Source organism: Rattus rattus, chromosome 9 (assembly GCF_011064425.1).
Source record: "Rattus rattus isolate New Zealand chromosome 9, Rrattus_CSIRO_v1, whole genome shotgun sequence".
NCBI lineage: Eukaryota > Metazoa > Chordata > Mammalia > Rodentia > Muridae > Rattus > Rattus rattus.
The window spans coordinates 35,001,869-35,146,047 of NC_046162.1; the positions used below are offsets into that span (position 1 = coordinate 35,001,869).

The 144,179-nt window shown below is 47.3% G+C and overlaps 1 long non-coding RNA gene across 1 annotated transcript; it reads left to right on the top strand.

Moving 5' to 3' along the window:
- Positions 1-10,359: 10,359 nt before the first annotated feature.
- LOC116909465 lies at positions 10,360-100,672 on the top strand. The gene is made up of 3 exons (XR_004389074.1): positions 10,360-10,411; positions 10,561-10,718; positions 100,610-100,672. It is a non-coding gene; the product is annotated as an uncharacterized LOC116909465 (long non-coding RNA).
- Positions 100,673-144,179: the final 43,507 nt, after the last annotated feature.

Below are 144,179 nucleotides of genomic sequence, written 5' to 3' on the forward strand. Positions count from 1 at the left end.
TGAGCAAAAATACTCCCTTCCTTTCTTGATTTGATTTAGTCAGATATGTTGTTACAGTCATGAGAACTACACTGCTCATCTGAATAATAGATGACCAGAGAGATTGAGCTAAGTAAGCCCAGCAAGAACTCTGCATCCGGCTCTGGGGGCTCAGGGCCCACATCACCCACCATTGTTCTGTATTGTTTGATGAAGTCTCTGTTCTACATTAGACACCCTCGAGCCTTACTTGGGTGCCTCCTAGATGCACCCATGGCACCTGTGCACCCCTTTTGCCTTGGCATGGACCACGTAGCCTCACTGTGCTTGGTTCAGTGTCCGTATCACTAAGCTGGCACGAGAGACAAGATAAACAGTGGGAGAAAGAAGGAATGATTGACGTGTTGCTGAAGAAAGAGAGAGCTGCCCAGGTGACACGGGGCCACAGGGTGTGGCGCTGTGGGATAGAGAGAACTGCGTGGACAGATGTCTGCTTCCTGAAGTTAGTTAACTGACTTCCCCAGGGCTGCAGAAACTCACCGGCTTGGCTGCTATCCTGACAACCCTTCATCTCCTGAATGGTCACATGCCCCAGTGTGCAAAAAAAAAAAAAAAAAAAAAAAAAAAAAAAAAAAAAAAAAAAAAGGAAAAAAAAAAAAGAAAAGAAAAAGTTTCAAGGTCCAAGGCACGATGTCCCTTGGATGTAAGTCAGGGAAACAGTGTCCACTATCTAGAGACCTCTTCCTGTGGGGGACAGATAGAGGGGTCTGTGGGTCGAGGTCTCCCCATAGTAGTGACATAAATGAGGTGCATCATACTAGTGTGCCTTGCTCATAAGCACCGTCAATTAGAAGCCACCAACAGTAGTGTTCAAAGGCTGGGCACCAGCCCCATTAACCCCATCTGGGTCTCCTTAAACTGACACATTCCCAGCCCCTGCCCTGACACTTACTGAACTGGAAACTCTAGTGTTGGCCCCCAAATCCCGTGTGTCCTCATATTCTCCAATGACTTTGGTTCAGACAGAACTTTTATAATTTTTGCTTTTCTTTTTCTTTAACCCCTAACAAGCCTCTGACATGTCTTAAAAATTACTTCCTCCCTAAGTTCGGTCCCCAGCTCCGAAAAAAAGAAAAAAGAAAAAAAAATTACTTCCTTATTACTGTGTATGGACTTAGGACTATCTAGAATGTTTGAGAAAATTGAGATTTTTGCTTTAATTATTGTTTTAGATTTTTTTTTTTGAGGTCTCTGAAGCTTAACATGGCTTGGAGCTCACTATGTAGCACAGGCTTGCCTCAAGCTCAAAGCAATCCTCGTGCTTCAGCCTTCCAAGTGCTGGAGTTCCGAGGTGAGCCATCACACCGGCTCTGTGTGGTGTTGGTTAAACACTGCTCTGGTCTTGCACATTGTGTGTCTGTGCCGTTTGCTCATGGCTGTGGGGCCATTGGATGCACTGTCGTCAGCCAGTCCTTGTGACTGATGGCTGCAGACCTCGGAGAGGGGATTGATCTTGAACTTGGTTCAGATGTGTTCACGGTGTGAACATATGGTGACCAGAGCTAATTAACCTCTTTCACCTGTTCTGGGATTGGAACTTAGACAAACAAAGAGCCTTGTGAGAGTCCAGGGATGGGTCTGGATGCTTCTGCAAGGTTAGGGGGAATAGCTCATGTAGGGACACTTGAAGGAGGCACTCCAAGTCCAGGGACACCCAGAAGTTGCTTTCAGTAGGGAGTCATGGGATCAAGTCTCCTTTAAGAAGAAAGGAGATGAAAGGTTCACATTCTGATCCCAGTTCTTTGTACAAGGAAGAGAAATCCATAAAAACAAAACTTTGTTTTTATATGCATAGAGCAATGTGTGGAGGGCTATAAACCAAGGTGCTAATATGATTTTTGGAACAGTGATGTTATGAGGTATTTTCATTTTCTTCTTATTGCTTATCTATATTTTTTTGAATTTTTCTATAATGAGCATCCATTACATTTATAATAATAATAAAAACACTGACGAGAAAACCAGAGAAATCAGGAGGAGCTGCTGTCTTGGGGTAGAAGATTCTAGAAGGGTGTATTTACTTGTGTTGAGCGATCAGGGAGTAAGGAGAGAATTTACAAACTTTATTCCTGAGGTCCTGGGCTAGGCTGAGGCTGGAGGGGTCATTAGGAACTGCATGTCAGTTGATGGAAGGATCCCTGAGGTCAGAGAGGGTACTGACAGGGAAAGGTGCCATAGTCTGGCCTCCCTAAGTCTTTAGGGTGTGTGTGTGTGTGTGTGTGTGTGTGTGTGTGTGTGTGTGTGTGTGTGTGTTTGGGTGTAGACCTGGGTGTGGGTGTGGTAGGCAGAAAAGCTCCTGATCCTGGCATCTTGTCCTGATAAGGAGTAGAGAGACTCAGAGCTATTAACCCCTCTGCTTCTCCTGGGCCTCCCAGACCTCACAATGCCCTATAGGAGCAAAACTTGAAAGACAGCGATCAAATGAGTTTCCATGACATCTGATCTCACACTGAAGGGGGTCTGCTGTTTTTCCCCCCATTTTTTATTAAAGTTCATTACTTCCAATTATAAAAGAGGGGGATTGGCAGATTTATCTCGTAAATCTAATTGAACCATTCCCCCCATGCTTCTCCCCAGTGTAAAACATTCTTGCCCTTTGGTGAAGAGAAAGAACAGAGAAAGACCTTTCTTAATTTGAAAAAACAAAAAAACATATTTACCCTCGAAAGCCATAGAGAATTGAAGGAAACTCATCCTTAGAAGGGAAGGGAAGGAAATGAGCTTGGCCTGCAAGGGATGGAGGAAGGTCTGTACCTACGGAGCTAGAGTGGCTCACCTAAAACCTCACCTGGTGGTGGGTGGTCGATAGATAGTGCAAGCACAGAAGACTTCTGGGAGGTGGGTGGGATCCAGCTATTAGTTTGTGTGTTGGGAGCCTGGATATGACTTTCCCATGGAAGTGTACAGTTCAATGGAAGGTTGACAGCGTGGAGCAACCATGGGTGAGGGCAAAGACTGGTAGCTCTTCCTCTTTTGTCATTCTTTCCACAAGACTCTTGGCCTGGAAAAAAGCATTTGTGGCAAGAAGTGCTTGAAAAACCCTGAGTTTTATAAAGAGCACAAGGTCGGGAGTCTGGGCATGTGGGGCAGATCATGAGTCTGTAAACCTGGGCTTGTACTCAGGGCTTACTGCTGTGCACTCTGACTACAACACTAGCTTTAGTCTTTGATCTCATTAACCCTTCCCTTCCCTCTTCCCCCCTCTCCAACCTTGTCTTTTTCTTTTTGATGGAATCTCATGCTTCCCAGGTTGGCTTTGAACTTCTGATTCTCCAGCCTCTACTTATTATAGGAGTATATTCTCATGCCTGGTTTATGTGGACCTGGGAATTGAAACCATGGCCTCTTGCCTGCTAGACAAATACTCTACTGAATGAACCATATCACCAACCCTTAGCTTGTTCTGTTCTGAGTATTCTAAGGCATGTCCATAGAAATCCAAGTTGAGAAGGGTGCGTCCCAGAGTGTGATGAGAGGTGGGCTTGGGGATTAGGCCCTAAGAATCTTAAAACTTGCTGTGTGACAGGTGAATTGGAAGGCTCTCCTGCACTCCATGAACAAGGACCCCACTTACCTTGTTCCTGGTCTAAGTGCAACTGTGCTCTCCTCTCCCCAGACAAGAGCGCCATGTCAGGATCAGGACAGATAAAGCTTGGAACAGTGAATCTTGCAAGGGCTTTGGATTCTTTTGTTCTGTGCCTTACATTTAGGTCTGAAGAGAGATGAGAACAGGGCCCGAGGAGAGGGGACTGCTTTGGAAAGCAGGGAAGGTAGACTGCTCTGGAGCTTGGTCTGCCATCTGCCCAGTCCTAGCAAGTGGCTCTCAGGTCCTTCTTCTAGAACCTGGCTCCCCACAAACTACCTATTTTGCCCTCCCTGTTAAAGGATACTGTTGCCTTGTATTGCGTGGCAGTGTGGGGCTGCTGGAGGATTACAAAATGATGGCTGTGCTGTTTCTAGTGGCTACAAGCTTGCTTATTAGCAGAGACAATGTTGCTTGACCAGGGCTGACTGTGCTTCTAGCAGGGAGTGATGAAGGTTGTGGAGAGGGACTTTCTGGAATATCCAGAGGGCTTTAGGGGTGAAGAAATTGTTCCTTGGGCCTCAGCAGGAATCACATGGGGACTATTGGGGATGAGGGCGTTTTAGTTGAGTCTGGCAGGGAGAAGGGAGGGAAGAACTAATAAGGAGCCTGGACCTGAGACAGGAAGAGGGGAATCTGGGGATGTTGCCAATTGAGAGTGGCTTGGTATCCTTGTTTTGTTTCTGTTGCTGTGATAAAATATCCTGACAAAGAAGCCAAGGGGGAAAAGGGTGTCCTTTGGATCATAATTCCAGATTATAATCAGTCATAGTGGGGAAATCAAGGCAGGAACTTCAAACTGCTAGTTACATCACATCCTCAGTCAGGAGCAGGGAGAAATGTGTATATAATCTCAGACTTGCTGCGCTCAGCTCCATTTTCCTACCTTTGTATGGTACAGGAACCCCGCCTAGGGAATGATGCTGCCCACAGTAGGCTGAGATCTTATCACATCAATAAATTTGATTAAGACACTCTTTCTTGGGCCACCTCTCTTGGTTCCTCTTCTTCTCCATCTTCCACTCAGGGCTCTGAGTGTCAGATGCCAACACCCCAAGAAAGCCTGGGAAACTGAAGGTTCTGCAAGCCCCAAAGCTTCTTGGGAAACTCAAACTGGAGGGGGTAGCAGGGATGGGGAGCCCAGGGCTTGCCATGTGTAATTGTTTTATTAAAGTTTAAAATTTAATAAAATGAGATCCACGAGGGGAGGTTCCAGCTCCGAGTACATTTTTCCGCTTCCTGCTGATGAAGCAAGGTATGTGCTCAGCCAAACTTCCCATCCTCTGGATGTCAAAAGTAGAAGGCTTGGTGGCAGTTGATGGCTTGTGGGCACATCACATGGCAGCTCCTGTAATGGGTACATCATGCCCTTTCCTCTCTCTTTCCCCCCATGTTCTCTGACTTGCACATTCTGTTCTGGTTGTGCAGGAAGTCCCTCCCCTTCCCCTACTTCAGGCCAGGGTATCAAAGACAGCCTGACTCCATGAAACATCTCCTTTCCTCTGTGAACCCTTAGAAGGGACCTTCCACTCTGCCTCATGGGTCTGAGCTCTCCCCAGCCTTGGTCATGCTGGCATCCGCCTGTCTGTCTGTGTCATTAATAACCGTGCTAGTAAATCTCTACCCAAAGGACAACTAGCCTCATTGTCCCCCTTGAACCTCAAGCCTGAACCTTCTATAACAGTAGTCTGCTCTAGAGTCTGTTACTCACCCTGCCCCGACCTTTCTGTCTTCATCACAATATTGTGTCCTTGAGCTAGTCCAGTGATGGGGAGGGGTAGACACTTAAATTCTTCCAGGGCAAAGGAAGGGACTGCAGAGTCTTCCCAGCCACTTTCTCACCTGTAGATGGTGGTCACAAGAGAGCTCGCTGCTTTTCCTGGGTTCTAGCCAGGTAGTGCCTGAGGCTCTCAGCATGGGCCAAGCGTTTAGTGAGCACAGGTAAGAAGTCACTTTATGTTATAGGTTAGATGCTGAGTGTGAAGTCCCTGCCACCAGGAAGCCTGCAAGGGGGAGATGAGGGAGTGTGGGCTCACGGCTATGTGACACACTTGGAGACATGCCCAGTGCTGAGAACCATGGGTAGCCGGGTGTCTTAGTCAGAGTTTCTATTCCTGCACAAACACCATGACCAACAAGCAAGTTGGGGAGGAAAGGGTTAATTCAGTTTACACTTCCACTTTGTTGTTCATCACTAAAGGAAGTCAGGACTGGAACTCAAGCAGGTCAGGAAGCAGGAGCTGATGCAGAGGCCATGGAGGAATGTTACTTACTGGCTTGCTTCCCCTGGCTTGCTCAGCTTGCTTTCTTATAGAACCCAAGACCATCAGCCCAGGGATGGCACCACCCACAATGGGCTGGGTCCTCCCCATTTGATCACTAGTTGAGAAAATGCCTTACAGCTGGGTCTCATGGAGGCATTTCCACAATGGAGGCTCCTTTCTCTGTGATAACTCCAGCCTGTGTCAAGTTGACACACAGAACCAGCCAGCACACCTGGGGAGGTTGCTAAAAGGAGCACACTTTATAAAAATTAGGTCTGTTGACATGGCTTAGGGGGTCAAAAGCACTTGCTGACAAGCCTGGCAGTAAGTTTGATCTCTGTGTCCACGTGATGGAAGGTGAATGATGAAGTAAAAAGGAGACAGTGATGTTCCCAGGGATGGACAGGAGAAGGTTTTCTGTAGACATGAGGGAGTGCAGAGGCTCTGGAAGGGTCCAGACTGAACATGTGAGGAAAAGAGGGAAGAAGCATAGGGGAGAGATGAGAGGGAAGAAGGGAGGAGGGGCGAGAAGGGCGAACCTGGAGCAGTGGCCAAGAGATCAAAAGGCAAAATAAGGTAAAAGGGCCAAGTAAGGAACCTGGCTGAGTTACATAGGATCAGAAAGGCTGGGGGAAGGAAAAGCTCAGCCCAGTCCCTGGCTGGAGGAGTTTAGAATAGGGAGGGAGTTGGGCATGCCAGCCAGAAGGATCCTATAACTGCTGGGGTCCAAGGGATTCTGGGAGACCTGGCAGCCGGCATCAGCTTTGATATGTTAATAAGCACCTTAGTTAGCTGTTCGTCCTGTATTTGAGACCTAACAAAGGAGGGAACAGATTTCTGCAGGTTGTCCTCTAGCTTCCTCCTACCCACCCCCTGAAGATAAATAGATGTATTTGAGAACAATTTACAGAAACTTGAAAAATACCGTGTCAGCCAGGTGACCGAGGGCAGCCTCAAGGATGCAGAGCCACGGGGCTGAGACATACTCTGAGGAAAACGACCTCGCTTCGACGGTTTATCTCCCCCAAGCCCACAAACATGATTCACTCATGAGAAAAACACCCAGCCACATCTCAAAAGACATTTTACACAATACCCCAGCTGTGCCTCTCCATACTGTCATGGTCATCACCACAGGAAAGGAGGAGAACTCTCACAGCTTAAAGGAGCCTGATATGGCAGCTGAGTGTCACTGGTGTTCTGGGTTGAGCCCTGGAACGGGAACACATAGGCAAAACCTAATAAAATCTGAATAAAGTGTGTGGATTTTAGGCTTACTCGTTCTTTCTGTCTGTCTGTGTGTCTGTCTTCTAAAGTGGTAAGTTCAGTTTCTCTGAAAAAGGACAGGTTGAAAAAATGTTAGTACGGGATAGTTACGGAGTTATTGTTACGTTGGTGATTAAAGGCTTAGAACAAAAGGCTGACTAATGCTCTAACCAGCCCTGAGTACAGTGATGTGATGAAGATGATGATGATGACGACGCCGATGTTAAAAAATGAGTCATAGGTTGCAGTAGACATAACCCAGGGGCAGCGTGCATGTCTCGTATATGCAAGGCTCCAGGTTCAATCTCCAGCACGCCAGTGGTAGGCTGGAATGAGAGCCGCTGAGCATGCGCACTGGCTTTCCCGGCGGGCTGGCTCGGGGAAGCCCCCTGGCATAAGTGCTGTGGACCTGTTCCGTTCATTGCACCTCATACCCCGATTTCATCTGAGACAGCCCGGCCTCTCCAAAGCAGCTGGATCTGAACATTTTTTAAAAATCAGAGAAATGATTACAGTTTGTCCCAGATTTCTGGAGCTGAGAGAGCAGCGAGACATTTGCATGAAGGCCTCGGAGGGTCTGGAGTTCTCGTCCGTCATTTATAGCTTTCTCTTTAATCGCTATTTATTTTTATATATCTATCTAATGTATAATACACACTGAGGCGTTGGAGGCCATCGCCTTCGTTTTTCAGCCGTGTACCTAAAATCCCATTTACAGAGGACAAATAGCTTTTGGGTAGAGAGTCTTCAAAGCAGCAGTTAGCGGCTCCGCTTTCTCCGATGGTGCCTATTTGGGGTTGGGGCACTGTGGTGAGATTATTTTAATACCATTAGAGCTCTCTGGGGGTTTGGGCTGTCTGTCAGGGAGGCAGCTGCTGTTTTTGCTGGCTTCTCTTCCTCTGAGAAGACTGTGTAAGTTTCTTGGGGTGTTTGGGGGAAGGGGAGGGGAAACATGGTACTTGTGTGGGTTTGTTTCCACCCCTGGTCCCCAATAAGGCTGGAGGGACCTGCCGGTCCTCTCTTTGAACTTCAAAGGCTCCATCAGCAGGTCTCTCCTGTTGTGACTCAGGAGGGTGTTGGCTGAGTTTGTGTCTGTGGGTATGAGTGCCCTGGGCCATGTGGATTTAAGAAGGCAGCTCGGAGATTCTATAAACCAGAACTTACAGACCCAAACTGTATCTGATTCACTGGCCGTACACAGATGCCAGGTCACTTCCCAGTATGGAGGAGTGGTCAATCCTGCCGAGGGGGAGGGGGAAGGTAAAGGGTGCTTTGGATGGAGCTGAGGGACACCCGCTTCAGTTAAGGGAGGGATCCCTACAGGAGGCAAGGCCTAGTTTGAGCCTGCAGGACAGATGGGGACCAGCTCCTGCATGGAGCACAGATCTGTCTCATGCAGGCTCGGCACTTTGAGAAGAAATGTGAGTGGGATGGGGACGTGGCCAGACCTGAGCATCTCAGAAGACTGGCAACCCGACAGTTGGCATGATGAGGTAGTTTGGGGTAGGAGCTGGAGACAGGGTGTTTCTTGTCCTTAGACACTTGGACCAGTTAGGGGACAACATAGAGTGGGGAAAATGGCTGTCATATCTATCTCCCAGAGAGGAGAGCTTGGCTGAGAAGTGCTGCTTGCTGGGAAGGAAAGCAATTATTTTACTCACTGTGACAGCCAAGAAATGTTAGCGAGTAACCCATATCAAGGGTGATATAGGGACAAGGCTCCCCAAGTGTCTTCTCCTGCTGAACCCTCCTCTCCCTCCGGGGTTATGGGGAGGTGGGCTTTGATATCAGGGTTTCTTCTTATGTGGTATACAAGGGCCCAGGGGTTCTTTTTCCTTTGTTGAACATGGATGTGGCTCTTTCTAGGACTTGAAGTCTATGTATTCCTGCTGTGGGTGTGGATGTGGATGGGGGTGGGGGCTGGGAGGTGCCAAGCGCCGGAGGCATCTTCTTCAGGAACATGGAGACAGACAGGGTCTGAAGAGACCGACTTGGACTCTGTGTTACCTTTGAAAGTGACAAAACTTCTTGGCCTTATGGCTGGAGGAGTCCAGGTCCTGGATAGGAAGTTTTCTATTCTCTCAGTGAGTTGTAGTCTGGGGCTAGAAAGGGGGCTCCCTGGAGGCTGGGCCAGCTTAGTGCCCGTTCAATGTTCCAAGGAGGAGCCAGGGATGGTAGAGGCTCACCGGGGACCTGGTGGGATGGTGACCTCCCAGGAGGAGCAGCTGTTAGAAAACTTGGGCCCTGGACAGCATTTCCCTAGGTCCTGCTGTCAGGCCACCTAGTCTGGTGTGAGCTGCACCCTTCCACACACACTCTTTCTCCTTCTCACCCTCGTTGCCATCCTCCTCTTCCTCTCCTTTTTGGTGCTCCGCTCTGACATCCGTAAAGTTGCTAAGATTAAATGTGCCATTCACACGATATGTGGTGAAAGATCTGTCCCCACCCGCTCATGTGATTCGATCTCGGTGTTCCTTCCCCCAGCTCCCTCCAGGGTCTCTGGGACCCAGCGAGCGAGCATCCAGAAGGGAACGCCCACCAGTACCCACCTTTCTAGTGACTCAGCTCTTGAATTTGTCACAGAAAAGTCAGAGCAAAAGATGTGAAGAGGAATGGAGTGGGGGCGGGGGAGCTCAGAATAGCTCCACTGACAGCTTGGGATGGGTGGGCAGCCCTAATTTTATCTGCTGCAGTTCCTCGAGTTACACCGACAGTGAAGTGCCCTTCCCAGATGGCTCGGGGTAGCTTTGGAGGGGGATCACGTCCCTCAGCAGGCTCTGCGAAGACCCTTCGGTGTGAGCCCTGTGGTGGGTATGCGCTCCCACCCCTGCAAGGCTTGGCATTACTGCTGGGGAGTCCATTTCTGTTTTGCTGAAGCCTGTTACTAAGCCCTACACTCCCACGCTAGTCTTCCTCAAATTCAGGATCTGGTGTTAAACAGTCATTGCTAACTCCATCGTGAAGGCAGAATGAGTGAGGGCCAGTGTTGACTAACTCCTTAGGGGGTGCCCTTGGGGAGATTGTGAGACCCTTACAAGGTGGAGCACGTGCACATGTATGCTTCTGACACCATGGTGATGTGTGCCACCATGCCTTGCCACCATTACGGACCGAATCCCTTCAAACACTGAGCTAACATGAACTTTTCCTTCAGGTGGTTCTTCTCAGGGATTTGGTGACAGCAATGAGAAAACTAATGAATGAAGTGTCTGGGCCAGGGCTCAGGGTAGAGCTTGGGCTCTTTCTTTATTGTCCAAAGGTGAGCTACCCTGAAACCTTTTTCTCTCCCCTCATCTTCTATCCCCTTCTTCCTATCCTCTATTCATTAGAAATGACTCACTGGCAAACTGTATTTGTTACACTCTCATTATTGTGACCAGAAACACGAAGGCTCATTTTGGGTTATAGTTTGCAGGTACAGTCCATCATGGCGGATGCAGGAGAATGAGGCAGAGGGTCGCATTGTATTCACCCTCAGGAAGCAGAAAGGTGAATGCTGGTGCTCAGCTCTGTTTCTCCTATTTGTTCAGTTCAAGACTCGAGTCCCCATGCTACCCTCCTTCGGGGTGGGTCTTCCCTCCTCAGTTAAACCTCTCTAGAATATCCTCACAGGCATTAGCCAGAGATGTGTCTCTGATGTGATTCTAAAGTCCAGTCAAGTTGACCAAGAAGATTAACCTGTTGCACCAACTCACATGGAAGCAGAGGTGGCTCTCAGCTCTGTGGTGGGTGGGTGTGGAGAATGGTAGACTTGTGAGCACAAACTCCATGACAGCAGACAAGCAGGAGAGAGTGCGACATGAAAGAGAGAAGGTGGGTGTGGCATTCTAGCTGAAGGGCTCTGGGAGACAAAGGCTGAGAAGTCAAGGGCTCTGGGTGACAGAGCCAGTGAGAGGTTTCCTGTACAGATCTGGGAATCAGTGGTAGGAGTATGGGTATTGGACTAGACACCATCTGGGTCTACATTTGAATTTTCATGGATTCATTTCTACACTGACTGGGTCCTTAAAACCTAGAGCCAAAGACTGGATCCTTAAAACCTAGAGCCAAAGACTGGGTCCTTAAAACCTAGAGCCAAAGACTGGGTCCTTAAAACCTAGAGCCAACTGGCTTCTGTTACTCCCTGGGGTTGCAGAGATAGAACCTCTCCCTCAAAGCCCTGGGGACACCCTTGCTGGGAGATTTACTAAGCTGGTCCAGGGATCTGAGGTGAAGCCTGGGAACTTGCATGTACCCACCTTTCCTCAGTGCCTGGGGACTATTCATCAAACCCTTGCAGACATCCTTATGAAGACCTGTCCAGGTAGTCTGGGACTAGGCAAGGACATGGACGGCCCTGTAGTTGGTGGGATTTGTGTCCTTTCTATCATTCTAGAAGGGTTTAGAAGGAGTGGGAGATCTTTTGAGCGGAAGCCGAGAGGTCTGAGAAAGTGCTTCTGGTTGATTGTGGATATGGTTGTCCCTCAGGGAAGAGGCTGCATGGGGAAATGTCCCAGCCATGCTGAGCCTCCTCAGTGAGGGACTGCCTCTGTGTATCTCATTAACTCTCTCACACATTCCGTGACTCCCATTAGCTGCTCTCTGATCTGCCTCTCCCCTGGGCCAGGTGTCGAAACCTGGTAATTTACTGGCAGATCCTCTGTGTTCCTTTCTGGTGTGGGAAGAGGGAACTGGAATTATATTTAAGGTCAGGTGCTGACAAGGAGCTGTGATAGGCAGCCATCCCTGGACATGAAGTACAAAGCTGGAGGGAGAGTCCTCTAGCGACTTTGAAGAGGTTAAGCTGCTATGATGATGGGGGTAGTCCTGGAGCTGAAAGTGAACCCCACTAACAGCAACCAGCAAGATGGGGCTCAGCAAACTGAATTTGTAAACAGCTAGAGTAAGTCTCTAGCTCAGAGACTCAAACCCAGAGAACACAGCCCAGGACTGCCTTAGTCTGCAGCCTTCAGTGTCTATACATCAATGTCTGTGACCTCCCGCGTCTATAGTCTCCAGTGTCTGTGGCCTCCAGTGTCTGTGGTCAACAGTGTCTGTGGTCTATAGTGTCCTGAAGCAGAGAATCCAGGGAGCTACAGAGCTGCGAGATAACTCACATGGATGACTTCAACTGCTGGGTTTGCAGTCAGCTTGTTACTTGCACCAGTCATTGACTACAGTGGGGGTCACAGCTATCAGGTTATACGATACTGGGTGTGTGGCAGTTGTGAACTGCAGGGGGCCTCGGCCAGGATGTGACTTGCCTTGTGGCTGTGGTGACTCAGTTCCCTGTGGTCTTGTGACACTCCTCCCATAGAGCCCCTGGGAGTCACATGACAGCTCACTTTTTTATGTCTAGCACAGCCACATTTTATTGTTGAATTAGCAGGAATAACAGCAGCATTTTAGTGGCTGATTGGGACCCGTATATTAGCAACTGTATTAATAAAGCTCATGGTGACAGGAGACCAGGAGAGTGAGAAAATGAGACACTGTATTTATCCCCAGTGCAAAATCCTTTTTATTATTAAAGACACTGTGTTAACTGAGGATAGATTTAAGGCCTGCTGGTAATTTTATTGAATAATCAGCAGCTCAGGGTCCCCACGGCAGCCTGAGCCTGAACCCCTCATCTGGGCTTCCTGAGAAAGCTGTAGAGCTGTAGCACTGGCTCCGAGCCCCTCCCACAAGCCACCCTCCCTGTTGGTGGGTCCTGGCCAGGAGTCAGGGTGAGTCCTTGTTCACCTTGAGCAGAGGGAGGTAAAAACCAGTGTGAGTCCTGGGGTGTCTGAAGACAGAACTTGTGGAGCCATTGTTAGAATAGTGGGGTGATGACTTGGGACCCTGTCACAGGTGCGTCTACCCCATAGCCTATGGGGTGCACGTGCCCAGGATGGCTGTGAACGCAGCCAACACAAAATCATTAACTTAGGGTGTGTGTGTGTGTGTGTGTGTGAGAGAGAGAGAGAGAGAGAGAGAGAGAGAGAGAGAGAGAGAGAGAGAGAGACCTCTGACATCGCTCTACCTTAATGTTTTGAGAGAGAATCTCTCTTCAAACCTGGCTAGGTTGGTCAGCTAATGAGCTCCAAAGCCCCTCTGGTCTCTGTGAGCTGGTGTTAAAGATTCATGCCACCATGCCTGGCGTTTTACATGAATTCTGGGATCCGAACTCGGGTTCTTATGCTTGTGTAGCAAGTGCTTTATCTTGGCCCCATTGTGAGACTTTCTTTGCTTTTTTTTGGTAACTTAACTGTGTGGTTCTCTAGTGTGAACTTTGTGGATGGCAACATGGTGTCACTGTGCCAGAAAACTGGACATGCCTACAGGTACTTTGTTTCTCTAAGGGGGCTACGTATGTAGAGGGTCCTTATACTCCAGCAGTAGCCAGCCTGGATACTTCATCTGTGCTTGGTCTTATCCAGGGCCTAGCTGACTCTGTAGCCAAGGTTCCCAGCTTTGGAGAGGGAGGGTGCACCAGGCATTGGCTGGATGAGCCTTGGAATGAAGGGTAGCTGGGTGGAAGGACCCCTGAGTGGAGGGGCCCTTGGATGATGAAGTTTTCATTGGTTTTCTCGAGTAAAGCATGTGGTCTGTCAAGGGGACACTACTTAAGATCCTAGCAAGCTGTTCATCCTCTGGACAATTTAGAAGCTAGATTATGGGTCAGGAGGGAGGGCTGAGTACATGTTTGTAGCTCAGAAGTAGAGTCCTTGCCTGCCATGCACAAGACCCAGGTTCGATCTCTTAGCACCACCATAACAAACAAAACAGGGAAAGAATCCAGGATGGCTGGCAGTCAATAGTGCAAGCAAGGCCTGCTTCTCCAGACCAGAGCAGATCACTTGAGCAACATGTATTCCACTCTAGTGCAGGTCCTTTCACTGTTTCTATGAGGGCCTATGCAACATCCTTCTTAGCCTGATCTCTCTCTGGTCTCTAGTCATGGACTCAGTCCATGGCCAGTCCATAAAACATTCTGGGTGGAGAGGAGCTCCTGGGGCACAGGTAAGGAAGAGAAAGAATGTGGGCTTTGGAATATGACTGGCCTACCCTGCAGCTTGTCACTGGGCTGGCCACATGATAGCCATCTTAGACATGTGATTGACATCTGTAAGCCCTACTGCCCTCAGCTGTTAGTGATGACTACCATGTCTAACTCCCACGGTAGTAAGGATTAAAAGAGAATGAATGAATATATGAATGAGTACACATAAAAGGTTTTCATCTCTGACACATAGAGGACACTAAGTATAGGGCATACTGTTAATTCTAGAAAGAATTAGCTGACTCTCATTGACGCTTCCCGGCAACAAGGAGGTCAGTTTTTGACCTGTTCTTTCTACAAGCATTTGGCGCTGTATGTTGGCCATATGATGTGTGTCAAATAGTAGGCGCTCAATAAATGCTCATTGAATGGACAGCCTAGGGATGTGCACTTATGGGTTGGGGGTCTGGTGGAGAGGGTTTCTGGTTTTCTTTACAACACTTAATTAATCTCATTCTGCTTCCTGCTGCCAAGCCTTAGAGATTGGGGTGTAGCAGGGAGATCTCAGGGGGAGATCCGTTTGTCATGGCAGGGAGTTAGTATCCAAGAACACAGTCTGCATTTCTTAGCTTCCTGTGGGCACTGGAAGCCCCTCTTGCCTCTCTCTCCTGTGCTCCTCCTTTCTCCAGTGTTGCGATTTGAATGAGAATGTCCCCCAGGCTCATGCTTTCGAACACTTGGTCCCTAGTTGGAAGGGCTGTTCCCAGAGTTTTAGGTTTGTAATCCCATGTAGGAAGAGTTGCAGTTGACATTTTTTGGAGTCCAGTTCCTTACCTCCACAAAGGGCTCTCCATTTCCAGGGTCTGTAGAACACTTGTGACTTGGCAGTCTGCTGGGGAGCCATCTTATGTCAATAAAATAAGAGTTGGCCCTTCTGCCTGCTGTCCTTGGTATTGAAGATACCAAGGTATGACTGCCTGGGCCTGGGAGTCCTTGGAGAGCATTTCGAGGCTCAGCAGTTGGCAGCCTTTGGGGGGGAAGCTAACACCATCATCTTCACAGATTAACTGATCAAAGGTTATCAAGGATCTGGAGCCCTGAGTAGCTCAGCCATTCTGGGGGTGAACGCTGGAAAATCTGGGTGATTCTTTATTGCCTCTATTTTTATTATCAGCAAAACTTTAATTACAGCTCTCAGTAAACCTACTACCTTCTGCCAGCATTTACAAGGCAATAAATTTCCCTTTCTCCCCTTTCACAGTCCGAGCCCACAATAGGGCAGTGGGTATGCATGGGAAGATATTGATTCCCCCAAAGAAATTATAACGGCATTTGTTCTCAAGTAAACACATGGAGAGGCTATTATAACACAGGGAAGAGTCGATTGTCTCTGCTTTATTAAACAACACAACGCTCAATGGGAAAGCCCATCTAAATTACCAAGAGATTGGTAGAACAGACAGGCAGCGAGGCCTACAGTGAGGCTTTGAGTGGGAGGTGAGAAGGGAGGCTTTGTCTCTCTCCCTGTTTCTCACTCCCTCTTCAAATCACCTGGCTCCTCCCATCGATCCCCCTGCACTCCTGTAACATCAGAGGGGCATTGATCCTGGCTTTCAGCAAGAGGGTGGGCAGCCCAGTGCAAGCTGGCAGACTCGAAGCACGTACGAGGCCTGCCAACTGGCTAATGGCCCCATGGGTATTGGCAGACAGTAAACAAAAAGCCTTTTAAAATACTTCCTGTTGTGTTACTGGCAGGTAGGGAAGGTTGATACATCCATCAGTCTAATTTGGAAAATGGAACGTGGCCCAGGGTTGCTTTGGAAGACTCAGGAATGCACCCTGCTCAGCATAGAGGGTGGTGGGCCGTGACCTAGCTCCCAGGAGGCAACTTCAAGCGGAACGTTTTATTGTGCACAACTCAGCCTGGAATCCCACAAGAGCTCTGTTGAGAGCAGAAGCCTGAGGATGCCTGTGCTGTGTTAGAGCGTTCTATATACATTTTCCACAGAACGGGAACTGGTATCCCGTTAAGAGAAAGATAACTTGCTGGGGTTACTCCCCATGATGTAGTACGTCCATAAAACATGGAGCAAAGCTAAATAAAGTTCTCTGTAGTAGAACTTTGAGGATCTTCATGATAATACGAAGCATGAATCTGGAAGAAGAGAAAATCCTATGCAAAATTTGAGCACCAGAAAAAAAAATGAAATCTGTTAAGTCTTACGTTTACGTAGTGAGAGCGTGGGTTGTAGAAGTCAGAGGACATCTTGCTGGAGTCGGTTCCCTCCTTCTGCTCGGTGGGTCCTGAGGGTCAAGCTCAGGTGGCAAGCACCCTCACCGGCTGAGCCATCCCACAGTAGAAATTCCTGTCTCGTTAGGATCAAGGAGTTAACAGTTCTACCCTGTGAACCGAACAGAGACGGACTGTAGTGAGACGTGGGTTTCTCTTGCTGGTGGCCTTCTAGAACCAGGCGCTGAGTGAGTCTGGGGAGAAGCGTAGTAGGTGCTTTTCAAAACAACTTAAGGAAGGAAGCATTTGCTTTGGGTCACTGCCAAGTGTGGTCTATCACACTGGGAAGTCGTGATGCCAGGAACCTGAGGCAGCTGGTGTCATGGCATCCACAGGCAAGGAAGCACAGGGAGCTGGACGCTAGTGCTCAGCTTAGAAATGCCAGTGAAAGAGAGGAACAGCAAGAGGTTGAAGGCAAGACAGAGGGCCAGTGGTAAGGACGTCATTTCATGATGCTAAGTGGGTCAAGGTCCCAGGATAACAAGTCCAAAGAGTAACACCTGGTGCGGAGAAGAATCGCGAGGGAGCTCCAGGGAGGAAACATGCCACTCAGGAAGTAGTTAAGGTCTACCCATTATACAGGTGGGTATGTGTCACGACTGGGATTCTTCCTATGTGCAAGGCCTAGCAACCTGAAGTCTGGAAACTTCCCTGGGAAAGTTAGAGTGGTATCTGTCACTCTCCTGGAACCCAGGCATCTAGAGAGCATGTTATAAGGTTGGAGACTCACAGATAGGATGTTGGAGTCAGGGGTGTGGTAGGGTAGGTGGGGTGTGGTGCAGTTGGGGTGGGGGTAGGTGTGTCCTGTCGTGGGGTGGGGGTGGGGTTGTGGTAAGGCAGCATTTGCCATTTCTCTTGAGCAGCTGTAAGGCACTACACAGCTGGGCTGAGGGGCAGTCAGACCTGCAGTCTAACGGTAAGTACTATACAGAACACCAAGCCTTCATTTCTGTGTCCTCAGGAGCCCCATTCTCCCTACTGTCTAATATTTATATCAGAGTCTGCACAACTGGGGCTCCCACACAGAGATGTGTGCTGAGGGATATGGACTGTGAAGTGCCCCCTGGCAGAGCATCAGGATCAGGACCCTTGCAAGAGTCAGTAGCAATAGTCCAAGGCATATCCTCAGTCTCTTGAAGGTCCTGGGCACCCAGTGTGCTTGTTTGCTTCCTCTAGGTGGCTTGTCTCCTGTGGTTTGAGTATGGCCGGTCTCTCCAAATTCACATGGAGGCCTAGCTCCTTGATATGGCTGTGTCAGGACGTGGATGTTTTGAGACAGTTAGGTCAGCGGTGCTACCTCATGAATGGGTTACTGCTAACTAATGGGAGTTCTAGCTGTCATGGTCACTCTTGAGCACAGGTGGTTTTAGCACCTGGGCTCCTTTGTCCCCTCTTTCTGAACATTATTCATTCTGCTCCCTGAGGGCCCAACGTGGATGTCATCTGAACCATTGTTATGCAGTCTCCGTGCGGATTAGATTTTCTATCCACCAGAATTGTGAGCAAACAGACTTCTTTTTCTCTGTGGATCCAGCCTTGGGCATTTTGTTATAGCAACATAAAATGAACCATGACACTATTTTTCCGGTCAGTGACGATGCAGATCAGGACCACTGAGGTCGCTGTTTTATGTGTTTATAGGGAACTGGTCTAGGTGGCTTATTTAGTTCTGGAGTTTTCACAATTCACTCTATTTTTTAAAAAAATTTCAAGAGTTATTTATATTTAGTGTAGAGAACTCAGAAGAAAGAGACCAGCAAGAATGAGTCATCCATGACCTTGACCCTGGGATAGCTATTACATTTCTTTTGGCCTTCTTAGTTTTTAAGACAGAATCTAAAATACATCTTACTTAATAGCTCTTTAGTTTTGCAACTAGAACGTTGAAAACGTTACACTCAAGGAAGGAAACATTTAGATAAGATCTACTCATTAAACAGGTGGGAAGTGTAACTAAACATTAAATATTTCAGTCGTATCAAGGGTATATTTTAAAACAAGCAAACACACATAAATTGTGGTGGTTTGAATATATTTGTCCCAGAGAGTGGCACTAATTGGTGGTGTGGCCTTGTCGAGTAGGTGTGGCCCTTTGGAGTAGATGTGTCACTGTGGGTGTTGGTTTTTAAGACCCTCCTCCTAGCTGCCTGGAAGACATCTTCTCCTGTTTGTCTTTGGAACAAGATGTAGAACTCTTAGCTCTCCTGCATCATTTCTGCCTGGCCGCTGCCATGCTCCTGCCTTGATGATGCTGGACTGAACCTCTGAACCTGTAAGCCAGCCCCAATTAAATATTGTCCTTATAAGAGTTGCCTTGGTCATGGTGTCTGTTCACAGCAGTAAAACCCTAACTAAAACAATACATTTATACTTGAAAATATTCTTGGTTTATTTTACACATATGGTTATTTTGCCTATATGTGTAGTGGTTCACCACATGTAAGCGGTGCCCGCGAAGGCCAGAAGAGGACATCTCCTGAACTTGGAGTTACAGATGGTTTGTGAAGAGGCCGTGTGGGGGCTGGGGATTAAATGTGGGTCTGTGGAAGAGTCCTGATGCTCTAAACCCTGAGCCATCTCTCCAGCCCCAAGTTATACTTTTTAAGATTTTAGTATTCTTTTCTGTTTTACTTTTTTTCTAAGTCTCTAACGGTGTGAAAAAATCTGAAAATTAAAAAACAAAACAAAACATAGAGTTCAGAAAATTAGCCTCTCTCAGAAGGGCACCTTCCATTTGTGGCAAACGTTTCCAGCTTCTTTGGTCCACAGAGACGATTCTCAGTTTTTGCCGGGCCACACCTACCCAGGGCAGCGCTCTGATGGCTGATGTGTGGAGCTAGCTGGGGCAAGCTGTCTTCTTTCCTTTACAGAGCTCCTCACTTTGGGTCATTTGCTGCTTGTCGTTTTCTTTTTTGTCTTTGGAAACAGTTTCACCCAACATTTGTGTCTCGACACGCTATGCCACAAAGGCAGACTTTCTTTTCTCTAGGAAAAAAAAATGTTGAGGCAGAACAGGTACCCAGCCAGACGGTATGATGTCAGTCTTGAGAGTCAACTTGATTGGCTTCAGGATCAGCGGGAGATGAGTACACCTACCTGTGCCTGCATCTGTGGTGGCATTTCCAGAAAGGACTTCTGAGGGAGCAGTGCAGAGCGGGAGTGTGGCACCTTCTCTTAGGCTAGGGGCCCGGATGCAATAAAGGGGGAACTAGAGAAAGTGAAGATACAGCATATTCTCTCTCTCTCTCTGCTTCTGGTCTGCAGTGAGCGGAGCAGCCTTTGCTCTAGGCTCCTGCAAGACGGATTCACCCTCTCCTGAATCCCCTTCCCTGCCTCCCACTCCCTCCACTCCCTTCCCCCACACCCTTCCCCTGCTCCCCTCCCTGCTCCTCTCCTCCCACCCCATTCCCTTCCCCCCTTCTCTTCCTGTTCTCTCCCACTCCCTCCCCCTGCCTTCCCCCCCTCAAGTGCCAGTGCCAGGAAAGGTGATATTGGAAGCCATGTAACTATTAAGCCTTTTTTCTTTCTTTTTTTTTTTTTTTTTTATTTTTTTTTTTTTTTTTTTTTTTTTTTTTTTTTTTTTTTTTTTTTTTTTTTTTTTTTTTTTTTTTTTTTTTTTTTTTTTTTTTTTTTTCTTTTTAATTTTATAAATTATTTTTTTTTCTGTTTTTTTTTTTTTTTATTTTTTTTTTATTAACTTGAGTATTTCTTATATACATTTCGAGTGTTATTCCCTTTCCCGGTTTCCGGCAAACATCCCCTTCCTCCCCCCTTCCTTATGGGTGTTCCTCCCCACCCTCCCAAGCCTTTTTTTTTCTTTAAGTGCCCTAGCTTCAGGTATTTTGTCACAGCAATGGAAAAAAAATGAACACAAGGATGAACCTGTGTTTACGGTTTTTCTTTTTTCTTTTTTTTTTTTTTTTTCTGGAGCTGAGGACTGAACCCAAGGCCTTGTGCTTGCTAGGCAAGTGCTCTACCACTGAGCTAAATCCCCAACCCTGTGTTTACGGTTTTCAGTTCATCTGATATACTATGTTTTAGAGAAGCCATGGTGACTCCCTTCGCATTTTAGCTCATGTTTCACCTGCCTGGGGTATGGTTCACTGTATAAGTTTTTGCAAAGCAGGCAGATGCAGAAGAACTTCAGGTTTTGATTCTTCACCTCCTGCTGTGTCCGCACAGTTTTTTCGTGTTCTCAGTATGTTCATTCATCTTTCTGCTTTCACTGGCTTCATGGTCTAGGTCAGTCCTGTGGGGTCAAGCGTTCCTGACATCTTCAGGCGAAGTTCTTAAACCAGAGGGAGTTGTGTGAAGACTTTTTCTGCTTTTTTTTTTTGATAGTCTAATCCAGGAGTGTTTATTTAAAATTGTCTTCTGGAAATTATAGCTGGATTCAGAATTGCTAAGTAAGAAAAGCTTATAGAGGCCATTCGTTCCACCTCCCAATTTGCCTGATGGGTAAACTGAGGCCCAGAGAGCTCCAAGTCAGAGGGTATGCTTTCCTGTTTCTGTCTGCCACTTCTTTCTCACTTTATCATTAAAGTGTAGTATTTAGGCTAGGGAGAAGGTTCAGTGGGTAATGCACGTGCTGTGCAAGTGTAGGGGCTGGAATTCTCCAGCACATAAGTAAAGGGATTCAAGAAGAGTGTGGCAGCTGCCAGTCACCCCAGCACTCAAGAAGTGGAGGCAAGAATCCCTGGAGCAAGCTGGCTAGACGAGCTGTGAGCCTGAGAGACCCTGCATCCACATACAAGGGAGAAAGTGATTGAGAAAGATACCCCATGCCAACCTCTGGGCTTCCACATGCACGTATGTGGGATTGTGCCTTCATACACACATGCACCTACAAACATGTGAACACACACATGGCACACACACACACACACACACACACACACACACACACACACACACACACACATATATATATATATATATATATATATATATATATATATATATATATATATCTCCAAAAGCAAATGAAGTGGTGGGACGATTCACTCTGTCCGGAAACATCTTGTTTCCCTACTCTTCCTGTGGGCTGCAGTTGGAAAGATCCGGTCTGAACCTGAATTTCCCAGGCTCCCACTCCCTGCTGGTCTAAAGGCCTTTGAGGCCTTTCTTTGCTAAAACAATGCAGAGTCACGACTGGAAACCAGCCCTTTGTGATGCTAAGTAGCCTTGAGAGATGTTGCCATGTTTTTGCATATTAATATTTGCTTTAATGAACTGACTAGAATCATTTATGCATAATTTATTGAAAATGGCACTGTAAAAGGTGTTTAAAATCATTTTCTTTCCTTAACACACCTTCAATATCGCTTTTTGGGTTTATTCCTCCAATATCCATAGGGAAACACTTCACTATTTTAGAAGCGAGGAGCTGTAGTTAATTACCCTCTGTGCTGGTTACTTCCTGTCAACTTGATACAAGCAAGAGTCATTTGGGAAGAGGGAACCTCAGTGGAGGAAGTGCCTCCATCAGACTGGCCGCCATCGGACTGGCCTCCATCGGACTGGCCTGTGGGTGTGTCTGTGGGGCATTTTCTTGATTAGTGATTCGTGTGGGCGGGCCCCGCCCACTGTGGGTGGTGCCACGCCTCAGCATGTGGTCATGAGTTGTCTAGGAAAGCGGGCTGAGCGAGCCAGGGTACGTTGTTCCTCCATGGGAAATTTAACGTGAGTTCTGGAGTGATGGAGCCGAGGCATTGAAGAAAACTTTTGTAAATAGTGATTGTTATCTGAGGTTTATGGAGCTGAAGGATTCACAGAGCCTTTGCTTAATATAGTCCAGAGACATATCTGGTAGTCCGGAAGTCTCCTATGCCTGGGAATTGCTCAGGAAATGGTTCCTTCAGACAAACTGCTAGATGAGATAAGAGGTTTTGGTATGTGGAAATTGACCCGCTAAAAGTCCCTTTAGTGGAACAATAAAGAGGCTTCTCCAAAGGGTTTGGAGTTCAGTCCATCAGCGAATGTTCCACCCTGCTGCTAGGAAGCCTTAACACAGTCTGAATCCCTCTTTCTTCCAGTGACCAGCATATCTTTGCTTCAGTTTCTACCTCCAGGTTCCTGCTTGAGTTTCTCCTTTAGATTCCCCAGGTGACCGATTGTGATCTGGAAGAGTTAGGATGAAATGAATCATTTCTTCCCCAAGTTGCTTCTGGTCAGTGTTTTATCACGGGATCAAAGATGCAGGCTGGGGCAGCCAAATGAAATTCTATTTCTCTGTGTGGCCAGCGGAGAGTGGTAGGGTCTTTTACAGTGTGGCTGTTAAATGTCCCCTGCAGGCTCACATGTTTGGATACTTGGTCCCCAGCTGGCGGGCGCTGTTTGATGAGGTGGTGGGACCTACCTGAAGAAGGTGTAGTTGTTGGTGGGGTGGGCCTTGAGGTTTATAGCCCAGCTTGGCTCCCATGCATGGAGATGAAGTAGCCTCCTGCCCTCACTGTCACAGCTTTAAGCCACTCATGCCATGCCTTTCTTGTAAACCTTGAACCGAAATAAACACTTCCACACATTTCTGTTTCTTCAGGTATTCTGCTACATCCATGAGAAAAGCAGCTAATGTGGGGAGTTTGTTGGAAAAATCCAGTGGTCTTCACAAGCACTTGGGGACCTGGGTTAATGGAGGTCATCATTTCCACAGAGGTATATGGTCAGCTGTGCAAAGGACAGGGGGCACACAGAAAAAATATCACCATATATATAATATCATATATATATGACATATATATTTTATATATACATAATATATATTAATATTATGATCTTTGGGCTAAATCTGACCTTCTACCTAGAAATGTAGCCTGCATTTGGAAATGGTTTAGAAAATAGAAAGGATAGTGTTTGGTAATGAAAGACCCCTCGGAGCAGGGAGACCCTCACTCAAGTCTTGGGATGATGCGACCCCCCAAGAACTCACGTGAGACTGTCCTTGCTGTAATAAACATGAGGTTTATTGATAGGAACCAGTGCACTGCGGTTGAGACTCATATCCCACGCAGGGGCAGTGGAGTTCGACCCTGAGAGGTTGGGAGAAAGGGTATTTAAAGGGAGAAACCACAACCCAAGGGGGCAGGGGTGGTGTCATTGGAAAACCATAAGAATATCAGTGAAAAATCACAAGGAAAAACTCCCTGTTTCTCAAGATTGTTCTCTAAGATTTTAATCTAACTTTATGGTCAGCTAGTACAGGTAGAGGGCAGAGTCTGGAATTTGAGGTATTTAGGGCTTTTTTAAACTTCTGACTTCTTAGCTGCATTTTTTATTCTTTCAGTAACACGTCAGAATAGAATGGAGTTCCAATTTCAGTATCCATAGGTGAGTTACATTGGAAGGTAGCCACGCTCACACAGTTCCGTAGTAGCTGAGGTGCTGCTGAGGTGCTCACAGTGGAAGAGTTGCGACTCTGATCATCTGGCCCATAAAGCCGGGCACCTGGCTTTTCCAAGGAACTTTGCTGATACCTTACTTTAAAGCAACTTCCTGGAAACTGTGTGTGTGTGTGTGTGTGTGTGTGTGTGTGTGTGTGTGTGTGTGTGTGTGTGTGTAGATATGTGCAAGGTGTCTATGGAGGCCAGAGAGCTCATTAGATTCCCCCCTCAGCTGGAGTTACTGGTGGTTGTAAGTCACCTGATGTGGGTGCTGGGAACTGAACCCAGGTCTTTGGAAGAACAGTGAGCGTTCATAATTTGGGAACCCTCTCTCCAGTTACCTCCTGTCCGTCTTTCTGATAGGGTCTCCTGACTGTGAACTTCTGAAGCTTGTGCTGCTATCGTCTGAGTGCTGAGATTAAAGCTGTACATCAAAATGCCTTCTTCATGAGGTGCTGGGGATGGAAGCAGGCCTTTATACTTGAGGCAAGTGCTCCATTACCCAGTTCTCTGGCATGTAATTCTTTACGTACATTTCAATTGCCACAAATCCTGTGGCCTTACTTGAGTTTAAAAGAGGCACAGAAGCAAACCAGGGATCAGGAGCTGTCTGGTGAGGAGCAGTAGTGGCGGACTGGTATCTTTTGCCTGGTCACGGAACACAGGGCCTCACGCACACTGGGCAGGGACTATACTTGAAAGCCCCCGTCTGAGGTCTTACACACTCATAATCGAATTGAAGTAATGATGATTTGCCATGAACGGTTGTCAAAAACTCAAATTACCCCTGTCCATGCTGGCCCAGCCCTTCCTCCGAATGATTTAATCGATCTGTAATTCTGCTCATAACTGCAATTTACAACTTGATAAGAACAGCTGGAGAAATTTATAAGCAACCCAATGAGCAGTTTAAGGGGGAAAAAAAAATCAATTCCAGTTTTCCAAATCGTAAGGGGACATTTAATACTGTAAATTGCCTGAGCTCAGCTAGGGAGGAAAAAAAAAGTAACAAAAATAAAAGCAAAGACAAAAGGCTATACTTACTCCCGTATTTACTTCTATTTACCTATTCATCCACAGACAGACACTTTTTTTATTTAATTAATTTTTATGCATGTGAATGCTTGCCTTATGTATATATGTGTGTAGTGTCTGAAGAAGCCAGAGAGTGTCAGATCTCCTGGACAGTTGTGAGTGAGCCTTTACATGGTCGTTGGATCCAAACCTGGGTCCTGAGTGCTGAACCCAGGACCTTTCCAAGAGCAGTCAAGTGTTCTTAACTGCTGAGTCAGCTTTCCAGCCCCACTGTAGGTGCTTTTGATCCTCAAATGAAAATTAAGTTTTGCAAACAGTGCAAAGGAAGAAGCGTGAGGCTTGCACAACTCTCTGGGACAGGGTAAGATGCCTCTCCACACTCTGCTGCTCCCCCAACGGTTGCAGACAAGCCCCTTGCTTCTTAAACCAGAGTCTCTAATCTAAGCAGTGTCCGGAGCCTCTCCCGAGATGAGACTCAAGCTTGGCTTTCTTCACTGGTGCTCCACGGCCCCTGGTACTTACTGCGTGTTTCCTTGACAAACAGTAGCAGCTCGTGTGTGCCCTACCCCTATCCTAAAGGCAGGCATGCAGACAGTGTAGAGACACATCCCTGGGCCTGTCAGACTGTTAAAACAAAGGTCTTCCAGAAACCAGAATTTCCCCCATGGTCTCATGCTGGGGGAAGGAAAAGGCTGAAACCAGGGGCCAGCTGAGGTGGACCATGTCTCTCAGAGAGACTTCATCCAGTTCTGACAACTCGTCTGCTCACGTTGGAGCAGAGACAGGAGCCCACATAGTGATGATGGTCGGGACCACACCTTGTGCACAACTGCTTAATTACATGTGTACCTCTTGCCTTCTGCTTGACTCTAATCATCAGGTGAGGATCCTGAAGACAGAGGCGGGGAGGGGAAGAGAGGGGTTCACCCAACCTTTCTGTTCCCCTTCCCAAAAGACTGCGTTAAATACGTCTCCTTTCTCTGCTCTTCGAGATTACTTGCCAGTGTCTTTGGCCTGTGGAGGACGGAGACTGAGCCTGGCCTCCTGTGACGGCTGCCACTTTCTGACACTGACACTGACACTTTCTGTCCCTTGGACACACAGACCCAAGAGGGTGAGCCCAGGCCTCATGCCCAGGGTTCTGCTGGGCCAGCCTACTTGGCTGGCACTCCCCGAGATCTGGTCAGTCTCTCCCTCACAAATTACAACTCCTCTCTTTCTAGGAATCTCCAGATAGCTCTTGTACTGTGGCAAACCACAATTATTCGTAATGAATCATCCCCAGAGGGCATGTCTGTACGACGTTTCTCCTCCTCCTCCTGGTTCTGGCAGCTGAGTAATCAGAGGATGTGAGAGCCCTTGTTGCTGCCATAAAGGAAAGTTTATAGAGATATAATTAGCAGCAGTATTATCTTCATTTGTACTTAGCCATGCTAAATGTCCTATAAGAGTTGTTTACGAGGCCATATGAATGGTTATGGTATTAATAACACGATTAGCCAGCAGTATCAATATTTCCCAACACTTATGCCTCCTAATGAGATTGTAGGTGAAATTCCGGGATAGGGATGAGCCAGTGGATTTGTTGAAAGTTGTAAGGAAGCACTCAGGAGTCGTTTCGCAATGCCAAGATTTAGGGCCCTTATCTGGGTATAGGTCCTAGTGGCCCAGGACCCACTGTGCTCTTGAGACTCCTACCTCACCTAGATACGCCTTTCTATAAAGCCCAGCTCTCTTGTGGATTCCTCCTGGAAAGCCTTGGTCCTCATGGTCAGAGGATTTCAGAGGTTCAATAGCCTTTATAGCCTGTGTAGAAATAGGTCCTTGTGCACTCTCTCTGAACCCCAACCCCTGTTCTGTGTTTCCTAGGCTGCTGACAGGTACAGAACACTTCCTGGAAGTCCTAAGAAGTGCGTGGTAGAGAGCTGGGGAGCTGTAAATACTGTCTGGGTTAGCCGGCCAGTTTTATATTAGAGAAAGCTGAGACTCTGGCAGGCGGTGTATTTCGCTAGAGTTGGTTTTGAATGAGGCAGGATCTCTCATTTGGCCTGAATCTCTACCAAGTAGAGTAGACCAGAAACTGGATATTAAACTTCCAAGGATCTTCTTGTCTCTGCTTCCCACTTACCTTCACTAAGATAGCAAGCACCTGCCATTACCTAACTCCTCCCCCTTCCCCCACCCCAGACCCCATCCCCTGGAATCTCAGATGTGTCTTCTGGTCATGAAAGTTCTTCTAGGTTCTGCAGTGCATTGTCGGCAAAGGACAGTGGAACTTACCTTGGAGCAGAAGGCAGGGCCAACCTCGGGTGCTGAACTTGTCCTTATGCTCTGCCTGAGCCTCAGTTTGCTCTTCTGTGAAGTGGGGATTCTGTCTGTCCTAATGATCTCCCTGCATACTTGTGGGAATCACATGGAGGTCTTGCTGAGAACGTGTGGGGAAGTGGGTTCCTTCTCTTTGTCTTGCTGGAGAAGCCTGGGAATGGAGGAAGAGCACGCATAGGGAGTGAGCTGTGCTCTCTCTGTGCTGTCTCCATTCTTGGCAATGGTGACCCTTGCTTCCTCACGTGTGGGTGGATGGTCCTTCCAGCCTGGGTTCCTAGCAGGGACTCTGGGAAGCTGGGCTCTAGGAAGCTGTTCCCAGCTAGCCAGGCTGGGAAGCTCCCATGTGGTTGGCTTGGTGGATTCTCATGCAGCCTCCTGACTTACAGCCAAGACGCTGCTTACCCCATAACCACCTCATCAGCATGCTGCTGCAGACCTCCCACCCCTCTGAGCCTCCTCTCAGAATTTAAGCTCAGCACAAAATAAAACCCACAGGTGTGGCATGGGGACTCTGCTGATCTCATTAAGCTCTCTGTTCACAGAGAGAGTCCCATACTTGTCAATCTGGTCCCTAGAGCTTACATGTCAGGGAGCCATACTCATAATATCTTCAAGGTGGAGCAGAGCAGACCATAGTCATCCCTCTGCTCCTCAGGGGAGCTAAGGGTCTGGTTCCAGACTCCCTGAGGGATTGCTAGACCCTGTCTTATCACACGGGTGATCTGTTCCCTAGGCAGACAGACATTGGCTGTGAGGACGAGGAAGGTTGGCCAGCTCCTGGAACAAGTTTGTCATGTTTTGTGAATGAAAACGAGAACCTGACCACTCCTGGGTATGGTTGAGGGGAAGGGTTTTTCGTAGATATGAGGGAGAGCATCTGGAAGAGTCCAGATGCATCTGGAAGAGTCTAGAGCAGGAGAGAAAATAGCGGGCTGAACAGGGCCCTGAGAGGAGGTAGAGGGAAGAGGGGAGAGGGGAGAGGGGAGAGGAGGAGAGGGGAGGGCGGAGGGGGAGAGGAGAGGGAGAGAGGAGAGAGAGGAGAGAGAGGAGAGGAGAAAGAGAGGAGAGAGAGAGGAGAGGAGAGAGAGAGTAGAGAGGAGAGAGAGAGAGAGAGAGAGAGAGAGAGGAGAGAGAGAGAGAGGAGAGAGAGAGAGGAGAGGGAGAGAGGGAGAGAGAGAGAGAGGGGAGAGAGAGAGAGAGAGAGAGAGAGAGAGAAGAGAAGAGAAGAGAAGAGAAGAGAAGAGAGAGAGGAGAAGAGAAGAGAAGAGAAGGGGAGAGGGGAGAGGGGAGAGGGGAGAGAGGAGAGAGGAGAGAGGAGAGAGAGAGAGAGAGAGAGAGAGAGAGAGAGAGAGAGAGAGAGAGAGAGAGAGGGGAGAGAGGAAAGAGAGGGGAGAGAGAGAGAGGAAAGAGAGAGAGGAGAGGGGGGGGGAGAGAGGAGAGGGGGAGGAGAGGGGAGAGGGGAGAGAGGAGAGGGAGAGAGGAGAGAGAGAGAGAGGAGAGGGGAGAGAGGAGAGAGGGGAGAGGGGAGTGGGGAGAGAGGGGAGAGAGGAGAGGAGAGGGGAGAGGGGAGAGGGGAGAGGGAGAAGAGGAGAAAGGAGAGGGAGGAGAGAGGGAGGAAGGGAGAGAGAGAAGAGAAGAGGAGAGGAGAGGAGAGAGGGGGAGAGGAGAGAGGGAGAGAGGGGAGAGGGGGAGAGGAGAGGGGAGAGGGGGAGGAGAGGGAGAGGGAGAGGGAGAGAGGGGAGGGGAGAGGGGAGGGGAGGGAGAGAGGGGAGGGGAGGAAAGAGGAGAGGGGGGGAGAGAAGGAGGAGGGAGAGGAGGAGAGGGGGAAGGGGGGGGGAGGGAGGGGGGGGGGGGGGGGGGGGGGGGAGGAGAGGTGAAGAGGAGAGAGGAGAGAGGAGAGAGGAGAGGGGAGAGAGGAGAGGGGAGAGGGGAGAGGGGAGAGAGGAGAGAGGAGAGAGGAGAGAGGAGAGGGGAGAGAGGAGAGAGGAGAGAGGAGGAGAGAGGAGGAGAGAGGAGAGAGGAGAGGGGAGAGAGGGGAGAGAGGAGAGGGGAGAGGGGAGAGGGGAGAGAGGGGAGAGGGGAGGGGAGACAGGAGAGAGGGGAGAGGGGAGAGAGGAGAGGGGAGAGGGGAGAGGGGAGAGGGACCCCCAGGATGGAGAGGTTTGACCTGGCCATGAAGGTTCTTCTCTGGACAACGTTGGCTCCCAGGGTTTAGGCTCTTTTCTAAGGCGAGGACAGGAGGGATGGCAGGGCCACCATTCTTTCTCTTTGACCTTTGGCCTCCCTTGGCAGCATCCATTACCTCTGCACTTCCTAAGCATTGCAGCCATGTCCTCTCTACTCAGCATGGTGGATGCATGCCAGGGGCTTAGTATAGAGACAACCAGCATGGCCTCTCCATGATATGGTAAAGTTTTAACTGTAGATGTGAGAGACAGAACAATCAGAGGCATTTGGATGAATCCAGAGCACAGGGAGGGAAAAGTGAACTAAATTTGGCCATCAGGCTGGACATAGCCAGGGCTAGGGAAGTGGAAGGGGTGAGAGAAGGTGTGTGGTGTGTGTGGCTGGTGTGTGTGTGTGTGTGTGTGTGTGTGTGTGTGTGTGAGAGAGAGAGAGAGAGAGAGAGCTAGAGAGAGCTAGAGAGAGGAAAGGAGCAAGGGAGAGAGGAAAAGAAAGGGAAAGAGAGACACACAGAGAGAGAATGAGCTAGAGGAAGAGAGAGAGAGAGAAAGAGAGAGAGAGAGAGAGAGAGAGAGAGAGAGAGAGAGAGAGAGAGAGAGAGAGACAGCTAGAGGGGAGAGAGCAAGAAAGAGGGAGGGGAGAGGGGGAGAGAGGGACAGAGAGGGGGGGGGAGAATAGTAAAGAGTAGGGGTTTATAAGGAGTGTGAGGGGGGAAGGAATGGCCAGGAGACTGGTGTGGGAGCTTTGAAATGGATAACAAGTACTTGTGAATAGGGATTGAGGGAGCCTGGAAGCCAGCAGGAGCTTTGATAGGCAGCCACAGGTACAAGTCTTTGGAGAGCCATGTGTCCCTTCTGTCAGAGATAATGGAAATGACATATTTTGGCAGATGGCAACTGATTTTGTAAGCTCCTAAGGAACGCTGGCTTTTATCTTATCCCCAGAAAGCCCATAGTCCAACTTGATGTTGTTTCTGGATATTTGGACAGTCTGAGATCTAACAGTGGACACTTCAGGCACTTGATTATACAGTCGGTGCTCAGTAAATGAATGAGAAGAGAGATGTGAAAGAAAGGGCCGCTTGTCTTTTGACACCAGAGCAGTCAAGAAGTGTCTGGGTCTCCCTTGAAGCGAGAATTGCTCTTAATATTCTGGGGTGGAGTAGAGCCTCTGGGAGGTCTCAGAGGAGAGGGGTGGGGGATACATACATTACCTGGGGGAGCTAGGAAATGTCTACTCACTGCCCATCTACTGTCTTGTGGCTCCTCTCCACTCTACTCAGGTCCTACAACACAAGCGTAAATTGAGTTACAGCATCAGGAACTCTTTGTTTAGCCAAGCAGGCACTATGTATTAGTAACTACATCTGTCTTGTTACTTTACTTCATGTTTGTGGAGTCCTGGAGGAAGAATCTGTAAAACCTAAGTGATTGATGAAATCAAGTTTGTTCTTTTGGTTATTTTTAAGTGGGATAAACTGTGGAGCTGGGCTTCTAGTGTTTGTATAAGGGGACGATGCTTCCGAGTCCCCAGTGGTCCTGAAGGGTCACAGACTCTGGACCGCTGGATACGTAGCCGATGGATGTATTTCCTCTATTATCAAAACTGCTGTTAATAACCAACATGTAGGGCACAGCTTCCTACCCAGTGGGTGTTGGGATATTGTAGTAGGCTATGGAACTATAGTTATGCTATCACATGTAAGTATCCCTAAGAATACTATAAGTGCTGTATCCATCTAGGGTAAAACTGGTCTTTGGTCACTAAGGCCAAGCATAAATTCCTAGGTAAACTGGTCTCTGGACCAGCCCAAAATTCTTGCACTAAAGGTTAACTGCTTTGAGTGTCAGTGTTAAAGGTTGACCATTCAACTGTTATCAGTCCGCTCCTGTAAACAACACCTGCTTCTTGTAGATGTCCAGAGCTACCTTTCTGTTTATGTCACAGTCGTATCCTTTGCCCTTAGGAACTCAAACCAAGCTAATCTGCTTGAGACAGTCCTACGTGTGATTAATAAAGACTCCATTCGACTTATTTAGGACTCTTGGGAGTTTTTCTCTTCACATACTGTTAATCCTGAGATTAAAAACAAAAACAAAAACAAAACAAAACAAAACAAAACAAAACAACAACAACAACAACAACAACAAAAAAAAACAGTTCCAGATTTGGAGTAAGCTTGAATTAAACACTGAACAGGATGGACTTTGACCAGGACTACCCTTGGTTTCTCAGAGGGGAGCCACAAGACTTGTGTTGTAGGTACATTTAAGGACAAGACCACATGGCCACCATATTTTCCCATGTGGCTTTCCTATTTTCTAAGAACTACAACTCCCAGCATTCTAGGAAGTTATCTGGTCCTTGGGCAGGTGGGGCTTATAAATGAATTTTGGGTCTTATATTACCCTGGAACAATATGAGTGTTAGAAAGATGGCCAGTCTGTATTTGTAAATCTTAAGCAGATCTCTTTCCTGTACTGATAAGAACAATATGATATAGATTGCAGGGATTTGTAACATCCAGATAAAAGAGGGTCAACAATAAATCCCAACCTTGGGACTTAGGCTGGAACACTACAAAAACCTAGACTCTTCCAGGCATGAGATTCATTAGCGCAGGAGTTGAAGGTGGCTGTGAGCCCCCATATAGGTACTGAGAGCTGAATTCAAGAACTGAATGCAAGAACAGCAAGTGCTCTTAACTGCTGAGGCTTCTCTCTGGCCCCCTAGTACTTGGCATTCTTGGGAAGAGGTCCTAAGGTATTTACTCTTTACTCTCATAGCCTTGGTGTTCTTGGTTTCCCAGCCTTGTGTGCAAAAATGTGGCATCTGGGTGGAATACTATTGGGCAGCCCGTGGCTGTGCAGGCCTTTACAGCTTGGGGAAGAAAACGGTATAAGGTGGAATCTACAGCCATGTGCACTTTCTCTCTGGCCTTAGGGAAAGCTCGCTTACAACAGAAGCTGAGGGTCTCCATTTTGGTACTGATGCAGTATTTACTGTTCATCTTCCCAGGAAGTACTCCTCCTGTTAGAGAGATGTTGTCCTGAGACCATATCTGCATAGAAATCAAACACAGGGCCTGAAGAGGAGAGGCAGGATGATCTGGGATGAGGACATGAATCCCTAGTCAATACTCCCTGACCTCTGAGCTCACCCTGTCTTTGTTCAGTCAATTGTTTCCGGCCTGTCCTTGAACATGGCTGAGGATTCATTACCTGTCAGAGGTGGCCATGCGTGTCTGCACATGGCCACCCTGGGGGCTCACTTAGTTGTCCTCGTAATTAAAAGCAAACAATGACTAGATAGGGATGAATTGGTGCTGTTGGGGTGCTGAGGCAGTCAAGAGGGGCAACAGGCCAGGTGCCAGAGCCAAGAAAGTCTTGGCCTCTCGAGAGGCAACAGAGAGTGCTAATACCCCAGAGTGGGGAAATTGGCTGTACGTTAAGCTATTAAAAATTAAAAAAAATTTTTTGAGACAGGTTCTCCTATAACCCAGAATGGCTTCAAACTCAATGCTTAGCTGAGGATGATCTTGAACTCCACCTTATTAATGCTAGGATGACACCACCCACCGTCACCCATTGTTGATGAGCTTGTGCAGTTCACCAACTGAACTACATCCCAGCCCATGCCATAGACCATCTCTCTAGACCCACAAAGTTTCTGTTTCCCTTTGGGTCTGGTGTGAGCATGACGTTGAGCCAATTTGGCCTTCTAGAGTGAGAGAGATGGGGAGAACGGCCTGTTCTTAGATCGCTGCCCTGCTGATTCTCATAATGGAAGGAAACCCTGTGTTAGAGGACATCCTAAGAACAAACTGAAGACCGGTGGTAGTGGTGCACACCTTTAATCCCAGCACTTGGGGTAGAGGCAGAGGCAGAGTGGATCTCTGTGAGATTGAGGCCAGCCTATTCTACAGAGTGAGTTCAAGGACAGCCAGGGCTACCCAGAGAGACGCTATCTTGAAAAACCACCCCTCCGTCCCCTCAAAAAAAGAACAAACTGAATCTCCTTAGGAACTGGCAGAGCTGAGATTCAAGGCAAGAGGTTAACCCTTCCTCTGTCCCTCTCCCTCCCCCAACTCTGCTTTCATTTCTTCCATAGTCCAGGTCACCAAAGGGTGACTGTGTGTCCCTCTGCTATGGTTTGAATCTGAGATGTCTGCTATAGGCCCATGTTCTGAATATTTCTTTCCTGGACACTGGCAATATTTTGGGAAACTGGAAATGTTGGGAGGCAGAGCCCTGATCAATGAGGGGTATGCCTTTGAAGGTCACACAGGGTCCTGGGTCTGTTACTGTCCCTCTGTTTGTTGTAGCTACAAATGTCTGTGGCCATAATAGTCTGCCTAGGCACGTGGGATCAAAAGCCATGGGCTGAACCTTGTGAACCAAAATAAATCCTCAAGGGAAGGGGAAAAACATCCTCTCGTTACTCTTTCTGTATGGTATTTAGGTCACAGAAATAAAAAGAGTAGCTAACTATTAGCCCACACTCCCAAAAGGCATGTCTGGTTACTTATCTCCTTATTTGGACAAAAGGGTCTTTAAAGAAGAAGGAAACGATCTTGAGATTGAATGACCATTTTGATCAAGTTGGGCTGGTGGTAGGGCGGGGGGAGCAGGGCTCAGTGTATAAAGGACTTGGTGTGCAAGCATGAGAACCTAGGTTGAGATCCCCAGCACCCTTGTAAAAAGTCAGGCATGGCAGCGTGAGCCTGTAATCCTAGTGTTGGAAGATGAAGACAGATCCATTGAACTCACTGGCCAACACACACACACACACACACACACACACACACACACACACAGCCACACACACAGAAACACACACATATACACATACACATATACATATACACAGAAACACACATATACACACACAGAGAGAAACACACACACAAAGAAAAACACACACACACACACATATATATACACACACATACACACACACTCATACACACACACAGAAACACACATGCACATATATATACACACAGAGAAACACACATACACATATATATACACACACATACTCATACCCACCCATACAGACACACATACACACATATACACACACACATATATACACACATACACACGCACACTGTCAAGGGAGATTTAAGGAGAAGACACAGACAAAAGAGGCATTGATGTAGCCATAGAGAGGTTGGAACAAGGCAATCACAAGCTAGGAGGGTTGACTGTCTCTAGAGCATGGTTTCTCAACCTATGGGTCGTAACCCCTATTCGTCACATATCCGATATCCTGCATTATCAGATATTTACACTGTGATCCATAAACAGTAGCAAGATTAACAGTTATGAAGTATCAATGAAATACTTTTACGATTGGGGGTCACCACAACAGGAAGAACTGTATTAAAGGGTCTCAGCGTTAGGAAGGTTGAGAACCATTGTTCTGGAGGCTAGAAGAGGTCAATAATGATTGTCCCTGAGAGTCCCTGCCTGGTCCATGGCCTGCAGGATGTAAGACTCTCTAGTGGTAGAACTGAGGGAGAGTAACTTCCCGCTGTTAGGAACTACTTAGCTTGCAGTTATTTTGTTACCACAGCCCCAGGAAACCATTACTAGTGGATCAACATGTGTCAGGACCTGGGGATTTTTGTCCCCTTACAACCAAGGCATTATCATTTTGAACAGTAGAGGTGGCCTTGGTGGTGGCCGGGATGTGGAGCCATAGTGTACTCTCTAATGTCTGTGTCCTTCTCAAGCACCCCTGGGGTCCCCAGCTGTGCGGCACAGTGAAAGCTGACCTGATGTTGCATGTATTTTTAATGAATGGATCTTGCTCAACATGGAGGTTGCCTTTTCTTGCCTGGGGGGATTGGCAGGAACTTAGTGCTGTTTCGGGCTGCCTTACCGGCAGCTGACCTCACAGGAGGCTTAAAAATAGCAACCAGGGATGGACTCCGAGAGCCTGGAAGTTGAAACACAGTCACCCGATGACAGCTGAGCACAGGGGAGACAGCATGACGCTGGGAGCCATTGCGGCTCCTCTGCTCTGATGCTAATCGGAACAGGCAGATGTCTCCAACAGCTGGGGCTAATGGGCTGTCAGACAGGACTGGGCCAGCCTGGGACATCCCGCATGCTCCCTGGCACAGGTCCAGGCCAGATGGAGGGTGCTCAAGCGTGGGGCTGTTGGAAGGATGCTATTGGCGCCTACTTGAGACTATAACCCGTCCGGCCCAGTGAAACCTGGTGAAGAAGTAACCGCCATCCCAAATGGTTTTATTTTTCCATTTGTGGGAAATGGTCACTTGAATTATTGATGAGAGATTAAAAGTAAGCTAATTCAGCTCAATTTCTCCGATAGACAAAACTATTTATAATTAACCTAGAAGCAAAGGTCAGGGAGGAGGCAAACGGTTGCATGAGTGGAGGAATGGAAATGAAGGGGTAGTTTGTGTAGTCGTGTACGATATTTGCGGACCATGGTTGCCGAAAGACACGTGGAAAGGACTTTGTGAGGCGAGTCTGAAGTTTGCTACCTCACAAGAGACCTTTAGCTTGGTTTGGAGACTTTTCTGCTTTATCTCTTTGAGGCGAGGTCTTGCTATGTAGCCCAGACTGCCCCGAAACTCACGGTCCTCTTGTCTCAGCCACTCGAGGGATGGGATTACGGGAGTGTTCACTGCGCTATAGCCTCTCGGAGACCGCTTTTAAAAGTATACGTTATTCTTTTCATTTTTATTTATTTTATGCATATGACTGTTTTATCTTTCTCTCTCTCTCTCTCTCTCTCTCTCTCTCTCTCTCTCTCTCTGTGTTTGTGTGTGTGTGTGTGTGTGTGTGTGTGTGTGTGTGTGTGTGTGTGTGTGCAGTGCCCAAAGAGGCCAGAAGAAGGTATTTGATCCCTTGGGACTAGAGTTACAGATGTTTAGTGAACCAATCATGAGGGTTCTGGGAATTGAACCCAGGTCCATTGGAAGAGTCCTCAGTGCTTTTAACTTCTGAGCCATTTCTCAAGCCCCATGTAGGTGGTTCTTCTTCTCCTTCTCCTTCTTGTTCTTCTCGTTCTTCTTCTGCTCCTTCTCCTTTTTCTTTTTCCTCTTCATCACCGTCATCATGATAATAATGTGTGTACCTGCCTGCACATGCTGCCTCACCATGTGTTGCCTCCCCCACCTCATCTCGAGACAGGGTCTCAGGTAGACCAGGTTGTCCTTCAACTCATGTGTAGCTGAGGCTGGCCTTGAACTCCTGATCCTCCTGCCTCTACCTCCCAAATGCCAGGATTAAACTTGTGCGCTCCTATGCATGTCTTCCGGGCATGCAACTGAGGACGTTCTTGGGAGAGGGTGCTGTGGAGAAGTGCCAGGCTGGGTTATACAGGGGCTGGAAGCCAGGAAGCTCCTTCTTCATCTCACAGGCAGCAGGGAGTTGCTGAAAATTCTCAAGTAGGATACTCACAAATATGGCAAGATGTGCAGAGAGAGCAGGAAGTGGGGTGCTAACGGCAAGGAGACCTGCAGGAATTCTAGGTGCGTGCGAGTTCAGGGAGACAGGCTGTGGAAGTCAGGAGTACCAGGTTCCAAGTGTCTTTTTGGAAAACAGAGGGGCTTCGATGGGAAGGGAAGATTGCAAACAAGTGAGCACAGGGCCAAACCCGGGCGCGTTTTGAAGTTGAGCCTGCTGGACTTCTGATTGACAGCAATGACTTTCCTTCGAGACGAGGCGCAGGGTGAAAGAGGAAGCTGATATGACAAAATGCTAAGAATTATGTCTTTGATGTATGAACACTCCCCGCCCCTTAGGACCCTTATAAACAGAGTTCACACCAGGGTCACTGGAGAGGTCCAAGGGGAACAACTTCAATATCAAGAGGTCCCCTGAGGTAGATTTCCTCTTGTAATTGTGGGGGTGATTTCCATTTTGAGGGATTTGGCGTTGCCTCTGATTAATTGTTAAGTTAGCCTTTGAAGACCTCAATTTCTATGCAGCATTGACCGGCGTCTGCAGATGATCTGAGCCGAGCCCAGAAAGGTCCCTACGATATTAATGTAATAGTTTTGACTCATTATAGGCCAGTGTGTTCTCAGAGAACTTGGGCGCCTCAGCCATGCCCCGCCCTTGTTCTCTTTCTCCAGGCTGGTAAGCTTGGCTCAAGCCTATCATTTGTGGCTTCTACCCTGGAAGCTTTCTTGAGTGACTTGTGAGCTTCTAAGTTGAGGTGATAGTGAGGCCTACCTAGCTCAGGGCCTCTGTGTTTTTCCTAAGCTTGGTGCTTCTCAGTGGGTGACTTCTGGTTAGTGGGTAATGGAGTCTGGATTCGGAGGGCGGACTTAGTACCAGGAACTGGGTCACGAGCACAGTGTTCTTCAGTTATGTATGTTTGGGTAACTCTTCCATGTGTGCATGTGATATAGACATGTGGTTTGCATGTGTGTATGACTGCATGCTCACACGTGCCCACATGGACGTGGAGGTAGATGCTGGTGTCTTTCTATTTGCTCCCCATCCTATTTTTCGAGACAAGCTCTCACTGAATCTGAGGCTCACTGACTTGGCATTATTACCCAGGGGGCAATTTAGAGGGATCTTCCTGTCTCTGCCTCCCCAGGGCAGGATTACAGGCATAATCCAGCATAGTTGGCTTTTTAATATGGGTGCCGGGGACCTGAACTCTTCATGCTTGTCCAATAAGCAGTTTACCAACTAAGCCAGTCCTCGGCATATTTGAATTCTTTAGTCTTTCTGAATCTTCCTATCCTTAAAATGTTCATTTATAAAAGCAAACAAAGCCTGTTCTCGCATGCAGTTGAAAATGCCTGGTATGAATTTTCTAGCTCCCATTATGACTGGGCTGCAGGAAGGCACCATCTGGGCTTTAGACTGGTGTGGACAGTGGCAATAGAAGGAACAGTGGTCTATTGATAGCACCCTAAAGGGGTGTGGGTGGTTGCCGTGACGTTGCTGGTGGCTTCATGGGACTAGGTCTGGAATGCTTGTGGAGATCCGTTCGTGGTGATGTGATGCTAGGCCTGTTCTCTGGCTTTCTGGTGACCTTGGGAGGGCTTCATTAGAGTCACATGTAACTGAGCAAGACTGTTTCACAGCGATGTCATGGTCTTGGTCCCCGGAGTATCTGGAGTCTCCTTATGTCTATGACCTAACTCATAAGACTACAAAGTTTCATCACTGGGTTCATTTTGTTACTGCCTGAATCTTCCATTGAAAAACTATTTCCCTCTTACAACAGCAAGTAACTTATGAATGCTATTTTTTTTTTTTTAAAACTCTGTGGGCCTCCATGTCCTGCCCCCTATTTAAAATTTTCACCAAATTTAATACTCACTGGTCATCTAGTTAGCATCTTTTTTTTTTTTTTTTTTTTTTTTTTATAGGGAGGGAGAAGGGCTGTGAGTTAGGCTCTCACACTGTAGCCCAGGTTGGTTTTATTCCTCGGGCTGATCTTGAGCTCACAGTAATCCTGCCACATCAACCTTTTAAGAGATGGGATTACAGGTAGTGCCACCATACCTGCATGGCCTTATCGGTGTCTTTTAATAGGTTTCTCTTCTCCTTCTGTCCGTGAGTATGAATGCTATGTAAAATCTTTACTTGGGGCATGATTTAAAGAAATCCTCTTGGTGCAACTATTGCAAGCCTCTCTTTTTAAAGGAACATTTATTTTCACTTGTGTGTGTGTGTGTGTGTGCACATATGCAAGCATGCAGGCACACAGGCATGTACATATGTGCATACATGTCACATGAGTGAAGTGCCTGCATAGGCCAGAAGAGAGGGTTGGATCCCCTCTTCTGGGGATTGTAGACTGCTGTGAGCAATTTGATGTGGGTTCAGGGAACTAAACTCCTCTGGCAGAGCAGCAAGAGCTCCTAACACCTGAGGAATACTTTCCCCTGACTCTGTGTGTGTCCATATGTGTGCACATATGGAGGCCAAAGGATGACTTCAGGTGCAATCCTTAGGATCTGGAGTCTTTTGGGGCGGAGGGGTGTGCTTTCAGCCCGAAGGGAAGCAAAGCCACGTTGTAACTAAGAACACTGCTCCCCTCCCCAGCCCTGTGTTTGATGGCCCCATAATAGCATAAACAATGACAAGTTTTATAAACATCACGGATGGGGAAATTTGCCTTGAAGTTCCTCCTGGGATCAAATTTAAAGGCACGTCGTAATGAAACTGAGGTCAGGAGGGAGGCCAACATCAGTGGGGAAAAATGCAGAGTGACAGCTGCCCCCAGCCTGCAGAGCTGTCCAAAGGAAGGGCTTTGGAAATAGCTGCTGGGGCGTGACCCTGGACTGACCCCTTCGGACTGCTAACCTCAGGGACTCTGGGACGGTAGCTATGTAGTGTTGCAAAGAGGAAAAAGGACCCAGAGCACGGAGAGCCAGGTTTGAGTCTCCCATCTGCCATTTACTCTAGCTGATCATCAACCACATGACAAATGGAGCTGGAACTAATAATGCCTGCCCAGGCTGCTGGGGACATCAAACACAAGCATTGGTCTAAGGGCAAGAGTGGGGCTTCACACTGTCATCTGACTACCAAAGAGGGCCTGGATGGGGACAGTTTATATTGGATTACCCACCCCAAAAATTTGTTCCTGTTTAAGACCCTGTCATTTCGAGGAAAACAGTTTTTTCCTGTGTATAATCAGAGTTGGGAGGCTGAAGCTGCAAGGCTGTTTCAGGTGTCATCTAGATTCTAGAACAATGTGCGTGGGCAGCCGCTCATTTCCTCTTGATCTGTGCATGTGTTGTGATTTTTCTTGGGTCACCTAAACCTGTCTGTGGCTCCAACAAGGCATGTGGCAAGCAAGTATGGGAGGCAGAGAGAGACACTTAAATTAGACCCTGCAACTCAAGGGGGCCTTCAGACTTGGTGTCACTCTGCAGCCTGGGGTCCAGTGCTGTGCAGAGGCCAGAGCTAAGCAAAAGGTTGCTTTGAGCTCAGCTGAGACACGTATGTACTTTCTAGCCACTGAGTAGGGAGCTGAGGCCTACAGTTCTCAGGTGTCATCAGGACCAGTTATCTAAGAATCTGTCAGAATTTTTCCTCTCAAGGGCTCTACAGCACATGCTCTCCCTGTCCCTGTGCAGCTAGGGGCCAGACTGACGACTGAGGTTGACTCCCACTCCTGCTATAGGTAGTTCTTAGTTTAAAAGCTTCCTGTGCTGACCCTTCCCAGGGCTGGAGGGAGTTGTAGGCTGTACATATGACACGGGGTCACAGGGACACAGGAAGTTAGGGGTGAAGCACAGAGGCAGGATTGGAACAGCAGCTGTGTCTGTCTGTGGAGTAGGCATATGAGTGAAGGGCTGGGGTAGGTCTCTAAACTCCTGCTGAGAGATGGGGAGATGGCTCAGTCAGTAAAGATTTGCTGCATATAGTGAGCATAGCAAAAATGCCTTTTTAGACATGTACACTAGCTTTGTGAGGAACCCCACTGCACCCAAGGCTGCACCTGATAGCCAGAACCCAGTGCCATCACTCACTCAAGATAACCAGACACACGATTAGAACTCCAGGATGAACAACACTCTGCTCTGCACATTTTCAGGACTCCTGGAAAGATGTCACCTTGATCTGCCCTACAACTAGAGAGTCTCCCCAGGGATCCAGATGCTGGCACTGGAGACTACCATGAGAGATTAGACTTGACCGTCAGCTAAGATATATGTCACACAGCTGAGCAGCCTTGGGGAGATAGGCTTAGGACTGTGGTTAGCAACTTAAGAGTGTGAATTCCTGTGAAGACCCTCAGCGTAAGAAAACAGAACTTTTGTTATAGCAACTAGACATAGCCACCTTCTTTCTCAAGATACTGCACAAATGTAAACCCGAGTTTGAGCCTTAGCGCCCACATAAAAAGCCGGGTGCGGGGGTGGATGCTTGCCATCCCAGTGCTGGGGGCACTGAGACAGAGTGATCTCTGGGATTTGCTGGCCAGCCAGCAGAGCTACACGGGAGAATTTCAAGCTACTGAGAAACTGTGTCTCAAATAATAAGGTGGGGGCATGGAGAGATGGCTCAGCCGTTCATACCTCTTGCTGCTCTTCTGAAGGCTCCAAGTTCAGTTCCCAGCAGCCATGCTAGGCAGTTCTCAACTGCCTATAACTCTGGCTGTCCTCTGTGGGCGCCCGCAGACACACAGGCACTCACATGTGTACAGACATGTGCAGCAGTGGGTTTAGTCAAGTCACACCGCTTTGGCTCCCGGCTGGCTGCCTGCGTGTACCCGGCCAAGGAGCAATCTGGATTCATGAATGAATCACACACACACACACACACACACACACACACACACACACACACACACACACACACGTCAGTTAATTTATGAAATACTATAATTAGCTCAAAGGCTGGGTGCTCCTAAACCTTCCCCAGCTAGCAAATGCTCCACTTCAGTAGTCCTGAGACTCCTAAACCTTCCCCTGCTACCCCGGGCCCGGTTGGGGAAGTGGTCAGTGGCCCATGTGAAAAAGTTCGGCCCTTCTTTCTCTGCTCAGCCAATGGCCGTTGTCTCTTTATTGATCAATCAAAAACCAATTGGGGACGAGGACCTTCAGTGTTTGGACACACAGATTCCCTATTAACTCAAAGCATTAGAACCAATCCCCGACAAACATGTACAAATAAATAAAAAGAAAAACCTTTAACAAAGTAAAACCAGCATGACCTTTGGTTTCCACTCAAGTTGTGTACACGTGTGAATAGTCACAAATGTGTGTGTGCACACATGCATGTACATATACATCTTGGAAAGAGTGTGTGTGGTGTGGGTACATATACATCTTGGGAAGAGTGTGTGTGGTGTGTGTGTGTGCGTGCACGTGCGTGTGTGTGTATATGTGTGTGTATGTGCCTGTCTGTGTGTATGTACGTGTGTGTATGTGCATGTGTATGTGTGTGTGTGTGGTGTGTGTATGTGCATGTGTGTGTGTGTGTGTGTGTGTGTGTGTGTGTGTGTGTGTGTGTATGTATGTGTGTGTGTGTGTGTGTGTGTGTGTGTGTGTGTGTGTGTGTGTGTGTGTGTGTGTGTGTGTGTGTGTGTGTGTGTCTTTTGTCCTCAGCCCTGTATCTCCTTGAAATTTGTTAGAAGGGCTGCTGCTGCTGCTGCTGCTGGTGGAGCACCAGGCCACGTGCTGCCCGAGATAAGCGAGTTCTCTTTGTGTACACAGTCGTGGCCATGCTTTCTCCCTAGAGGAGCCTGAGGGAGTGAGATTTGATGTGGTGTCACAGAGAGTGTAGTGCCACACAGATCTGTTCATTAAGGTAGATTAGACAGGAGCCACCCCTGGAATCGGTGGGAGATGTCTGCAGCCTTCTGTGGTTTGGAAGCTTACACGGCCGCCACGGTGCATTCTACAAGCAGGCGGCGGAAGCCGGCTTTAATATTCTGTCCGCTGGGAGTTCCCAGCAGTGTTTCCGTGGTGCAGAATCGTTATTTACAATGAAGCACTTACAGAAAAGTAGTAAAGTTAATGGAGGTTTCAGTGGAATTAGCCTTGTTAAGTTCCCCAGTGACACAGCGGGCTCCCTTCACTAGCAATCGCAACCAGCAAGGAGATGGGGCTTAGGGAGGGGACAGTTTGGGATGTGGGTGAAGCGGGGAGGGACCCAAAGCATCAAACCATAGGCCTTCTGATCCTGGCTGTGGCTGAGCTCTGTGGAGGCTTCCTCCACACAGATTGCCTTGGCCAGCCTTGCTGTGCGTGCCAGGTCCTCAGGGTGTCTGCAGAGAGGGGAAATGGATTCTATAGCTTGCTCTTGGCTCTGGATAGCCCCCTCAGGAGGGTTGAGAACCACTGAGTATGGATGGGAGATGCAGGTCACCCAGGTATACATTTCAAATCTTTGAAGGGATAACATCATATGAAAGACAATTCACCAGTGGGGCATGTGACATGAGAGTCTTGGGTCCAGCTTTTCCCAGGCAAGACTTCCATGTGCATAATATCCAATTTTCTGGGTGTAGGAGCCAGGCAGATGTGTGTTGAAATTGGATTCTCCCAGATGACCTTGGACATGTTATATAAGCTCTCAGTTTTCCTTTTCTCTGTCTCTAAAATAAGGACAGTCACCACACGAGGGACAGAGGTCATTGGGAAGACTTGACTGTGGTACTTGGGTGCTGGTACTCTTTTGGTTCCCCTCAGCTTCTGTTACCTGTCTACACTCCATGACGCTGGGCCAAAGTACCCAAACTACATTTCCCATCATCCATTTCTCAACTACTTCCTGTTAGGTTCTGCTCCAGGAGGCCAGAAGGATTGAAAGCCCTCTCCCTACCTTCTGTGCTTCTCCCTTTGCTCTTAGGTGATGTCTTCAAAGCAGGTGGCTGTGGAGGAAATGCTCTTCATACTTTTACCACCCCCACTGCCCACCCGCACTTACCAGTTATACTCCGTGTTTTGGACACCATCTTCTCCCTTGGTTATCTCTAGCTCTGGGAAAGCTTCTTGTATTTTCTATTCTCTGGACCTTCCTCCCCCCCCCGACCTTGTAAGCAGCTGACTGTGCTAACCACCCATTTGAAGGACCTACCCCAGGTCCACTCCCTGCCTGGCCTCTGCTGGGCCCAGTCCATCCATTAATCACAAGAGCTGTGGAATTACACCAGGCAGAGTTCATTTATCCGGACTCCGCCCCTTCCTTTGTGTTTCTGACAGTGGGGACAGTAATAGCCTCAGCTTTGTAGGGTTGTGGCTGGGCTGAATAGAGACATGGGCAGAAACAAACACGTTAGCCCAGCATTCTCATGAGCAGCAGCATAGCGTGAGGCCATGCTTCTAGAAGGGTCTGTTCTGCTGCTTTCTTAGGTTAAACAGGGATGCCACTGGACAGAGCCGGTGAGGCGCTAAGCTTGGGCTGGGGTATCTGTGGACAGCAGGGAGCTGTTACCATGGGTAACCTGTAACAATCCTTGTACTCCTCCTCCTCTACCTGCTCCCTGTTTAGCTCAGAGCACCAGCTAAGCACCAAGGCCTGGGACCTCCCTGGGGTCACCTGGTAGGAGAACATTGTGAGTGCTGTTGGCCTTTTCTTCTCAGTCCCCGGGCTCAAACAAACGAGCACAGGTCAGTGCCTCAGTCTGAGGAGCATGTGGTCACATGGCTTTTAGAAGCTACTTAGCCATTCATTTTACCTAATTACCCAATGACCCAACACAACCTATAATGTCATTTTCCACTTGGAATGACACTCACGGGACTTAGAGAGCTAGAATATTTTATCTGCAACTTGACAACCAAACTTCTAGCACTCACTCACTCAGAACCCCGATGGGGACTGGTGGCCCTGGCCCTGCTTGGCAGGTTATCTGACAGTTGCAGGGCCTGGGAGCCAATCGATGGGCCATCCTTCAGGTTTCCGCACAGTACCAGGTCAGCATCTTTGCTGCAAATGACTTTTCCTGGGTGTTTTTATCTCTGGAGGTGGGGAGAGTTGTGCTGAATAGACTCAGACTGGTGAGCCTTGGAAGGTTCAGATGATTCGAATCCTAGGCAGATACCTGGACCGCATAGACCCGTGTACCTGGCTACAGCCTGGCTTTCCCTGAGGTTCCCGGGGAGCCTATGGGGGCTGTCTGCTGTGTCCTCCATCTCTGCTGGGAGCCCACCTGCCTCATGACTGTTTCTGTGAGGAAACTACATCCCCTGGCCCATGCTTCTGCTGGCTTTTGACCTTTATTCTCTCTTTGGCGGGAATGCCCACATCCCCGAGAACACAGATTCGATTTGTTCTTCCGGATTCTAAGGAGACCTCTGTGGCTCTTCATCCCTCACTTCCTCCATGCCCTCCTCAGAGCTGTGTGACAGATGTTTTGTACATCTGGCCCTAAGTCTCTTGTTTACTGGTTACAGTTCCACTCCCGCTGTAGTGGGTCCTTTTCTCATCGCATTGAACAAATACAGGGCATGAAGGAGGAAGGGTTCGTTTTGGCTGGTTTATTTTGTGGTTTTTATCTATCATTCCTCTTCAGTCTGATGAATCTTCCTCCAAGGTGTGTGAAGGACACTTGTCCGGAGCGAAGGTTTCTCATTAGCATACTAGTCCGTCTCCTGCACCCTCCCCTCCCCCAGCCTGTCTGTCTGATTCGACTTCCTCGTTGTTTACATTGAAAACGGTCAGTTTTCCTCTCCTAACCCAGCATGGCTTCTTTACAATTTCTAAATAGAGACCCACACATCTTGCCTCTTTTCCCCACTTCATCCTCCCCCACCGTGCCCTGAGCCTTGTGCAGAGACCCTGCTGGCCTCAGGAAACACTCCTGTATTAACTGCCGCTGAAGCTCTCACTCTCCCAGACGGGGGTCACTGGGGGGAGTCTCTCTAGGAAGGAAGTATGAGGGATATTAGTGCCAGGTTGTGGGTTCTCACTTCAGCAGGCTGTCGCTGTCCTTGCTGGTGACACGCCATGGTTTTGCAGCCCCTGCTGTCAGGTGTTTGCCCCAGGACAATAAGCTTGCCGAAGGATGGGATTTGTTAATATGAAGTGTGCGATCAGAGCCCACGGATGCGTTTCCAAATACACACCGTGTCTCTTGGAGAAGGGATTGCTTTTGCCTCATGCAACTGGTACATAGGACTCATCAGTTCTGTTAGGAACACATCTGTATTAAAGCCAGTTAATAGACTGTGACAGTCGCCATGTGGACCTGACACTAGGAAAGTTTGGAGCCTGGTAACCACGCTGCTTCTGTCTCTTGCTATGGGGAAGATGGCTCCTATTGTCTGCACGTGCAGCAAGTTCACGGAGCCACAAAGGGGTTTGTTGTGATGTAGAGAAAAGGGTGTGTGTGTGTGTGTGTGTGTGTGTGTGTTTATGTAAGAGATAATGGGGGCAGGGGGGAGAAACACAGCTCTGTGTTTTTAATCTTAAGCCATTTCACAGAAAGGTGAAACATGAACACCATAGCATCCCAGCTTTGACATTATGCTGCTCTCAGATCTGTCACACGCAATGCTTGCTTATTCATGGCCCACATATAACAGCCCCCAGCTGTGTGTGGTTACTGAGCCCTCGAAAGGTGGCCCATTTCATGTTGAGATATTCTTCAGATACAAAACACACTGCGACTCAAGCACAGCCCAGAGAAGCCAGACGAAACAAGTAAAACATTTTATATTGTCTGGAATGCTGCCTTAGATGCACTGGGCAAAGTAAAACGTGCTTCTAAAAATAAAAAGTTTACATTATAACTCTCACTGGTAGATTATGATGCACTTCTGTGGGACAGCAGAGGGGGGTGGGGAGAGGCTGCCCACTGATGGGCAGGAGGCTGCTGACTTAAACTGGAGATGGAAAAGCTGTGCTGTGTCCAGAGCTCGCCACTCCTGGGAAACAGAGCATTACAGAGTTAATGCTGTAGCCCGGAAGGGCTAATATAAATGGACATTTCCAGTGTTTTTGAGGCAGAATCTCACTGTGTAGCCCTAGTTGGCTTGCAGCTTGCTATTTAGACCAGGCTGGCCTTGGACTCATAGAGCATCACCTGCCCCTGCCTCTTGAGTGCTGGGATTAAAGGTGCAGGCCACCATGACGAGCTATAAAACACACACTCCTCCAAATTGACTTGTTTTGTCTGTTTTTTGTTGTTTTGTTTTTGTTTTTCCTGCCAGGGTTTCTCTGTGTAGTCCTGGCTGTTCTCAAACTCACAGAGATCCTCCTGCTTCTGCCTCCTGAGCACTTGGATTAAAGGTTATGTGCTGCCACTACCCAACTTACTCATTTATGATTTTTATGTTAATGTGAGTTAGATTCAGATCCTGTGCTTGTAATAAGCATTTTACCCACTGAGCTGGGGCAGGGTCTGCTGATGTGAAACTGTGACTTGAGCACTGTCTTGGGTTTCCAAGGATGCAGATCGACTCTTGGAAATGGAATAGCAACTAGGGGGATGGGAAAAGTAGTCTGGGAAGAACTCCGAGATGAGGGGACACTTGGTTTGTGATCTGAATGACAAGGAGTCCATCGCCTGAAAATACAAAGGCAAAATGTTCTAGGTAGGCAGAGGGGTAAGTTTGCACCAGGACTCCCATTAGGACCAGAAGCAAGAGCCATCAGGAGGGGACACATTAGGAGATGTGTTAAGATGGTGTCTATCAGCAGGGCCCTGGCAGTAGTGGCGATGAGTTCTGATAGTCCGGAAACCCTGCTCAGTTTCCATGATCACTGTGGATCTTGGAGAGACAAGGATAGGCCAGGAGATGAGAGCCAGCAGCGTTCCTGGCAAGGGCTTAGTAAGTTAACCAGAACTATGCCATGGAGGGGAAAAAAGATGGGACTGAAGTCTAGATTTCCTCTGGTGTAGACCTGCCCATGGGGCTGATAATGTGTGCTGTGAGATGTAAGACAAAGAAACATGAATTCTAGCTGGGCTTTATCCTGAGCACGTGGACGTCTGGAATGGTGGAGCTCTTTGCGGAGGTGGAGAAGTCAGGGAGGGTGGTTTCAGAGGTTCCTTTAGAGCTTCAGGGGGAGACACCGAGGAAGATCTGGAGTTTGTGGTCCAGGGTAGAGTGTAGGGTAAAACTTTGCTGCTGAGTCTGGGGTGTAAATATGGAATTCATCACTCCACCCGTGGTTTTTAAAGCTCTATCTTTAGATGGGACCTGAGGTGGGAGGGTAGTTGGGCGTGTGTGGGAGAGCCCTGAGAATGCTCTAGATGCTCAGCAGACAGGGGGAAGCTGGGAAAGGCAATGCAGACTGACGGCTGAGGAGTTGACCCTTCAAGCACCTCTACCCAAAATGCCTGGTTGGCTGTAGGGTTGAGACCATGTCTGAGGAGCTCCATGGTGTAGGGAGGCCTCAGGGCTGGGTGGGGAAATCAGAAGTGGAGAGGAGGCAGACCCGGCAGAGGCCTTCTATGGAAATGAAACAATGTATCCAGCATCTTTAACAGAACTCAATGACATTTTTAAAGTAGAGTGTTTGCATGGGCCTGTAAGGGAGTCCAGGCACAGGTTCACCGGTACAGGCTTGGAAGCGGCATAGGATGTCTGAGGAGCAGAATAGTGATATAGGAATCTTGGGGCTGGCTCACCTGGCTTGGAGTTCTGGAAAAAGGCAAACTCCATGTCTTTCATATGTTTGGGGGTGTGTGTGTGGGGTGTATGTGAGTGGGGCTGGAGACAGAGTCCTTAGAAGGCTACGTCATAAGAACTGGAGGACCGTGATGACCTGGAGGCTCTGGATCAGCATTCGAGAAGGACCACCCAGCAATGGCAGCTCAGGCCTCAGAGCCTCAGTGGCCAGAAGCCTCTCCAGGATGGCATATGCAGAGGGGCCCTGAGGGTGGGTCCCGAGCCATCTGTGTCTTCCACAATGGGTGGGGTCTGTGGAGGGAGAGTGGCTCCAATCCATAGGCCTTGATGCACCTGTCCTGCCTGTGTATGCTGTCCGTTTGTTGGATGATTTCTGACACCCCGTGTCAACAGCTCAGTCCAGTGCCATCAGGTCTGCTTGGTTTTGTCTCTGGGCACTCGGTTGTCCCAGACCCCAGCTCTGAGCCTGGCCTGCTACAGATGCTGATCGTCTAGGGAAACCAACCATGATTGTCTGTTTGGAAACCAACCATGGCGCCTAGATGTGGTCAACCCGGTACAAGTCTCACAAAACAATGTCTCACACTAATGTTGGGGTGGCTGTGACCCCTTGTGTCACCCCAAAGGTAGGGTTCCTCCTGACTCCCTCTTGTGATTAGTTTTATCTGAACACAAGGTCATCAGGGATTTATTTCCAAATAGTATTCTCTTTCTCTCTTTTTTTATTTTTAGTCCTTCCTTGGTGTGGGGTGGACACTGTTTCCTTGAGTTTCTAAAACTCTAGGTCTTATTCCTTGCACCAGTTAGCTTCGACAGTCACTTTGACACGTACGAGAGTCGTCAGAGAAGGGAGTCTCAACTGAAGGATTACGGAGATCAGATTGGCCTACAAGCATGTTTGTGGGGGACCGTCTTGATTGTTAATTGGTATCGTGGGCCTCGCCCTCGATGGTGTGGGTGACACCATTTCCTAGGCAGATAAGAATGATAGCTAAGCAAGTGTCTGTCTGTGAGAGAGCAATGCTTCAAGTTCCTGCCCCCATTTCCTTCAGCGATGGACTGTGGCCTGGAAGTGTAACCTAAACAAACCTTTTCTCGGCTAAGTTGCTCTTGGTCACAGGGTGTGTGTGTGTGTGTGTGTGTGTGTGTGTGTGTGTGTGTGTGTGTGTGTGTTTAATCATAGCAAACAGACTGAATCAAGGACACTCACTGAGGCCAGTTCTATCAAGGGTGTCAATGCAGGGACAGGAGGAACATAACACACAGTACACTTGGGGGTGGCAAAATACATTTGCACCCCCCTTTACCACCCCGCATCAGCGCAGCACCTCTGTTAGGATTTGAGGTCATCTTAGCGGCTGCCAAGGAGGCTCAAGTTCATAAGGTCATTCAAAAGTGACAAGCAAGCTGTTGGTGACTGTGTATGCTGGGGACCAGACAGTTCTGGGGCTTCCAGCCCTGTTTCTACATCTGACCAAGCTCTGTTTGGGGTGTGCTCGTTCCTTGTGGTATTCAGGTTGTTACATAATTCCATGAGTCCCCCAAATTCTCTTCTCAGCACAGAGGGGACAGCTGAGGGAGATCTTATTGACTTTTTACTGGATGCCTTTTGTCAATGACTTTGAGGGAAACATCAGGGAGTTAAAAAAAAAAAATCCAGACGGCTCTGCTTCACCACCAGGCTTTCAAAGTCATCCTGGAGGATACAAGCCAAGACAAGTATGCTTAACTTTTCTCTTTAATTTTTTTCGTTTTATTTTTAATACTGCAAAGTTCACCCAGAAGTCCCTTAACATCTGGGTTTTCAGCTGCAGGTGTTCTCGTTGGTTCCCACCCCACACTGGCCCTCAAGCCTGGATGGGTTTTAGGACAGGAAGATGAGAGCTGTGTCTGGTAGCAGTTAATTGGCTCGGACCATCAGGACCTGACACTGAGCTTTGCCAGATGTACTCCTGATTGAGAGCTGTGTTCTGTCCGAGCCTGCCTTGCCTCAGGCTGTGCCCTGTTTCTGTCCATGCTCTTTGCATCCTGCCCTGGAGGTTCTACCCTGACTCTTTGGAGAAGCCACAGGTCCCATTCAGTTAGAGATGGGTTGGGTCTGCAGTTACAACATTTATAGAAGATGAATTCCTGAGGCGGTGAGAGAGACATAAATATTTGACTCTATTAAGGAGTTGAACCTCAGTAAAGACCTCATATTTACGCTGTAAAAATCAGGCGTTCATGGAGCAGGGGGATGGTTCAGTTAGTAAAGTACCTATCCTACAAGCACAAGGATCTGAGTTTAGATACTTAGCACTTGTGTAAAAAGCCAGGCACCAAGGTGCTTGCCCGTGATCCCAGTGCTTGGGAGGTAGAGACAGGAGGATCCCAGGAGCCAGCCAGATGAATCAAAGAGCTTCAAGTACCGTTGATAGACCCTGCCACAAAATAATAATAATAATAATAATAATAATAATAATAATAATAATAATAATAATAATGTTGAGAGAGATAGAAGACGACCTCTAACATTGACCTCTGGCCTTACCCATGTATGCTCGCACACGTGCATGCTGAGAGGTTAGTGTTTAACCTAGCAAGGATTGGTTTGCTACTGTGTGGTGGAGAAACTTCAAGGCATTTGTAGTGTCTGGTGGGTAGAGACAAAGATGGGAAAAGCTGCTGTCCTAGTTGCTATGAATAAATATTCTGACAAAAACAACTTAAGGGAGAAAGCACTTATATGGCTCAGAGTTCCAGGTTACAGTCCATCATTGTAGGGAGGTCGAAGCAGCAGATCTTGAAGTGAAGAGCAGGGGTTAATGTGTGCTAGTGCTCAGCTTGTCCCCTCTACTTTATAGAGCCCAGGATGCCCTGCTCTGGGAGTAGTCCCACCCCTAGCTAAGACGGGTCTTCCCAATATACAGCACGGAAGAACTCAATCAAGGTAGTCCCTCTGAACATTCGCTGAGGCCAATCTTAATCTAGGAAAACCCTCTTAGGGTACCTGGATGCTCGCTTCTGAGACATCATATTAACAGTTAATTGGCTGGGCAGGGAAGGTGAGTTTTAAGTGCCAAGAACTGGGGGCAGAAAGCCTGAAGACCAGAGAGCTTCAGGGTAGAGATGGAGATGGTCCTCCTAAAAGTGATACCCTGAACATAAGAAGAAATCATGATCTGAGCTGGGAGACATTGTCTCAGTTGCGAGCAGTTCCTGTCTCAATTCATGACTTGAGCACCCCTCAGTTGTCTTCGGGTGTTGCATTGAGGCTGGTAGCCTTAAAGACTCACTTTTAACTGGTTACAGACCATCATTGTTGACCTCCAGGGACAAAATCCAGCTAGGGGCGAGAACCAGAACCAAGTTTCAAGGGGGAGAGGGGTCTGCCAAGACTCTCTAGATGTTGAGCCTCCTTCCTGTAAAGTTCAGCCTTTATCACTCCCCTGTCCAGTAGTAAGGAGCCGCCTGACCGCATATAGGCTTGCCCCAAAGGGATGGCCTAAGAAAAAACTCTGGGACTGGAGAGATGGCTCAGCGGTTAAGAGCATTGGCTGCTCTTCTTGTTTGTCTGGAGACAGCTACAGTATACTCATATATATACAATAAATAAATAAATCTTAAAAAAAAACTCTGAAAAAGAGTGCTGTTTACAGAGATGCCAGTCTCATGTGCTGGGTAAGATGGGTGGGTGGAGTTCTTGGGGTCATGCTTATATTTTAAGGATTGTCTTAGTTTGGGTTTCTATTTCTATTGGTCTGTGAAGAAACACCACGACCAAGGCAACTCTTTTTTATTTTTAAAGATTTTATTTTATTTATATGAGTACACTGTCGCTGTCTTCAGACACACCAGAAGAGGGCATCAGATCCCATTACAGATGGTTGTGAGCCACCATGTGGTTGCTGGGAATTGAACTCAGGACCTCTGGAAGAGCAGTCAGTGCTCTTAACCGCTGAGCCATCTCTCCAGCCCCCCAAGGCAACTCTTATAAAGGACATTTAATGCGGGCTGACTTACAGGTTTAAAGGTTCAGTCCATTATCACAAAGGCAGGAAGCATGGCAGCTCCAGGCAGGCATGGTGCTGGGTTAGGAACTGAGAGTTCTACCTCTTGATCCAAAAGCAACCAGGAGAGAGTGACTTCCAGGCAGCCAAGAGGAGGGTCTCAAAGCCTACCCCCAAGTAACACTTTCTCCAACAAGACCACATCTATTCCAACAAGTCCACACCTCCTAATAGTGCCACTCCCTGAGCCAAGAAAACCACCGCAAGGACTTAAAAAAAGTTACTTTTTACTATTACTTGAAATATTTATTTTTATTTTAAATTATTTGTATGTGTCCCTCTGTGGATATGTGCACATGGATGAAGCTGCCCTAGGATCCAGAAGAGGACGTCGGATCCCCTGGAGCTAGGGTTGTAGGTGGTTGTAAGCCATCAAATATGGGTGCTGGACACTGAACTCAGGTCCTTTGCAAGAGCAGCAAGCACTCTTAACTGCTGAGCCATCTCTCTGGCTCTGCATTTTGTGTGTGTATGCACACGTGCACACACACCCGCACACCCACCCACTCTGACTCATGTGGAAGTCAGAGGACGATTCTGTGGTCTGTTCTCTACTTCCACTTTCACATGCTGTCTTAGTCAGGGTTTCTGTTCCTGCACAAACATCAGGACCAAGAAGCAAGTTGGAGAGGAAAGGGTTTATTCAGCTCACACTTCCACATTGCTGTTCATCACCAAAGGAAGTCAGAACTGGAACTCACACAGGGCAGGAAGCAGGAGCTGATGCAGAGGCCATGGAGGGATGTTACTTACTGGCTTGCTTCCCCTGGCTTGCTCAGCTTGTTTTCTTATAGCACCCAAGACCACCAGCCCAGGGACGGCACCACCCACAATGGGCTGGGCCCTCCCACCCTTGAACACTAGTTGAGAAAATGCCTTACAGTTGGGTCTCATGAAGGCATTTCCACAACGGAGGCTCCTTTCTCTGTGATAACTCCGGCTTGTGTCAAGTTGACACACAAAATCAGCCAGTCCACATGGGTGCTGGGAGTTGAGCTCAGGTGGTTAAGTTTGCGCGGTAAGTATTGTCACCCTCTGAGCCATCTCACCAGGCCTCTGGCTTAGATTATGAAAGCACCTTCCCAGTTCCCCACATCCCAGAGCAGGTTAGCTGTAAGAACAAAATGTTAGTCTAGGCTTGCTGTTGGGAGTCAGGACCAGAGAAGTGCACTTCTTCTCTTGTAAGGAGAAGTTGATGGGGTGCTCATGAATATTTATTATGTATGATATGGGTGTGATTGAGAGGGCCATACCTGAGGCGTTTCCAGGAGACCTGGGCAACTATCCCAACCTGGCAGGCAGCAAAGACAGGGCTTGTTCTGGTGAGACCTGCCATCCCATCTGTGCTCAGCAGGGGGCTCCAAGTCCTGCTTGACTCCTTGGCCATGCCGAGCTTAAACTCCCACGCCGTCATTCTGCAGCACCTAAGGGTCCCTCCGGTAAGAGCGCTTCGCGTCCTCCATCTGTCCTTGGCACTGAAGGTTGAGTTCAGGAAGAGTCTTCTCCTGTTGTTTCTTGTCACTGTCCCCATCTGGGCTGCATTCTGATGACAAATGTCCCCAAGGTGGGGGGTTGAATCTCCAAATGAGTTGTACAGCTTTCAAGGGGTGGAAGAACAAAATAATCAGGGCAAAATATACCGTGATAAGGAAGCCTGCCCTTTTGTTTACTGACACACATCTCTGCCTCAAGCTATTTTAAAAATGACTATTTCATTTGCCAGGTGATAAAAGAATGAATAGAAATTTACCTATGAGCGCCTCTATAATTGTGTGCCTATCTGCAGTATGAATAGTGGGAACAAATTACCCACAATGGGCCAACTCTCTGCTTTCCTAGAACTGTGTGTTCTATTCTTCCTGTTCAATAGAGGATGCTGTCTACTCTACCAAATTAGCCAAACACAGATAATGTTGTCAAAGAACAGCTCCATTAGGTTTCACAGATGCCTGACACCAATATAAAAAGCCTCCTCCCCTTGCACCGTTTCAACTTCAATTTTTTTTTTCTACACGACTCAAAAAATAAATTTGTTTTGTGGGCCAGTGATGATGAGTTTGACGGGTTTTCAGAACAGAAGATAAAAGAAAAGTTAGCCGTGTGGTCTGGGGGTGATTCCAGCAAATTCCACCAGACAGCATATCCTATGTAGGGGAGGCAGGCCCTTTAGCCAACCAGAAAGGACCTTCTAAATGCAATGTCAGGGCCTGGACCCCAGCTTGACTGTGATGTTGGCTCAGCTTATGTGTTCAGTTCCATAGAGGTGAATCAAGGCGGTGACTTCTAAGGGAAAATACACTTAGGAAGAAACCGAGGCCCGGGGAGGAGGTGCTCAAATACTAGCAACAGGGTGGGACCCCGTTTCCACTGGGCCACTGTGGAGTTAGGCAGCTCTCTGTGACAGAGGAGGCTGGGAAAGGACTTCTTCCACTGTACCATTTAGCCAAGCTTGAGAAACCTGAGGGTGAGAATCTTTTTCAATTTGCTTATTTTCTTTCTCCCTTTTCCTTTAAAATACAAGGCACAATGACAGAAGATCTTAAAAAGAAATATTGCCACAACCACACCTTTCTGGTAGAACATCTCCCACTCTGCACACATTTTTCCATATGTATAATGTATGTGATTCATCCATCGTTTCCTTCCTTTCTTTCTTTCTCTCTTTCTTTCTTTCTTTCTTTCTTTCTCTCTTTCTTTCTTTCTTTCTTTCTTTCTTTCTTTCTTTCTTTCTTTCTTTCTTTCATCTTCCTCTTCCTCCTCTCCTCCTCCTCCTCCTCTTCTCTGCCTCCTCCTCTGGCTTAAGCGTGGCACAGGCCTCCCTTATGAGGTATATATAGTTGACAGGTGAAGGGGATCTTGGGTAATAAGGGAAGATGAGAGGCAGGAGCCTTCTGCTGAACAACACATGGTATTACCCATGTCATGGGCTCTCCCTCTGTTTCTCTCTCTGTGTGTCTGTTTCTATCCTCTCTCTCTCTCTCTCTCTCTCTCTCTCTCTCTCTCTCTCTCTCTCTCTCTCTCTCTCTCTCTCTCTCTCTCTCTGTCTCTCTGTCTCTCTTCTCTCTATCTTCTCTCTCTCTGTCTCTCTGTCTCTCTCTCTCTTCTCTTTCTCTATCTTCTCTCTCTCTTCTCTCTCTCTATCTTCTCTCTATCTTCTCTCTCTCTATCTTCTCTCTCTCCCTCTATCTTCTCTCTCTCTATCCTCTCTCTCTTCTCTCTCTCCTCTCTCTCTGTCTCTATCCTCTCTCTCTCTCTGTCTCTCTCTTCTCTCTCTCTCTCTCTCTGTCTCTCTCTTCTCTCTGTCTCTCTCTCTTCTCTCTCTCTCCTCTCTCTCTATCTTTTCTCTCTATTCTCTCTCTCTCTCTCTTTCTCTCTCTCTCTCTCACTGTAATATACTTATGAATTCAGGTTCACTTACCTTTGTCTGGTGACCCTGTAATAGTCTGCTGCATTTCCAATGACCGTACAGCCTCGGTCATGCTGCTTTGATTGCTGTAGAGAGCATACACTCCCTCAGTGTTGTGGTTTCCGTAGCTCCTGAGGACCATGCATGATGCTTTATATTGATTGTCCCCTTGACAGAATCTAGAATCACCGGGAGAAAACTCTCTGGGATAATCTGTAGCACATTTTCTAGATTAGGTCAATGGAAGTGAGAAGACCCAGCATTCTGTGAGCTGGGGTCCCGAATTGCGCTAAAACTGGCTGGGCATGAACATTCATTGCTCTCTACTTCCTGATCATGGATGCTATCTTAGTTAGGGTTTCTACTGCTGTGATGAAACACCATGACCAGAAAGCAACGTGGGGAGGAAAGGGTTTATTTGGCTTACACTTTCACATTGTAGTCCATCACTGAAGGAAGTCAGGACAGGAACTCAAACAAAGCAGAAACATGGAGGCAGGAGCTGATGGAAAGGCCATGGAGGGGAATGCTGCTTACTGGCCTGCTTCCCATGGCTTGCTCAGCCTGCTTTCTTATAGAACCCAGGACCACCAGCCCAGGGATGGCAGCACTCACAATGGGCTGGGCTCTCTCCATCAATTGCTAATTAAGAAAATGTCTTATGGCTGAATCTTATGGAGGCATTTTCTCAATTGGGGTTCCCTCCTCTCCAATGACTCTAGCCTGTGTCAAGTTGACATGAAGTAGCCAGCACACGCAAAGTGACCAGCTACCTCCTCTTCTTGCTACTATACTGTCCCTGCCATGCCCGACTGTGTCCGTTGGAACTGTAAGATCAAATAAACCCTTCCCCCCCTTAGGTATTTTGTTGTAGCCCAAGTAACTAATACAGAAAATTGGTATCAAGAAGTGAGGTTGTTACTGTGGTAGAACTGATCGTGTGGTTCTTGGCCTTTTAAAATTGGTTTTCGGGAGGGATGGGAGGAGTTTGGAACTTTGGGCTGGAAAAGCCTTAAATGTTGTAAATTGAACTTAACCAGGCATTCTGGTGAGAACTTAGAAGACAGAAATACTGAAAACATGGACGGTGGGGGCCCCACTTGTGACGCGTCACTGGGGAGCAAAGATTCTGTCAATAAGAGGATGGAGATACTGGTGTGACACTGGCAAGGACTCTTACTAGATTCTGTCTGTGTCCCGAGCTTGAGAGCTTGAGTGACGTTGAATTTAAAGGCAGTGGACCAATTCCTTTGGCTGAAGAAGTTCCCAGACAGATTAGCATTTAGGCTGTGTCGTGGTTCTTAGTGGCAGCTGGCATCCGGGTCTACAGTGAGAGACATGAGAAAGTGGAGCGGAAAGTTAAGAAAATGTCAAGTTTTGGTGAGAAGAGATGTGAGATCGAGTTTAAAGTTCTGGCCGAGGGGAACAAAGATGGCAAATTATGACAAAGGGACCAATGGAATCAAAGTTTCCACCTGTCACTCTGAACAGGGACAACAAGGTGCCCTGGGGGATCAAGGCTCAGTCTTGTAAAAATGTAAATTGCTTAGAAAGGAGAGAGCCTGAATGGAGATGTTGCTGGAGGGGCTCCATGCTCAAGAACTTCCTCCTAGCACACAAAGGCCCAAGAGACTGTGGTTCAAGAGAACCAACCACGTTCCATCCCAAGCTGGAAGCCCAACTTGGCAATACTGCCCACTTGGTACTAACCTTGTCTTATAAGCATTAAAGATGAAGAGAGGAAGAGTTGGAGAGCTGCCTTAGTGGTTGAGAACATTTCCCACTTTTCCAGAGGACCATGTTTAGTTCCCAGCACCCACATTCCATGGCTTGCAGCCATCTGTAACTCCATATTGTTTCGATCTGATGCCATTTTCTAACTTCTGTGGACACTTGCACACACACAGCATGTGCGCACGCACACACACACACTCATGTAAATAAAACTTATGATAACTCTTTTTAAAAAAGATGAAACATTGATGGCGTCATGGGGTCTTGGACCACAGGTCCAGAGAGGCACTGAAGCTGGTGTGTGGCAGAATCCCTTTAAAGACGAGAGAGAGAGAGAGAGAGAGAGAGAGAGAGAGAGAGAGAGAGAGAGAGAGAGAGAGAGAGAGAGAGATCAGTCCCTAGATGCTACAGAAACCTTAGGTTGTTGAAGGTATCAAAACCATAGGATTTCTGCCAAGAAAAGTTGAGGGCACAGAGTAACGCTGCTTCCAGGGAGGTGATGTGTGTACTGCTGATGGCTCTTTAGAGCCCGTACAGGTCCATCACAAGCCTCACATGCCGGCCATTGAGCTACAGGACTTGGCGGAGTTTGGTCTTGCTTTGGTCTGATCACTCCTCGTTTTATCTTTACCCTTCCATTTTGGAATTGTAACACTTACTCTGTGCCACTGGTTGTTACAAGGATGCAACTTACGATTATTTTTTAGTTGTATGGGGGCTCCCAGTTAAGATATCGATTCAGGCTCAAAGTAGACTTAACACATACTTTAGAACGCTCTCGGAACTGTTAAGGACTGTGAGGACTTCTGAAGTAGGAAGGAAGGCATTTTTGTATTCTGAGAGGGCCTAAGCATACGGGAGCAGTGGACAGAAAGTTGTAGCTTAAAGTCGATGCGTTTAGGTGTCAAGTTGACAGGGTTAGGTGGGTTTGTGATGGTGTCCGTTGTCAACTAGCCTGGATCTTGAATCACCTGGAGACAGATACAAGTCTCTGAGAGATTTTATAAGTTTGATTAGCTGGGGTGGGAAGAATCACCATAAACGCAGTAACACTGTTGTATAGGTTGAGATTCTGGGCTGCGTGAAGAGAGGGCAGGCTGGAATGAGCATCAGTCTCCATTTATTCCCTAAATGCAGACTTGCAGCGGATGTGACCAATGGTCTTAAGCTCTGGCAGCCATGACTTTTCCATCATGATGGACTTTATGCCCTTAGGCCGTGAGTCAGAATTAATCCTTCCTTTCCAAAGTTGCTTTTGTCAGATGTTTTGTCAAAGCCAGGAGACCAACACAGCCACAGGGCTTCTCTCTAGAGTTCCAGGATGGAGTCAGCTCTTACCTAGGCAGCATGGGAGGAGTCCTGGCTTTGTGACCCTGCTCACGCCTTTAAAAAATGGAACCGAGAAGCACTTGAGGCATTTAGAGAAGAAAAGGGATGGAGTAAAGCGAAACAGAGGCCTACCCAAGTGCTCAAGGTGGGGCAGGAGGGGACAGAGATGAGAGAGCCATGTTTAGGAAACCCAGAGGTATAGGAGCCTCTGAGGTGGCTGTAGCTCCTGATGCCAATGGCCTAAGACCTCTGAGCGGGAGGTGCCCAGAGAAAACCAGAAAGCTCCTGACAAAACCCCTACCCACCCACTTGGAACCCTTGCTAGAAAATCAGGGCTGCTTTTCAGATCTCGCACGAGTGCTCCTCTCATGTGAGTGGGTGTTCCTCACTGGCAGAACCTCTCTAGAACCCTACTGGTGGAGGACTTGGCCCAAGATGATGGGGCATGTTGACGGAAAGGATGAAAGATGGGGAGGAGCACCCCTGAGAGAGGCACCCCATTCACACGCACGGGAGTTGAGTAGTTGGCCTGTGGAGAATTTCCCCTTCCTGTTTAGAAGGCAACCCTTCCCCCCTCTCCCTAGGCCTGGGGGAATCGAAACTGTTTCTAGTATGGAGAACTTCCTGATTCTAGAATAGAGGAGATGCTTCAGGGAGAAGTATTTCCTTCCAGGGTGGGTTAAGGCATCTCTATATCCAATACCTGGCCATAATGGTGATTACCTTTCTTCTCCCTTCCTGGGCACTGCCAGGTCTATTCACAGGTTCTGTCTTAGTTCTCTTTCCAGTTGCTGTGATCAGACACCCTGATGAAAGCAATTTTTGTACCACGGTGTAGAAGCCAAAAGAGCAGGAGCTTGGGGCAACTGGTCGTGTCGCATCCACAGTCAGGAATCAACAATGGATGCTTTCTAGTGCTCAGCTCATCTTCTTCTGTTTATACAGTGCAGGGTTCCAACCTAGGGGATAGGACCGCTCATAGTGGGGATGCCTTCTACCTCAATTAGTCTAATCAAGATATCCCTCACAGGTATGCCCAGAGGCTGAACCATCCCTCACTGGTGTGCCTGACAGTTTGTGTCCTAGGCAAGTCTGGATCTTGTTGACAGTGAACACTAAAGATCACAGGCTCTGAAATTATTGGTCAAGGGATTAAAGAAACAAGTTCATTCATAGATACCTTGGTTGGTTTGGGCAACTTCTATGGAGAAACACTACATTCTCTGATTCTTACTTTTACCGAGCAGGCCAATTCAGAAGCTTCCCTTAGGCAAGGCTGGATCCAGCCACATGGTTTTTCTTTCTTTCCCCCTTTCTCTGATCGATTAATCTCCCCTCATTCAGGTGGGCTTCTGTCTTATTGCATTGAAAATGGTTTCCCACTTCCAGCTTGGCATGCCTGTGGAACGCAATCTACCTTTAGATGTATGAATCAAGAAGTCTGGAAATAATTGCCTTTGCTCTACTGTATCCAAGTAGATCCACCACTGTGGGGAGATTCTGTCCTGTAATTGTTTCATCTTGGTGCTCCCCCCAATCTCTGTGTCATAGGCTGGGTCTGGGAGGAAGGTCCTACGATTGACAGCTTTACAAGGCCATTGGTTGATGTGAGGCTACTCACGTTCCAGCCGCTCTGTCCGTTCTATATTCTACAGCTCAGCGCTTTCCTACTTGGGCATACATTTCTTCGGTCAACATTTACTGAGCATATCCTGAGTGCTCTGGGAGTATATCCTCAAGCCAAACAAATGAAGTCCTTTAGCAGAGCTGAAAACCAGCAGGGGAGTCAGGTACAGGACTAAAACAAAGACATCACCCAGCTGGCTGACAGGATTCAGCATCAGTTGCTTTTCTCATTATGTGTGGCGAAGTACCTGACAAAGGCAATTTAAGGAAAGAAGATTTATGCAGGTCAATGGTGACGAATGTCTTTAAGCAGAAGCAGGTGGATCTCTGAGTTCAAGGCCAGCCTGGTCTACAGAAGAAGGAAGTTTTTATTCTGCCTCATAGTCTGAGGGTACAGGCCATCATAGTGGGGGACATCACCATGGTAGGAGCATGAGGCTGCTAGTCACAGACCTCCTCAGCCTTGCAGCCAGCAGAGGTCAACGCTGGTGCTCAGCTTGCTTTCAGTCCGGGATCCCACCCCATAGGATGGTGCTCCCCACACAGACAGTGGGTTTGTCCCTCCTCATTTAAACCTCCTTGGAAACTCTCTCCCTGACACACCCTGAGCTGTGTGACTCCTGGGTGATCCCAAATCCAGTCAAGTCCACACGACAATGAAGAGTCATCCTCCTGCTCCCGGTGGGGAAGCAGGGAGTGTTTAGAGAAGCCAGAGCTGGCTGCCCAGTATGTTAAGGAGGGCTTGAGGATGGGACAGACTGGGGACGCTGAGGGAAAGGAATGAGGAAAGGGAAGGCCTGAGTGCGGAACACCAGGTCCGAGGGAAAGGTCCCCACTTACCACCTCAGTTCTTCCTAGTGTAGGAATACAGTCTGCCCCTTTAGAGTGATCCACAGTGAACATGAGGGAAATGGCCACTGGCCTGCTAACCCATGCCCTTTCTATCTCTGCAGCCTCCATTCCAGCTGGCGTGGGGGAGAGGTTCTGTAACTTTAATTTTTTTTAATCTTACTTTTAGTGATGGTTTTTAATCTTTCTTGTAGCCCACCACCCACCAGAAGTAGTGGAAAAGAAAGGATACAGGGGAACTGGACCTGTTTAGAAAGGGTCTTTGGAGCAACTCTTGTCTGTGCTGTCTGGAAATAGGCAGTTTAGTTCTCAGGTCAGCAGCAGCAGCTCGATCCACTCACAAACACTTCACAGATACACCAGCAGTCCAGTTCGGTAGAGTCAGGTTAGCAACAGAGGCGATACGACCTAGCAGAGCCAGGCCTCAGCCTTGGCTTGAGTCAGCAGGAGGGACCCAGAAAGGACACCAGGAGAAGTTCTAGATTGTGCCTCAGGGAAGCAAAGATCAGTGAAGACTAGAGATGCACAAGCGTTTCACAGCTAGCTGTACCAGCAAGCCAAGCTCTGTCTCTGTCATTCCGTTGAGTTATATTATACCCTCCAAACATCACCTCTCCTCCCATCACGCACATCCCATCAGTCCATGGAGTCCCAACAATGCTGCTCAACTACACAATGTAAGGTAGACCAATGCATGTGCATTGTTAGCAAAGAATCCTTCATCACATGTGCTTTCACGTGTCTGCTTTAGCAGAACATCCTCTCTCTTGTGTCTGCTTCAGCGAAACGTTCCTTCATGAGTCTGCTTTAGTCTTTCACCTGTGTCTACTTCAGGAAAACACTTCTTCACGTGTTTGCTCCAGCAAAACACCATCCAACCGACTTTCCAAAGGATTCTTAAGTTTCCATTTCAGGCTCTCTTTGGTGCATATTGAGATGTATGTCCTGGCACTGGTTGGAGGTGGGGTGAGGCCTGGTTTTGCTGGGTGAGGAAGGGAGAGGAGGCAGAGGAGCCCTGCAGGGTTTAGCAGTACAGTGGTGCAGAGATGGGAGGTGGTCTCCTCAGAAAGCCAAGCAGACTCTGGATGGAGTCAGATTGTATAGAGAATAGGTCAGTGGCAAAGCTTGTGGTCTTAGGGGATGGCTGGGTAGTGGTGGGGCGGTGATATGCCTCTTGATGAGACACAGGGCCAAGAAAAGGTGACTGGAGGAAAATGGCTCCCTCATGTATGTTTCCCTCTGAAATTCTGAGTTCAGAAGACCCCAGGGGGGGGGTCTGGACACACAGGGTGCAGCACAAAGGTCATGGCCTGGGTAACTGTGTGGCCAGGCCTGGGTCTCCAGGCACAAACACTTTTGGAGGTCAATAAGAGAAGAAGCAGCCACCAAACTGATAAGCCCAACTGCAGGAGGTGCCAACTTGCCTGTGATAAATCATGGCTGCACTACACCCACTGCAGATGTGCGCTCAGAGGACCCCGGGCACCCCGGACCTGTCGCAGGGTGATGGATGACGCTGTTCCCCACCTACCCACCTTCTGCCTGTGCCTGCTTCCTACTGCCACAGAGGCAGTCCCTCGGGAGTAGAGCAAAGAGCTGAGCAGGCTCGCTACCGTGACAGCCTTTTAAAAGTGACTTTTCAGACTTCTTATAATTGTTGATTAAAAGGCCCATTGCCCCAGAGGCTCTGTTTGTGGCAGAAGTAAAGCCATTTGAGGAGAAATTTCTGGGGAGGCGAAGTGTTCCGGTAAATTGTCCAGACGGCATTTGCAGCTCCAGGTTTGTATTTCGAGAACCATTAAAAGCCCCTAAGAAAGGACTGCAAAGTAGTTGTTTTGAGAAAGGAAAAAAACCTTTTAGGGGGGGAGGGTAATGTCAGCTTTGGGGTCCAGAGGGGCACAGAAGGACCTGAGTCTTGGTACAGGGCTGTTCATCTCAGACCTAGGCTGGGAAAGCAGTTCTTGCCTCTCTCTACCTTGAGGAATTCCTTTCTTTCCTCACCCTTGCAGCTACCTGGTCTAGAAAAAAATCGCTTTGCACAGCACCTTACTTCCAGAAAGCAATTCATTTTGTAAATGGATGCCTTTCCCTCTGACTTCCTGCCCTTCAGTAGGACTCTCAGGATTCTTCCAGCATGACACTGCCATGACACTGCCCCCTGAACCTCTGTGGCCCATGATAGCTTCATGGGCTCATTTATGTCCACAACCCTTCATGTTATGATGTCACACAAGTCTGCAGTTTACCCCCCCAGTGAGGTGAGACATATGCAGAGAGAGGAGGAACCTGGGGGTGCTGGCATGGGATTTGTGCTCAGCCGACACAAAGCTGATTTTCTTCCTGTCGAGTGGCCAGGGTGCTGCAGTAGAGCTGGCCCTTGGCACCCATGGACTCTGTCCTGGCTGCATGATGCGATCTTAGCAATACAAATAAGAAAAATGAGTAGCACGGTGTGCGTGCATGTGTGCATGTGTGCGTGCGTGAGGTCTTTGACTTCTCTCTGATTGTCAAGGTGGAGTCAAGCAGGATGGCTGGGCCACTGGAAGCATCCTCAGACAGATGAGCTCATGGAGGGCTGTGGGGCACATAACCTCCCAAGTGAAGGTGGGCAGAGGAAGGACTATACACACCTTCCCATCAGTGGGCACAGGGTGTCTTTGTGTTTGACTTTGCTCTTGGGGTTATGTCTGGTGGCAGACATGGGGGCATAGCTGCTTTCTTAACAGGGGTCAGGAGGCATACAGGCGGGGCACACGACTGTGGTTGAACCAATCTCTTGTCTGAGTCTCTGAGTTCCCATCTAGGCAATGGGGGAAAGGGCCTCTGGTGACCTGAGTTCCCTTCTGCTCAAGTCGGCTCAGCATGAGGATCATGACCATTTCTGGGTGGCCAATCTGAGCCTCACTGGAGAGGAGGCAGGATTTCCCAGCCCCCATAGAAGCTTGATCCTTGTGAGTTCTTGTGTCTCTTGTTGGAACCTGCTGAGCCCAGATTCCATAAGGTCCTTTTGGTCCTATAAGATGCTTCGGAAGAGTTACCTGTGGCAACCAAGTGATACTCGGAACAACCTGCTCTGTCCTTTCTTCCAGAAGATTCTTAAGAGTACAGATGTTTCAAAGGAAAAGAAACCTCATTAATCCTGTGTTTCCTATACCTGTTTAACCACAGAATCTTTGGTGGGGGTGGGGTGGGGTGGGAAGGAATACAAGGTCTCTCTATGTGGCCCTGGCTGTCATGGAACTCACTATGTAGACCAGGCTGGCCTCGAACTCACAGAGGTATGTCTGTCTCTGCTTCCTTTGTGGTTAAAAGACATGAGACACCTGCTAGCCATGACCACATATTCTTTTTGTTCCAAAAAGTCTAGGAAAATCCTCTGGGAGTATACATGCTTCCTACGCTCATGCTAACCACCATATAGGCTCACCCACTAGCTCCCACAGTGACCCTTAGGCAAGACAGTACCATCTGCACTGCTGTGGCTTCTCTGAGTTTTGGGCAGGCCTGCTAGAGTCACATACGTAGCCTTCAAGGCCCCTTTGAGGGGCTTATCAGGGACCTGTGATTGCAGGCAGATTGCTTCCTGGTTCAGTGGGAGCGTCGGACTGGGCATTCACCTTCACAGCCAAATGGAACTCACCTGGGGCCAGGAAGCCCCATGGAGGACAGGATGTGAGCAGAAGCACTCCATCTGTCCAGTCCCCACTCCCCTGAAGCAGCTCAGGCCCCCAGGCTGTTGGCTGCCTTGTTTTGCATATATTAACACAATATTAATGAAATCCTCCCAGTTTTGAAAATCTTTCTGTCAAGGTATGAGAGGATGGGACATAAATCCCTGGAATGAGAGAGAGAGAGAGAGAGAGAGAGAGAGAGAGAGAGAGAGAGAGAGAGGGAGAAGGAGGAGAAGGAGAAGGAGGAGGAGGAGGAGGAGGAGGAGGAGGGAGGGGGAGGGGAGAAGAGAGGAGAGGAGAGAGAGGAGGGAGAGGAGGGAGAGAGGGAGAGGAGCAGAGGTATAGGAGGAAGTAGTGGGTCAGGGATGGCTTAAAGGCTGCCATCTTATCCATTCTCTTCCTGTTGTCTGACAAAGCTGGGTACCTCTGATTCAGAGTCTGGGAGGTCAGCATTCAGGTGAGTGCTTGGAAACAACCTTATAGTAAGTTATTCTTGAGCAGATTTGTTCCTTTCAGGGCTTGAGATTTTTTTCTGACTGAGGCAGACAGGTGACTAAGTGTTCTCTGAAGAGTGTCTTGGTTGCAAAATAGGATTCTCCTTAAAAGCCCTCTCCTCACACACTTTCCTCACTATTCCTGCCTTGACTCCCAGGGAGAGAAATTGAACCCACTGGCTACCGTGGAAGAAAAACTGAGCTCATAGGATCCACTTGAATGGGCCTTACTAAGACCGAACTCAGTTTTGCCGCGTACAGAGACACTACAGTCAACACTAAAGGGCATTGTGGCCTTGGCCACCTACGTGTCTAAGCCAGGGACAGCTTCATGACTCAGCTGGTGATGGATGTACTTGTAGTGTTGTATCTGCACCCCTTTGTGTAGAACAGGGTCTTCCCTGGGCACAGATGTGTTCCTGGCCCGATCCACAAGCCCTTCCAAAGTCTCTCCAGCTTTGGCCCTGTACATGTCTCTGTCTTGTTTCAAATCATAGATGATTCCATAATGCTCAGATCATCTGCAAGATCTGAATGTGGGCCTTCCTGTGAAGCAGCCACCATGTTCAAGGGCATATGCACATGAGTCTCCCTGAGAATGAATGAGCGTCTCCCTTTGGATGATTGATGAGCACCCCGTGTTTCAGTTTGCCAAGGCGGCTCAGAAGCACATGAACAGATGGCTTCTTAGGAGTTCCTCCAGGGAACTGGGCTTCTAAAATCCAACACCACGTGGAAATCCAATATGCAAATGAGAGAGGAAGTTAGGAAAGGAAATGGGTTGTGTTTCTCCTTCCATGTTCAAACCTAGACACAAGGCTGATCAGAGGAGGATCTTCAAAATCCCTTGGTTCCTTCCCAACCTCAGGGAGACAAGGTACTGGGTGTGGTGGCTAAAGTCTGTGATCTCAGCACCCAGGAGGCTGCAGCAGGAACATCACCAGCTCAAGGCCAGCTTGGGGACATCAGAAGATCCTGTCTCAAAAAAGAAAGAAGGAGAACAAACCCGGAGCTATGCCTAACATGGGTGGTGACCGTAAGGGACTTCAGAGCGAAGAGATGTGAGACTGAAGGAGAGGGCTTCAATTCAGTGCCGTGACTTTGCTTAAGCAGCTAGATGTTAAGTCCTGTGCTGATACTGTATACAATTGGGCCAGACAGTTTATGGTTCAAAAAATATATATCAACTCAGAGCTGGGAAAATAGCTCAGTTGGTAAAGTGCTTGCCATGCAAATATGAGAGCCCTGAGTTCAAATTCAACCCATCTCATTTCTGGGGAGGCAGAGATGGATGGATCTCTGAGGTTCACTGGCCAGCCAGCCTAGCCTACTTGGCCAGTTCAAGGCTAGTGAGACACCCTGTCTCAGATAAAGAAGATGGATTGAAGCGGAAATTTCTGGTTTCTTTGGAGAAAAAACCAGTTATGCCATGTGATGTTTTTCTGGAAACAGTCTTTTGAGAGGATTTTTTTTTTTCTGAAGCAGATACGTGGGAGGATGTTTTGTTGAGAGCAGACACGTCATGTTTTTCTGGAAGCAGCCTGGAAAAAGGACATGTGATGTTTTGTTAAAGTGGATGCTAGAGAGAACACATGATGTTTGGAAAGGGCATAAATATAACTCAACAGAGGGCAATGCTGTGTGATATTGGTACATCTTACCACTCTCTGCTGGTCATTGCTGGGCCTTGCTGGCACTGGTCTTTGCTGTTGATGCCACGTGGTATTGGTTCGCCTTGCCACTCTTTACTGGTCATAGTTGTCATGGCGTCATAGAGAGGAACACACTAAAGAACTTCCGGTGGTGTTTTTGCAGCTGCTAACCACCTCTGCAGACTTGGACCTATTGGCAGAGCCTCGCAGTGTCTTCTGGATGGAACTGGGGCTACTGATTCATGAATGGTGTTTTCCAAGTGGCTCAAGCGCTGCCGCTGATTTGTGTGATCTGATCTATTGATATCCTGACAATGCAGATTGGATTTGCTCCAAAGGACTATTTCTAAACTGGTCCACATCCTCCTTCGCCCTAATACCCCTGCCTTTCCACTACCTCTGGTGGGTGGTGGGCTAGAAGGGAGGTTAAAGCATTTAAGAACCCTTATTAAAAGTCAGCTTTCAAATAAGCCTACAATGGACAGCACCTGAGGTTAACCTTTGGCCTTTACACTTGACCATGCATGTATGTGTTAGTATGTACATGTGTGTGTCTGTCTCACCTCTCTGAAAAACATAACCTCTTAGAGTTTCTGGGCTCCAGTCCTGGTCTGTAATACTTGGACCATGATAGGCTGCACCACAACCTTTTACTCCCAGAGCCTCATGCATCCTGATTTGGTTGTTGAAAGGATCAAGTGGATAATGCATTTCAGAGCTTGTACAGTCCTTGGGTTAGAATGCACACTCCCCAGCCTATGATGTAATGTTTTGTACCAGTTCCCTGCCCCCTCAGCAAGGACTTGCCCCAACGTGGACAGAACAAAGCCGAGAGTCATGGAAGTAGTATGAGTTTTCCGAAAATTGCTAGGGTCATCATTGATAAGTCAAGCCTGGGCCTGGGACCTCTGAGTTCTCTTAGGAGTCCTGTCCCCACACCAGGAGATCTCTGAGCATGTCTGAGGCTGCTCTGAGTGGGCCTCAGTGGTCCTGTTTCCTTCTGTCTGAACATGGAAAAGATTTATTTTTTGCTCTAAAGTTTTCTCTCATGTTCCAGGAAGAGTGCTTCTAGAGCCCCAAAGAATAGGAAAACCCTATAGAAATCACCAAGGCCAGTCCGTGTGGCTGTGAGGGAAGGTTCTCCCTTTCCAGTGCTCCGACCTTTCCCCTCCTACGCAGAGTCCATGTTTTATGGCATCGTGCATGCTCCATGGCATTTAGCTTTTCCTGTTTCTTTCCCTGAGGTTTGGTCCCATTAATGTTTATGAGCAAATAAAACTTGGATTGCTGCTTTGGGCCGTGGGACCACTGCTGGCTGGGGGAGGGATGCCTAATTGAACCTGTTCCTTGCGCAGAGTCCCGATTCCTCCACTTTGCTTGACTTCCACCATGTTCTCTAGGAAGATGGCCAAATACAGGGAAGATGTGAGAGCAATGGAGATGTGGCCTCCATTGGGACTCAGGGTTATCAGTCTGTCCCCAGCTCTGAGTGGGGATTAAAGCTAGCGAGATCTGGAGCTGCAGGAGGAACAGAGGGTGTTTCCTGTTTCCAGTCTCGGCATGGACGAGCATGGATGAGACCATCTTTGGGGACACATGAACCCTGGAGTGTCATGGGTCAGGTGTCACTTGTTTTTCTGAAGGGCAGGGCTGGTAGAGGTGAGTGACAACACCTCGTTTTTGTTTAGGGGAGCAAGAAACTGATCAACATAATGCATTGCTTCAAGGACACACACCCGTGGGATCTCTCTCTCTCTCTCTCTCTCTCTCTCTCTCTCTCTCTGTGTGTGTGTGTGTGTGTGTGTATGTGTGTGTGTGTGTCGTGACTTGTCTCATATCATTGTCTCATGGCCATGCCTGGCCTTTTATGTGGGCACCCTGGATTTGAACTCACGTCTGTTTGCTTTCACATCAAGTGGTCTTACCCACTGAGCCATCTCCCTGACCTCCTGAAGTCTTTCATGGTAATGCTTTTATTCTTCACCACACATTTCATTTATTTTGGTTTTCTTTTGGGATCTGTTGCTAGAGAGTCCCTATCTCTTTTGGCTATAGTCCTCACTTGTTTTAAAGATATGCTTGTGCACCCACATGGACATTTATACATTTAGTGGACCAGCTGTCCCTGCCATCCATGGGTGGTCTTCTCGTAAGTAGCTCTTTCTCCCAAAGAGGAGTCTTGGGCATTTTGATATGCAAAATTGGCTTTGGTTCCAGGTGAGTGTTCTAGAATTCTTAGTCTATAATGAATGACTTTGGGCACCATAAGTGCTATAGTTGGGATCCAAGCATGAGTGGGACGCACTGTCATCTCTTAGAGGTTTGGAAAGGAGCAAAGTGCATGGGATGCCTATGGATGCCTACTGTGCTGTCATTCTGATAACCGGGAATGATGTCAGGCATTTCCTCAGGCATTGCCCAGGCTGTGCTGATGGCAAGGTGTGGACAGACACTGCATGGGTGACTCCAGTATCCTTTCTGCACAATATGCTCCTTGCCCTGACAGCAGTCGACACAGACAGAATAAAGGACGGCAGGATGATGGTGGGGACCATGTGAGCACTTGCTTTCAGTCACTTATTGCCACAAGTCCATAAAAAGTTTGCTACATTCTTCATCCTACAGAACAGGCACCTAAGTCTCTTGGTCCTTGAGGGAGACCACCTCCCCCATTCCCTTCGGTGTTGAAGCACCAATGTTCTGAAGCTCCGGACGACCCAAGTGCTGCGGTTGCAGTTGTCAGCTGATAGGTTCATGAGGGTGCACAGCTCTCTGGGAGACCACGGTGGGCAGAGATGAAGCTTTCCAGGGCTCTCTGATCCTAGAAGAGTACTTGGGCACAGCTCCCTTCTCAGGTTGCCACCTAGCTACAGTAACCTGGCTCTGGAAGTTGGCAGGATGTGGGCTTCTTCTCCAAAGCGAAGCGTCTGTATCGAGTCCAGGTCAGTTTTTGGTGAGGCTGCAGGTCTAGGTGGCTGTGCAGTAATTTGGGAACTGCAATCATCGGTGACTACAGCAGGGGAGTTTGGGCTTTGCTCTTTCCCTGCTCACCCACAGCTGGGGCACTATGTAGTAGTTTCTGGGGAAATTCATTCCTCTTCCTATGCTGTTGTCTTAAGACATCCGGATCTCACAAGTCTCTGGCCTCTCTCACACCGAGACCCAGCTTCTCCACGGTCACTCACCCCAGGCTCTCACAGTTCGCCTGGAGCTTTGGCTCTTACTGTGGAGGAGGTGAGGGCTGGGTATTCAGCCTTGTTGGAATGGATGTTATTCCTTGGTCCTCCTTTTCTTCTTTTGAAGCAAAGTTTTCCACTGGACTGGAACTTGCCGTGTAGGCTGATCTGGTTGGCCAGTGAGTCAAAAGGGCTCTGCCTCCCAGCTTTGAGATTACAGGCCTAAGTCATCACGTCTTCCTTTTGGTTTGGTTTGGTATTTAGTGTGGGCTCTGGGGATTGAATTCAGGTCCTCGAGTTTCAAAGGCAAGAACTTCATGGACTAAGCCATGTCCCTAGTCCCTAAGAAGGTTTCTTAATGACAACATGGGTCAAGAGAGGAGAATTCGAGGTGACTCTGTGGGTTTGGCCTCAGGTATCAGGATTAGATGGGCATGGCTAAGAGCTGCTTTAGCCTTGGTGAGTGTCCTAGTCAACTTTCTGTTGCTATAATAAACACGATTACCAAAAGTTCCATGGGTGGAAAGGGTTTATTGCAGCTTACAGCTTGTAGCCCATCATCCCCGGAAGTCAGGGTAGGTGCTCAAGGAACCTGGAGGCAGGAACTGATGCAGAGGCCATGGAGGGATGCTGTTTACTGGCTTGCTCCTCATGGCTTGCTCAGCCTGCTTTCTTATGCAACCCAGAACCACCTGCCCAGAATGGCACTGCCTACAGTGGGCTGGGTCCACCTCCCTCAATCATTAAGTAAGAAAATGCCCCACGGACTTGCCCACAGGCCAATCTGATGGAGGCATTGTTTCAATTGAGACGTTCTTTTTCTAAATAAATCTGGCTTATGCTAAACTGACAAACATAAAAGAAAACAAAATTAAAAAAAACCCAACAGCAACAACAACCAAAAAAAAAAAAAAAAAAAAAAAAAAAAAAAACACAAAACAACAACAGCAAAACAATTCAAACCACCACACCAAAAAACTAGCCAGCACAATGAAGCTTAGCTCCCTTTTGACATATGGAGACTTAAGGGTAAGTAGCTTTCTTTGTATGGAGTTCTAGAGAAAGGTTCAGGCTAGGGCTATAAATTTAGAGGCCAGTTGCATCTAAGTGATGCCAGGACCAGAAGATGAGATGAGACATCCAGACCAAGGAGTGAGAAAATGATAACTAATGTTTTATTTCAAGGGCCAGGTATCCCGTGAAGCACTTCCCAGCATCCTCTCCTTTCTTCTTCCCCAGAACCCAATGGAGTAGTAACAGGTATTGTTCCTCCCTTTTACTGATGAGGAACCTCAGGACCAGAGAGCATAATTGTTTACGGTCACAGCTACCAAGGGCCAGAGCCTGAGTTTACATGTCTGTTTACTCGACTCCAACTTAAAAAAACATCATGCATGTGGTGTCTCTTTGAATTTCATCTTGACTTGTGTACACGAGGGAGCTGATGATGTGTAAGTAGAGAAAGGACTCGGAGCTGTGGTTTGGAAAAGGGCTGTGAAACCCAGGGGCCCCACTGTGCTGGGGAAGGAAGGAAGAGACCAGAGGAAGAAAAGCTTGAACTGGGCTCCCAGTGTGGGTGGGAGATGGATCCCCAAGGGGGATTTCATAAATGTTCAAAACTCAAGTTAATGAACTCAGTTTATGAACTTGGATGTGTCCCCTCCACATTCCTACGTCAAAATTCTAACTCTTAAGGTGACTGTGTTTGGAGGAGGGGCCTTTGAAGACGTAATTGAATGACACTGTGATGATTAATTTTGTTGGCTGATTATGAAGTGCACGGGAGAGGGTGGAGAGATGGCTCAGTGGGATGTCCTTGCTGCGTGAACATGAGGCCCTGAGTTTGGATACTTAAAACTGATGCAAAAGCTGGTGTGGGAATATGCATCTGTGACCCTGGTGCCGGTGGGGTGGATGCAGGTGGATACCTGTGACTTGCTGGCATAGGTGACATAGCAAACCTCAGCTTCAGTGAAAGTTCAAACAAACAAACAAACAAACAAAAAGTGGGGGAATTTTAATCCAGCAACATGGCTGCTCTGAAAACAACTGAAGACCTTCTAGATCTATGTGATCTGGCTGGAAGTCAGACATGCTCTTAGTACACACCTAATCCCTAGCTGTAATCCTTTAGTATACACCTTTAATCCCAAATGATGATGTCTCACTAAGGGGCAGACAAAGTGACAAATCAGAGAAAGATCTGACAGAATGAGTCAGAGGTAGGGCACGCCCAACCCTCAGGAAAAGAGCTACTTAAGAGCAGCACCAGGAGAGTGAAGGCAGTTCAGTCAGCTCAGTTGCACGGAGTTGAATTTGGTTCAGTTCAGTCAGTTGAGTCAGTGCAGTAGAGTTAGTCGGTTCCCTGCAGTTCAGAGTACTTCCTTCACATGTTCATGCAGGTCCATGCAAGTCAGCAGTTTTACCTGGGCAGTTTTACCGAGACAGGTTGCAGGTAAAGAGAGAAAGAGCCAGAGAATGAGAAGGAGCCGGAAGATTAGAAGAAATTGCCAGAGTTAGTTTGTGGCCAAGCAGATCATTTCAGAGAGAGCCAAGAGAAGCCAGTTTGAATAAGTCAGCTTGAAGAGGAGTTTGAACAATTAGCTGAGTTGAAGCAGCCAGCCAGAGATCAGAAAGAGCTAAAAAGGGTGATCGTATTCAGCAGTAAGCCCTGGAGATGATAATTAGATATGGTGAATAAAAGTTAACATAAGAAAATAAGGTAGAGGGTTATAGAGGAAGACATCTGACATTGGCTTCTCTTTCACGGGTGAACTCTTGCACAAGCATGCACATGTACACAACATACTCCCAGCTGCTGTACCTCCATGTAACACACACACACTCACACACACACCACATATACCACACACACACACACACACACCACATACATCACACACCACACACACATACACACACACACAACACACCACATATACCATACACACCACACACGCATACACACACACACAACACACCACATATACCATACACACCACACACACACAAACATACACACAGATACAGACACAGACACACACCACACACACAGAGATACACACACACACACACTCACACACACACCACATATACCACACACACCACATATACCACACACACACACACACACACACAAACATACACACAGATACACACACAGATACAGACACATATCACACACACACAGATAAACACACACACACAGTCACAGACACACACACACACACACACACACACCCACACAGATACACACACACACACACACACACACACACACACACACACACAAACACAGCATGCCTGGGTGTATTAAAAGGGTGAGTATGGGAGAGAGGGGCATTGGCAGAAACAGAATCAGGTAGTACCTTGATCTTGAACTTGTAACCTAGAGAAATGTAAGAAAATACGTGTCTTAGATTTAAGGCACACAGCCCCTGTGCTATATTGTTATGATGGCCCCGGCTGGCTGTGGTACCAGCCTTCTTAACTGCTGCCTTTTTTCTAAAAATGTGTGGTCTGCCAAGTTGCGGGTCCCTGCATTTTGGTAATTGGTCCCTGAAGGGGACTTCTGCTTTTCCCTCTCTAAACAATTCAATAGATTTGAATGGACCAGAAGAGCCATTGAACAATTATCTAGTGATTAGCTTCCGTGCAGAGTCCAGAGAGGATCGCCAGGAGAAAATTGGTAAATTCCTTTCATTCTTAATAAAACCCAACATTATGTCGCTAATGCCTGATATTAAGAGTTCAAAGTCATCTCTATACCATTGATCTTCAAAGGGAGAGAGTTCCTAATTTATTTGACAGGCCTGAAAAATACGTGCGTTGTTGCTCCCTTCGGATGGGGGCTTTAGAATACTGAATGAATTTGTAAGGCTCCCTTCTCTCATCATTGCTGATCCCTGGTTCTCTCTGAATCAACAGGTTCAGTTGTCGTGTGTGTTTCTCCTGAGCACCCTGAGAAGCAACGATCTCTCTGGGGGGGGGGAGGGGGCTGACACCTTTATTTTCATCTCTAGTCTGGCGAGCAGCATGTTTTGATACAGTTTCACGATGCTTGTATTGACGGGGAGGCAGAGACGGTACCTAGCAACAGTCAGACTGTTAAAGGAGTGGATGTTTCTAGGGGTGGTAATGTTTTCTCTCCCCTTCCTGAGAGAAACCCTCTCTCAATAAAAATGAGTCGTCAACCGCTCTTGAAGCCCTATAAATTGATTTCGGTTCTGTCCATTTCAGGTGGCTTCAGTGTGAGGGACCCATATAAATCTCTTTCAGTCAGGGAGTGTTTAAAACGGCAAACTTCAGAGTAAAGCTTTAACAAAAACCATAAATAAAACTTCTGAAGTAATGGAAGTGTTTATAAGCATCTGTGGAATTCCACACGAGAACAATGAGCCTGCTTCCAGTGCCAAGAGATTGACTGAGGGGGTTGTATTTGCTGAGGGAGAGAGCATCCATCTTGATTTGGTCTTGGCTCGGGGGTGGCTGAGCTTGGAGAAGCCACAGAGCTGTGATTAGTGCTGCATGGCTGGGCCCCCGGAGAGAGAGTTCATCACAGTTGGGTAATGGCTGGTGCCAAAGCACTGAGACTTGCCAAGGAGCAGGACCTTGGACTCTGTATGAATTTGAGCTAAACCACTTCTATTTCCTAGTTCTGGGAACTTGAGCAAAGAGTGTACCTTCCCAAGCCTTAGTTTTCTTACCTGTAAAATGGGAGTGTTCCAGAAGTCCCTAGCTCCTGAGTGAAGACTCCATGGACAGTGCCTGGGAACTGATAGCTTAGTGCCTGACCATCACTCTATAGTGGCAGCTGCTATCCCTCACCTCTGTCATCGTCATCACCCGATGGGCCCGGATGGTGCTCCGTAGCTGAGCTTTATAAGTCTTCTCTGCTCCCCCATCTCTCTCTTCCTTCCTCAAGGTGGTCAGTCCCCCTCGCTGTCTGTCCTTAGTTTGTTTTCTAAACCTGAGGCTAGATTTTCTCAGCCTCTGCCCCAGACTTCAATCCCTGCCTGGAATCTGTCTTGCTTCCACAGAGCACAGCTTAGTTTAATGTCCCCAAACACAGCTTGGGTAGCAAATCCTTTGGTGGACTTTATAATCGGACATAGATCATTACCGATGGGACTCGGGCTTTACATAATATTTTAGGAGGTAGATAAATTAGACCATGAAAAGTGCATAAGGGACATCAATTATGCAGGAACCAGAAGAATTGTTATAAAGTGATCTGGCCTCAGTCTTTGCCCATGAAACATTTAACTGAGGCCATTAAAATAGAAAACATCTCGTGCTTGCTCAGTACGTCAGGAGGAGTGGGCTGGCCCAGATGCTGGCCTTGCCCTAGGGATGCTGGGAAGTACATGATGGCCTGCTTTGGCTATGACACCTGAAAAGTCTCCTGGATAGTATAGAAAACTGGGCTGGGCTAGTTTGAGTGAAGAAGGATCTGGAGGCTCTAGGACTGGGACCTGCTGGAGACCTAGGTGGTGGTGGCTTCCCTGGCTCCCGTGACCCAGGATAGAGAGATGTATGTCAGAACTTTGAGGGAGGAGGGTCAGAGGATGATGACCCCAGGGTTCTCAAGAACCACCTGAGGCTCGTTCTGTGTTCTCCCCAGCGGCAGTGTGGCCTTTCTCCGGTGTACTGGTGCTGGTCCTGGCAGATCTACCCAACCTTGACGCTGCCAGTGACCCTGGGCCTGTGAGAGAAGGCACAGGTCATTGTGACCTTGTGGACAAACTGCCTTTCTCCACCAGGCTTCAATAACCACAGCTGATCCCAACCTTGGCCCGAGCTACACTACCTGCCCCTCTGCCTGCCACAATTCTATCATCCTTTCAGGATCCTGCCTTTGCCTTAACTATTATTATTATTATTATTATTATTATTATTATTATTATTATTATTATTTACTACTACTACTACTACTACTACTACTACTACTACTACTACTACTAATTATTATTATTATTTCCCTTGCTGTGATCAAATACCCTTACAAAAGGCAGCTTAAAGATGAAAGGGTTTATTTTGGGTAGTTGCTCAATGCACAGTCCCTCACCATAGGAAGACGTACCTGCTCAGTTTTTCCTTTTTATGTAGTCGAGACCGAAGCCCAAGTCTCCCATCTCAATTAGCCCAATCAAGACAATCTTCCTAGGCGTGCCCAGAGATTAGCCTCATCAGCCAGCTTTTCACAGGTGTGCTGGGAGGCTTGTCTCCTAGGTGATTCTAGACCCCGCCAAGTTGACAGTCAGCATTCAGCATTACAGCCTCGTCTTGGTCCTGACGGTGCCCCACTGTTGTATTATGGGGAGGTGTGCGGTACGGGAGGGCTTTCCCTCTCCTCTTCCCTCTATGCACGATCTGGGTGCACTGGCAATTCCTCTGAACCTCTGTGGTGGGTGGGTAAGGGAGTGTGTCTCCACAAGCATTCCGAAGCTCTCTTTCCCTGTGGCCTATCACCTTGGCTTATCTGGTGCTTTATCTTGGCTTTAAGCCTCAGTTCCCACCGTGGCACCGGCTACAGACAGCCAGAGGAGGAGACAGAAAGGAGTAGCGGTAACTTCAGGACTCACAGTCCGGGCAGCAGGCCCTCAGCGCGCGGGAGAGCCCAGCATGGATTCTGAGACCGAGTGTGCCACTGGAGCTAAGAGTTTTACCGGGGGAGGCGGAGAGCAGGTGGTGGATGCAAGGGGCAGGTCTGTCCCTTCTGCAGTGAGAATATGTTCCTCGTGGGTAGGGTTGTGATGGTCCCCTCTAGCCCTCTTCCTCCGGAACGTCTGTCTTTCCTCCCCCGGAGTCACCACTTCGGTTGGGGCTTGTTTGATTCTGCCAGGCTGAGAGAACAAAAGCTTCTGCTTGGAGAGGAGAAGACAGCGATAGGCCGTATGAGCGTCGCAGGCGTGGGGGTTGGAGAGATAACATCCCTGTTCTGTTGTGTGACTTGGGAGAAGTCTCCTACACTCAGAGTAGGAAAGCTGATGACGTCATTGCGTGCTGCGCGCAAAAGCGTGTTCTCTGACCCCGAGGCTTCAAAGCATCCCATGTTCTCATCAGGGTAGAGATGCGGGCTTGAAGCCTTGAGCCCCACTTGGCCTTTTATAGGTTGGAGTTTGGGAGCAAGGACTTGGCGTTCCTGCCCCCATACTTCTGTTCATGCATCCCTAAAATAAACTTAGTAGGTAGCCAGGTTAGTCATAAATACAAGCAAGTCACCTTTTCAAATGCTAAAGCCGTTTCTCACCAGGGCATGCCCTCCTCACCTACATTAAGCTTGTACTGTTACACCCCGGGCTATGACTACTCATAGCATTGGCTGGCATTTAGGCTGAGCAGCTCATGGTGCAAATCCCTGGGCTCTGAGTGTACCACCCCTCCCCCCGAATGTTGAGCACCATTGGACATGCTGCACAGTGTGCACAAGGTCACTACACAGTGTGCACAAGGTCACTGCACAGTGTGCACAAGGTCACAGAGCTAGTGCAGGGAGGAGAGACAGTGCTTGAACACAACAGTCTAGTTGCAGAAGAGAGAAATAAAAAGACAAAGGGTGACCTGAGTCCTACAATCCCTTTTGAGGGACTACCTCCATGACCTAAAACCTTCCAGAAGTTTCTACCTCCTAAAAGTCCCACTGCCTTGCAGTAGCACCACGGGGTAGGAATGAGCTTTTAACATGGCAAACCTTCAGCATAGGTTCAAACTATAGCATTTCTAGAAGTTTCTAAATCACTTTTCAGAATCTACCGGGCATATCCAAACCGTGCCCATGTGTTGGCTGGGATACCCAGGAATGCTGCCTAACATAAAATTGTAAACAACATTCTGAGATTTTTTTTTTCTCCTACAATGCAATTGCATGGTTCTTGGGTGTAAACTTTGTAGCTGAGAACACGGCCCTGCATTTTCGAGAATTTGGGTATACTCGAAACCTCCTAATGTTTTGGGAGATGTTTGTGATCGGAGTGTAGGGAATGACATTGCAAAGCCATGATTAAATGCTGTGCTTTAGTGAGTCAGTAGGGGAGGTGTTCCCCTGGCGGGGGTGGGGAGGAGAGAATGGGAAGGGCTTCCCCCTCCCTTTTTCCCATAGAGGAAGATCAGGGCCCGACTTCACATTTGCTGTAGCCCCTTCAGTTGTCTTCATGGTTGGGCAAAGGAAGCAAACTCAGGAAAACTGCGAGCGTGGAACAGGGCCTAAGGCATGTGGTCTGGCTACCTATCTGCTATTGTGTTTGACACAGCCATGGCTCTCTGCTATTCCATGTTTTGGGTTGTGTATACTGTGATTGTGCCACAGTTCACTTAGCAGAGTGCTTCGCTGGGGTGTCCTCTTACTCAAGATCTCAGGGCTAGGCCATATGCTTGTCCCTGGTGGCTTATGGAGGGTTCTTGAGGTAGAGATCTATGGTGGCTCATCTTGGCTCTGTGGGCTACTTCTGGCCATTTGGTATAGCTGGAGGTAACAGACTGAAAATTAGTGGGCATAGTGGTGTGTGCCAGTCATCCTGTCACTCAGCAACTGAGGTGGGAGGGTGGTGAGTTCAAGGCCAGGCTGGATTACATAGCTGGACACTGTCTCAAACCAAACCAGATCAAACCAGAAAGAAGAAGAAGAAAAAGAATCAAAGCAGCTTCCTGTGTCCTGCCCTGCGATTGCAGAAGGCTGAGTGGGAGGTGACTTCTTGCAAAGGCCCCATTTTCCATGAGGGAAGAAAGGGGCAGATGAGGCGATGGTGGCGGCCTGGAACCCATTTTAGTCAAAAGCAGTAGACTTACCAGGCAAGTGAGCTGTCAGTCAGTGTGCTGAAAGGACTGGGTTTCTTAACTGTCAGTGAAACTCAAAATTCCCTGTAAGTTTGTTGGCACTTACATCTCTCCTTTGGAATCGCCCATCCCTTAGCCCATTTCCCCTCGCTGATACTGGGTCTTTTCAGGCGCAGGGCTGAGTGAATCCGAGTCGGCCATTTCCCTCTGCATTTGTGGGTCATGTTGTTGACTGTGTTTATTCCTGCTTGGGATGAACCCAGCTGAGCTTTTCAGAGACCGGTATGAAAATTCAAGGAAAATGTTCTGTCCTGCCCTTAATCAAATTTCTTGTATTATGAATAGTTATTAAATATTTTATGTGAGCATTGTAATTACTGATTAAAGCTAGTATCAGTAGCCTCGGATAATCAGTGTGTAATGCTAATTAGAAGGTAGCGAGTAAACCCCAATGACTCGTCTGCAGTTTCAGAATTGATGTAATTGTAGCCTGCTGGGCTGGGAGGTGGGTAGGCTGCGTGGACGGGTATCTGTGCGTGCATATGCATGTATGCATGTGTCCTTGTCTGTGATGAACTGAGGCAGAATAAACTCAATGTGATAGGAATCACTGGGCTGTCTCCAGGGGTCCTCTGGGTGCACTGAATCCCCTGATCGGCTTCATGGGAGCCTATACCACATCCTTCTATCACCAAGAAGCGGCAACTGGGGTAGTGAGGTTTCAGTGTGAATGGAGGAAGTTCTCCAGCCTGAGAGGTGGGGCTATGGTTTGTATACGCTCAGCCCAGGGAATGACACTATTAGAAGGTGTGGCTCTGCTAGAGTAGGTGTGGCCTTGTTGGAGTAGTTGTGTCACTGGGTGTGGGCTTTCAGACCCACTTCCTAGCTGCCTGGAAGCCAATATTCTGCTGTCAGCTTTCAGATAAAGATATAGCACTCTTAGCTCTGTCTGCACCATGCCTGCCTGGATGCTGCCATGCTCCTGACTTGATGATAATGGACTGAACCTCTGAACCTGTAAGCCAGCCCCCATTAAATGTTGCCCTTATGAGAGTTGCCTTGGTCATGGTGTCTGTTCACAGCAGGAAACCCTAAGACAGGTGGTATAGCCATCAGTGCCGAGTGCCTGTCCCTCTACTCCAGTTCCTCTTCCAACACACAGGCACATGAACGCACACATACGTGCCCACACACACTTAGAGCGGAGGGTCATAGATACACAGACACACATACTACTGCAGTGAGAAGTGCACTCAGTAAGTGGTCAGGGTAGGGTCCTGACCCTGAGGGCTTGCATTTCCCCACAGCAGCCAAAGACATCCTAGTTCCTTGGAAAAACACAGAAGCTGGCTCTCAGCTCATGTTAGCCCCCACCCCAATCCCCTTCCCCTCTCCATAGTCTCCAGTTAAACTCTGAAGCAAGAGTCAGAAAGTGACAACCCACTCTTGGGGCTGCTCTTGTTGAGCAGAAACTTTGGTGACTCTTGACCCCACTTTACCTTTGCACCACTTGGAGGAGGTCTCCTTTCTCCACCAGTCCTGAATCCAGTGCTGACTTTTGATGCCTGTAGATTGTCTGAAGCCCTACAGAGTCTTTTGCTCAAACTCCATTGACTCAGGGAGAACCCACCTGAGTCTAGATCCCTATTGCTTAACACTTAATGTTGGATTATTTCTTTTCTATTTAAAAAAAAAAGATATGTGGTGATTGTGCATAGAAGACTTGGTAGGACAATTTAGGGTGTCTATAGCGTGTAAAGATCCAAGAGAGCAGTTGGTGTCTCCTTATGTAGGGATGGCTTCCTTTGCATTGAAGTTTCAAACTCTTCTCTGCTAGCATTTTATGTGCTCTACAGTAAATTATTCTGAGGGCTTTGAACTTATCCCTCCCGTGGTAACTGTATTTTGGTACCTGTCTTCTGCACTCTCCCCCCACTTTAACCCCCTCCCTCCACTTCTATGTGTGTTACAGTTTGAATGCGACACTTCCACCACAGATTCGTATGTGGGCACCATTGGTGCCCAGCCAGTGCTGGTTTTAGGGGTTAGTGGAAGACTTTAGACATGTGGCCTAGATGGCAGATAAAAGGTCAAGGTGGGCCTTCAGGGTGCTAGCCTCCAGCCTGAGCTCTCTGCCTCCCAACTGTTGATATTACTAATGAGCTTCCTCACAACCCTGATGCTATCCCTTCCCGCCATGATGGACTCTGTGCCCTGAGCCATGAGCTAGAATAAAACCTTTCCCCCTTCAGTTGCTTCTGTCCGGTTTTGTGTTACAGCAATAAGAAAAGTAAACAATTGTTCTCCTTTCTATTCCCAGTGGATGTTACTGTGCCCTCTGCTGTATGAAACCAATTTTTAGCGGACTGCTTCTTTCTGACATTTTGATTCTCCCTCAGGCACATGGTAGCTTATCCTGCCTCAGTGAGGGCTGCTGGCTCCAGGATGACTGAAGCATTTTTGTGGCCCAGGAGAACCCCACAGCGTGTATGGCTTGTAGGAGGGCCAGAGACTCCCTCAGTGTTGGGACACTTCCTCCTTCAGTCCTGAAAAGCAGGCAAGCAATGATCCAGGGACTGTATTGACTGCTTTTATGTTGTGATAAAATGCAACATTCAAAAGCAATCTAAAGAAGGAAGGGGTTATTTTAATCACAGTCCAAGAGAGATAGAGTCCTTCACAGCGGGGGAAGCATAGTGTAGGAGCAGGAGACAGGGAGATCACACTTCATCTAAAACAAGAAAGAGAGAGAGAGAGAGAGAGAGAGAGAGAGAGAGAGAGAGAGAGAGAGAGGAGAGAGAGGGCAAGAGAAGTGAGTGAGGGTGAGAGAGTGAGAGCGAGAGCGAGAGCGAGAGTGAGGGAGAGAGGGAGGGAGAATGAGGGAGAGTAAGAAAGCAAGAGAGCGAGTGAGAGAGCAAGAGAACAAGTGAGAGCAAGAGAGAGAGAATGAGACAGAGTGAGACAGAGAGAGCAAGAGCAAGAGAGAGAGAGTGAGTGAGCAAGAGAGTGAATGAGCAAGAGAGCGAGAGTGAGAGAAGAGAGAGAGAGAGAGAGACAGACAGACAGACAGACAGACAGACACTAGGAAGTGAGGCAAAACTATAAGGCTATACCTCTCAAAGGTTCTTTGACCTCCCCAAACAGCACTACCCACTGAGGACCAGGTATTCAAAAACAGAGGCCTGTAGGGGACATTTCTCATTTAAATCACCACAGGGGCCAATATGGGGAGCTGAGAACCTTCAGAGGGGAGCCTGGGGAAAAGGATCACAGGGTTCACTCATGCCACCTGTGGATGTCCACTCACTCATGAAGTTCACGGTAAAAGAAACAGCATCAGGATCAGAATCCTGCTGCCACCAGCCACCCATCTGGAACTGTCAGGGAGCTCTGGTCCATCTCAAGCTGTACGAAGTCCATTCCCAGCAGAGGACAATGGGACTTCTGTGTCGTAGACACTGGAGACAGCACAGCTGTATTCGAAGCATAATCCTTGGAGTCATTTGCTATGGGGTGTGTGGCCTGCCCATGCCTGCCTCATCCTAACCCTGTGACCGTGAACCAGTTAGCGATTCCAGGTTCAGTGTCCTGACATATAAATGACGACACCAGTAGGATCTGCCTCACTGGATTATTAGGAGATGAAATAATTGGTGAGCAGTGTGGGGTAGTCAATATTGCCCAGCTGCTTCTGAAATATACTAATGAAAATCGATGGAACTCGCTGTGATATCAGCCAGGGAAACACAACACAGCATGCTCAGGATGCCTCTTTGTACAGAACGAAAAGCCAGGTCAGGTCCCCACTCTGCCACTGCAGTGGGCGACATTGCCAGTGTCTAGAAGACCAGCCAAGGACAATATCATCTTGGATGGCAGTTTGGACCGTGAAGAACCTTGAAGCATGACGAGGTGATGAAAGCTGTGTGTGGCGGAGTGGTTCCTTTAGGGGGATGGAGTCAGAGACATTTTGAGGGGACACAGCAGGTGGAGAGACTCCTGTGTTCACATCCTCCCTCATGTACACTCTTCCTCCACTGCTCCCCTGGTCCACAGATTCTCATCTGTGGGCCAACCTTACGCTGCTCAGGTTTGTGTCCCTCTGCAGAGAGCAGAAGGTACCTGGGAACTTTCTCCCTCCAGGGCAGCCTCAACCAATGATAGATGCCACCCTTGTCAGTCCTCTCACACCTCATACAGTGACCTCTAGGAGTGATACATACCGTTTCCAGGGCTCCCCCGAGGACGGGAGCCACAGCCACCCTCTGTGGGATTAGGGTAGGAGTTGTTCACTCTTTCTCTCCTCCCTGTCTTCCATCTGGTTGCATTACTGCTTTCATGGGGGCATCTTCCTGAAAAGCCATTTCCAAATGAGCCTCTTCTCAATACCTGCTTCCAAAGTAACTAAAGACAGGCCCAGAGCCTAGAACCAGCCTGGACAGGTTAAGTGGCGGTATGTGTTTGTGGAGGGGGTTGGGGGAAGCAGAACCACAACTTTGGAAGCTGCAGAAGGTGATGTAATTTGTTCTGCAAGGAAGGAGCTTCCTGGTTACTGTGTGGAGAATGGACCATTGTGGGACAAGAAGGGAGACAGGCGAGAAGTTCAGCATATATGGTTGTCAGCCACATGTGATGGGCATAGACTTGGAGGGTGGTGAAGGAAGTGTGTCTGGGGGAGGATAGGTGGATGCCTGACAGCATGGGGATGGTTTTGTAGTTGCCCCGGCACATGGCAAGCCTGAGAGTTTAAGGTGGAGACCACAGTCTGGTAGAGAGGTTGGTCGTCCTGTCTCATTGCAGACACAAGGAGTGGCCTCTTCATCCCAACCTAGGACATCCTTCCTGGTAGCTCCTCATAGCGTCCCGTGCCTTGCTGAAGCCACTAGAGCCCGCCTTCATTCCCCCTGTTGGGCTGCACCTTGTTAAAAGAGTTACACTTCTGCTGGGCCAAGCTCTGCCCATCTCTGGGCCTGGATCCCTGCTTTGGAATGCATGGAGTCAGCCTGGGGAAGGCCAAGGCCCTTTCAAGGCCAGTGTTAGGGACTTCCAGATGGAGGTTTTGGAAAGAGCTTTGCTTGGGTGGGATTCTTAAGGCCTAGAACATGGGCTTGGCCTGAGCCAGGTGAACTGTGTGTATCACCTAGCCTCCCTCAGGCTAAGGACCCTTCCTGAAGACCGTTTTTGGACTACAAGGTACTCATTAGCTGAGATTGGGCTGCACTGGGAGCCATTTTGTCTCTACAGGTGTTGGCACAATGTCCTCAGAAACACTGGTAGCCATATTCTTAGGTCTATTTTACAAACGAGCATATAAAATATTAAAATGCTTGCTTGTGACTCTCAGGACCCTGGGGTATGGCTCTTCAGAGACACCTGCTGCCTTCCACATGGGATAGAAGGTCTGTGGGGAGCTGCAGTGGGCACTGGGCCTGGGAGAAGCCTTTTCCCCAGGTTCCGTATCTTCTCACAGTGTAAGTACTGGTCAGGAAGCTTCTATGACTGGTACTGGGCAGGGCTTACAGCTTGATCCAGTGAGTGGGTGTGATGGGCCTGTGCTCTTGGGAGCTAGGACGCCTACCTGTGGTGGATGGTTTTATGTGAAGTTGACAGAGAATAGCGTTATCTGAAGGGAGGGAAAGTCCATTGAGAAAATGCTTCCGTAAGATTTGACTTATGGGGCATTTTCTTGATTAGTGATTGATGGGGGAGGACTCAGCCCATTGTGGGAGATGCCATCTCTGTACTGTGCTCCTGTACTCTGTAAGGAAGAAGGCCAACCAAGCTATTGTAAACACGCCAGTAAGCAGCCGCCCCCTACCCGCCATGGCCTCTGCATCAGCTCCTGCCTCCAGGTTCCTTCCCTGTTTGAGTTCCTGCCCTGACTTCCTTCAATGATGAACAGTGATATGGGACTGTAAGCCAAGTAAGCCCCTTCCTCCTTAAATTGCTTTTTGGTCATGGTTTTATCACATGGTTTGGTTTTATTACAGCAATAGTAATCCTAATTAAGACACCACCTAAGGATCTAAAACACCCTATCTCAGCAGCCTGGGCCCAACAACCAGCTAAGACTCTTGGTTCCCTTAAAGTGGTCAATGGTGTCTAAGTCTAATGTGTGTGTGTGTGTGTGTGTGTGTGTGTGTGGTGTGTGTGTGTGTGTGTGTATGTATATATATGGAAACTTGTTTGTTTTCTAGAGTTTACTCTGCTGGGAAGTGCCAGTGGACACTCTGAAATCTGTTCTCTATGACCTGAGCTGTTCTTAGGGATGTGGGGCCAGATCAGGGGAGGCATTACAAACACTCAAAAGAAATCTTATAAAGGGGGGGCAGTGAGATGGAGCAGAGAGAGCACTTGCTTCATGGGCCCAGCACTCCGAGTTCAATACCTAGCCCTGATTCATACAATCCCCCGCCATACTCATACACGATAATAGTCAATACAATAAAAAGAAAGTTTGCAAACTGAATAGATTCTCCCCTTTCCTGTGGAGGCAACAGTTATGAAAGTATATTTGAAAATCAGAGTAAGATTAAAAAGTTGGGACTAAACAACTGAACTTAATTATGGAACATAATTACAGAAAAGGCCCTACTTTGGCCCAGGTTGGGAAAAGGCTTTGAGGGAAAAGGGAGGATGAGAGATGGTGGTTATGCTGAGGCAGGGACAGTGTAAAACAGGGTGCTGTGCCCAACAGCTAATAACTAAGCCCTATGAAGCCCGAGAACGAGAGAAAGTGAACAGACATAGCTCATAGAGCCTTCTGGTCTGACTAGCCTGGACAGGACTTGTTGTCTCTGAGCAGGACTGAGGCGGCATTAGGTGGATGACAGCTACCACTGCTTTCCCCACTAAGTGAGTAGAAGGGGAAGTAGGTTCAGGCTCTCAAACTTCATGCAGATAGATTTCCTGGTTGTCCTCTGGTGAGCCTGGTCTACCCCCTCCTTTATCTGGTGAAACTCTCCTGTTTGTGCTTAGGGCACTTGTTACTATTTTCTGGGAGATCTGGTATACTCCCTGTACCTGAGATTTCACCAAGTCAGTCTACACATCTATGTGGCTGATTCCTGGTGTTTATAGAGGCCTGATCACTCAATCTTGTGTGAAGCTTCTCCAGCCATCTCATAAGACCCACTGCAGTCATCTAAGTGGCTCCCAGATTCAAGGATTCTTGTTGCTTTGAAGTCATCTTAATTCAGGCTCCTCTGATCACTCTTCATGCTTCATCTTCTAGAGTTGAACTCTAGAACTCATTTTTCTAAGTAAATATGTAAATTGTAGATATAGAGACTCTAACCTATAAACAGCCTGAGGAGTGGGCTGACCCTAACCCACATACAGCCAATACAGTCTATATTTTATTGATTCTTGAGAGACTATTTTCTAGAGCTAGCCAAGACAGGAACATATGGTCTACCTGATTAGGAAGGCTACACTCCAAGACAACCTTTGGCAGGAGGACAGCTCCATGGAGGAATAGCCATACGAGGCCCTCCCGTGAAAGACAAAAAAAGTCCTAACCCTGGATGTGTATGTAGTGTTGCAGAAAGATCCTCAAGTTTCATTATTTAGTAAAAAGACATGTGGAGTTGATGCTTGGAAGATGGTTCCATCATGCAATGCTTGCAACCAAGTACAAGACATGAGCCCAAGCCTCAGCATCCATGTAAAAAGCTAGTTACATGCAGCAGTATTTGCTTATAATCTCAGTGTTGGGGAAGTGGAGAACAATAGATCCCTGGGCTCACTCGCTAGTCAGATTAGCTAAATCGCTGGAATCCCAGGTTCTGGTGAGAGACCTTGTCCTAAGAAACAGACAGAATGGACAATTGCTGCAGAACAGCACCCAAGGTTGACAGCTGCCCTCTACGTGCACATGCACTTGTATATATATGCCCACACATAATACATACACATATAAAAGACCCTTTGGAGCTGTAGAGTTAGTCACATAACATCCTATGTATATAACTTTATTTCTTGTGTACATAGAAACCAGATAAAGCAGACAGAAAGCTGATTGTCTTAGGAGGAGATCAAGACTAGATATAGCATTGACAAGAAGACTTTTGGTTCCTATTACAGTTTGAATACTTAAAGGTATTTTAAAAATAAATATATAACTAAGATTGTAACAAGGTAGGAAGTAACTTTTTTCTAGGGTTTTTTTTTTGTTGTTTTTTGTTTTTGGTTTTTTTTTTTGGATAGGATCTCACTATATAGTACTGGATGGTCTAGAACTTGCTATGCAGCAAATGGTGGAGGGGAAAACACCCTTTTGTGCTTTGACAGGGTCTCTGCCTATATGTTCTGCATTATGATACTCTAAGGAACTTCACTTACATGACAAGCCCTTTGAATTCTTTGGAGGTTTACTCATCCTTTTTGGGCTTGCACATGTCTTGCTAAAATATATATTGTGATTACTCATTATTGCTCAATAGATCCAATTAGCAGAATGAGATAAATGTAACAGGCTGCCGTGATTTTTCTATAGGCCAACAAGACAGTTAATACAGTGTTGTGACAAAATACAGACTGTATTATGGGAGAGAACTGGAGAGTTGATCACAGCTGACAGATAAGACAATGGTGGTATACTGTTGTCCATGCCATGTGCAAACAAATGATTTTTATTATTTGAGTTGACTTGGATCTGTTGGGTCAATAACTGAATGGTAGGTTTTTAAACAAGCAAGGGTGAGTGAAAAAAAAAAAAACCAGCTCAGTGAAGAATTTCATTTCAACCAATAAAGAAGTTTCTAGAAGATTTAGGAATCCAAAATTATCCATCTGTGGTAGTTTGAATAAGAATGACCCTCATAGGCTCATTTATGTAAGTACTTAGTCACCAGGGAGTGACAGTATTTGAAAGGCACTATAAGGATTAGGAAGAGTGGCCTTGTTGGGGGAACTGTATCTCTGCAGGTGGGCTTGAGGTTTCAAAAGCCCACATCAAGCTCATATTCTCTCTCTCTCTCTCTCTCTCTCTCTCTCTCTCTCTCTCTCTCTGGATCATGATGTAGTTTTCACCCACTGCTCTTAGTGCCTGCCTGCATGCTGCTGTGATAATGGACTAAACATCTGAAACTATAAGGTGTTATGGTGTCTAAAACTAGGAACTAACACTGAGATGTTGCAAGGTAAAATTTTTACTTTTGTGACTGGGCCAGATGTATGCTCTCCTCGGGAGGAGAAGAATGAAAGTGGCCCAGACCAGGAACAGGAAGGACTTCTTATGCCAAATGAGCAAGTGATTAAAAAAGATTTTTGCAGTTATTTTAATGATTATGGGAAAGGTATACATTATGGCTTTATGATCAGATAGTTAACATACTATGAAGCATTTAATGGCCAGTCAATTCTTAGACCAATGAAAACAATTTATGATATGTAATTCATATGACTATTAAGGAAAAACAAATCAAAAAACCCAATGGACAAAAAAACCAAAAAACCAAAAAAACAAACCTCATACAAACAAACAACCCCTCTGACCCTCCAAAGAATCATTGAAGTCTAACATTATTTAACTAAAAAGAAAAAAGTCAGTTGTTCCTTAACATAAGCAAACCCCCAATTCTTTCTTTGTAAGAGTTACCTTGGTTATAGTGTCTCTTCACAGCCGTAGAAGAGTGACTAAGATAGAAGCTGGTACCAGGAGCGGGGTAATACTATGACAGGCCTTACCATGCTGTTTGTTGGAGGAATGTGGAAGGCTTTGGGACTTTGGACTAGAAAAGTGCTGGAACACTTTGAGCAGGGCTTAATGGGCCATCCTAGTAGGAGCATAGAAGGCAGTGGTGCCAAGGGTGATTCAAATTACAGTGGACTGGTCTAAGAGTTCTCAGAAGGGAAGAATATTAGTAAGTGATCTAGAAACTGTTCTTATATCATTTTGGTGAGAAATGTGGCTGCTTTCTCCCCTTGTTCAAAAATCTCCCTGAGGCTAAATTGAAGAATTTTGGCTCAATGGTGTTGGCAGAGGAGATTTCAAGAAGCCCATTATTCACTGTGCCATGTGGTTATTAGTAGCAGATCTTATGCAGATCTATAATGAAAAGAATGAGGCTGATCAAGGGAAAATACAAAATGTGCAGTTTGAATAGAAAAGCAACACTAAGAATGTCATGTTGGATCCAAGTCTAATGCTCAAGGAGATTTAAACGTTTAAAGTTAACGGAATGAAGGGAGTGGTGACCTCAGAACAAGACCCCACTCAGCTAAGCTTTCAACTTGTGAAAAGAAATTAAAGAAAAGCTTAAGCAGTAAGGGAAACCCTCAGCAATGGAAAGCTAATGCAAATACAACTGAACAATGGGGCCGTGTTTCAGCCCCAGCAAGCAGCAGGACTTGGCAACTTCTGACACAGTTCTGGTTTTAGAGTCAAGGCTATAAGAAAGGAGTTGTGGAATCTCCCTTCCAAGGAATGCCACTGAGGCCTGAAAGGCCATTGTGTGAAGCTCCCTTCTAAGGAAAGCCACAGAAGCCTGGCGTGTCTATGCATGGAGGCTTAGAAAGACCATTGTGCGAAGTTCTGAAGGTGAATCCTGAATTCTGTTGGCGCCCCCAAGATGTTGGAGATGCCAGAGTTGTGGGATACCTGCCAACGAAAGCTGTAGATTGTGTGTGAAACCAGCTTAAGAGAGAGGAGTGTGTTGGAGTCAACAGAGCAGAATTACTTGGAAACCTAAAATGTGTTTGAAATCAGACATGGAGATGCAGAATTTAGAATTTTCCTGGTTTTTTTTTTTTTTTTTTTTTTTTTTTTCTTTTCTTCAGCATTTTCTCACAAGGCTCCTTTTCTTACCTTTTAGAATGGTAATGGATATTCTGTGTCTTTGAATGTTGGAAGTATGTGATTTTCTTTTTTTTTTTTTAATTTTGATTTTAGAGTTAGAGGATTACTATGAGTCTCAGAAGAGACTCTGAACTTTGGACCTTTAAACAGTGTTGGGACTGTGAGAGACTATGGGGACTTCTGAAGCTGGACTAAATGCATTTTTTGCAATATTATGTTGATACAAGCCTATGGGGGGCAGAGCATGGAGTGTGGTGGTTTGAATAAGAAGGCCCTCATAGGCTGATACAGTTGAATGCTTAGTCATCAGGGAGTGGTACTATGGAAGGTTCCCTTTGGATCAGGATGTAGCTCTCAGCTACTGCTTTACCACCTGCTTGCATACCAGCACGCTCACTATCATGATAATAATGGTCTAGTCCTCTGAGACTGTAAGCAAACTCCCAATTAATGTTTCATTAGTAAGAATGACCTTGGTTACAGTGTCTTTTCACAGCAATAGGACAGTGACCAAGACACGACCCAACTGCCTCTTCCCATGAGTCAATGTCTTATGTCTTCTCTAGTAGTACCCTGATCTTAGCACAGTGGATTTGAACCTTGGTACCCACTAACATGTTACACTGACTATTTGGGGGGTTAGAGATAGCTGTCGATTGTTTATACCATCTTTGGCTTCTCACTGATTGTACTAACAGTTCTGTGGACATTTTCATGTCTCTAGGAGAAAAATCCAAATTGAGGACCAGTGTTTTGTTAATAAGAGCTCTGGGAAGGGCACACGTGTCTGAGTATGCCATGTTATGATATTTAGGCTTGGATTTTGGGTTTGACTCTAAACTATAGTTTTTCTGTATCTCCAGTGTCATGGCTATTCCTGGTTGTCAACTTGACTATATCTGTAATGAACTACAATCCAGAATTGGAGGGCTCACCTGTGATCCAGATCTTGAGGCTGGAAGACACATGTTTCTGATCTGGATTTGACATGGAGATCTTGAGGCACAGTGGCCATGAAAAGCTTAGACCCAGGCAAGGTAGTGCATGCCTTTAATCCCAGGAAACTGAGGCAAGGAGATCTCTGAGTTCAAGGTCAGCCTGAGACTAAGCAAGTCCCAGATCCAGGTGTGGTGGTACGCAACTTTAATCTGGGCCACACCTTGTGCTGGAGACATATATAAGGTCATTAGAAGAAGGAAGATTCACTCTTCTTCACCTGCTTGTACTTACTTGCTGGCACATCTGTTGGAATCTACTTCTAAGGAAGACCAGCAAAAACAACCAGTCTCATGGGACTGAGCAACTACTAGATTCTTGAACTTTCCATTCACAGATGACCATTGTTGGATTAGTTAGACTACAGACTGTAAGCCATTACAATAAATTCCCTCAATATAGAGAGACATTCTGTAAGTTCTATGACTCCAGAGAACCCTGACTAATACATCCAGCAATTAGGGACACTGTCATGAAGTGTTTCTGGATCCTGTCAATCATTTGCTCAGAAGTTCATGATTTTCTTATGTGTTCCCTTGAGAGCAGTCAGAGGCAGACATTCTGGGGGTCACCATTGCTACAAAAATGAGGACATGCAGAGTTAGTGAAGTGTCAACAGTGTCTTCTTCCTGCATCACACTGCATGGCTTCCCCAGTGATCCTTTGAATGTCATGACATAAAGGACAATCCCATCTATCCTCAGAAAGAAGCAATTTGGGGTTGGGGAGATGATTAAATGGGTAAAGCACTTGCCATGCAAGCTTGAGGAAATGAGTTCCAAATCTCAAAATCCACACAAAAGCCAGACAGAGCAGGTGCATACATCTATAACCCCAATGTGCCTGTTGGAATATGGGAGGCAGACACAGGAGGATCTCTAGAACTTATGGGCCAGGTAGTTTGGTGTACACAGCGATGGACAGCAAGAAAGAGACCTTCTGAAACAAGGTGAAAGGTGAGACCCAACGTCTGAAGTTTTCTTACGTCACATAAGTGATGTGCACACAGATCTTAAAAATAAATGGAAGGATCCTATCAAATAAACGAGTCACTCAATTTTGAAACCTCACTTTGAGGACCCATTTCGTGGAGCCACGTCTAGTAATTGATTATTATAAAATTCAGGAGGAAAATGGTGCCCTTAAGTAGTTAAGTTGAGTGTGGGGCTGGCATACGTTATGGTAGGTACTGGCTTAGCAAGCTGGAAGCCCTGGGTTCCATCCCCAGAATCCCCGAAAGGATGTGTTTGTGGAAGGAGGTAATGAAAGGGCCATTCAAAATGGTGTGGGAAGGCTGAAGGGAATCACAGAGGGAGACCAGAGACCAGGATAAAGGAAGATACATGAGAAGGAGCAGTTTCTAGAGCCCAGAAGAAGCTGGAGGACAGGGTGAGAGGTCCTTCCAGATGCCATAGCTTTAGGCAGAGAAATGTAGTTATGGCTAAATTGATGCCTGCAAGGAGAGGAAGAAGGATTAAGGTCTCACATCCTTTCCATCCTCTCTCTAATCTTCTGGCACATTCTACTAGCTGGACTGGAAGCCAGCGGGGAGGAACCCTCATTCATGCTTCCATGTAGGTCAACTCCTAAGGCATAAGCAAGAGGGGGAGAGAATGGATATGAATCTCTGTAGCCCCGGCTGTCCTCAAACTCGCTCTGTAGAACTGGCTGGTCTCAGACTCACAGAGATCCGTCTGCTTCTGCCTCTTGAGTGCCAGGTTAAAGCTATGTGCACCACACCCCAGCCACTTTATTTTTCCTTAGTGGCTCTTCCTTAACTTTTTGTTTGATCATAAAATTTTCTTTGCATTAAGGTCACCCATTGGCCTTCATGAGAACTTTCAAAATTACTTAATGGTCTAAGAACCCTCTTAGGACAGCTACAGCCTGGTAATTGCACAGGAATCATGTTAATCTTTTCTGTATTGTTCCAGTTTTAGTAACGTGATGCTAAAGGGAGCATGGCCTGGTAATCACAAAGCTCTGGGTTATACCTCCAGATCTACAAATTAATGAATACATAAATGGAAATGCTCCCCCACTCACTCAATAATGTTTTGGGGGTATTTGGTGAACCAGTGAATTGATTAGGATTACTTAGAGGAGCACAAACGACCCAAAGGTACAACCCAGAATTCCTTTTGGTGACTAACAGGCAGCTAGAGCACTCAGAGGTCCCGGCCTGGTCAGTTGTGTTATTGCTCGCTCTCTCTTTTTTAATTTCTTTAAAATTAAAACATTTCTTACCTATATATATGAGTGCCTGGTGTATATATGTGCATCATGTATGTGCCTGATGCTCTTCGTACCCAGAAGAAGGTATCAGGTTCCCTGGGACTGGAGTTACAGGTGGTTGTGAGCTGCTAGTTGTGGGTGCTAGGAATTGAACAAATGTCCTCTACAGGGGCCATTGGGCCATCTCTCCAGACCCAGAGGTTTATTTTTATTAATATGTTAATTATACACAATGATGGGTTTCTTTGTGCTTTAACACATGTGTGAGAATGTTCCCCACAGGCTCAGATGTCTGAATGCTTGGTCTGCAGTTGGCGGCCCTCTTTGGGTGGGCTTCAGAGGTGCAGCCTTGCTAGAGGAGGAGCGCTACAGGGAGGGAGCTTTGAGAGTTCAAAGACTCAAGCTATTCCCAGTGAGCTCTTCACCTCTTGCTTGTCGTTTAAGATGTGAGTTCTCAGCTTGCTGTTCCAGATGCCATGCCTGCGCTGCTACTCTTCCACCCTGTGATGGTGACAGACTCTTACGCCTCAGGAACCATGAGCCCAGGTAAACTCTTCTTTCTATGATTTGCCTTGGTTGTGGAGTTTTATCATAGCAACAGAAATATAACACAAGGTATCTATTGTGTTGTGATCACATTCATCCTGTTAACCCCTCCCACACCCACTGATCCTGTCCCTTTCCCAACTGGTCCTGGTCCTTCATCTACTTTCATGCCTTTTCCTCTCTGTGTCTGTCTGTCTGTCAGAAAGAGAGAGAGACACACACAGAGAGAGAGAGAGAGAGAGAGAGAGAGAGAGAGAGAGAGAGAGAGAGAGAGAGAGAGAGACTAGGCTTTTTCTGGCTAATTTAACTAGACTTACTCACAGGAGTATGAGCAGGTATGGGGAATGTAGCAGAGCTATACCATTGAAGGAAGCATCTCTCCAGCCACTGTTGACTGCCCGTAGATCCTCATGGAGGGGTGGGGTCTTGGATTCTGTCTCCTTAGCAACCATTGAGCACCTGTAAGCTGTCAGAGAGCAAAAACAGAATATTCTTGAGAGAATATTGATGGATCCAGTCTTATGTTAAATTTATTGTATTTTTAAGTGTGCATGTGCACGAAAGTGTGTTGTGGGAGTGTACATATGTTAATGAAGGTACCCATAGAGTCCAGATTAGGGTGTTAGATACCCTAGAGCTGGTTACAGGCAGTTATGACCTGCCTTGACATGGGTACTGGGAAATGAACTATAGACCTTTGCAAGAGCAGTCCGTGCTGTTAATTGTTGTGCCATCTCTCCAGTCCAGCCCAGCCTTTTGCAAATCTCACACTGGTACTTACGAGTTCAAGGATGTAAGAGTTACCATGTGTCCAGAAATCAGCACTCCGTTTCACTTCACCCCTCCTCCTGCTCCGACAGTCTCCCTGACCCTTTTCTGCAGTGGCTCCCTGAACCTCAGAGGAGGCTGATACGGATGTCCTATTTATTCTCAGCACTGCAAACAGTTAGGAGGGTCTCTGTTGCAACCAACACCTACTGCAAAAAGAATCTTCTCTGAATAAAGCCCACAGCAGCACTAATCCACAGAGTAAGCATAAATATTTAGAAGGCCATTAAATAGGTATATTGTGTCCAGTTAGCAAAATAATGACAGTAATTTCCCCGCTAGGGCTTTTGACTTCATAAGATAAGGTTTATAGTACCAGGCATAAATTTCCTCTTGTTTAGGGAACTTCAAATCTCCTCAGAAAGCAGCTGGTTACCCCACTAATGCTCATACCATGATTGCACAAATGGGCTCATCTTGCCTGGTAGGTCAGTAGATAGCATACAGGGTCCACAGCTATTACGTAACTGTTGGTGTGTGTGTGTGTGTGTGTGTGTGTGTGTGTGTGTGTGTGTATTTCTCTTTCTCCCTCCCTTCACTCTCCTTCCCATTCATCTCATATATATGTGTGTGTGTGTGTGTATATGTATATATATGTGTGTATGTATATATGTGTGTGTGTGCATATATGTGTGTGCGTATGTATATGCATATGTTTGTAGGCCAGGGGTAGATCTTATATTTTCCTTCGTTTCTCTCTACTTTCCTTTTGGAGACAAGATCTCTCTTGAGCCTGAAAACCACTGATTTGACTATACTGGCTGGTCAGGGAGTCCCTGTGCTCAGCCTGTCTTTGTCTTCTCAACACTGGAATTATAAACACACCACTAGACCTGGCTTTTTTTTTTTTTTTTCTGTTTTTTTTTTAAACATGGGTTCTGGGGATCAAACTCAGGTCCTTACATCTGCACACGAGCACTTTACCCAACCCTGCAATTTTTTTTCTTTTTTAGTTATATGTAATAAAAGACATTTTTAATTTAAAAGTGAGATCGGTATTGTTAAAGTTTCTATTAGAATGTTTCCACAAATAGTATTTAATAATACTAATTACATACTAGGATAAATTGAATTTTTCCCTCGTTTAACAACTGATAATATTTTATAATAGAAATGGTAGCTAACATTTATTTTTGTTTTCTACATATTAGATGCCACAATAAGTGCTTGGTAGACACTGGTTAATTTAATTTCTTTTTAATTAGTTATGCAAGAAAAAGCATGCTTTGCCAACACATAAATTATGACATGTTTGTTGGGGACTGAATCCATATTAAGATGCAGATTGGAATTTAGCAGAATAGTTCAGCGTCAAGCAGAGAACAGCTGCTTCTGTGACCTGGTGTTTTACACTCTTGCATTTTGCACTAAGGGGGGAAAAGACCACCAGTGACTTATTTCCACAATGTTTGCATTTACGTTTGAAAATGACAAGATAAGAGAAAGAGCCTCATGCTGTGTTTTTGTAAGCACTTTGCTAGGAATAACATATTGCCTGTGTAGGCTGTTTTTATTACCAACAAATGAAAACCCCAATAGGGTATAATTGTCACTGTGTTTTCATTTTTAAACATTGTAATTTTGAAGCACTGAAGACTGCTGGATAGATGTGCCATATGTGATCTCCGATCAGATGGTCATGGTTAATCTATGTGGCAAAAGTCTTTTGGGGGAGATTTTGCATAATTATAATAATTTTTTTACCATCTTCATTAATTTGCTGTATTTTAACATCAGTATCTCATATGCTTCCTGACTGCAACCAATGGTCCATTGTAAGTGTAAATTAAATAATGTATGACTGAGAATAAGGACGTTTAAAAGGAGTATAATGATCAAACTCACTACGGCAGTTAACACTTGTTCAGCTAAATTACAAATCGATTTCAAAACTCATTTGTCAGCAGGTCCGTCTGATCTCCACAAACCCCTCTCCTTGCTCTCTGGAAATGTATGGAGAGCCTTTACTTTGTGGGCAATGGGGCTGGAGATCAGATACTACAGCGTTTGCCCAGCATGCATGGGGCTCTAGGTTTGCTCCCCAGCATGGCATAAGCCAGGTATGGTGGCGCATATCAAAAACCCCAGCACTCAGAAGGTAGAGGCAGGAGGATCAGAAATTCAAGGTCATCCTCCGCTGTACAGCAAATTCAAGGCCAGGCAGGGATACACAAGACGCTGTCTGAAAGGGAACCAAAAAAAAAAAAAAAAAAAATCAAGATCTTTAACTTTTAAAGAATTATTTCCAGTATCCTTTTCTGTTTAAGAATGGGGATGAAAATCCTTGCTTATGGATGTGACTGTGTGCTGCCATCCGTGACCCTGCAGAAGGATTGCGAGGGTTCACACGTGCTGGGCTGGGATGAGGGGAACAGCAAGGGTTCAACAACATTTCAAACCCTGGCTTCCGATGAGCGCCCAGACTTGGGTTCGCCTGTGGTTCTCTTCCAGCTTTAGAAAGTGTTGCCCATGGGGTCTTCTCTGAAGCCAGAAGTTGCAGGTAAGGCCAGGAAGCAGAAGTCCAGATGACCTGATGTCTTAGGAGTGGGATGCATATCTGACCTGGAGAAGCAACCTGAGCTGCCATAGGACAGACCCAGGAAGGGTTGGATGTCTGGTGTAAAATACAGAGAAACCAGGCTGCCTTTCTTGAGCGCTACGGTGCCCGGGCAGTCGAGTTGACTTCGTTGCCTTGAAACACACTTTAAAGCCTTTTAAAATTGAAGCTTTATTCTCACTTGCCTTTTCCATAAGAGAAAAAGCTCTCTGTTCTTTGAGGGAAGATCCAGGGGTAATCTTGGATGTTGCTGGGTGGCTCTGTCTGGCATAGCAGATAAGACAGGTTAGCTGTTGGCTTGGGGCAGGAGTAAGAGCAGGTCTGCTCAAAGATGAGCCTCTCTCGGCTCATGCCTACAGCATCAGCAAGAGTGCTGCGTAGCTCTGATGGCTTTCTTTAATGCCTAGGGAAATTTTTACTGCATCCATCCTGAGAGGCCTCTGGTCTCTCTCTTTCTATCCCATCCTGGGCTACAGCTGCATGCAGGTCAGCGTGGCTGGCATGTTGGCTCTCTGGTGCCATGGTTCTTGTTTTCTAGGGAGCGCACGGTGTTGAGGGGAGGGGGAGGAGCAAGTTTCTGTGCATAGAGCCCCCTGCAGAGCCCCCTGGGTGGAGTCTGACTTCCATCGGGGAGTCCGCACATCTGGAGGAGGTCCGGAGGGCTAGGGCTCCTCATCTCTGGGCTGGCTCCTAGGCTCAGAAGACCCGGCCTCTGACCTCCACCTAAGTCTGGCCCACTCAACTTGTGGTAACCCAAAGACTGCTGAGTGTTCGAGTTCTGTCCTGCTCTCTCTGCCAAGGTGGCTGCCATCATGAAAACTCAGTTTGTCAGTGTCGGTCACTTTCATGTCTAAGGATTCAGTCATATTTGGTTTTTGCAATAGATAACAAAAATAATACTGTTGGCCAGGTGTGGTAGTAACTGCTGATAGTCCCAGTCTTCAGGGAGCAGGGGCAAGGGGAGTTGCAGGGAAGGGGGAGGGGCAGAGACAGGGACGGGGCGGGGCGGGGGTGGGGCATGGTGTGGGGGGGCAGAGGGGGGGTGGGCAGGGGCAGGGGCAGAGGCAGAGGCAGAGGCAGAGGCAGGGGCAAGATTATTGTAAGTTTGAGGCCAGCCTGGTCTATGTAGAGGGTTCTAGGCTATCTAGAACTGCAGTTCGTCACCCTATCTAAAAATGGAAACAGTTGCCTGTGGTGGTGCACATCAGTGGCATGTACTACAAGTGTGAGGTCAGTCCAGGGCTACATCTGGGCTCAGTGGTTAGGAGCATGTACTATGCTCGTACAGGCTCAGAGTTTTATTACTGGCAACCACACCACAAGAGGCAGATCACAAATGCCTTTAACTCCAGCTCCAGGGGGTCCAACATCTCTGGCTTCCACAGACACCTGAATCCACATACATCCTCCCATAAACCCAGTTCTCCACACTCACAGACTTAAAAACAATCAAAATAGACCTTAAAAACAAAATACAAACCCCAGTTAATAACAATGGTATCAGTGCAACACTCTTCTTGCATGGAGACGCGCAGCCGTTAGGAATCTCATCCACTCGGCCCCCTCCCCGCTGGCTTGTCTTCTCCCATTCTACAGAAATGTGCTTTGACAAAGGAGAAATAATTTGCACATCCCGAAGTGTCCCCTGCCTTGCAAGAGAATTCACTGGCAGCTTCCACCAAGCAGCCAGCTCCCTCGGTGCATGTTAAGTGGTTTCCTTTGCAGGGTTTTGATTCAGGAAGAACTTTCCCGGAAAGTGCGCATGTGCACTCCAGAGCGCACCTGGAGAAAATTGTTAGCCCTAGTCCGAGGGAAGGAAGGCTCATTTGCAAGTCTGATGCGATCTTCTACCCTCAACTCCCCAGGGTCAGTTAGTTCCCAGGCTAGAATGCAGATTTCCTTTCCAGTTTTTATATTAAGATACTACCACGGAGGAGTTTGCCGTTGGGATACGAGAAAGTCAAGATCTGAGGCCTGGGGTCGAATGTGATTAGGCTCCATCCCAGGAATTTGAAAGATCATGTCGGGATTTGAACAGGACCTTTGGGGTGCTCCGGCAACTGAAGCAGACCCTGCACCACCTTTCTCTTTGCTCAGAGGTCTCGAAACCGGTGACCTGGTCCCTGGGGTTCCACTTTGTGAGCCTCAGGGACCAGGGACCCACTAACTCCCAAGAAGACAGGTGTTTTTGCTTGTGCCTGCATCTATGCGTCTTCTTTTGGGGAGAGAGCCCCTTTATCTCCTCCTAATGTTTGCAAAGGAGGTGTGGTTGGTTGCTTAGTACTCCTGTGGGAAGCTCTGAGAGCTGGACCACAGTGATGCAGGCACTCGCTGTGTACTTGTGTGTTGAATAGGTTCCGGAAGTGAATGAGCACAGTGCCCTTAGCATGATGGGAGCCTCAGTGGCTCTGCTTCCAGAGTCCTCTCTGTTCAGCACCTTCCCAAATGGAGGGGCTACTCTGCCAGGACCTTCCTGAAGGAAGAGAATACTTTGTCCAGCACCTTCTTGAAGGAGGGGAATACTCTGTCCAGCACCTTCCTAAAGTGAAGGCTACTGTGTCCAGCACATTCCTGAAGGAAAGAGCTCCTTGGTTTCCTAGGAAATATCTGTACTCACCGAAGATGAGTCTGTGCATCCAAGACCCAGATCACTGCAAAAGAAATCTCAAAGCAATAACTGAAGCAAGGGAGAGGTAAATTGGATTTTCCAAGGCTGTCTGTCTGAGCTGTACCCTAGAGTCCAGGGAAGGATTGTGCTCTGGCCTGCCCGGCTGCTGGCTGACAGGGACCTTAGCACAGAGCACTTCTGAGAGAGTAAGCTACAGGAAGCAGCTGCCTCCGACATGCTCAAGGTGAGGTCCTGGTCACCTAGAGCAGAGCCCAGGTGCATCAAAGCCTGGTGCTTCGGTCCCAGACGTGCTGCCAGAGATGGCTGTGGTTTTGGATGAGGCACTGAATGGAGGTAGGAGAGGGTCATAGGGCTGGGGTCAGGGTCTGGCTCTTGACGTACATAGATCACTTGCCTCCCTCTGGACACCAGCCTCTTTCCGTTATGGAAGCTGAGGAGTACCTGCTTTTTGTCTTCTCCGGATCTCGGCAGAGGTACTGAGGAGTTGGGACTGAGTTCTTGTAATCTATAAAGTGCGGAGGGCAGGGACCTACAGGAATATCCTGGACAGGCCTCTTGTTTGGATGGGTCCTCATGGACACAGAATATGGTTAGCTGATCCTGGAGGCTGTAAGAAAGTCAGTGCTCCTGGGGAAGTCTGGGCAGTTGGGGTTGGTGGGGACCTGGGGAGGCACTGTGGTGGATCCTGACCTGTGATTCAGGCAAGCACATGAGGAGAGGAGAAAGGAGGAGGAGGAAAGAAGAAGAAGGGCTCCATTTGTCTGTTGACAGTAAGGACCAGTTCCTTAGAGCCATTTGACAATAGAAGGTGAGCAGAAATGAGCTTGCTTGGAGCTCGCTGGACTAGGTTGCTAATGGAATCTTTTTGGCCTCTCTCAGAACTCCTGGTCATGGACTAAATGATAGAGAACTCAGTACCCAAAGTGGCTGCTGATTTCATGATCCACAGTCCCAGGCAGGAAATGAATGCTTCTTCATATTTCTGGGTCTCCGCCTGAGGTGAGCCTGGGCTCTGTCTGAGACCTTTTCCTGGAGAGAACACAAAAGGAATCACACAAGATTGTGTTGGGATACATTGTGAGAAGGTGTGTCTTTGTATATTCAATGATTACTTGTATAAATTCTGTCAAGTTGTTAATTCCACAAAGATCTAAAGTCTGGCAGGATCTGGTGGTGTTATTTCTAGGGCCCATCGCTGGTCTCATCGTTTGTAAATGTTTCTTCCTTCCTCACCTGCCTAAGGCAATGTAGAATTGTATCTGATTGGTTTAAATAAAGAGTTGATGGCCAATAGCTGAGCAGGAAGTGGAAGGCAGATTTTCTGGGCAGAGAGAAGAACTCTGAGAAGAACTGAGAGGTGGGAGATTTACCCACAGAATGTGAGTTAGACAGATAGACCAGAGTGGAGCAGAGGCGTAGACCTGGCCATGTGGCAGGATGTAGGCCAGGATTAGTCCAGATATAGTAGTTGGGAGACTACTCAAGCCTAAGATTTAAAGTATTAAAAAGACCCTGTGCCACTATTTATATCCCTGGATGGTTTAAGAAAGCCCCGTGATAGGTTTAGGAGTCTAGAACCTTTCTGCTCAGGAGCAGAGGAAATGGACATTATAATGACAGGTCTCAGCCCACACTCCCCTAGGTTTACTAACCTCATGCTATGGTGGCCTTCACTGGACCAAATAGTCACAGAATCCTACCTACTCTCCACTTACTACAGAGATAGAGGGGTGGTCTGGAGAGAACAAAACCCAGGAATTTAGCTCAGTGCTCTGAGAGATAGCATTCTCTCTCCTTTGGGAGGGAAAAGAGAACTGTGGGATCTTAGTGGCAGTTGGCAGCCATTTTGTGATCATGAGGGAAGCTGCTGTGTAAACAGCATGTCTCAGAGGTGGTACCGCAGAGGAGATCACAGGGAATGGAACCAGGTGTTCTGAACAGATGGGACTGTAGTCTCCTGTATTCAGGCCAATTTGAGTAGGCTTTCCGAATTCTCGAACTGAGTACTTTCTGATCCACAAGGCCAGGACAAGTCCGTTTCTGAGGATTACCTTAGTTCTAGAAGCCTCTATTCAACCTGATGATCTATAACCTGGGGCCAAAGTCACCAAGGGGCTACCTAGCCCCTGGTCACAGATGCCATATTAGTCACTTGGCTATGACAAAACACTTGACAAGAAGTCAAGATTTTCTTTGGTTTATGATTTAAGAGGTCATTGCCGTCCATTATGGGGATGGAAGGCACGGCAGGGGCCAGTTAGAATCCCACAGTGACCTACCTCTTCCTCTGTTAGATTCTGCCTTGTAAATGTTTACAACCTTCCCTCTAGCACCACCATCTGGGGACCAAGTGTTAGAACACATGAGCCTGTGGGGGACAGCTCTCTCAAAGGATCTGTAGAAACCTTTCTCTACCAAGTTCCAGGAACCGTTCATTGGCTCTTGCCTGTGGCTAGGAGGGCCCACCAGATTCTATTTCTTGGACTCAAGGACTCTTCCTCTGCTTAGAGACCCAGGCTGCCTGCCCAGAGTCTGAGAGCTGACCAGGCACCTGCTTCATTTCGTTCTGACAGTCCTTTAAGAGCACAGGGGTGGGGGTGGGGGCTTTGCATTGTCAGATACTTTGGACTAGAGACTAAATCTTCCCTGTGGTTAAGGGTTGCAGGTAGTCTCAATCCGGAAGCATCTGACTTGAAGATTTAGGTTTGCTTTTTGTTTCCAAATGATCTGTAGACCGGCAAGTACTAGGGCCCCAAGAAAGCACTCTGTTTCTGAACTGTATTCTTGCCTCCCCAAGTCAATTATGGAAAAGCCACAGAGCTCACTCTGATTCTTATGATTGCGCAGTTCCTAAGCCCCGTGCACCAGGGGAAGCCAAACAAATATGCTTCTGTTTTACAAATCCTTAGACATTTCCACAAAGGCTCCCTTAACCGTCTCTGACAGTAAGAGAATTAATAGACGAAGCTGACAGTGTGTAAAATGACTGTGTGTCGGGAGGTCTCTGAGGATAACATCATGTCTTCACTAGAAATGACTGGTGTGATGGGGAGTCTAGCAGTGTGGGAGATGGATGGGTGGAAAACCCGCCATGGGTTAAATGCCGTCATTATGGTTCTTTCGATCAGGAAATAGCCGTGGAGGACCTGCTTCCTGTGGAACGCTGGCTAGGTATCCAGGAATGCGGGTCAGTGGCGGCCGATGTTACAGTTCTTTGACCTTGAAGAGCTGCCTACTCAAGGCAGGGAGAGAAGGGGCACACACTCGAAGGTGTTCCGTGTTCTAAGAAGCGTGGAAGGAGGAAAGGATAGTTGGAAACCTGGGCTTTCTCAGGGGAAAAGGACTTGAATCAGACTTCAAAGGAAATGAACAAATCATTATTTGGAATGAAATTATGTATTATTGAATGAGCCTTGAAGCAGCCGTTCATTGGCCAGGGCTTGGGAGATTTTATTTACTGAGAATGTTGAAATAAAATTTATTATAACAAGAATTGGCCTGGCCTGTATTTGTCCTATATTTAAAACATGTAATTTTTCACAGTAACAGCGGAGAACATGAAATTTAAATGTGGGCTTCTTTATGGAGTCTCGGAAATGGACTTCCTGGATGGAATTGCTGTATTGACTGTGTTGGGTTTGCAGGTGATTGAGCAAATAGTATTTTCTATTTGATCTTATTATATTTTAATCACATGGCAAGAAATGTCAGAATTGTACAAAATGAGAAACTTCACAAGCTCGTATTTCACGACGCAGCCGATTTGTAGAGAGCTCTGGAAGGGACCTCGCTTGCATTGATTTGCTGTGGTGATCAATTGTGGCTTAGTGCTAATGGGATGGTATGGGACCAGCTTCCTCCATGCTGAGCCTGAAGGTCACCTCTCCACAGTCCCGTCTGGAGCCCGCCACACTGCTCTGTTTTATGCTGTGGCTTGAGTCTGAAGGTCGCTGGGTGAAATACCACCTACCTCTGGCTTGCTAACATATCAAACCATCATGGCCGAACAAATATTGCCCTTGGGCCAAGTCATATATCGAGATACCCATTTTCTTTCTTTCTTTCTTTCTTTTCTTTCTTTCTTTCTTTCTTTCTTTCTTTCTTTCTTTCTTTCTTTTTTTTTTTTTAACTCTCTCTAGGTTTTTCCCTCTCTGTCTTCTTCCCAATCTAGCAGTCAGCAGGCTCAGGGCCTTGTTGCCTCAGTGAGACATCAGGGCCAGGCTACAGTAAGCCCTTGCCTGAGACAAAAGGCACAGAATTCCCCCTATCACCCTTAGAGATCCCACTGTCTGAGAACCTGAAGGGAGGTGGCAAACCCCAGGGACAGTGTTATCACTAGAAATGGGGCTGTAGCTTCGGGATATCATGTCTCTGTGATGGTGTGGAGACAGGCAGAGAGGCCACAAGGATGTCACTGGCCCATGAGAAGTTCCCGAAAGAGAGAGATTCTCCCCATTTCATACAGTTCTGTTGAGATGGGGGTGGGGAGTGGGGGGTGAGGGGGATCATTGTGGCAGGAACTTGTCCTCATAGGGGAATTCCCACAAGCATGAGCCAGGAATCCTGAACTGCTAGCTGTTGTGCTCTGCGATGACCCTTTGACCAGGTCTGGACTTTCCTACATCCTTATTCGAGTGACCCTGATTTGCACCGTAGAGTTTGCTAAACTAGAAATCACACAATACAGTGGCTCATACAAAACCTCCTAGAACTGTAGGTTTGCCAACCTGGACCGCCCTCCTTTGAAGGAAAGGGCACACAATGAAACTCATCTCAATTGAGCAAATACTTCTCCTCACTCTTCTGTACGGTCCAGAAAATTACCTATAGTAGCCATGTTTGCAGGTTTGAGTGGGGGTGAGTTTATTACATATATAGCAAGCCTAAGTGTAAGAGTAAATAGCAAGTAATGTGTGGCTAGATAGAAGGTAAAACATCATCAAGGAGAGACTCGGAACACTTAGCAGAGGCTGACTGGGAAGCCCTTTTAGGAAGACATTTGGAGTCTCCAGTAGGGAGAGTCCCAGGGAGAGTGTCCTCTTGGGAGAGGCTTTCAAGTAAAAGAACAGGTGACAGCAGAAAAGTGACATCATTGAATCAGAGGCTTGTAGATGTCCATCAGAAGCTGACTGGGGAAGCTGAGGCCGTTGGCTAGGGTTCTCAGTAGAGCCTTCTCTCCATGGCTGACCTCCCACGCTGAACTTGCAGCTCCTCTCTCCCACTGCAGACGCTTTTCTCTCTTAGGACAAGCAGTAGTGACTCCTATTGGACAAGGCTGACTCTCCTTTCTCAAGGACATGGTTCCCAAGACTCTTGGGTCTGTTTTGCTCGTTTCTTTCCTTCCTGTTACAGAACTGGGGGTGCTAGCCCATTCAGATTAGGGGCCTTGGAAGACCCTTGACATAAACGCGCTTGGGTCTGAGGTATGGGGATCACCACACATCCAGAACCAGCTTCTCTGTGAGCTCAAACAGCACATGGCATCGTACCAATATTAGGTGCCTAGCACCTGTTCTCAACCTTCCTAAAGCTGCAGCCCTTTAATACGGTTCCTCATGTTGTGGTCATTCCCCCAGCCATAAAATTCTCATTGCTACTTCATAGCTTTAGTTCTGCTACATGTTGTGAATTGTAATGTAAAATCTGGTATGCAGGATATCTGATATATAACCCTCAACCCATGGGCTAAACCTCTACTCTAGGTGCTACTTGAGTGATTGTCCAGCCTGTTTTTCTCTTTCAGGGTACTTAAGAAACTATTTTTCCTGTTCTACTCCAACATACGAATTCATCCACTACCCTTCAGTCCTCGTTACCACAATGTCTGGATGCCCAGTCTTCTGCAGGAATGATCTAGAACCCCTTTACAGTGGTGATTCTGCAGCTTCCGTTCCAAGTCATCTTGGTGTTTACGGTCTTAGCTGAAGCACTCGCTTCCTTCTGTAGAATCATCTCTAACAGGGCTGCTGTTCTTTGTAGCCTGTCCCTGCCAGCCCCATGCAGTCTCCAGGGCACCTGCTCTTTTTGTCTGCTCCAATTTTCTGTAAGATTCAGGGCAGCTGTGGCTCAGCCTACCTCATGCTTTCTGTAGCTAGACACCCAGTACTGGGTTTTCTATTGTCCTTTAAAAGAGGTGTGTGTGTGTGTGTGTGTGTGTGTGTGTGTGTGTGTGTGTGTGTGTGTGTGTGTGTGTGTGTGTCTGAATGTGTGATGTCTGTGGAGACCAGGGGACCTCTGATCTCCTGGAGCTGATGTTACAGGTGGATATGAGTCACCTGTGTGGGTGTTGAGAACCCACGTACTCTACAAGAGCAGAAATTGTTTTAACCACTGAGCCCCTTCTCCAGCCTTTAAAGCAAGAGAGGCATGATGGGAAACAAACATTTTATCTGCCAAAGAATGCATCATCTACTAAAGGAATGTCTAACCCAGTCGCTTACCTGGTGTCCAGGATGATGAAGTTGAACTGTGTTCTCCTCACCCCCAGTTTAATATATCCTGTTGAAGCACTGGAGTTTGTTCAGCACACTGGGTACCTTGAGAATGATGGGAGCAGATTATATTGTAAATTTAAAGAAATGTTCATGGTGTGGTATTTCACGGTGTGGTATTTCATCAGTGTTCATGGTGCGGTATTTGTATATATCATATTATTAGGCCCTATTGTCGAGCTTTAAGTTATTAACAAATACTCTCTCTCCTCCCTCATCCCTCTCTAGGTGACCTGAGCTAGATCCTGCTCTTCCCAAAGTTTGGGGACTCAGAACTGTGTGAAGTAATGTGCTTGGTGTTTAAAGTTCTGAACTTGGGGTGAGCCGTCATACAGCCACAGATGATGATACCATGTCTGTCTTTTCTTAATGATGGTAAGGGTTTTGTATTGGCTAAGAATATCAGTTATGTGTAGACACATGAATATCCCTTGGAATTTTTAATGACTCTACATAGAATTATATTATCATTTAGGGCTGAAGTGGCATCTTTACTTGTATTGTTTCTTATTGTCAGGAATACGGATTTGAATCTTTTTTTATACACTCTGTGTGTAGAAACTCATTTGTCTAAGCTCTTAGGCATTTTATCTTCTTTATACACACAAGCACACATATGTGACATATGACATATATATATGCGCTATGATATAGGATATATGTTATGATATATGATATAACATATAACATATAATTAATATGTATTATATAATATATATGAATTATATTTATCTGTATTTATATATTGTCTTGGGGCTGAGGAGATGTCTCAGTTGCTACTGAGTACAAAGACCTGCATTTGACCCCCAGAACCATGAAGAATGAGGACAATAACTGCATTCGCAGTGGGGGTTTCAGGATGGAATCAGATATCTGTGCAGATGTGTGCAGGGTACAGTTCAGACTCTGTCTGTGGTCAGCATATTTACTGATATTGTTTTTATTGTTCTTCAAAGGATATAAAACCAAATACGACACTGACTAAAACTTACTCAGAGAGACCAAAGACACAGAGGAACCAAACTGTACGTTAGGAGAGTGTGCACCCAGTATACACACTGTCTCATGGGTCTCCAGGCTGACCTTGTGTCATAGCAACAGGTCCTTCAGATTTGGAATCCTTTCTGGCTGTTTATACCCTCAGCTTTCTTTTTTTTTTCCTGCATGTGTGTAATGTTTCTGCAGCTTGACTTCAACCTTCGGATTTGTGTGGAAGAAATGTCATTGATGCCACCCAGAGCCAGCTCTCCTCCCTAGCTCAGGCAGCCGATCTTGCTGGTTGGCGTTCCCAGCTTGTCTGCTTGTCTTTCCGGTCTTTCCATGTAGTTGCTGAAAGTCAGCTCCAGCCATTCCTCCCTTTGTTGGTTGGCATGAGAAGTGTCTCCCACCGGTTCATGTATCTGACACTTGGCCCCCAGTTTGCAGTGCCATTTGCAGGAGCAGTGAGTGATAGGACTTCTAAGAGATAGAACTTCCCTCGCCGTGGGAAGGATATCACTGGGTGGGAACTTTGAGGGTTTATAGCCTCACCCCACTTCTAGTTCACTGTCCACTTCCTGTGTGAATGGGTGAAGGTGTGGTCTCTTTGCTTTCTGCATTGGCTGCCTGCTACTGTGCCTGTAAGCTCATAGCGGAAAGGTTTCCAGGCAGTCAGGAGCCAAGGATTACCACAAGTCACATGGCACAACAAGAGATTTATTGGGAGGGGAAACACACACACACACACACACACACACACACACACACACACACACCACACATACCACACACACACACATACTACACACCACACACACACACACACACACACACACACACACACACAGGAGGGCAGCTGCTTCTGCATAGCAGAGAAATGGGCAGAACACAGGGTTTATATTGGGTTTCTTGGGTGGCAGAGATTTCCAGGGTTGGAAGGGATTGGAAGGGATTGGGAGGGATTGGGAGGGATTGGGAGGGATTAGAAGGATTATGTGGCCTGATTTTTAGACAAACTCAGGGATTGCTGGGATTTTTTTCTCTTGTAGGGCAAGGCCTGGCTACGTTCCCATCTTGGGGCTAGGAATGGCCATTACAGCCATAGAAAATGGCCCTTAGGGAAGTCTAGGGGCTGGACCTAACTGCTGGAGCTCCTTGCATTGGAACTTGGCCACTTGTGTGCCTTGAAAATTTATAAAGTTTGCAAAGTTTACAAGGGAGCCTGGGGCAGGGAAAACTTTCACTGGAATTGACCTGCATAGCCAACAATACCCCTCCTCTCCATTATGGACTCTCCCTCTGAAACCATAACCCCCCCCCAGCAAGCAAGCAAATAAACAAACAAACCATTGTCCAGTTGCGTCAGGTCATAGGACTTTATCACAGTAACAGAAAAGTCACTAATACATCATCCTTCGTCCCTGAGTGCTGAGTGCTCCCCAAAGGTGACATCGCTGGGCTTCATCAACTCAGCAAATCCTTGTAATGTAACGTCAGACCTTTTCTGTTTTCTCAGAGTGTAGCTAAGTACAGGGAGCCTAGAAGAGAATTGTAGCAGGGGTTAGGTCTGCTAGTCCTTACTGAGACGGGTTATTTGAGTGTAAGAAATGCACTGGATTTTGAGGACTTAATACAGGAGAAATGGAAATGTCTCATAATACACACTTATGCTGAGCTTATTGAAATGATGACATCTTTACATGCAGAGTTAAATAAAGTGATCCATCAAGCCCAGCCTGTCCAGCTCTCTCCCTTGGCTGGGCTGTTAGGGATCACTGGGAACTACATTAGATTCCCCTGTGTCCCGTGTGTGTGTTTCCCCTGGGCCGCCAGCAGCAGAGTGGATGCTTCTCAGTGGATTCAGGACCAGCTAAGGATATTTAAGGCTTGTGCTTCGTCCACTGAGTTTCTGTTGAGAGGAGTGAGTCCTAGACTAAGTGTAGCACCACTGGGTAAGACAGTGTCCTCCCCCAAGCCCCATAGGAAGGGGGAGGGAGCTAGAGCTAAATGACTCCCACTCCCACTGTAGAGATAAACATGGATCTATTGTAAGATTCTGTCTCAGGGAGTTGAAGGGCTGAATAACAGAGAAACCCTTGAAGATGTCCCTGTTCCAATCCCCAGCCTCTGTGATCATGTCACCTTACACGGCAAGGGGACTTCGCAGATGGGATTGAGTTCATGGTCTTGAGATGAAGGGGAGGGAGTCAGCTATCACAAATGCCTGGGGAGGCTGAGAGGGTCACAAGGACCCTTCTCAGAGGGAAGAAGCATCTGTAGTGATCTGTAGTGATGGAGGAATAGGGACCAGCGATAGACAGGTAAGTGGATTGATTCATTATTGTTGTTGAAGGTAGAGGGTGGGGCCAGGAGCTACGGAAGCCGACTTTAGAAGCTGGAAGAAGCAAGGAGCTGGTCTTCCTCAGCTGAGACTTTCCTTCCCACTGCCTCAGAAGGCTCACTCTGTATCTGGTCTCTGATTGTTGAGATGATAGATTGGTTGTCTAAACCACAAAAGTGTGTGGTAATCTGATGAAAGCATAACAGAAACGTGTGTTGGCAGAGTGGAACTGACTCTGGACCTTAAAGATGAGCTCCTGAAAATTTGGTGGCTGACTGTGTGTGTGTGTGTGTGTGTGTGTGTGTGTGTGTGTGTGTGTGTGTGTGTGTGTGTGTGTGTGTGTGTCTGGGGGTCTGAGTGGGGGGCGTTGCATATTTCTGTCATGTCTGGAGGTGCTCACCTGCTCTTGTGTCTCATTCCTCTCTCATGTAAATGTAGTCTCTCAGGAAGGCCGGGCGGCAGCAGCTTCCCTGTTCCCATTGGATGACTGGCCAGTAGTGGTATGAGCTTAAACCCTTATGGGGGCAGAATGTGCACTGCTCTTGGAAGGGACTGAAGTTTGGATTCTAGCACCCATGCCAGGTGACTCACATCTACCTGTAACTCCAGCCTCAGGGGATCTAGTGAGCTCTTCCGGCCATCACTGCCATCCGCACTCATGTGTACATACTCCACTTCGACAAACACACAAATGCCCACACACAGAGACAGAAACACTCACACCCACACACACACACACACACACACACACACACACACACACACACACACACACACTCGTGCACATGCACATGTACACAATTAAAACTAGAATCTTAGCTAGGTGGGCAGCGCATGCCTTTAGTTCTAGCACTTGGGAAGCAGAGACAGGCAGATCTGTGAGCTTGAGGCCAGCCTCATCTACATAGCATCTACTATGTAGAGAGATCCAATCTCATGAATGAGATGAATAATAATAAAAAATCTTAAAAAAAAAATCTTATTAGCAGCCTGGTCTAGAGGCAAAGGTTTGTGATTTATCTACTGGCAAGGCTGAAGCAGAAGCATTCTAAGTTCAAGACTAGCCCAGGCTATAGAGTGAGTTCAAGGCCAGTCTGGGCAACTTAGTAAAATCTGGTCTGAAAATAAATAGTTAAAGTAAGCTTGGGGATGTAGATTAGGGTAGAGCACTTGTCTATTGTGTGCAAGTTCCAGCCCCCAACACCGCAATCAAAACAAAAATGTAACTCCTCATCTGACTAGCTTATGTACTCTACAGTATCGATACTTGGCATATTATATCCATGGCTGGAGGTTATACTGAACACACCAGATCTTGTCTGGGGTATGGACAAGCCAAGGAGGACCTTTGGGGTTATGACTTAAGCACTAGCCTCCCCATCCAACTGAGTAGCGTGTGTGATAGGGAAGTTGAAATTTATCCAAGACACTAGGGATGCTCTCCCTACTTCTTCCTGGCCTCTCTCTCCCTCTGTCCCTACATGGAAGGCAATAATACTATCTATTTTTAAAGATCTAGGCAGATGGTAACTGTGACAGGTGAGCTGGAGGGAGAGCCAAACAAGAGAGGTTGGCATATTCACCTGGGCAGGAGGTGACTAGTACCTCAACCAGAATGAGGACGGCCAGGGAAGCGTCTGAAGTAGAGTGGTTAGGATCCTGCTGAGTCTGAGGTGTGGTAGCTATGGCCTAGAGCTAGCTCTGCTTCTGCATTCAGGACTCTTCTCCCAGCTTTGGTTTCTTATCCTTTCAGAAGGCAAGGAGGATGGGCACAGATGGTGGGATTGGAGTTTCCGTTGGTTTGGTTTGGCATCATAGAGGTCATTGGTGACCTTGACAGGAGGGGCTTTTGGGAGGGCAAAGGTTGGATGGAAGGGAGGTGAAACCCGGAAAATCTTGAGAAGGAGGTTGGAAGTCAGGAGGAGTGGGTTGTGTGAAAGCCTGCTGGCCGAGGATGGCGCTATGTGAAGGACCAGGGGCTTCAAGTCTTCCATTTTAAATGAGGGTGAGGAAGAACGGATGGAGGACGAATGGTACCCATGGTGGGGGGTGGGCAATGCTAAAAACATGGGTGGTGTCCATCTTGCATGGTAGGCTCTAAGAGCAGAATCAAGCAGGTCTTGTTTGTGTGTGCCCTAGGTCCACCAGGTCAAGGATACTAACCCTAGTGGTCACTGGGCATCATGTACAGAGGTGCTTAGGCCTTGGCCTCTCCAACTTGGTGCCTGTGAAGGTAAGGTTAGAAGCAGCAAGTCTCATTAATCCCATGTAACTTCTTGATCAGTTTCTTATCCCATCTAGTAAATTTATTTCCAATGCTTTTTTTATTCTACTGAAACGATTCTGAAGAAGTTAATTCCACGTGCTGTAAATTGCACAGAGAGGATTTAATATGTCAATCAAATTGTATCCATTATAACTTCTGCCATTGTTAGCTTTCTTCTGTGACCATTGTTTCTGTCAAATCCAATTTTCCTGGACAAATATTTGCAGATTGAAATTTTATCAAGACAGTTTGATCTCTCTGTGTTGCTCTCATTCTTGCCAGATTTATATATGTATCTTAGATTGGTCAGTGTGAATTTTTAACTATTATCAGCTCTATTTTGAGGATATTATTTCTTCTAATCAGAACCGTTATGGCTAGGATAACATATGATAATGTATTTATTTCCTCACTGACTCATTATAAAATTACGAGGTTCCACTTGGCTCTGCTGACCAGGATTGGCTGATTGAATTGTAAATCTAGTCTTCTGACCTGCTTCTGAGTCTTCTACGTGCTTTGTACAAATTGTCTCTTCCGTTGGCATCATTGGTTAGGATTCTCTCAGGGTCAACATGTAGCAGAAGGACTCCCTGTCTGGCTCTCCAGCTGACCCAATGGCTGCGCCTCTAACTTGGGCTCTGTTACTCCATTTCTCTTATCCCTACATTAGTTAGTTTCCTCGTTACTGTAGCAAAAATACACCAGCAACAGCAGTTTAAGAAAGGAAGTGTTCATTTTGCCTCACAGCTTGAAGCACCTCCATCATGGCTGCAGAGGCATCAATCAGTGGCCTGGGGGCAGAGGTCACATTGTATCAACATTGAGGAAAGAGAGCGAGATGGATGCAGGTGCTCAGCTTGGTTGCCCATTTCATCCCTCAGAGACCCCAGCCTGTGGCATCAGGCCTCCCACATTCAGCATGGGTCTTCCCTCCAAGATGGACCCTTCTCAACACGCTGCCATAGTCTCACCCAGGGGTGTGTTTCTATGGTGACGCCAAAGGCAATCGAGTTGATGATGAAGATTAACTGTCATGTCCCTTTTCATTGCGATGGGAGCCACGCAATGGGAGCTTAGAGAAGTTAAGGGGACAGAACCAGAATCTGAACTCAGGTTTATCCAGGATCAAACAGTCACTTGGTGGCACAGTTAGTTGGACCACTTGTTACACCATCCCAGCCGCCAAGGAGATGGCCTCCTGACTTAACCTAATGGCCTGGACATTTGACCATCCCACAGGGCGGCCAGTTAGATTCAGAAGCCAACCACGGTGAGTCTCCTGAGACAGAGGCCCCAGGATTCTAATCTTGTTTATTTAAGGGAAGTCGGAAGAAAATGTCTAAGAAATGCAGTCTCATCAGCCGGTTGCCAGGCCCACGCCTGTGGATCTAGGCGGGGGTCTCATTTCTGTCTAAGAAGGCCCTGAGTGGGCACTCCAGACAGCTTGAGCCTTGTGCTAGGATGCTGAGCAGAGAGCAGATGAGAAGGCTGCTCCACCGATCTGCGGTCCAGGTAGCCTGCCTCCACAGTCTCCGAACTGTGAACTCAGTTACTTAGAATCTGCTGCGAACCAGGCTGTCCAGTCCCGGAAGCCTGGCTGGAGAGATGAGAAAGCAAAGAAACGTGAGACATGTGCAGAAAGCTGGAACCAGGTGGGCTGTGCTTGCTGATGGAGTTGCACCAGCAGCAGCCTGGGAACTCGGTGCATTTATTCTATACCGCATGGAGGGTAAGGAGGCAGGCTTATTGTCTGCAACTGAACAAGCGAAATTAGCTGATCACAGTGAGGTCTCTGCAGGGGAGCAGTCTCAGCTTGCAGTCGTCTGGGAGGAGGAAGCCTTACAGGTCACTGGTCACAAACACTTGCACCAGGCGAAAGCTTTGCCACCCCTCGGCCTCACCTGGGGAAGGTTTTGCTGTCCTTCTGAGGCACTGGAGTCCTTAACATGGCTGTGCTCGTGTCAACAATACACGTTCGCACAGGATGTCATCTGCTTTCCACGAGAGTTTCCAGAGGAGCCGCACCTGCATTCAATGTTCCCCAAGGCAGTCTGATTGATTAGAAGCTCAAGGATTGTGGAGACTTGGAAAGCAACACGTCCAGAGCCAAAATGTCTTCAGCACTATAAATACCCACTTATTGCCCACTCCATATTTGCCTTAACATCTTTGTGGTCGTCAGATAAATTCTCTTGGAATGTACAAGCAGACCAGCACAGACCCCAAAAGCTAAGAGTGTCAAGGCTCCCAAGAGAGACTTCCCTGCTTCGCTGTGACCCACTGTTCAATGTCTCCACCATAGATGTATTTAAAGATTTTATTTAAAATCTTTAAAGCAAGCACGTACACACACACACACACACACACACACACACACACACACACTCATACGCACGCACGTACACACATGCACATAAAGCCCATTACTCATAGAGGCCAGAAGAGGGCATTGGTGCCTCTGGAGCTAGAGTCACGTGCAGTAGTGACCGGATCAAAGTGGATGAGCTGGCTAGAATGGATGCTAGCGACTGAAATTTGGTCCTCTGCAAGAGCAGTATCTACTCTCAACCACTGAGCCATCTCTCCAGCCCTGTTACTGTCATTTTATTTAAAAAGTATCTTGATTTATGACTTTTGCCTGTTACTATAGAAACCTCATGAAGCTGTTACCATGTTAGAACATAATATTCAGGGTAAATCTAAATCCGTGTTCCAGAATAAGCTATCTGTTGCTGCCTTTGAGGTCAGAGCTGTGGATTTGGTGTGGACATTTCTGGTACTGAAATGATCCCCCAGGGAGGCCTGTTCTATGTCCTGTTAAAACACACATATTTTTCTTGGTTCTGTGTAGGACCCTGGCTTAGCCTGGTGCGGTTTTCCATTATGACAACCGTCCTAGTTCAAGTATAATTCTGGGAGAGCTTGACAGAGTTCCTGTCTCTCTTTCTCTTCATCGAAAGAGTGCCCACCTCTTCACAAAGCCAGGGAGACTGGGCTTAGATCAGGATACCATCGACACACAGGTGACCTAATTGGGACAGAAACTGCGGCTGGACCACAGCCTATTGTGTCTCTTTTCCATGTTCCATTCTGGGAACATCTGTGGACACTGAGTGCAGACACTCAGACCCCCATCACCCTCCCCCAGCCCCACAAGCTCCTCCGTAGTGACAGATCATCACCGTCGCGTAGACATTAGAGGAAGCTCCCTGACTCTCTACCTCAGTTACCTCCCACTTACTCTAGAGAAGAAAATGTATCATGAGTGGAGGCATCATGGGCAGTGGTCATGAGAAAGCCACAGTGCCAGCAAGCAGAGCTTCTTTCTGGTGCCCATGGTCTGGCTGGGCCCTCAGAGGTGCTGGGCTCATGGGGTGGGTGTGCTCCTTGGAGCTAGAGAGATAACTGTTTGGTTTGACAGCTGTCACTAAAATAGGGCAGGGTCCTCTCTGCCAGTCTGTGCTTTACTTCCCTTTGCAACCCTCTGTTGGCCCAGCATCTCAGGTGACAGCCATCTCAGGAGTGTGCCTGAGAGGAGACGACTTGCACAGTGACCGCTAGGGCTTGGCAGCCCTTTGCCACCTCCGGAGACTCCAGCCTCCATTAGCAGCAGCGACGCGGGAGAAAGTCTGCTGTCACTGACCTGCCTCCCATCCCTTCTTTTGTTTGATTCCATTAGCGAGCGACACCGCCGCACTGGGAAGGTGAAGATCCCCAAGCCCACACTCCACCCTCAATGGCTTTCAGAGGAAACAGGTGGTCGGTGGACGTCTCAAAGATAGCTTTGGGCAGAGGAAGGAAAAATGGCTGTTACGTCCCCTGAAAGCATTTTGCAAAAGGACTATTTATCCTGGGTATAGTCTATTTTGTCCGACACCTCTCAGAGAGTCAATAATTCCAGTTTGTTTATGATTATCCTTGCTCCCTCCCCCTCCATCTGCCCGGAGTTTGTGCTTCTTGCTGTAGCCGCCCCGGTGAATGAGGGAGCATCTGTCTCTCTGATGACTGGCTGTGGCAATCTCGGCTGCTCAATATGGCTAGACGAAGCCAGCATTTAATTCCCACTCGATGGGGTACTCCAAAGCCAGAGTTGACAACTGTTCCATTGAATACTAGTATTTTACAATTTCCTCGGATAATGATAGGAAACGCTTCTTACTCCTGGGGGAATATACTTACAGCATGGGAAGTTGGTAACTAGGCCATGAGAATGACAAATGCTCTTGCAATATGCCGAGAGGCTCCCACTCTGATGAATGGGCACTGCCTTCTGGGAGATGGAGTTCTTCCAGAGTGTCTTGTTCGTAGTCTGAAGAGCCTGCAGGAGTGTTAGTGAGGAGCAAATAAGGACTGTGCCCGACTTCCTGAGGTCTGAGAGCTTTGGGTAAGGACTACTAGGGCAAACATCATTGACAGGGAGAAGCTCCCAGGAAAGGAGGGCCCGGAGTGCAGGTGGGCAGCTAGGTCCACTGGATAGAAGTTCGTGTAGAGACGCTGGGCCCACCCAGCAGGGTATGAAGGTTGAGAGCTGTGAGAACAGAAAAGGTGAAGACAACTGAATATTTTCTGAACCGAAAGTGTAGCAGGGTGCGTAGGGGGAGGGGTCACTCGGTTTTCAATTGGCAGGAAAGAGGCTGTAATGGTTAATATTGTCAACCAGACAGGATCCAGAGCCACCGAGGAGCAAGCTTCTCGGCACGTCTCTGAGGGAGTTTTTAGGTCAGGGAAGTTGAAGAGGGAAGACCCTTCCTAAAGGTGAGTGGCTCCATTTTGTGGGCCAAGGTCCTGGGGCTGAATATAAAAGTCAGCGGAGCACCAGCGTCCATCTCTCTCCGCTCCCTGACTGGGGGTGCACCGCAACCAGCTGCCTCAACTCCTGCTGCCGTGACTCCCGTGCCTCTGTGAACCACCCCCTCTGACCAGGAACCAGAACAAACCCCTCTTTCCTTAAGTCGCTTTTGTCCGGTATTTTGTCCCAGCTACACGAACAGCAACTGAAGGAAGGAAGGGCTGGGGCATTCTAACTTTGTCTTAGATAACGTCTTATGTGCTGCGAGGTAAGTGCAGGGGCTGAGCACAGAGGGGTCATAGAGGCAAGGGTTAACAGATGTGGACACTGTTGTGGGCTGGGCACTGGTCCAATGCTTAGGGGTGTTTAACAGAAGAATCCCAAGGGTTGATTTCTATGATAGGATCTTGGAGTAGCACAGCTCCTTAGAACGTTCTAGAAGTGACGTTCTTGTTCCCATTTTAGGCCTCTGTTTACCCTTAAGTGTCTCCCTTATCTGGAACCATGACCTCAGCCTGGGATCCAGAGAGGCACATCTACCCTCACCCATAATGCTGTTCCTGCTTGAACCAGCCTTGACTGGTCCCTTCTAGGTCTGCACATGAAGACCCGGACTCTGAGGGATGTTGAGGCTGGAGACAGGGCAGGCTCTTTGGCTTGTACAGCAGGAGGTGTCCCCAGAGACCAGGCTGGGAGGAAATGGATACAGAAAGTGTGCCACAATTCTCCCTCCGCCCCTGGCTTTAATTCCCCACTGTAGGATTAATTGGTGGAGCAAGCATCTGCCCTGGATTTTGTAGGTAATTAGTAGGTCAGACACCTACCAAAATGATGATTATAGGGGTCCCTCTGAGCTCTGTACATTCCCAGAGTTTTTCCTCTCCACGTGGCTGGGATCAAAATATGATTTTATTGCCTTTCACTCCCATTACCCCATAAAACAAGAACAACAAATGTCTCAGTAGTCAGCCACACTGTGGAGGAGCGAACTCCTACAGATGTGAATTGGGAACCCCCAGGGAAGAAGGGGATTCAGAGCCCTGTTTCCTTCTGCAGAACATACTTAAGAAAGAAATAGATTAAATACATTTTGTCATGAGATTTTCCACAGGGTCCTCTGAGTTCTAATAGCACCAGGCTTAAGTTGCGTTTTGTGCCCTGAACTTCCCCAAGACACTTCTAAGGCTCAGATTGACACAGCGATGGTCCTGGGTGTTTGATATCGCATCCTGGTTACTGCCTGAGGAGGGTGTCAGAGACTGTGGAAGGGCAGGGCTGGGGTTTCTGCCCCAGTTTTAGATGGCCTGGCTGTGCCATGATACTGAATTTGCCTCTGTGTCAGAAGAAATGCTCTGGGGACTGATTCTGCCGTTCCTAGTCCAAAGCACAAGGCCTTTTTATTACCCTCCATCCAACTCCCTCCGGTATGCACAGCAAATCCCTTATTTAGCAATGGAAACTTCCTTTTGCCAGCTAAACCTAAATTCTTCCCACCCTCCTCTCAGGAGTGGGAAGTAGCTGGCTGAAAGCAGGGCTTGTGAATTCGAAACCTCAAAACTCACCTGTCCACCGGCCACTGAGCCTACATTTCTAAAAAGCATGCTCAGGAGTCCCTCTCCTGGACAACCTAGGGCCCAGAGGTGATTCGAGGCTAGGGTGGTGACAGAGATCGTCACCGAGTCCGTTTCTCCGTGCCTCCAACGTGCTAACAGAAATGAAAAGAAAGCCAACCTAGATCCATTCTGTAAGCATCAGCTCTTATTAGAGCTGATTATATAATCCATCTCGATTTACAGACTCTCTTTAGCTGTTTCTTTAATTGGTGGTAATAGGTCTTGAGAGTCTTGTGCTGGATTCGTGCATCGGGCTGGGGTTGGCAGGAGAGGCAATTTATTGTCAGCACAAACCTTGGAGGATCTCTGGTCTCTGCACACTGAAAGGTTGGTGTTAACAGTTGCTGGTTTGTGTTACCGGATTTGTCATCAGGATCAGCTGGCGTTTCAGTAAAGAATCTCTAAGTTTCCAGGTGCCACAGATTGGACAGAAGCCTTGGGTTAGGACTCTCTGGTGGTGGTCCTTTAGCTCCCTTGGCCTGCCAAAGCTATGGAGAAAGTTGGAAAGGGTTTTATTTCGTGATAGGATCATTTAGATGTTAAACTTAGTGCATTGGTTGGCTGAAGTATGTGAAGGTGATAGGAGTTGTCTGTCCTCCGTGCCTCAACTCCCGGGGTGGTGGTGAAGCAGGTCCCAGTTCCTAAAGGTTCCTTTAGTAGAACAACATGAACAAGGGAGGAGCCACTGTGACATGGGCTCTAGGACTGAGAGCTCTAGGCTCAGAGCTCAGTGCATTTCCACAGTGCCCCTAGTGGAGAGGAGGTGTTAATACAGCATTTCCTTTATCCTCTCCGGAAGGGGTGGGGACTTCTCTCCCTTGTTTTGTTTCTCAGGGTTAGATTAAGCAATTTGGCAGTTGGCAGTGATCCACTGTTATTTTGGTTTTGCTCTTTTATTGCCTAAATGTCTATGTGTTTCTTTTTGACTTTTATTTTTTTAGATTTATTTATTTATTTATTTAATGTATGTGAGTACACTGTCACTGTCTTCAGGCACACCAGAAGAGGGCATCGGATCCCATTACAGATGGTTGTGAGCCACCATGTGGTTGCTGGGAATTGAACTCAGGACCTCTGGAAGAGCAGTTGGTGCTCTTAACCGCTGAGCCATCTCCCCAGTTCCTCTTTTTGACTTCTTGAATGAAATGGAATAGCACTTTGGATACTGTCAATGTCTTTAGCAATACCAGCTTCCCGTTGGCTTTGGTTCCTATTCATTTAGCTGGCGCTAGTGTTTTGCTCTCTGCCAATAGTGGGCTTTCCCACAATGAAGCTGGTTTTGAGTTATCCCTGCCCCTGGAAGTGACCCTTTACTCCTACTCCCGATAGTAACCCCAGTAAAAACTCGGTGGCTCACCAGTTGGGCCTTGGTATAGTAGTTACTTTGGTCTATCCTGGGTTCCCGAATAGATGTGTGTGTTCTGTGTTCCCCACAAAACATAACAAGGGGAAACGTCATATGTGAAAGGCAATCTTCCCATATTTAGGAGACAAACTGACTTCAAAAGAAATTCTTTTTAAGTTCTGTGTACTTCTCCGTGCATGCACACAGAGGTCATGGGGTCTCCTGGGTCTGGAGTTGCAGGTGGTTGTAAGCTGTCCAATGTGAGTGCCGGGAACGGAACTTCAGTCTTCTTCAAGGGCAGCGAGCGCTCTTAACCGTGAGCCATCTCGCCAGCCTCCAAACCGAGTTTTGGTTCTTTCAATAGTAAACACAATTTTTTTCTTTTGCCTTGTGAATTAAAAAAATTTTTCCCCTTTAGAAGTAATGTTCCGATAGCAGATGTTTCTCTGAGAGGAGGACAGCGCCTCACCGTTCCGTGAACTCCATTTATAATCTCCATGCTCAAAAAGAGAGCGCTAATCACAGGCGTCCTTAAGGGTGCCTGCTGCCTGATGTTCTCTGGAAAGAGGCGCAGATCACGCGCTTTCGGATCTGTGATTTGTAGATGTCACATCCCCTGAAACAGAGTGACGGGACGGGCTCCCAGTGCAGAACCCCACTGTGAGTGTCTCAAGGATAATGGGGTTGTCTCGGCTGAGTGGAGGCCGTCAGATGAATTTTCTTGGCTTTATTTTACAAGGTGTTAAAAAACTTGTTTTTTTGCCTAATGTATTAGCATTCATTCCTGGGCTTTGAAAATGAATCCTTCTTTGAAAGGAGGGTTTTAAATCAGAAATATGAGGCCCATGTAGCAGTGTTTGAAATCATTAACTGTCCCTTCAATATTAATTGTGGGTACATCCATCACGGGGGAACTTGTTTGCCATTAACGTGAGGGGAGTGCAAAAAGCAAGAGTCTCTGGAACCCCTCCAGGGGTGAGGCTGTCACTCAAAACTTTGTTCTGGAATTGATCCGCCCTCAGAAATGGGCTACACCTATTGACAAAATGACAGTCTGTAGTTTTAACCAAGCTGAGTGGCGGTTTTAGCATGTGCTTCGTGGGGGGCGGGGGGAATCTGCCACGCAGCTTCGGCCCTGAATGAAGCTTCTCTGGAGGGATTGGATGAGCGTGAGGGGTCAGAGGGCAGGGCAGCAGGCTCTGCCAGAGAGTCTGTTTATTTGCCGTACGTTCGGCCCACCTGCAGCAGTGCGCGTTGGGTTGCGGCTCTGGCTGGGCGAGCATTAATCTGCATAGACTCTGTGTGGGTATTTACATTTCTCCGCAGTCTGTCCTCCCTCTCCCGGAGATTTGATGGGTATCTCCTCCTGGGTTCACTGAGCTGCCGGCTCTCGTGGGGGCTGGGGGCTTTTCACTTTGCTCTTACTCAGATACTTGGCCTGTTAAACTCTAATCTAGGTCTACAGTATTTTCAGATAAAGGCAAAGTCGGAGCATCCTCCCGTTGGACAGCAAGCCAAACCCACAGAGCTCCCCCCCCCGGCCGGTGTTTCTAACGGAAGGGGCTTTGCCTGCAGTGAGGAGCTGGCTTTTCAACTCTGGAAAAATTCTGTTCCTAATGGTATAGGCCAGCAGTGGGAGGGTCCTTTTATTTACTTTAAAATAATTAATTAGTTAACTAATGGTTTTGAAGACAGAGTCTCACTATGCAGCTCAAGCTATCGTGGACCTTACCATGTAGACCAGGCTGGCCTTGAACTTGTGAGGATCCTCTTGCTTCTGCCTCTGGAATGTTGGGATTGCGGATTTTTTTCTACTATCCCTGGCAAAGTGTCTTTTTACTTTATTTGTTGAGACTGGACACAGATACATATGCACTTATATAGTAAGGAATACAAATAAATCTTTAAAATTATGTTTCTTTCTTTCTTTTGTTTACGACCTAAGGAACTCATAAAATGTTACTTTTCTGATTCAGAGGAGGGAAGAAAGCAGGGACTGAGGCTTCAGTCCTGAAAGTTAGCAGCCTTGACCCCCATCGTGGGCAGAACTGCTCTACTTTTCCTCCGTCCCTGTTTCTTTGATGATCTAAGGAATTTTCAGTAGATTTTCTATACTTTCCTGGCCTAGGAGTATCTAACTTGCCTTTTCCCTTCAATAAATCCAATCTACCAAACACCTATTGAGTGTCAGCTCTGTAAAATTACCATGGAAACCCAAGCGGAATCTTTCAAATGCTCTGGGGAAATTGCTCCCACATCCCATTGACACTTTAGGGAGCGAGATGGGTGCATCTCAGGCCAGGCCATGGCTGCTCCCCTGCTCTCCTTCAGCCGAAACAGAAAAGAAGATACAGATGGAAAGGGGTTTTGCAAAGCTGATAATACAGCCTTTTGTCCTTGGTAGTGTCACAACTGTGCTTCAAGGGAACGAGGGTGAAAAGCCGGGGCTTTGATTTTGACTGCCAGGAAGAGCAGAGTTCAGTTACAGCTGCCTCTGCTTGAAGGTGTCATCACCCACATAGCTCAGTGCCAGAGCAGGACTTATAAAGGGATGTCTTGCTGCCTGGTGACAGCCTGGTCTCTAGCACCTTGCAGCACAGCAGGGACCAAGGACTTCTAAAGATCAAAGCCCCGATTATGTGAGACACTCATCACACAGTGGGAGTCGGGCTCAGCCCTAACATGGGGGCTTGAAGCCCATGAATTGTGCCCGGCCAGTTCTTGGAGGAGCCAAGGGACCCCCCGTGGCTTGTTTTTAAGGTGACATTAGTTTCAAATGTGCTTAGGAAAGTTCTGACTTAATAGAGGGCTGTTGGCGGAATTTAGGCAAGTAAGAGCTTGCGAGTGACCCCCTCTGTCTCTCCCTCAAAATAAAGGAGGCTGAAACCAGGGGTTGGGGGGGCATTCCCCGAGTTAGTCAACAGAAAAATCCAGATATAAGTTTAGGCAGTGACTGACCTAGAGACTGAATGATACTACTGAGGACACGGTTTCTGTCCTCTACCTTCCAGACCTGGCTGCCAGTCATTGTTTGTACCTCGGGCCTGGATGGTAGACACAAGTCACATGATTACCACTGAACCAATCACAGGTGGGCAGAAGGAGCTCTTAGGTCTCCTTGGTGCAAGAGTTTGCTTTTGGAGTCAAATGAGAATGGGAAGCTCTTTACGGGGAAAGTCACCCAGGAGAACAAACCACAAAGGGCTGGTAGAATTTCACATGACTGAAGTTCATGATCCTTTATCTCGCCAATATCTGATTACAGATAACTGTAATAGTAACTTACCCAGGTTTACAAATATCAGCAACTTCTGAATCTGCTGCTTGATTTCAAAGATGCCAATATGCTAAGCACTTCATATGAACTGTATCATTCACACCATCAGCAGTGTTTTTTGAGACAGAGTCTTATTCCCGCAGTAGCCCAGGCTAGCCTTGAACCCTCATTCCTCAAGCCTCTGTGTTCTGCGTGTTGGGGGATGCGGATGTGAACTGTTCGTCCATTATTCTTTGTACAGTCAGGGGAACAGAAGTACAGAGAAATAAAGTAACTTTACCCATGGTCACAAAAGGCATGAGTCAGAGAGTCAGTCCCTACACGATCCCATAAGTGAACTGGTTTTGGGCTCCAATGCCTTTGCTTTTAAAGGCCTCATGCTAGACCCACCGTGTTTTGTGCAGAGTAATGATTTCCTACCAGCAAATGGCAGGTGCCTTCTTTAGACACTCTGATTTTCTAGAAAGGCGCTCTCCCAGTTCCTGGGTTCTAGGCATGTGTTATCACTAACCTGCCCCGACCATGGTCCTTGCCTTCCTCATCCTCACAGAAGCAAGAGCATCCGCTGCATCCTGTCTAGGATCTTTCCCATTTAGTCCAGGATCCCTCGAGTCTGAGCTGTGCTTGCAGGGCTGGCTTCTTCCTCGGATGTGCTGCTCCCAGGCAGGGATGATTCTTTTAATGGGCTCTTGTTTTGCCCTTCAGTGAAAGGGATATTCAAATATTTCCCTTGCAAATCTGAGAGAATCTGAGGACAACAAACAAAGCAAGCCCCAGGGATGACTCTGGCAGGATGATGCTCAACTCACTGGAGCTGTGTCACTGTGCAGCCCTCGGCCTTTGATCTCGGCTGTGCGGCTCCCATTGTGCAGGCAGTACCCTGTCCGCACCTCTACCGTGTTATGCACTGGTTCTTCAGGACTGGGAGAACCTATGGCCTCTGCTTTGCATAGTTGGAGGGGAGAAAGACCCCTCTCCATGCCCAGGCTCTATAGAGAAGGAAACAGCCTGGTTTTCAGGAGCTTCTTTTCGTCATTTGTTCTATGCATTTATTTATTTTTACTTTTTTTTATTGCGTGTGTACGCATGTACGTGTATGCCTGTGGAGGTCAGAGGATAACTTTTGGGAGTCCGGTCTCTCCTTTTACTATGTGGATTCTAAAGATTGAGCTCTCTGGGCTTGGTAACAAGCACCTTTACCTGCTGAGCCATCTCACGGACTCTCCCTCACATTTATCTGGTTTGGCAGTGAGAGGCCCCTTCTACGGGTCTCTCTGAGGGCCAAGGGGTCAATTGTTCAACCTGTTGGGTGCTTTCTGTCGATCAGCTAATCTCTGTGCACCGGCCTTGTATTACTGCTGACTGTGCCCACTGTCTGCGCTTCTGAGGTTTCCTCTCCCCTCTCTGGGTCTCTGTCACTGGCCTTGAAAATAGCTTTTGTTACCGTATATGTCATCCCTCTGTAGTTTGGGGGATATGGATTTTTCTTCTTCTGTATACATTTGCCTTGAAGTAGGGGATGGCTGTGCTCAGCAGGTGTCCCTGGTGCTGTTGGGAAACTGGGACTTGGGGATCATGAGGCGACACTTCTGACAGGAGCTGGGTATGTCTACCTCTGATGTTCAGCTGCTTGGCACACCCCACAGTGCAGCCCTGCTTGCTTCTCTGTGTCAGGTGGGCCAGCCATAAGGCGGACTCCCTGCGTCTGAATGTGTCTGTATTTAGACTCAGAAGTCGCTTTTTGTGCTATGTGGACTGCCTAGAGGTCAGAGGGCACTACTGTTCATATGCGATGAGGGGGATGCTGTGGGTACCTCCGTTGACCCCCTCCTGCCTCCTGCCAGTGTTCCCACCCCATGGTTCAGTGGCTGCTGCAGTTCTCCATGCTTTGCCTTCTGACAGATAGGACCTACTTAGCCTAGAGAGTGTTGCCGCTTTCCTACCCCAGTGAGGGAGGCGGTCCAGATCCAGCTACTAACTAGCTCAAGATGAAGTCAACCATGGGGCAGCTGGTGCTCCAGAGGATGCTGCAGACGAAGGAAGGGCCCAGACTCTAGATGTGGCTGCATCCGATTCCCCCACCCAAATATACTTTCTCCATTAATGTTTGCTTAAACAACAACAACAACATTAACACATAAAACCCAATCCCTGTCTAAGATTCATGGCCATTGTCAACCAGAACTGAGTCACCAACACAGGCTTTTCTAGACAGCAGTTCTAAAGGGTCCTCTTCCATTCACTCCAGCTTTGGCCTCACTACCTGCCTTAGTTTTTTCTCATTGTTGCAACAAAATACTTCACCAAAGCAACTCAGGGAGAAAAGGCTTAACTTGGCTTACAGTTCCAGGGTACAGTACTATGGTGAGGAGGTCAAAGGTGGTAGGAGCTTGAAGTTGGTCACATCACATCCACAACCAGGAAACAGAACAATGGATGCTTGCTAGTGTTCAGACTTTTTTCTGTTTTATACAATTCAAGACCTCTGCCTGGGGAATGGTGCCACCCACAGTGGATGTGTCTTCTTACCTCAACTAACTTAACCGGTGCACAGAGATTAGCTGATCGACATAAAGCACCCAACACGTTGAACAATTGACCCCTTGGCCCTCAGAGAGACCCGTAGAAGGGGCCTCTCACTGCCAAACCAGATAATTTGTCACAGGCATGCCCAGAGGCCATCTCTTGGGTCTCATCTAGTTGACAAATGAGATTAACCATCACTTTATCATTTTTTCTCCTTTAACTTTCTTGCTAGTTCATATTCCTGTAGAACACTTAATAATCTGTCCATTCACCTATCTATTCATGATTGTGTCTATCCATTCACCCAGAAGCGTTTTCCAAATGCTCCAATCAAATAGAAGAATCTAGATGCAGACATTGTCCCATGATGAAGTCTGCTTGGTGCCACCTAACTTTCTAGGCTGTGCAGTAGGACTATCATTTTCTAGCTCAGAAGAATTCCATCCATCCATCCATCCATCCATCCATCCATCCATCCATCCATCCTATGTGTTTCATGCCGTTGTTTTCCCAGAGCCTCTCCTTGTGGCCTGGGTGCTGGTAGGAGCAGAGCAGAGAGTGTTTTTTGCTTATAAATGATGTAGGGGAAAAAAAGAGGTGAATTTCCTGGCTACTACAAGAGTGCTTTATTGATTATGGAGCACCAATCAAATTAGCTGTCAGACGTGCATGCAGATGGCACTATGCAGAATGGATTTTCTATATCCCTTAATTGCATTATTTCAATCAGCAGGTGAGCATTGCGTGGCCTGTAGTGGGGCTGGGGGTGGAGAATGGGTTGGGTTGACACACGATCTGGGCCAGGGCTTGAGTGACACAAGTATTTCAATATCAAGATTGAGGCATTAACAAAATGAATGTGGTTGCTTAATGGATTAGATACAGGGTAGGGACAGCCTTCAGACAGGAGGCAGAGACTGCCTCCCACTCCCTTGGAGTCCAGAGATGTGATGATCTCTGGTGCAAATAGACTGAAATGACTCTCGTCCATGTTTTGAAAGTGTATTGCTTAGGAGCTGGAACAAATCTCAGTTCTATTCACGACGAGCCACTGCTCTTCAGAGCACTCTCAGGACCTCCATAAAGGGGCTAATTACTGCCCCTTCCTATTCTGATTTCATGTCCATGGCTGTGCTAAACTACCTTTACAAAAAAACTAATTGGGGAAGGAGTGGTTTATGTCAGCCCACAGTTCCAGGCTACAGGAAGTCACAGAGGCAGAAGCTGGAGAGAGCTGGCCATGCTATGTCCATAAGACAAAGACTGCATGCATACTTTTGCTCACCTCACATTTTCTACTTTAATAGAGTCCAGGGCCCAGCCTTAGGGAATGGTGCCACCCATAGTAGGTGGGTCTTCCCACCTCAATCCCGACAATCTCCATAGACATGCCCATGGGCCAATCTAGACATTACTTCATTGAGATTTTCTTTCCACGTGATTCTAAGTTGTGTTAAGTTGTCAATTAAAACCACCCCACTCCCTCACTGCAGTATGGCGTGTTAAAGGAGATCACGTATGCTGAAGGTTTAGCACGGCCCCTGGTATGTGGTTGGTGCCCAATGAGTGTTCCTCCCACGGGCTGTTGTCCTTAAAGCCCAGGTTCCATTGTGAGGTGGCTGGTTTAACGATGTTGAAAGCAGCAAAGGTCTCCTTTCTGCTTTTCTCTGAAATTCTTTTGTCAGCAAAAGTCAAGCTTGGACTTGACCCTTACTCTGAAGGGACAAGGGACACCTGGCAGTATTTGCAAAAATCCATCTGGGAGGAACGACCACTTTTGGGTGGAGATGGGCTTTGTAGTTGTTCCTTCTCTACTACTTAGTGCCCAGAGTCTCCTGTTGGGCCCAGTTTTGTGGTGACACATAGCATATACGATTATAGGCCACTTAATAAAAAACAAAATAGCATTGCAAAGTGCCTCACTGTGTGCTGACTTAGAGCTGTGGTTGTAGGGTTGGCCTCCTTGGCTCCTGTATATCATGTTTGCCATTCCAGTACCTTTTGGCTGTCTACCTCTGGCCTCCATGATATAAAGACCCCTCTCTTCCCTCCAGGCTCTCTTGAGTGCTTTAACCTTTCATGGATAAGTGCAGAGCAGAGTTGCCAAGCCAGGGTCACTGTGGGACAGCAGCAGGACCCAGCTTTCCACTTCAAGAAGGAGAGGAAGTTCTCTGGATATGAAGGACAGCTATCTTCATCTTCACCACCACAGCTGGGCATGGTGGGGTGGGGCAGGCAGGGGAGAGCATACAGCACTTGCTCCAGTCCATAGAATCACTGAAATCAGTGAATCCCCCTTTCCCCCAATCCCCTCCTCATCTTTAGACAATAGAACAGAGAGGTGTGGGGAGACAGGAGTGGACAGAGGCAGCTCAGCCTAGACCTTTCTTTCTAGCTTTCCCAGAAGGGGAATGGAGTTGGGGCACAAGACTTACTCATAGGGAAACCCACAGCATCAAAGATACTTCAGAAAGCTCATAGTTTAGAGCATTGACTCTTCAGAGAGAAAACTCTAAGGACATCTAGTTAGGAAGCTTGTGGTAAGTGTGTACACTATGTGTTATGAAGGAGGGAGGGTGTGTGTATCCTCACGTAGACATCATTCATCCATGCATTCATTTGTTAATACAACAGACATGTGAGGGCTTCCTACAGGTCCAGGCATATGCGAAGTCAGGGCTAGAGCTTGGACTGCCCAGGGACGGATGTAATGAAGGGCTTGAGCATGGAGAAGCCATGGAATGAAGGGGTCGTGTGGTGAATTAGAACCAGTGATACACACTGAGAAATCAAGCCACCGTCATCCATCACTCAGAAAAACAGCTGGGTCTGGCCATTATTCAGGGCAGCTGTGTGTGGCCACCACCTTCAGAGCTATCTGACTGGAGGTGGGAGCCGTGAGCTCAGGGTCTCTGATGCAGGTCTGGGCTGAACATGAAGATTAAAAAAAGAGCGTGACGGTGCGGTGCAGGCTCAAGCTGGGTAGGCAGCAGGGAGGGAGAGGCTGAGCCAAAGCTGACAAGTGGAGAAGCTCGGTGTGCAAAGGGAGTGGCTGGATGTGGGAGGGGGTGGTCTTTGCTGCTGACTGTTGAGTGGGTGAAAGAACAGAGCTGGCTGGTTAAGTGCAGGGGCTTTCTGGAAGCTTCTCACTCTCTTATAGGAACAGGACTAGGGATACGAAGAGGCGTTAAAGGATCAGTGGAGGTGGCCATGACGATACGTAGGCAGTGACTAGGTGGTACTCTGGGCTCCTTCATTTTTACCCAAGTAGCGGGTGGCACTAGGAGCAGTGTGGTCCCTGAGTGCATGGCCATCTTCCTCAGGGTCACCATGCAGGCCTATGGCTGGTCCTCAGGCTCAGGCTCAGGCTGAGGGCCTCCATACCATCTCCTCTCCTTTCCCTCTACTCGGTAGGACCCAGGATGCCCAGAGTAGCTGTGGATGTCTATAAACTGGGGAAGAAGAAAACACTAAGGCCAGAACTCTCCTCCTCATGCTTTATAGATCACCCCCTCTCAAAAATTTCTTTCCTCTGCTTCTCTCCTTCCCTCATTTAGCAGGGCGTGTTGGTGGCAGGTAAATTTACCATTTAGCCTGTAGGTGGTGGGATATTGAGGTGGGAGGGATGACGGTTACCCCAGGGATCTTGAGTCTGAAGCCGGGTGGAGGCACTTAGAAATGATTCAGGGCTGTTTTCCTTTGAGAAGAGTTGAGCTGGTGATGTTAGCTGGAGGTTTTGAAAGACGCTTGTATCGGAAATCTCTGTAAACAACACCTACTGGATACTCACTGGGTGCCAGGCACTGTGCTAAGCCTGGGACTGCATTGTTTGTTTAATCCTCTCCAGGCTCTTAATGGGGATGATGTCCTTGTTCTACTGATGCGGGAACAGTTATATAAAGTTTAAACGACTCTCCCAAGGTTGTGGACTAATCAAGCCGGGATCCAAAGCTTGAGTCTCTGGCTTCAAAGCCCTTAACTTACATTGTTGTCTGGTTAGTGTGTGTGTGTGTGTGTGTGTGTGTGTGTGTGTGTGTGTCTGTGTGTTTGATCTTCGTTTAATAGGTGTATATGTGCCAGACAGCCAAGGGGCTGCCTGTGGTAGGTTCTTGATCATAGATGCTGCATTTGTGACTCTTCTTGTCACAAAAGAACTGGCAGAAAGCAACTTAAAGCATTAAAGGCTTATTGTGGCTTATGGTCAGGCAGCACCATAGGACTTCATGGCAGGGCAGGGGTAGCAGTAGACAGCTGGTCATGTTGCCAATATAGTCAGGAAGCAGAGAGAGAACAGGAAACAGGACTGGGCTACCATACCCGAAGGCATCCCGGCAGTGAACTATATCCTCCATAAGTTTCCACCTGACAGGTGTTTACAGCCTCCCCGAACAGCGCCACCATCTGGGGACCAAGCGTTCAAACCTAGGAGCCTGTGGAGGACAGCTCATGTTTGAGCCGTAGGCGGTATGCGTCATCGCCTTCCCTTCGTCTGTTTTCTTCATGGACTTCCCTTATTATGCTCTAGGAACTGTTGCTCATGGCTCTTGCACATGCTGAAGAGAGACTGCAGAGCCCTGGACTTGACATGGAGGCTGCAGCTGTCCCGGGCACTGTGTCCTAAGGAGGTTAATTGTAAGCACCCCAGGGAAGCTCGAGCCACTGTGATTCCTGCCCTTCCCAAGGAGCCATTTGTTCTTTTGCTTTTCTGTGTCTCTCTGAGTGAAAGGTGTCCAATAGCTTCCTGTTTCTTTTCCTTTGTACACTTCCCATTCTCTTGCTTCTGATATACATTGCTTGTCTAACACCACCTCCTCCCCACCTATCCTCCTCCTACTCCCCCATCTATCCTCCTCCTCCCCACCTATCCTCCTCCTCCTTCTCCTCCTCCTCCTCCTCCCTACCTATCCTCCTCCTCCCCACCTATCCTCCTCCTCCCTACCTCTCCTCCTCCTCCCCACCTATCCTCCTCCTCCCCCACCTATCCTCCTCCTCCTCCTTCTCCTCCTCCTCCTCCTCCTCCCCACCTTCTCCTTCTCCTCTTCCTCTCTGTCATTGTTTCCCCCCAGTGGTCATCTGGTCACAGACCACTGTTTCTCTATGTTACTTCATACCATGGTGCCATTCCCATAAGGAAATGCCATAAGGACTGTTGCATGCCTTCTCCCCAACCTACCCCCCTTCTCCACTTCCCTTAAGCACAGGATTTTCCTCTAGGGACACAGAGGCCTGTTCTCATTATTGACCTTCCATCCCATCCTGTGCCTCCTCCTTGGAGGCATCTCCCATAGGGAGCACGGAGACCTCCTTCAGGGGATGAAGCTGGGACTACCTTATTCTCAACCCAGACAGTCTGCTGTCTGAGTCCTATGGCTACATGAGTCCCCCCAAGAAGGTTTTTGGGGACTGCTGTCCTAATTGAGATGCAAAACCTTTTAGCTCAGAAATGAAGCCTGGGATTTTTTCTCCACGGGTTTATTAGGACACAGTGGGCATTTGGCTATATAATGGTTGTCTGGGGAATGTGCACACTCCATGGAGTGCTACTGATGAGCCTCATCTCAGTCCCTCCTCTGTCTCTAGTACCTGCTCATGGGCTGAGCATAGCACAAATCTTCATCATGACTAGAAAGTCCAGTGTGCTGAGATGTCATTTCCTCTTGAGGCCCTCTCCTTACCCTAGGTCATGCTGTGACAATTTCCAGAGCAATCTGCCACCCTCATCCTGACCCTTGTTACCTCCCTATTCTCTGCTCTTGTGCACAAGAGCCACAAAGCCTACCTGCACCTCACCATGACCACCTTCTTCCCACAGCAACTAATGGGGGCTTTCATAGTTGCCAAGGGCTCCCCTGGGGCAGGGATAGCTTGTCCCTTGACTATTTTGATACTAGTGAGCACTGGGAATCTCCAGCCTCTTCGTCGTTCCATGTCTCAGTTCTTTAAATTGGATTCCTATTAACCTTCCCTCTTCAAGGTGGGGAATGGTTCCTGGGTCTAGATTTGACAGCCAGAGGTGGGGTTAGGGGTCAGGGAGAAGGAAATATCCAGCTTCTCAGTCGTCTTATTGGCTTAGCAGCTACAATGTCAGCTGGGTTTTTACCCTTTCTGTCCCTAAGGGATTCCTACTCCTACTCTGTAGTCCTGAAACTCTGGGAGGGATTCCCCATGGGGTTGTCCCTTCCTAGCTAGATTCATACACCACACTCCATTTTCACTGATCCCCAGGTCTTCCAGTGAGAAACAGATGGTCTGCTGCAGCCTGCAGAATGCACTGACTGAATAGCTAAGTTGACAGCAGAAGAAGTGATCGTGTGTGTGTGTGTGTGTGTGTGTGTGTGTGTGTGTGTGTATGCAAACATGTATATTTGTGCACATACATGTGTACATACATGGAAGCCTCAGAGGTCATCTTCAAGAACTGTCCACCTGGGTCGTAGAGGCAGGCTCTTTCACTGGGGCCTGGAGCTAACCGTTTTGGCCAAGCAAGCTGGCCAGTGAGCTCTAGGGGTCTGGGTTTTTCTACCTCCCAGAACATACAAGTATGTTCCCTAAATGTATCTTTATGTGGCTCCTAGATGTTAGCATTCCTTCTAGACTCCGCCCAACATGGGGCTGGAACCCATGACCCTGAGATTAAGAGTTTCGTGCTCTACCAGCTGAGCTAGTGTTGGGCAGATCCTAGAAGGAATGCTAATACTGGGGGGGTTGGGGGGCGCACTCAGGTCCTCATGCTCGTGAGGCAAGCACTTTAAACAATGAGCTGTTTCCCCAGCCCCTGGTTATGGTTTTAAACCAGTGTTTTGGATTATTTGCTACAATTCCTTCAGCCCTTAGGAAGTCACCATCTTCATTTCAGCTTCTGCTAGGATCAAGCTAGCTCTCCTTCAGGTCATTGCGGTGTCTTTTGTTGTTGCCGAGTGTGCTGCCTGCTGGAACTTTTCCATTAGTTTCTGTCCTGCTACTTCTGAAAGCTGATGGCTCTTCGGGTTCCCACATCTTCTTTGTCTGGGCTCTAGTTATCGCTCGATGTGGGGATGTGGCTGATACAATGCAAAGACATGATTGAGAAGAAAGCTATGCTTCCCCACTTGCCACCTGGCCTTTGGATGCACAGTTAGCACGCTGACAAGCCACCAGCTTCAATTTGCAGCTTGGGGAAATAATTCAAACCATAACATTAGGAGGCTTGAGACTTTGAACAGAGCGGAGTTGCTTCTGTTTAAAGCAGCGCTTCATCCAGTATGTGCAAGGGAGATGTGTCTTTCTTAATTTCACTCGGTGGAAGAAAGAATTTTGTTCACACTGGTCTTATTTTCATTATCTGAAGTCTGGTTTTACAAGTTGAATCTCTTCATACCCCTTTGAAGCTAAAGATGTCTTTGTCAGCTGGGATCCTCTTCTACCCTAGGAGCCAATGATACTGCCCCTCCTGACTCTGTTCTTTCCTTGTTTTATCTCATGGAGCCTAAGTATGCGAAATCTCACAAGTGAAAAAGTCCTTTGAAAGAGATGTCCCTTAGAGCCCAAGAGATAACCCTCTGTATCTTTTCCTGGTGGCATAGGATGCTGGGGTAATTTCAGCCATAGCAACATTTTCTGGGTGAGAGGGAGGATGGCTTTGCTGTGTGAGGTACAGCTCCCCCAAGAAAGACATGGATGGAGATGCTTCCCATCTACAGGGAGGAGGACATGCCAACTTCAGAACTGTCTTGACAAGAAGAACATTTGCAAGTCTGTGAAGACAGTTCACTGAGTAAAATGCTTGTAGCGAAAACATAAGGGGTTCAGTTCAGATTCTCAGCGCCCACGTAAAAGCCAGGTGTGATGTGATGTAATCAAAACCCCAGCTTTGGGGAACACAGAGAGCTCAAGGTTCAGTGAATGTGATGGCTAGTTTTCCCTGTCAACTTGATACAACCTAGGATCGCTTCGGAAGAGATTCTCAATGAGAGATTGTCTATATTGCATAGACTTGTGGGTTAAGTGAATTGATGTATGAAAATCCAGCCACCATGGGCAACACCATTCCCTAGGCAGGTGACCCTGAACTGTGTAAGAGTAGAGACATCGAGCTGATTATAAACAAGCATTCATGAATCCATGTCTCTCTGCTCTTGTCTGTGCTTTCGATGTGATTCGCTTTCTTGAGCTCCTGTCACTGGGTTCCTCACATTCATGGACTCGTAACCTGGAATCCTGAGCTACAATACGTCTCTTGTCCCCTAAGTTACTTGTTACCAGAGTATCTTATCACAGCGACAGGAATGAAACTAGAAAAGTGAGAGTGCCTGCTTGAAAAGTAAGATGAAGGGTTGGGGATTTAGCTCAGTGGTAGAGCGCTTGCCTAGGGAAGCGCAAGGCCCTGGGTTGATCCCCAGCTCCGAAAAAAAAAAAAAAAAAAAAAAAAAAAAAAAAAAAAAAAAGACCGTCTTAGAAAAGTAAGGTGAAGAAAGATGGAAGACGTCTCAAGACAACCTCTGGTCCTGACATGTGCATACACAGACACGTGGAGGCTGCACTTCTAATGGCTAATCAATAAAGGAACATTTGCAGGGACGGTGCTGGGCTCTGGGTAGCATTCCCCAGTGCCAGGTATACCCAGAGTCTGCTGGGTTTCAGTGAGCTTTTGATGAGTGCCATGGCTGAGTTGGGTCACTCAACCCCAGTAACCTGGTTCCCTCAAGCCTGGAGTCAAGTGTAAGGCCACTGCCTTGCTCATACCATGGCTTAGATTCCATACCGTGGCTACAATATCTCCCCATGGGATTTGTTCAGCCAACAGTGAACAGAATTGCTTTGTACCCTAGAGGAGAGTGTAGATAGGATCTCCTGGCTTGGTCTGGACTTTGTGTTTCAGAACAGAAATTGAGGTTGGAGGATGATGGGGAAGGGCAGTTATTCTTCAAAGTTTCATTTCAAGCATGGTGGGTGTTATCGAAAGTCTTGATCCAGATTTCTCGTTTCTGTCAAACTGGGCATCCATTCTCAGGGTCAACAAATGGATGTCCATCTGATGTCAGTTGAATACTAAGTTACCATGACTGTCTGATTTTTGGAGTCCTGCAGATGGCTTTGGTCTCACTTATGCATCCCTTCCCTTAAGTCTCATGGAAGGTGCTATTCATCACAGCTCTTGCTGCTGGCATAGAGCTTTCTTCCTTCTACTGTTAACGTGCACTGTAGTGCTGCACTGATCACATCCCTGAAGGTCACAGTGTGTGGTCCAGGACTTCTTCCCCAGAGTCAGGAAGACTGGGCACCCAAGCTAGGAGCCAGGATTTGGTAAAAGACAGAGCAGTAGAAACAGGATTTTTGAAGGTTGATTGTCTTTTCGATTAACAATTCAAAATCATGACATATGTGTCTAAAAGATATTCCTCTCCCAAACAAAACAAACCACAGATCCAAGGAGTGGGAGGCTGGTGGTGATCACAGCTCTGTGCGAACCGTCATTTACTGACAGGGTAACGTTGTGTCTCAGTAATAGGCCATTTTCCCCATCGCTGCACAGAGTTAACCAACCCCCAGTTTGCATCTAAGTTTTCGTCTCTGGATCTTGTGTGAGCTTCTTTCTATTTTCCTGGCAAAGTCAACACAATGAAATCTGTGGTACTTCTAACTATCTTTTAAAATGGTATTTGAAATTTTATATAAAACAGGAAGGACAAAGAATCGCTAAAAACAATTTAAAGGGAGAACATGTTGAAGGGCTTATGCTTCCTGATTGAAGGCTCACTCTCCAGTTGCTGTAAGCAGGACGATAAGACACTGGCACGAATAGAAACACAGATATGACCCAAACAGAGCAGAGTCCAGGAGCAGACCCTCACATATGTGGTCAATTGATTTTCAACTACGATGCCAAGGCAATTTGAGGGAGAAAGGATAATCTTTTCAACAAATGGTGCTGAGGCAGCTGGATGCTCATATGGGGAAAAGAAGAGACCTAATTTTTACCTCATATACAAAGATTAAACTAGGTCACAAACCCATGTCTGGATCAAATTGGCCTGTGAACATGTCTGGGAATTGTCTTGGCTCATAATTGATGTAGCAGGGCTCAGCCCCCTGTGGGTGGTACCATCCCTAGGCAGGTGGTCCTGGGTTACATAAGAAATCTAGCTAAGCCTGAGCCTTTAAGAGAGCCAGTGAGCAACTTTCTTCTGTATTTTCTACATCCAGTTCCTGTCTAAGGTCCTGCCCTGACTTCCCTCAAAGACGGGCTCTGATCTAGAGATATGAACCAAATACACCCATTCCTTCCTAAGTTACTTACGGCCAGAGTATTTTTATCACAGCATTGGAAAGTATGTTAGACCAGACCAAATATAGGTGTTAAAGCTAGAAAGCCTCCAGGAACAATCTAATGTGAGACTGTCACTGTGACTTCAGGATAGGCAAAGATTCTTCATCTAGGAATCTTGAACACCAAAACCATAAATTAAGGAAAGGCAAAAACTCAGTAAAGGTGGGGCTGGAGAGATGACTCAGTGCTGGAGAGTGTGTGCTACTCGTCCAGAGGTCAGAGTTCTGTTCCCTGTAGCCATGTTGAGTGGCTCACAGCTGCCTGTGACTCTTGCTTCAGACATCTTCTGTTGGCTTCCTTGGGCCCCTTCACTCACACATACACCCCTACATGCACACGATTAAAGATAAACCTCGAAACAATCAATATATTCAACTCATCTGTTCTTTTTAAGACACCATGGAAGAGATGAGCAAATGACAGATTGAGAGAAAATATTTTCAATGTATTTTTCTGACAAAGATCTTGTACCCATAATGTGTAAAAAAAAAAAAAAAAAGTCCACCCATGACTCAGTCATACAAATAAATATACAATCAACAAATTGGGCAGAAGGTTTGGACAGATACTTTACCTATATGAATGGACAGTGAACATCCAAGAAAACACACAACATTATTAGTCATCAGGAAATACAAGCTAAGACCACAGGGAATCAGGCTTCACATGTACCAGAGTTAAGAAATGCCCAATGTGAAGAGAGTACGGAGTGACAGAAGGGTCAATCCTTCATGGTGGGCATGGACTACAGTGAACACACTGTGATCCAGTTTGGAAACTTTTTACAAAACACTTCAAATAAGGCCCGTCCATTTTCCTCTCCTGCTTACATACCCACATGAAATGTACACACTGTACATCCTCCAGGCCACATTGTCCCCACCTTCTGGAGTTCTGCTGTGTCTGCTTCCGAAATATCACCCCAGCCTGTCCCGTTGGCTGCTGACCTTCCTTCATGAAAGGAGAGGGTTATAGTGGTTACCCACACCTGAGATCCAGCTTCCAGTCTATGAAATTTTGTTTTAATTGCATCTGGCCTTGGGCTGTTGGGGTCCTGGGGAGAAGCTAGAGGTATAGGCAGAGAAGGACTAGGGGAGGAGCTCTGTCTATAAGGCTGTGGTAAAGTCATTGCACCTGCTGGGGAAAGACTTGCCTATGTGGCCTTTGGAGGAGGTGTGGACCCATGCTCATGTGAGAAACCTATCACCCACACTCTGGAACCAAATAGACCCATTGGTTCCTCAGAGTGAGCTTTGGTTGTACCTTGGTTTGTCATCAGGAACTTGAAAAGACTGGCAGATATTTTTTATGTCTCCCCAGGGGATGAATTTTAATATTAAAACGTATATGTTAAACTTTAATTTATAGTAGTTAAGAGCTAGAAACAAGGCAAATATCCATCAGCCTAGAAAACCAAACTTTGGTATGTTCATACAATGGAATGTGGTGGCTCATGCCTTTAATCCCAGGACTTGGGAGGCAGAGGCAGGTGGATTTCCAAGTTTAAGGTCAGCCTGGTCTACCTAGTGAGTTATATGCCAGCCATAGCTACACCGTGAGAACCTGTCTCAAAAACAAACGAACAAACAACAAACAGACAAATAAACAAAACAAACCCCACAAAACCAAAAACACCCCCTAAACCCCCAAACACCTGACCGAATTCTTGATGTACAGTGGGATGTATGATATTGAAGAACATGCTAATCTGAGGGCCAGGACCTAGATGCTGGGTAGCCCAGAGTCTTAGGATAGACCAAACGTAAATAAAATGAGTCCTAATGATATTCTCCTATACTCTTAGACGGGTGCCTAGACCAATTGTTGTTAGAGAGGCTTCATCCAGCAAACTGTGGAGCTTGGGGAATACTGTGGAAGAGGAGGAGGAAGGGTTGTAGGAGCCAGAGAAGTCAAGGATACCACAAGAAAACCTATAGAAACAACTAACCTGGGTACATAGGGGCTCAGAGACTGAACCAACAGCCAGGAGCTTCATGGGTTTAACCTAGGCTCTATATATGTTACAGTTGTGTAGCTTGGTTGACTCCTAACAGTGGGAGCAGGGGCTGTCTCTGACTCTGTTGCCTGCTTTTTGGGCTCTTTCCTCCTATGGGGTTGCCTAGTCCAGCCTTGATATGAGGAGGAGTGTCTGGTCGTGCTGCAACTTGCTATTCATTATTTGGTTGATATCTGTGGGAGGCCTGTTGTTTTCTGAAGAAAATAGAGAAGTAGATGGGGCAGGGCAGAGGGGAGGTGGGCAGAGGCAGAGGCAGAGGCAGAGGCAGAGGCAGAGGCAGAGGCAGAGGCAGAGGCAGAGGCAGAGGCAGAGGCAGAGGCAGAGGAGAAGCTAGTGGGGGTGGTACGTAGGGAGAACTGGGAGGCGAGGAGGAAATGGATGTAAAATAAAAAGCATGCTGAATGAAAGAAGCCAGGCATAAGATAACCTTTATGATATGGTTTTACTTACTTGAAGTTTTAGGAAAAAACAAATCTAATGTCGGGTCATAGAAAGCAGATGAGCGTTGACCTGGGTAGGATTAAGTGGGATGAGGCACAAAGGACATTTACACTGTAGATGAAACTTTTTATAGTTTTACTGTATTTGGTAGTTACATATACATGTAGAATTTTGTCAAAACTCATTGAAATATTTACTGAAATAGGTATGGTATGTAAACTTAATCCAAATCAAAATTTTAATGTAAATCAAAGCTTAATCCCCAAACCTAAACAGTATGAAGCACAGTGAGAACATGTTTGTTCTGTCCTAACGAAGCAACAGACTCAGTCTGAAAGAAAAACACCATATTTCCCCTACAGGCTTCCTTTGGACTTCTGTAGTTAGGACTCTCTGAGGAGTTGTTAGGCCTTTTTGTGGCTGCGTAGTACTCCATTGTTGGGATGTACCACAATGTGTTCATCCATTCGCCTAGTGCTAGGTGTTTGGATTGTTTCTAGTCTCCAACTATTTTGAGTGGTTGTCTGTGATAATGAACCCCCCAGAGCTTGCTTTGTAGATGGGAGCCACAAGAAGCCATTTGTGAGAGAAAAATGAATGGGTCCCTCTGGTTTATGATACACTCTGGTTAGGGGTTTCTCAGAAACCAGGAGATGTCAAAAGTCCAACTAGCCAATGGCCGAGCGATAGACTAGATGGATGACTCCTGCATTTAAGGATGCTTGGAGGGTACTTTTGTCAAAAAGTACTGTATCTAAAGTGCCTAGCTTTTCTTAAAAGCAGAGTTTTGAGCTTATGATTCTTATAAATAAGTGATTATTCAGAGTTTGTTTCCACTCGAGTACAAACCTCTGTTGGATTTTGGTTCCTAGTGCCAAGTGCAGTCTCTGGCCCACAATGGGCCCTGGTGTGACACTTTTGAAAATAATGGCATCGATTTGTGGAGTCCGGGGTTTAAGGAATGCACGTGCCTTAGCCAAGGTATCAGTCAGTATAAAGTAGATCTTGCTGTAAGTGACGAACATTCCTTCCAGTTTTGTGTGATTCCATGGCCGAAGTGTATCTGTCACACAGAATTAGTTCTATGGCTTGGGGCTGCTGAGATTGGTGGCCACAATTATAGTTCTACACATTCCCAGAAAACGAGGGCTGCCAGGTGAGATTCCGTGAATGCCCAACACCATTTTTTTTGTCTCATGGATTAGGTTCTATCACCTCCACATCTACACATGGCCTGAGGCTTCCAGAGAAATGTGTCTTGCATGAAATGAACCTGTCTTCCTGATGGGGCCACATGGACATGATGCTTGTTTACGAATACACTTTCGATTATCCGAAGCCCTCCTTCTGGGATGCCTCCCATCTCCTTGTTGGGTGAACATCAATTCACGCACATTCTTAGATGTTTAGTTAGGAGTTACTTCCTCCAGTGATCCATCTATGGTCCTTGGCCTATGACCTTAGATACCTCCTTAGTTCATTTGCCTTCACTATAGCAAAACGCCCAAGACCAGACCTTATAAAGAATAGAAAGTTGCAAGATCAAGAATGATATGCAAGTATCATGGGATGGGGGTGGGAGGTAGCCAGATTAGCCTAGGAGGTTAAGGTAGACCATTTAACCGCTCAGCTATTGAGGTACAGTTTTAAATAAGCAAGTAAAATTGAGCAAACAAGCAGAAACCCCAAAAGAATAGACGGTTGTTTGACCTATGGATCCAGGAGCTGGAAAGTCCAGACCATGGTGCTGGCATCTTGTGAAAGTCTTCTGGTTGGCACTGTAACACGGCCGAGGATAGTGAATGCTGGCTCTGTTCTCTCCTCTTACTTAGCCATCAGTGATGCCACAGAGCCCCATCCTCATGACCTCAGCTAATTCTTCTTCCCTCCCCAGAGACCCATCTCCAAGTACCATTAAGAGAGGAATGTGGGATGAATACATGAACTTCTGAATTATACATCCAAAGCATAGCAGACAGTTATTAACTACTTTTCTCATTGTTGAGACCAAGTACAAGATGAGAGGTAACTCAAGGAAGGGAAGGTCTATTTCTGATCAGTCTGTAGACCCGCTCTCCTTCATCATGGGAGAACCTTGGCAGCAGGAGTGTGGGGTAGGGGTTGTGTTGTGTTGGCCACTAGGAAGCAGAAAGGGTCAGAAAGTGCAGAAACCAAGGTCACTTTCTATTTTTAGTCTGGGACGCCAGCCTAGGGGATGGTACCGCCCACACCGAGTGGGTCTTTCTTCCTCATTTAAATATGTGTGGAAGAACCCTCACAGACACACCCAGAGGTTCCTCCCTTGTGACTCCAAATGCAATTAAGGTGACAACCAAGACTAAACATTGCCAGATGCTTGTGTATATCCACACTGTTTCTAATATCGCTACACAGCGCTGCCTTGGAATTCTTTCCCCAGCCCAGAAATTAAGAGTCAGGCCCATGCTTTCTTCTGCTTCAAGTGATCCATCTGTGGTTCAGGGCCTGTTCTAACTGCGTATACGGTTAGAGCTGTCCTCATGCATTTACCCTTACCTAGCAAATACCCAAGACCAGGTATCTTATAAAGAGGACCCGGCGCATGGTGAGTGCTCAATCTATTTGTATTTTCTGAGAGCATCAGCCAAACAAACCAGAGACTGGAAGCAAGCAGCTGGAGGGGCGGAGTTAGAAAAGCAAACCTGCCCAGCTCAACAGACAGGTAAACGCCCCACCAGGACCTTCCTTTTTTATTATTTCAGAATGTCGTGCAGTTGGGGCCAATGACCTTTCACGACGTCAACCAAGGTAGAAATTTCTTTACTGGTCTCATCACATCTACCAATTCTCACTGTACAAAAGCGAACCGGGTAGAGGTATCACAGGCTGTGAGGGCACGGTTTCTCTGCAAGGTTGAAGAGCTCTGGCCCCAGACTCCCCTGAGTACCTGCCGAGGTGAGATTCATCTACCCCCAACCTCCCAAGTCCGTGCTGGGGCATAATGAAGGGAAGCGGTAATCGTGGGCCATGGAGCTGTTCCTCCCTGTCTGTGCCAAAGTTCTTGGGTGTGTGATGTGAGCGCGGCACTCATTTGCAGCCATTGTTCTCTCTAAATGAGAAAATGCAAATGAGGCACTCAGTGTATTGCGCCATAACTCGCTGCATAAAATTCTTGACATCAACACGAAGCTACTTAGCATAATTTCCCTGTTAATAAACTGCCAATTTAGTCATTTAGGTTTCGGCTTCGAAAGGAAGCAACAGTGTCAGGCTGTAGATTTTTTTTCCCCTCCCCGAACATGCCTGAAGTTTATTATTTTGATGTTTATGTTAAAACATAGGAAATTGGAGTTTATGCGATTATTTGGGAATCTTCTACCCTAATTTGTTTGCTTTCATAGTTCTGAAAATCTTTGCTCATTTGAAAGGCAAAATGTAGTTTGTTGTTTTTGTTTTTTTTTTCCCAGAGCACTTTATTCTGTTTGGGATAAAATTTCCATATTTAAAATGACTGAGAACCATTTTGAGGGTTTGACTGAATAGAGTCTAGGCTTAAGGAGCAGAGATGGGGCCATCCCTGCTGTGAATCCATGCAGAGACCCTTAAGGAGATGGGACAACTCAAGTCCTCAAGGGACATAGAGCTACAGGTTGGCATAGGGCTCTTGTCTCTGCCATGTCTCACAGCCTCTAAGCTGTCCAGCCACTCTGTCTCCCTGCAGTGGTATCTACTATCTGCTTACCATGTACTAGTCATTGAGAGAGTACCAGGGAAGCACATGCCCAAACAGGGAACAGACACAATGAAGTGTGCTATGCAGCCATAGTAGAACACGGAGCAGGAGCGACACATGGTACTCCTAGAGGGGGAACTGAAGACCTGACTGGAGTCGCACCTTCAAAAACCACACAGCTGAGGTTGATAGGCTTGGCAAGAGTTTTACGGCCCTCAGCTCCCTTGCCATGTTTTTTTTTTTTTCCTGTGTTGTTAAGCTGCTGGGAAGTGTAGACGTGGCCTAATTAGGAATGGCACGCAGTGAGTTTTTAGCAGCTATTCTGGGCCAGACACTGTGCAGCCACCCGATATATAAAGCTCTCTGCTGTTCATGAGGTGACTGACTGCGCTTCGGAGCCAGCCTGCCAGAGTCTGGGCTAGGCTGCTTGCCACACCTGTGCTCTACCATTGTTAAAGTGGACCATGTGTTTACTGGTCTTTGCAGTTACTGGTGCTGGGTCCACACTGTGTCCAACCTAGATGGAGGGTTTTGTGGCACGGCCTCTGTCCATGTTATTACTGTGTGTCCTCAGTCTGGAGTCTTGCTGGGTCTCTAGTGTTGTATGTCTAGGAGAAGCAAATGTCCCTGGCCACTGCCTTGTTACTCTGTCTCTGGTATTCTACCTGGTAAGGCATCCAGTGCCTGATGGAGCTGGACTGAAGGAGTTCCCATGCCCATGGGGAAGGATACAGTAGTTATTTTTTCGATACCACTATCAAACACCCAACCAGAAGCAACTTAAGGGAGGAAGGGCTTGTTCTGGCTCACGGTTTGAGAGGATCCAGTCCATTATGGAGGGGAAGGCATGGCAGCTGGTGGCTCTGTGGTGGCAGGAGTGTGCAGCTGGGCCACTTAACTTCATATCTAGGCAGAAAAGGAGAATATGGACAGGAAATGGGGCCCAAACCTGGTGACCCTCTTCCTCCAGCAATGCTCCACCTCTTAAGGGTTCTGAAACAGCACCATCAGTCAGGGACCAAGAGTTCAAATGAAGGAGCCTGGGAAGGAGAAAGGGGATTTCAAACCAACCAAAGGTCAACATGTCTTGACCATGGCTCTAGCTCTGTCCCTGACTTCAGTTTGGGGGGGGGAGGGGAGAGAGAGAGAGAGAGAAGAGAAGCGAGAAGAGGGAAGAGAGAAGAGAGAAGAGAGAAAAGAAGAGAGAAGAGAGATCACATCTTAGCTTGGTTGTTTCTTTTCTGAAGTCTTAAGGTCTCAATCAGGCAGAGACCAAAGATAGAATACTCCTTGTCACTGCCACTAGGACCCAGCTGCTTGGTTCATGTAGCCAGATGAAAACTTGCTGACTGGAGGTTGTATTGGGAGTGAGGGGGGAGGGAGGGAAAAGAAAGGGCTGCTATGGAAATAGAGGACTTTTGAGGGAGGGTAAGGCTTGATTCAGTGTATGCATCCTTTCTTCTTGGGGATTCTGTAGGTCTGTGGGGTTTTGTGCACCTTTGACCTTTGTGTACATCCCCATTATGGGTGGTTTTCTATGGTGTAAAGTAGCATTAATGAGTTCTGGACCTGTCCGGAGGTCAGTAAGGCCAGAAGAGGAGGTCCTTAGCTATGTCATACCCTGGGCGTTGCTGTCCTTATGGGTTAGGGAATGGTTTTGCCAACCTACAATGTTTGTTCTGATAGTTAGCGGGGTTGTAATTATCACATAAATTTTAAAATAAGGCTGAAGTGAGCATCTCTTCATACATTTTTAGCTTTAAGTTTTTAGAGATAAAACATAACAAATGGTTCTCTTTATTGTTGACGTTGAGATGATTCACTGAGGCCTCTAGATTTAGTCTCTTGTCCTTGAAATAAGGAGGATGTCTTTGTAGATCCCTGCCTGCCTCTCTCCCATCCTTCTTTTCTATTCTTTCTTTCTCTTCCTTTTCTCCCTCCCTCCCTCCCTTTTTGAAACAAGCTCTCACACACCCCAAGCGTGCCTCGAGCTTGCTCTTCAGCTGAGCGGATTACCTTCAACTCAGATCCTCCTGCCTCCTGAGTGCTGGTGCCACAGACCTTTACCACTCCTGGTCTTTGTAAAGAGCTGGGTGTCCAATTCAGGGCTTTGCACAAGCCACACAAGAACTCTGTCCACCGAGCTATGTCCACAGCCCTGTAGATTTCTTGTTCAAATATTTAAGCATTTGTTTGATTTTGACATCAGAAGCAGGGTTTGATCTATACTTCCTGTGGCGGTTGATGAGAGGGTCCTTACACAGTGGCTTTGTCTGATGTGTGACCCAAGAAAGAAAAACAATGAGGCAAGTGGCTGTAAGCGTCACATGCCACCCATGTCTTC